Here is a 144,179-nt window from a genome sequence, read left to right on the forward strand (position 1 = left end):
TTTAGAAATCAGTACCCTCAATTTTTAGAAATTTTGTGAAAAATGGAATACCTCTATCCACAATTGTTTAAGTTGTTTATTGTGTTCCACAGAATACAAATGTGTCTCACAAACAGATCCTGTAATGAAGTTCCAAAAATTTGAGGTACATTGGCTAGTGGGACTGGAGAAAGACATGATTCTTTTCAGCATAAATATGATAAATATTAAAATAATATTAAAATACCTAGGGGAAATGCTCTTATTTATGTATTGTGTGAGATTACTAGAGAAGGAATTATGTTATCCAGTATTAACCAAAGGAGAGAAACGACAGAGAAAAATGTACGCTTTATTCTCGAAATCTGAGACAGAGAGAGACCAACGGAGATTTTCAGATAATGTCATCCCCGGATGCTGCCTCTCATTTACACATTACCTGGGAGAGCATCGTGCGGCCGCATATTCTCAGCTGTTGAATGTGTTCTGCTCATTTTCCAGTGAGGAGGACAGGTTTAATGCTTTCTCGGCAGTGTGTACTTTTTCACTTCTGCTGTTTCTGTTTACTTGTCTTCTTGCTTATTTATTGTTTGCATTTAGCTTGTCCTGCAAGTGGTTCTGAGGATTGTAGTATGACTGGACAATACCTGTGCAGGCCATAAGCTTTACAAATAAATCTCTCTCTCCAGTTTTTTATATTGGATCTGTGTGGGGTATTCATGCCTCCTTACTCCTTTTCTTTAACTTGATGAAATTTTCTAAAGAGTCATGCATATTTGAACAAAATGTAAAGGATATGGGTTTTTTTAAATCAAATTTATGAAACCTGCCCTTGGACCCCCAAATTCTTCCAAAGAAGTTCAATTCTAATGAGTAGTTCTGTCCTCCACATTTAAAACCAACTCTTCTTTTTATTTATGTAAAAGATAGTGTGAATTCCAAGGTCTTGGGCAAGTCATTAAACCTCTTTTTGGACTCATCTGTAAAATGAGAGAATTGGATAACAAGAGTCTTATAGTTCAGTGAAAGTTCAATGATTTCCAGAAACCTTCTACTTCATGAGCTTTCCAAAGAATAGCCTCACAGAGAGATTAAACTCTGGGGGAATGGTACTTGGTGAATAAATACTTAGCAAACAATTGTAAGACAGACATGGGAAACAATGAGAGCCCTGGCTATATGAATAGCCATGGACCATATTAATGAGTTTGGAGGGAAGCTCAGCAAAATGTTAATTTATTTAATAAATATTTAATAGCATATTATTTCAATAAATAAATAAGTGTTTATACAGTAAAGAATACAATTTTGTGTGCACACATTCTTGACCCACTTCCATAGTCCTTCTTGGACATTTCCCAAAGAATTATTTTAAAAAAAGATGAACATCAAAATATTTCTGTTTAGAGAAGTTTGTGATTGGTGGTTAAATCTGTAAAATAATCCAATGGTTTATCTCTCTTATCTTGAGAATGTTTAATCATCTTTGATATTTGCTTTAAATTAGCACTCTCAAACGTACATTTGTATAAAATCTCCCAAATCATGAAAGATATATAATTTGAAATGTATTTGGAGTATTCTGTAGTTAATCAGCTGGACAAAAATTAGGAGTATTGTAACTAGAACAATTAATTGAGCTGAGTTGAGTGTTATAAAAAATGAAAAAAAAATTTCATGGTGGGCTTTGGCTACTTAAATGAAACTAAAACCTGTTATTTTCACAGAATTGGTGTGATAAGAGAAGCCCTATGTGTCCTTTTCAGGAGCCCAGGTTAATAGTCAAAGCATAGATCAGAAGAATACGGGTCAAGAGTGGTACATTCTTTTTTTTTTTAACGTCTTTATTGGAGTATAATTGCTTTACAATGGTGTGTTAGTTTCTGCTTTATAACAAAGTGAATCAGTTATACATATACATATGTTCCCATATCTCTTCCCTCTTGCAGCTCCCTCCCTCCCACCCTCCCTATCCCACCCCTCTAGGTGGTCACAAAGCACCGAGCTGATCTCCCTGTGCCACGCGGCTGCTTCCCACTAGCTATCTATTTTACGTTTGGTAGTGTATATATGTCCATGCCACTCTCCCACTTTGTCACAGCTTACCCTTCCCCCTCCCCGTTTCCTCACCTCCATTCTCTAGTAGGTCTGTGTCTTTATTCCCATCTTACCCCTAGGTTCTTCATGACCTTTTTTTTTTTTTCTTAGATTCCATATATATGTGTTAGCATACAGCATTTGTTTTTCTCTTTCTGACTTACTTCACTCTGTATGACAGACTCTAGGTCCATCCACCTCACTACAAATAACTCAATTTCGTTTCTTTTTATGGCTGAGTAATATTCCATTGTATATATGTGCCACATCTTCTTTATCCATTCATCCGATGATGGACACTTAGGTTGCCTCCATCTCCTGGCTATTGTAAATAGAGCTGCAATGAACATTTTGGTACATGACTCTTTTTGAATTATGGTTTTCTCAGGGTATATGCCCAGGAGTGGGATTGCTGGGTCATATGGTAGTTCAATTCAAGGAACCTTCATACTGTTCTCCATAGTGGCTGTACCAATTCACATTCCCACCAGCAGTGCAAGAGTGTTCCCTTTTCTCCATACCCTCTCCAGCATTTATTGTTTCTAGATTTTTTGATGATGGCCATTCTGACTGGTGTGAGATGATATCTCATTGTAGTTTTGATTTGCATTTCTCTAATAATTAATGATGTTGAGCATTCTTTCATGTGTTTGTTGGCAGTCTGTATATCTTCTTTGGAGAAATGTCTATTTAGGTCTTTGGCCCATTTTTGGATTGGGTTGTTTGTTTTTATGTTATTGAGCTGCATGAGCTGCTTATAAATTTTGGAGATTAATCCTTTGTCAGTTGCTTCATTTGCAAATATTTTCTACCATTCTGAGGGTTGTCTTTTGGTCTTGATTATGGTTTCCTTTGCTGTGCAAAAGCTTTTAAGTTTCATTTCGCCCCATTTGTTTATTTTTGTTTTTATTTCCATTTCTCTAGGAGGTGGGTCAAAAAGGATCTTGCTGTGATTAATGTCATAGAGTGTTCTGCCTGTGTTTTCCTCTAAGAGTTTGATAGTTTCTGGCCTTACATTTAGATCTTTAATCCATTTTGAGCTTATATTTGTGTATGCTGTTAGGGAGTGATCTAATCTCATACTTTTACATATACCTGTCCAGTTTTCCCAGCACCACTTATTGAAGAGGCTGTCTTTTCTCCACTGTATATTCTTGCCTCCTTTATCAAAGATAAGGTGAACATATGTGCGTGGGTTTATCTCTGGGCTTTCTATCCTGTTCCATTGATCTATATTTCTGTTTTTTGTGACAGTACCATACTGTCTTGATTACTGTAGCTTTGTAGTATAGTCTGAAGTCAGGGAACCTGATTCCTCCAGCTCCATTTTTTTCAGGATTGCTTTGGCTATTCGGGGTCTTTTGTGTTTCCATACAAATTGTGAAATTTTTTGTTCCAGTTCTGTGAAAAATGCCAGAGGTAGTTTGATCGAGATTGCATTGAATCTGTAGATTGCTTTGGGTAGTAGAGTCATTTTCACAATGTTGATTCTTCCAATCCAAGAACATGGTATATCTCTCCATCTATTTGTATCATCTTTAATTTCATTCATCAGTGTCTTATAATTTTCTGCATACAGGTCTTTTGTCTACTTAGGTAGGTTTATTCCTAGATATTTTATTCTTTTTGTTGCAATGGTAAATGGGAGTGTTTTCTTAATTTCATTTTCAGATTTTTCATCATTAGTGTATAGGAATGCCAGAGATTTCTGTGCATTAATTATGTATCTTGCTACTTTACCAAATTCATTGATTAGCTCTAGTAGTTTTCTGGTAACATCTTTGGGATTCTCTGTGTAAAGTACACGTCATCTGCAAACAGTGACTGCTTTACTTCTTCTTTTCCGATTTGGATTCCTTTTATTTATTTTTCTTCTCTGATTGCTATGGCTAAAACTTCCAAAGCTATGTTGAATAAGAGTGGTGAGAGTGGACAATGTGTCTTGTTCCTCATCTTAGTGGAAATGTTTTCAGTTTTTCACCATTGAGGACGATGTTGGCCACGGGTTTGTCATATATGGCCTTTATTATGTTGAGGAAAGTTTTCTCTATGCCTACTTTCTACAGGGTTTGTTTTTTTTTTATCATAAATGGGTGTTAAATTTTGTCGAAAGCTTTCTCTGCATCTATTGAGATGATCATATGGTTTTTCTACTTCAATTTGTTAATATGGTGTATCACGTTGGTTGACTTGCATATATTGAAGAATCCTTGCATTCCTGGAATAAACCCCACTTGATCATGGTGTATGATCCTTTTAATGTGCTGTTGGATTCTGTTTGCTAGTATTTTGTTGAGAATTTTGCATCTATGTTCATCAGTGATACTGGCCTGTAGTTTTCTTTCTTTGTGACATCTGTGTCTGGTTTTGGTATCTGGGTGATGGTGGCATCATAGAATGAGTTTGGGAGTGTTTCTCCCTCTGCTATATTTTGGAAGAGTTTGAGAAGGCTAGGTGTTACCTCTTCTCTAAATGTTTTATAGAATTCGCCTGTGAAGCCATCTTGTCCTGGGCTTTTGTTTGTTGGAAGATTTTTCATCACAGTTTCAATTTCAGTGCTTGTGATTGGTCTGTTCATATTTTCTATTTCTTCCTGGTTCAGTCTTGGCAGGTTGTGCATTTCTAAGAATTTGTCCATTTCTTCCAGGTTGTCCATTTTATTGGCATAGAGTTGCTTGTAGTAATCTCTCATGATCTTTTGTATTTCTTCAGTGTCAGTTGTTACTTCTGCTTTTTCATTTCTAATTCTATTGATTTGAGTCTTCTCCCTTTTTTTTCTTGATGAGTCTGGCTAAAGGTTTATCAATTTTGTTTATCTTCTCAAAGAACCTGCTTTTAGTTTTATTGATCTTTGCTATCGATTCCTTCATTTCTTTTTCATTTATTTCTGATCTGATCTTTATGATTTCTTTCCTTCTGCTAACTTTGGTGTTTTTCTGTTCTTGTTTCTCTAATTGCTTTAGGTGCAAGTTTATGTTGTTTACTTGAGATGTTTCCTGTTGCTTAAGGTAGGATTGTATTGCTATAAACTTCCCTCCTAGAACTGCTTTTGCTGCCTTCCATAGGTTTTGGGTCGTTGTGTCTCCATTGTCATTTGTTTCTAGGTATTTTTTAATTTCCTCTTTGATTTCTTCAGTGATCACTTCGTTATTAATTATTGTATTGTTTAGCCTCCATGTCTTTGGATTTTTTACAGATCTTTTCCTGTAATTGATATTTAGTCTCATAGCGTTGTGGTCGGAAAAGATCCTTGATACAATTTCAATTTTCTTAAGTTTACCAAGGCTTGATTTGTGACCTAAGATATGATCTAACCTGGAGAATGTTCCATGAGCACTTGAGAAACCTGTGTATTCTGTTGTTTTTGGATGGAATGTCCTGTAAATATCAATTAAGTCCATCTTGTTTAGTGTATCATTTAAAGCTTGTGTTTCCTTATTTATTTTCATTTTGGATGATCTGTCCATTGGTGAAAGTGGGGTGTTAAAATCCCCTACTATGACTGTGTTCCTGTCGATTTCTCCTTTTATGGCTGTTAGTATTTGCCTTATGTATTGAGGTGCTCCTACGTTTGGTGCATAAATATTTACAATTGTTATATCTTCTTTTTGGATCGATCCCTTGATCATTATGTAGTGTCCTTCTTTGTCTCTTGTAATAGTCTTTATTTTAAAGTCTATTTTGTCTGATATGAGAATTGCTACTTCAGCTTTCTTCTGATTTTTATTTGCATGGAATATCTTTTTCCATCCCCTCACTTTCAGTCTGTATGTGTCTCTAGGTCTGAAGTGGGTCTCTTGTAGACAGCATATATATGGGTCTTGTTTTTGTATCCATTCAGCCAGTCTGTGTCTTTTGGTGGGAGCATTTAATCCATTTACATTTAAGGTAGTTATCGATATGTATGTTCCTATTCCCATTTTCTTAATTGTTTTGGGTTTTTTATTGTAGGTCTTTTCCTTCTCTTGTGTTTCCTGCCTAGAGAAGTTCCTTTAACATTTGTTGTAAAGCTGGTTTGGTGGTGCTGAACTCTCTCAGCTTTTGCTTGTCTGTAAAGGTTTTAATTTCTCCATCAGAGATCCTTGCTGGATAGAGAAATCTTGGTTGTAGGTTTTTCTCCTTCATCACTTTAAATATGTCCTGCCACTCCCTTCTGGCTTACAGAGTTTCTGCTGAAAGATCAGCTGTTAACCTTATAGGGATTCCCTTGTGTGTTATTTGTTGTTTTTCCCTTGCTGCTTTTAATATGTTTTCTTTGTATTTAAGTTTTGATAGTTTGATTAATATGTGTCTTGGTGTGTTTCTCCTTGGATTTATCCTGTATGGGACTCTCTGTGCTTCCTAGACTTGATTAACTATTTCCCTTCCCATATTAGGGAAGTTTTAAACAAACTATAATCTCTTCAGATATTTTCTCAGTCCCTTTCTTTTTGTCTTCTTCTTCTGGAACCCCTATAACTCGAATGTTGGTGCGTTTAATGTTGTCCCAGAGGTCTCTGAGGCTGTCCTCAATTCTTTTCATTCTTTTTTCTTTATTCTGCTCTGCAGTAGTTATGTCCACTAGTTTATCTTCCATGTCACTTATCCGTTCTTCTGCCTCAGTTATTCTGCTATTGATTCCATCTAGAGTATTTTTAATTTCATTTATTGTGTTGTTCATCGTTGCTTGTTTCATCTTTAGTTCTTCTAGATCCTTGTTAAATGTTTCTTGCATTTTGTCTATTCAATTTCCAAGATTTTGGATCATCTTTACTATCATTATTCTGAATTCTTTTTCAGGTAGACTGCCTGTTTCCTCTTCATTTGTTAGGTCTGGTGGGTTTTTACTTTGCTCCTTCATCTGCTGTGTGTTTTTCTGTCTTCTCATTTTGCTTATCTTACTGTGTTTGGGGTCTCCTTTTTTGCAGGCTGCAGGTTCGTAGTTCCCATTATTTTTGGTGTCTGTCTCCAGTGGCTAAAGTTGGTTCAGTGGGTTGTGTAGCCTTCCTGGTAGAGGGGACTAGTGCCTGTGTTCTGGTGGATGAGGCTGGATCTTGTCTTTCCGGTGGGCAGGTCCACGTCTGGTGGTGTGTTTTGGGGTGTCTGTGGCCTTATTATGATTTTAGGCAGCCTCTCTGCTAATGGGTGGGGTTGTGTTCCTGTCTTGCTAGTTGTTTGGCATAGAGTGTCCAGCACTGTAGCTTGCTGGTCGTTGAGTGAAGCTTGGTCTTGGTGTTGAGACGGTGATCTCTGGGAGATTTTCACCATTTGATATTACTTGTGGACCAATGTCCATGTCCTGGGTATTGTAAATAGAGCTGCAATGAAGATTGTGGAACATGACTGTTTTTGAATTACGGTTTTCACAGGGTATATGCCCAGTAGTGGGATTGCTGGGTCATATGGTAGTTCTATTTTTAGTTTTTTAAGGAACCTCCATACTGTTCTCCATAGTGGCTATATCAATTTACATTCCCACCAGCAGTGCAAGAGGGTTCCCTTTTTTCCACACCCTCTCCAGCATTTTATTGTTTGTAGATTTTTTGATGATGGCCATTCTGATGGGTGTGAGGTGATACCTCATTGTAGTTTTGATTTGCATTTCTCTAATAATTAGTGACATTGAGCATCTTTTCATGTGTTTCTTGGCCACCTCTATGTCTTCTTTGGAGAAAAGTCTATTTAGGTCTTCTGCCCATTTTTGGATTTTTTTTTTTCCCCCGGTACGTGGGCCTCTCACTGCCATGGCCTCTCCCATTGTGGAGCACAGGCTCCGGATGCACAGGCCTAGCAGCCATGGTCCACAGGCCCAGCCGTTCCACAGCATGTGGGATCCTCCCGGACCGGGGCACGAACACAAGTCCCCTGCACCAGCAGGCGGACTCCCAAAGACTGCCACCAAGGAAGCCCGGTTGTTTTGTTTTTTAATATTGAGCTGCATGAGCTGCTTGTATATTTTGGAGATTAATCCCTTGTGGGTCGCATGATTTGTTCACAATATTCTGTCCCATTCTGAGGGTTGTCTTTTCAGCTCATTTATTGTTTTCTTTGCTGTGCAAAAGCTTTGAAGTTTCATTAGGTCCCATTTGTTTATTTTTATTTTGATTACTCTAGGAGGTGGGTCACAAAAGATCTTGCTGTGATTTTTGTCAAAGAGTGTTCTTATTATGTTTTCCTCTAAGAGTTTTACAGTGTCTGGTCTTACATTTAGGTCTTTAATCCATTTTGAGTCTAGCTTTGTGTATGGTGATAGGGAGTGTTCTAATTTCATTCTTTTACATGTAGCTGTCCAGTTTTCCCAGCACCACTTATTGAAGAGACTGTCTTTTCTCCATTGTACATCCTTGTGTCCTTTGTCATAGATTAGGTGACCATATGTGTGTGGGTTTATCTCTGGGCCTTCTATCCTGTTCCATTTGTTCTTTATACTTTCTTTCAAGCTTTGCACAATGGCAGTATTGTAGCCAGCGAGGTTTATCCGAGGCACAGTTATTGCTGTTCGAAAACTATATTGTCTTTCATTGAACATTGTTATCACGTGTAACTGCTTTCACTTTATGGCCTGCATTTTTTTCCTTTTGATAACTAGAAAATGTAAATTTTAATATTGTCTAGCTTATCAATTTTTTTGCTTTATGGTTAGTGATTTTTTTGTGTGCACTTTAAGAAATCTCTGCCTCTCCAAGTTCAGAAAGATAAACTCTTATATCGTCTTCGGGAAATTTCATTGTCTTACCTTTTACATTCAGAGCCTAAAAATATGTAGTTTTATCTGTAATTTATTCTTGACCGTGATGTGAGCTAGGGAGGAATCCAGATTTGTTTCTTTTCCATATGGCTATCCAGTGACCCAGTACCACTTATTTAAAAAGACCATTCTTTCTCTCACTGCAGCATATGAATCAGTGACTAAATTTGGACAGATACACTGTTAGTCTGCATTCTCTTCCATGGTAAGTTTGTCTAAGCTTCTGCCTTTTTCAGACTGCTCCCCTATTGCAGCGACATAAGTCTTGATTTTTGGTATTACAAGGTCTCTAACTTTATTATTTTTTGTTCATAATTGTGTTGGTTGTCCTAGTCCCACTCATTTCCATATAAATTTAAAAATCACCTCATTGACACACACAAAATGTTGCTAGGACTTTTTCTATTAGGACTAAGTTGAATCTATATTTCAGCATGGGAGAAATTAAATTTTTATAATAGTAAGTCTTGGAACATGAAAATTCATACAATTCGATTAATTAGATCTCCTTTAATTTTATTCAGTAATGTTCTGTGGTTGTCTTTGTAGATGTTTTTATTTTTCTTAGATATATTCCTGGAAATTTGGTGGTTTTTTGTTACTATTTGAAATGGCATTATTTTACTTTTAATTTTTTATTTTATATTGGAGTATAGTTGATTTACAATGTTGTGTTACTTTCAGGTGTACAGCACAGTGATTCAGTTATACACATACATGTATCCATTCTTTTTCTGATTCTTTTTCCATATAGGTTATTATAGAATATTGAGTAGACTTCTCTGTGCTCTACAGTAGGTCCTTATTGATTATCTATTTTATATATAGTAGTAAATATATGTTAATCCCAAGATCCTAATTTATCCCTCCCCCCAACACCTTTCCCCTTTGGTGACCATAAATTTGTTTTCTAAGTCTGTGAGTCTGTTTCTGTTGTGTAAATAAGTTCATTTGTATCATTTTTTAGATTCTACATATAAGTGATATCATATGATATTTGTCTTTCTCTGTCTGACTTACTTCACTTAGTATGATAATCTCTAGTTGGATCCATGTTGCTGCAAATGGTATTATTTCATTCTTTTTTATGGCTGAGTAACCTTCCATTGCATACATGTACCACATCTTCTTTATTGATTCCTCTATCGATGGACATATGCTTGCATGTCTTGGCTATTGTAAATATGCTCCTATGAACTTTGTGGTGCATGTGTCTTTTCGAATTATGGTTTTCTCTGGATATATGCCCTGGAGTGGGATTGCTGGATGATATGAAAGTTTTATTTTTAGTTTTTTTGGGAACCTCCCAACCTTTCTCCATGATGGTTGTACAAATTTACATTCCCACCAGCAGTGTAGGAGGGTTCCCTTTTCTCCACACCCTCTCAAGCATTTATTGTTTGCAGACTTTTTGATGATGGCCATTCTGAAAGGGGTGAGGTGATATCTCATTTTGGTTTTGATTTGCATTTCTCTAATAATTAGCGATGTTGAACATCTTTTCATGTGCTTTTTGGCCATATTTATATCTCCTTTGGAGAAGTCTATTTAGATCTTCTGCCCATTTTTTTATTGGGTTGGGTTTTTTTTTTCTTTTAATATTGAGCTGCATGAGCTGTTTGTATATTTTGGAGATTAATCCCTTGTGGGTCGCATCATTTGTTCACAGTATTTTCTCCCATTCTGTGGACTTTTTAGTTTTGTTTATGGTTTCCTTTGATATGAAAAAGCTTTTGAGTTTAATTAGGTCCCATTTGTTTATTTTTGTTTTTATTTTCATTACTCTAGGTGGTGGAACCAAAAAGATACTGCTGCGATTTATGTCAAAAAGTGTTCTGCCTATGTTTTCCTCTTAGAGTTTTTTTTTTAAACATCTTTATTAAGGTATAATTGCTTTACAATGGTGTGTTAGTTTCTGCTGTATAACAAAGTGAATCAGCTATACATAAACATATATCCCCATATCTCCTCCCTCTTACATCTCCTTCCCACCATCCCTATCCCACCCCTCTAGGAGGTCACAAAGCACCAAGTGGATCTCCCTGTGCTATGTGGCTGCTTCCCACTAACTGTCTATTTTACATTTGGTAGTGTATATATGTCCATGCCAGTCTCTCACTTCATCTCAGCTTACCGTTCCCCTCCCAGTGTCCTCAAGTCCATTCTCTACGTCTGTGTCTTTATTCCTGTCCTGCTCCTAGGTTCTTCAGAAACTTTTTTTTTTCGGATTCCATATATATGTGTTAGCATACAGTATTTGTTTTTCTCTTTCTGACTTACTTCACTCTGTATGACAGATTCTAGATCCATCCACCTCACTACAAATAACTCAATTTCGTTGCTTTTTATGGCTGGTAATATTCCATTATATATATGTGCCACAACTTCTTTATCCATTCATCTCTCAATGGAAACTTAGGTTGCTTCTGTGACCTGGCTATTGTAAACAGAGCTGCAGTGAACATTGTGGAACATGACTCTTTTTGAATTATGGTTTTCCCAGGGTATATGCCCAGTAGTGGGATTGCTGGGTCATAAAGTAGTTCTATTTTTAGTTTTTTAAGGAACTTCCATACTGATCTCCATACTGGCTGTATCAATTTACATTCCCGACAGCAGTGCAAGAGGGTTTCCTTTTCTCCACATCCTCTCCAGCATTTATTGTTTGTAGATTTTTTGATGATGGCCATTTGGACTGGTATGAGGTGATACCTCAATGTAGTTTTGATTTGCATTTCTCTAATGATTAGTGACGTTGAGCATCCTTTCATGTGTTTGTTGGCAATCTGTATATCTTCTTTGGAGAAATGTCTATTTAGGTCTTCTGTCCATTTTTGGATAGGGTTTTTTGTTTTTTTGATATTGAACTGCATGATCTGCTTGTATATTTTGGAAATTACTCCTTTGTCAATTTCTTCATTTGCAAATATTTTCTCCCATTCTGAAGGTTGTCTTTTCATCTTGTTTATGGTTTCCTTTGCTGTGCAGAAGAGTTTAAGTTTCATTAGGTCCCATTTGTTTATTTTTGTTTTTAGTTCCATTTCTCTAGGAGGTCGGTCAAAAAGGATCTTGCTGTGATGTATGTCATAGATTGTTCTGCCTATGTTTTCCTCAAAAGTTTTAGAGTGTCTGGCCTTACGTTTAGGTCTTTAATCCATTTTGAGTTTTTGTGTGTGCGTGTGTGGTGTTAGGCAGTTTTCTAATCTCATTCTTTTCCATGTACCTGTACAGTTTTCCTAGCACCACTTATTGAAGAGGATGTCTTTTCTCCATTGTATATTCTTGCCTCCTTTATCGAAGATAAGGTGACCATATGTGTGTGGGTTTATCTCTGGGCTTTCTATCCTGTTCCATGGATCTATATTTCTGTTTTTGTGCCAGTACCATACTGTCTTGATTACTGTAGCTTTGTAGTATAGTCTGAAGTCCAGGAGCCTGATTCCTCCAGCTCCGTTTTTCTTTTTCAATTTTGCTTTGGCTATTCAGGGTCTTTTGTGTTTCCATACAAATTGTGAAATTTTTTGTTCTAGTTCTGTGAAAAATGCCATTGGTAGTTTCATAGGGATTGCATTGAATCTGTAGATTACTTTGGGTAGTATAGTCATTTTCACAATGTTGATTCTTCCAATCCAAAACATGGTATATCTCTCCATCTGTTTGTATCATCTTTAATTTCTTTCATCAGTGTCATAATTTTCTGCATACAGGTCTTTTGTCTCCTTAGGGAGGTTTATTCCTAGCTATTTTATTCTTTTTGTTGCAGTGGTAAATGGGACTGTTTCCTTAATTCCTCTTTCAGATTTTTTATCATTAATGTATAGGAATGCAAGAGATTTCTGTGCATTAATTTTGTATCCTGCTACTTTACCAAATGCATTGATTAGCTCTAGTAGTTTTCTGGTAGCATCTTTAGGATTCTCTATGTATAGTATCATGTCATCTGCAAACAGTGACAGCCTTACTTCTTCTTTTCTAATTTGGATTCCTTTTATTTCTTTTTCTTCTCTGATTGCTGTGGCTAAATCTTCCAAAACTATGTTGAATAATAGTGGTAAGAGTGGACATCCTTGTCTTGTTCCTGGTCTTAGGGGAAATGCTTTCCGTTTTTCACCATTGAGAACAATGTTGGCTATGTGTTTGTCATATATGGCCTTTATTATGTTGACGTTAGTTCCCTCTGTGCCTATTTTCCAGAGAGTTTTTATCATAAATGGGTATTGAATTTTGTTGAAAGCTTTTCTGCATGTATGAGATGGTCATCTGGTTTTTATCCTTCAGTTTGTTAATATGGTTTATCTCACAGATTGATTTGCATATATTCAAGAATCCTTGCATTCCTGGTGTAAACCCCACTTGATCATGGTGTATGATCCTTTTAATGTGCTGTTGGATTCTGTTTGCTAGTATTTTGTTGAGGAATTTTGCATCTATGTTCATCAGTGATAATGACCTGTAGTTTTCTTTCTTTGTGACATCTTTGTCTGGTTCTGGTGTCAGGCTGATGGTGGCCACGTAGAACGAGTTGGAGAGTGTTCCTCTCTCTGCTATATTTTGGAAGAGTTTGAGAAGGATAGGTGTTAGCTCTTCTCTAAATGTTTAATAGAATTTGCCTGGGAAGCCACCTCATCCTGGGCTTTTGTTTGTTGGAAGATTTTAAATCACAGTTTCAATTTCAGTGCTTGTGATTGGTCTGTTTATATATATATATTTTGTTTGTTTGTTTGTTTTTTGCGGTACACGGGCCTCTCACTGCTTTGGCCTCTCCTGTTGCGGAGCACAGGCTCCGGACGCACAGGCTCAGCGGCCATGGCTCACGGGCCCAGCCACTCCGCGGCATGTGGGACCTTCTCGGACCGGGGCGCGAACCCGTATCCCCTGCATCGGCCTGCGGACTCTGAAGCACTGTGCCACCAGGGAAGCCCTGTTTATATTTTCAATTTCTTCCTGGTTCAGTCTCGGAAGGTTGTGCTTTTCTAAAAATTAGTCCATTTCTTCCAGGTTGTCCATTTTATTGGCATATAGTTCCTTGTAGTAATCTCTCCTGATCCTTCGTATTTCTGCAGTGTCAGTTGTTACTTCTCCTTTTTCATTTCTAATTCTGTTGATTTGAGGCTTCTTACTTTTTTTTTGCGGTACGTGGGCCTCTCACTGCTGTGGCCTTTCCCGTTGTGGAGCACAGGCTCCAGACGCACAGGCTCAGCAGCCATGGCTCACAGGCCTAGCCGCTCCGTGGCATGTGGGATCTTCCCGCACTAGGGCATGAACCCGTGTCCCCTGCATTGGCAGGCAGACTCTCAACCACTGTGCCACCAGGGAAGCCCGGGTCGTTGTGTTTTCATTGTCATTTGTTTCTAGGTATTTTTTGATTTCCTCTTTGATTTCTTAGTGATCTCTTGGTTATTTAGTAGTGTATTGTTTAGCCTCCATATGTATGTACTTCTTACAGATTTTTTCCTGTAATTGATATCTAGTCACATGGCGTTGTGGTCAGAAAAGATACTTGATATGATTTCAGTTTTCTTAAGTTTACCAAGGCTTGATTTGTGACCCAGGATATGATCTGTCCTGGAGAATGTTCCATGAGCACTTGAGAAGTGCATACTGTTGTTTTTGGATGGAATGTCCTATAAGTATCAGTTAAATCCATCTCATTTAATGTATCATTTAAAGCTTGTGTTTGCTTATTTATTTTCATTTTAGATGATCTGTCCATTGGTGAAAGTGGGGTGTTGAAGCCCCCTATTATGATTGTGTTACTGTCGATTTTCCCTTTTATGGCTGTTAGCATTTGCCTTATGTATTGAGGTGTTCCTATGTTGGGTGCATAAATATTTAAAGTTGTTATATATTCTTGGATTGATCCCTTCATCACTATGTAGTGTCCTACCTTGTCTCTTGTAGTAGTCTTTATTTTAAAGTCTATTTTATCTTCTATGAGAATTGCTACTCCAGCTTTCTTTTGATTTCCATTTGTATGGAATATCTTTTTTCCATCCCCTCACTTTCAGTCTGTATGTGTCCCTAGGTCTGAAGTGGGTCTCTTGTAGACTGCATATATATGGGTCTTGTTTTTGTATCCATTTAGCCAGTCTGTGTCTTTTGGTGGGAGCATTTAATCCATTTACTTTTAAGGTAGTTATCAATATGTATGTTCCTATTACCATTTTCTTAATTGTTTTCAGTTTGTTATTATAGGTATCTTCCTTCTCTTGTGTTTCCTGCCTAGAGAAGTTCTTTTAGCATTTGTTGTAAAGCTGGTTTTGTGGTGCTGAATTCTCTTAGCTTTTGCTTGTCTGTAAATGTTTAATTTGTCTGTCACATCTGAATGAGATCCTTGCTGGGTAGAGTAATCTTGGTTGTAGGTTTTCCTCTTTCATCACTTTAAATATGTCCTGCCACTCCCTTCTGGCTTGCAGAGTTTCTGCTGAAAGATCAGCTGTTAACCTTATGGGGATTCCCTTGTATGTTATTTGTTGCTTTTCCCTTCCTGCTTTTAATATTTTTTCTTTGTATTTAATTTTTGATAATTTGATTAATATATATCTTGGTGTGTTTCTCCTTGGATTTATCCTGTATGGGACTCTCTGTGCTTCATGGACTTGATTGACTATTTCCTTTCCCATATTAAGGAAATTTTCGACTATAATATCTTCAAATATTTTCTTAAGTCCCTTCTTTTTTTCTCTTCTTCTGGGACCCCTGTAATTTGAATGTTGGTGCGTTTAGTGTTGTCCCAGACGTCTCTGAGGCTGACCTCAATTTTTTTCATTCTTTTTTCTTCATTCTGCTCTGCAGTAGTTAATTCCACCATTTTACCTTCCAGGTCTCTTATCCTTTCTTCTGCCTCAATTTTTCTGCTATTGATTTCTTCTCAAGAATTTTCAGTTTCATTTACTGTGTTGTTCATCATTGTTTGTTTGCTCTTTAGTTCTTGTAGGTCCTTGTTAAACGTTTCTTATGTTTTTTCCATTCTCTTTCCAAGGTTTTGGATCATCTTTACTATCATTACTCTGAATTCTGTTTCAAGTAGACTGCCTATTTCATCCTAATTTGTTTGGTCTGGTAGGTTTTTACCTTGCTCTTTCATCTGCTGTGTGTTTCTCTGTCTTCTTATTTTGCTTAACTTACTGTGTTTGGGGTCTCCTTTTCTCAGGCTGCCTGTTTGTAGTTCCTGTTGTTTCTGGTGTCTGCCCCCAGTGGGTAAGGTTGGTTCAGTGGGTTGTGTAGACTTTGTGGTGGAGGGGACTGGTGCCTGTGTTCTGGTTGATGAGGCTGGGTCTTGCCTTTCTGGTGGGCAGGACCTCGTTCGGTGGTGAGTTTTGGGATGTCTGTTAACTTATTATGATTTTTGGCAGCCTCTCTGCTAATGGGTGGATTTGTGTTCCTGTCTTGCTAGTTGTTTGCCATAGGGTGTCCAGCACTGTAGCTTGCTGGTCATTGAGTGGAGATGGGTCTTAGCATTGAAATGGAGATCCCTGAGAGAGTTTTTGCTGTTTGATGTTACATGGGGCCAGGAGTTCTCTGGTGGACCAGTGTCCTGAACTTAACTCTCCCACCTCAGAGGCTCAGGCCTGACACCGGCCGGACACCAAAACCCTGTCAGCCACATGGCTTCAAACTGCAGAACTTCACACTCCAGAGGCCCTCCTTTTGACATGATGCCTCTCCCCTTCTGCCCCCTAAGCATTTTACAGTATCTGATCTTACATTTAGGTCTTTAGTCCATTTTGCGATTATTTTTGTGTATGGTGTTAGAGAATGTTCTAGTGTCATTCTTAAGGAAACTTGCAAAATTAAAATACAGCTGGATGAATCAGGCTCCCCGGCTTCAGACTATAATACAGAGCTACAGTAATCAAAACAGTATGGTACTGGCCCAAAAATAGAAATATAGATCAGTGGATCAGGATAGAAAGCCCAGAAATAATTGGTATTGTTTTAAAATTATAATGTGTCTGTTATGCTGGCATATAGAAATAGAATTTGTTTTTGTATATTAATGGTTTCAGTTCTTGGGAAAAGTTTTTCTATTTATGAATTGACTAGGAATGCCGGGACAGTATTAACAAGAGATAACCTTATCTCATTCCCAACCTCAGAAAGAAATCTTTAAATAATAACTTAGGATGCTTGCAGTAGGTGTTTTTAAACATACCATTTAATCCAGTTGAAGAAATTTTCTTCCTATTTCCAGATTTTAAAGTTTTTAAATTTTAGTTTTGTTTTTAATCATGAATGGAAATTCAATTTTGTGAAAAGCTTAATTTTCCATAATTGGAGATTTCTCTAGTTATATTTTTGTTGTAAGTTTCTGGTGTAAGTCCACTGTGTTCAGAGAAGATACTCTGAGTGTTTTATTTATTTTTATTTATTTATTTATTTATTTTACAACTTTATTGGAGTATAATTGCTTTACAATGGTGTGTTAGTTTCTGCTTTATAACAAAGTGAATCAGTTATACATATACATCTGTTCCCATATCCCTTCCCTCTTGCATCACCCTCCCTCCCACCTTCCCTATCCCACCCCTCCAGGAAGTCACAAAGCACTGGTCTGATCTCCCTGTGCTATGCGGCTGCTTCCCACTAGCTATCTACCTTACGTTTGGTAGTGTATATATGTCCGTGCCTCTCTCTTGCTGTGTCACAGCTTACTCTTCCCCCTCCCCATATCCTCAAGTCCCTTCTCAAGTAGGTCTGTGTCTTTATTCCTGTTTTACCCCTAGGTTCCTCATGACATTTTTTTTCTTAAATTCCATATATATGTGTTAGCAAACGGTATTTGTCTTTCTCTTTCTGACTTACTTCACTCTGTATGACAGACTCTAGGTCTATCCTCCTCATTACAAATAGCTCAATTTCATTTCTTTTTATGGCTCAGTAATATTCCATTGTATATATGTGCCATATCTTCTTTATCCATTCATCCGATGATGGACACTTAGGTTGTTTCCATCTCCGGGCTATTGTAAATAGAGCTGCAGTGAACATTTTGGTACATGACTCTTTTTGAATTATGGTTTTCTCAGGGTATATGCCCAGTAGTAGGATTGCTGGGTCAGATGGTAGTTCTATTTGTAGTTTTTTAAGGAACCTCCATACTGTTCTCCATAGTGGCTGTACCAATTCACATTCCCACCAGCAGTGCAAGAGTGTTCCCTTTTCTCCACACCCTCTCCAGCATTTATTTTCTCTAGATTCTTTGATGATGGCCATTCTGACTGGTGTGAGATGATATCTCATTGTAGTTTTGATTTGCATTTTTCTAATCATTAATGATGTTGAGCGTTCTTTCATGTGTTTGTTGGCAGTCTGTATATCTTCTTTGGAGAAATGTCTATTTAGGTCTTCTGCCCATTTTTGGATTGGGTTGTTTGTTTTTTTGTTATTGAGCTCCATGAGCTGCTTATAAATTTTGGAGATTAACCCTTTTTCAGTTGCTTCATTTGCAAATATTTTCTCCCATTCTGAGGGTTGTCTTTTGGTCTTGTTTATGGTTTCCTTTGCTGTGCAAAAGCTTTTAAGCTTCATTAGGTCCCATTTGTTTATTTTTGTCTTTATTTCCATTTCTCTAGGAGGTGGGTCCAAAAGGATCTTGCTGTGATTTATGTCATAGAGTGTTCTGCCTATGTTTTCCTCTAAGAGTTTGATAGTGTCTGGCCTTACATTTAGGTCTTTAATCCATTTTGAGCTTATTTTTGTGTATGCTGTTAGGGAGTGATCTAATCTCATACTTTTACATGTCCCTGTCCAGTTTTCCCAGCACCACTTATTGAAGAGGAAGTCCTTTTTCCATTGTACATTCCTGCCTCCTTTATCAAAGATAAGGTGACCGTATGTGTGTGGGTTTCTCTCTGGGCTTTCTATCCTGTTCCATTGATCTATATTTCTGTTTTTGTGCCAGTACCATACTGTCTTGATTACTGTAGATTTGTAGTATAGTCTGAAGTCAGGGCGCCTGATTCCTCCAGCTCCATTTTTCGTTCTCAAGATTGCTTTGGCTATTCGGGGTCTTTTGTGTTTCCATACAAATTGTGAAATTTTTTGTTCTAGTTCTCTGAAAAATGCCAGTGGTAATCTGATAGGGATTGCATTGAATCTGTAGATTGCTTTGGGTAGTAGAGTCATTTTCACAATGTTGATTCTTCCAATCCAAGAACATGGTATATCTCTCCATCTATTTGTATCATCTTTAATTTCTTTCATCAGTGTCTTATAATTTTCTGCATAGAGGTCTTTTGTCTCCTTAGGTAGGTTTATTCCTAGATATTTTATTCTTTTTGTTGCAATGGTAAATGGGAGTGTTTTCTTGATTTCACTTTCAGATTTTTCATCATTAGTGTATAGGATTGCCAGAGATATCTGTGCATTAGTTTTATATCCTGCTACTTTACCAAATTCATTGATTAGCTCTAGTAGTTTTCTGGTAGCATCTTTAGGATTCTCTATGTATAGTATCATGTCATCTGCAAACAGTGACAGCTTTACTTCTTCTTTTCCTATTTGGATTCCTTTTATTTCCTTTTCTTCTCTGCTGTGGCTAAAACTTCCAAAACTATGTTGAATAAGAGTGGTGAGAGTGGGCAGCCTTGTCTTGTTCCTGATCTTAGTGGAAATGGTTTCAGTTTTTCACCATTGAGGACTATGTTGGCTGTGGGTTTGTCATATATGGCCTTTAGTATATTGAGTAAAGTTCCCTCTATGCCTATTTTCTGCAGGGTTTTTATCATAAATGGGTGTTAAATTTTGTGAAAAGCTTTCTCTGCATCTATTGAGATGATCATATGGTTTTTCTCCTTCAGTTTGTTAATATGGTGTATCACGTTGATTGATTTGCATATATTGAAGATTCCTTGCATTCCTGGGATAAACTCCACTTGATCATGGTGTATGATACTTTTAATGTGCTGTTGGATTCTGTTTGCTAGTATTTTGTTGAGGATTTTTGCATCTGTGTTCATCAGTGATATTGGCCTGTAGTTTTCTTTCTTTGTGACATCCTTGTCTGGTTTTGGTATCAAGGTGATGGTGGCCTCATAGAATGAATTTGGGAGTATTCCTCCCTCTGCTCTATTTTGGAAGAGTTTGAGAAGGCTAGGTGTTAGCTTTTCTCTAAATGTTTGATAGAATTTGCCTGTGAAGCCACTCTGAGTGTTTTAAATCAATCTGAAAATTTTAAAAAAGTTTTAATTGTAAAGTATATTGTAAATTTTGTCACATGCTCTATTTACACTTGAAAAGGTTGTTCTGTCATTGTGAATGCAGTGTCCTATATACACCCATTACATCAGTGTACTGCTTAGTTTGTTAATTGTGTTATTCAAAGTTTCTATACAGTTAACACTTAATTTTTTCCTGCCTACCTGTTCTGTCACATGGTAAGTGGACTCAGAATCTGCTGAAAGTTTTCTGGCAAGTGTAGCTTAGGAATAGAAAAACAAACTAGGAAGCTTCAATTAGGTCTCCTAATTGAATCTTAGGATAAATTTTCAGAGCCTTGCATTCTGTCTTTATTTATTAAAGTGGTAATTTGTTTCCCATTTGACAAATGTTTCCTGTGTCTGAGCTCCCTTGGTATAAAGCCCTGAAAGAGAAAAAGGATAGTGAAACACTTCAGGGTTTTAAACCCCCCTGAGCCACTCACATTGTATTTCTTAGGTTTTCAAAATATGTTATTCTTGGTTGTACGTTAGTCTTCTCATTAAAAGAAACTTTAAAAAAAGACAAACATTTTGCAAAATATTCATTGTTGTTTTTTAAAGTGTAGATTATCAATACCTTATAATATTAAAGTTCTTATTAAAATATTAGCCACACTCTGTAGCTATATACACCTTCCATATTTTCAACATGGATAATGAAATGAGCCTTTGAAAATCATGTGTACAAAGTTAATGTAAAGATCAACAGGTTAATAGGATGTCAGTCCAAGCTTATGCCTTCATCAGAATATTTGTGTTGTTCTCAGAGGTTTAATGGAGATCAAGATGTTCTCTTAACATCAAGCGGTATCACCTTAAAGGAATGGCCTTTCTGGTTATTTCAGTTTGCATACCTCTTCTCTCTCAAAGAGTTAAAAGATCTCCCTGGGCTGGCTCCCAGTGGGATCTGTTTGGTGACAGTGATGGAACTTGCAGATAAATCAGTATAAAGCAGCATGCTGACAACATTCAACATTCCAGATGGCAGTTTCTCAGAATGTCTTTGGGGATTTTATCCACACAAGGAGTTTCCAGAAGAAAGCACACCAATTCTGGTGGTGGAGCAGAGTGGGATAGGTGTCACAACTGATGATCTATGGTGCATGGGGTGGTGAGCATCACAACCCACACCTGCCAGCACATCTCAAAAGATGCTGTCAGCGTAATAAGATGCTAGACGCTGAATATCAGATAAAACACAACACGAAGATTCAAGTTCAACAAATGTAGACATGTGGACTAAACAAAACAAAACTGGCTCAAAGTCTAAAGAAAGGAGAGCTACGGTGTCTGTTACTGAGAGAACACAGAAAGATACACGGAACTCAGAAGTTCACACTATGGTTAAATACCTCAATTATACCAGTATTATTAGACGGCAAAATAAGCTGGCTTTATTTTTGTTCCTTTTCTTCATAAATGATGTTTTTGAGGGCTTTTTTACCTCTCCTGATTAAAGTAGGCTGTGCTGATTGTAGAAAATCAGGAAAATGGAGAAAAGTACAATGAAAATAAGTTCACCATAATCCCCAAGGAGAAGCACAGTTAATAGTTTGTAATACATGCTATCAGTCTTTTCCACATAAATACCTATGAATTTAAGAAGCCAATTTAATCACACTGTATACAGATGTACCAAATATAAGGCAATTTATTTCTCCTAACTGTTCTGATCCCTGTTTTGAGACCTCTGCTCTCTACTTCACCTCCGCCATGGGTGGCAAGAAAAGAAAAAAAAAAGTAAGAAAAATCTTCAGTCTCTAAGATTTCTCATTCCCTTGTCCAGCTACTTCCTGACATCTTAATTTAAAATTACGTATTTATTTCCCCACTCCCCTTCCCCCATCCTGCTTTATTTTTTATCTTTTCCCATAGTTCTTATCATTATCTAACATCCTATATATTTTGCTTATTTTTTCTTTTCAGTTTTTTCTTCCCCAACTAGAATGTAATTTCCATAAGGGAACAGATTTTTAGATTCTTTTTTTCAACTGTCTGCCCAATACCAGGATCAGTGGCTTTTACAGAGCAGACCCTGAATCCATATTTGCTGAAAAAATGAATGAATGCAGAGCCATGGTGCGGCTTAGCTTCTGGATCCTCTGTGGTCTTTCTTGTTGAAGTGGGACTGCTCTTGTCCGCCTGTGACCTTAAACATTTGTCCTGATCTTGGAACCACAACCCTTAATACCCTCTTGTTCCAGGCCCAAACTCTTTGAGTCCACTTCTAATACCAATAAGTCTATATCTGGTCACTGGGCAGGGCAACTTCAGGATCCTCTAGAAGCTACTGGCAAGCCTTGGTGGACATGGCAGGAGAGGCTGTAGCATTGCCTAGAACTCGTTTTCTTCTCCTCCCTTGGCCAGCTTCCCACTCCCAATTCTCTGTCATTTAGGTCATGGAAACAAACTGAGGATTGATACTTTGCATGTGTATCTTACGATCTTCTAAAGCCATCCAACATGACAGTCACGGGCCACCTGCACCCACTGAGTAGTTGAAACACGGCCGGTATGAATTGAGATGTCCTCCATATGAAGGATACACATCAGATTTCAATGACAATATAAAAAAATGTCAACTATCTTGTTAGTAATTTTATGTTGATTATATGTTGAAGTAATAATATTTTGGCTAGGTTGGGTTAAATGAAATGTATTATTTACATTAATTTCATTTGTTTCTTTTCACTTTTTCATGTGGCAACTAGAAAATTTGAAAGTACAGAGGTAGCTGGCATTTGTGACACATGATGTTTCTCTTGCTGACACTGTTCTAAAGCTCCCTCCACCCGCCCCTGGGCGGGGGTCGGGGAGAAGCAGCACCCTGGCCCTGACCTCTGTGTGCTCTCCCTCTCTCCTCTTTCTCAGGGGACAGTTCAACTCAGGACAGGGTAGGGCCAGCTTTGGGCTCTCCTTCCTTCTTCCTCCCTTTAGGGTAGCATGGCCAGAGGCTTTTCTGGGCAAAAGAATTATCTTCCCTAAATTTATGGAAAATACTGTGATTTAATTTTTTGTCCTGGTCTTTATTATGCCAAAAGAATGCAGAAAATTCTCTTTCGCTTTCCTTCCCATGAAGCCTGGCTTTAAAAGGTTTATTGTCTTCGACAGTCAAAGCTTTGCAGTCGTTCAGGTCTTCTAGCTGGTATTTGCCGTACCTGTGAAGCACCCAGATCCTGTCCTTTGCTTTTCTTTATGGGAAACCATCTACTATACATATAAAATATATGTATATGATATCCTACAGCATTGCAAGAAAAATACTGTCATTACATAGGTATTATTCTACATTTTACCTAATGAGATTTTTGTAATCTTTTTTCTCTTTAGGATGTCGTGTGACTGGAGGAGGGAAGCAGGACTGCTTGGCAGGAAGGAGATGTAAGTGAATAATATCACGGCTGTCAACACAAAAGTTTCCGTTTATACCTGTGATCCCCTCCCTCACCCCACCCATGACAGGAATTCTGATTTTTCACTATGCGTACCCCTCAACCTCCCCCATCTATAGTACTGCTAGTGGAAATAGCACTCCAAAGCTATCGACACGGAAGTGATTTGTTTTTGCGTGATTTGAACAGCTCCAAACACTTTCTCAGGCCCTAGTGTGTGTCCTGAGGGTGCTGCACTTTGCTTTGTGCTCATAAATGTTTTCCTCAAAACGCAAACACCCTGGATGGTTCATGTGCTTCACTCAGTAAGCTCTCCACTATGTGGAATGGGTTAGTTCATCCTTATCTTCTGTCAATGGAAATGGAAATTTGAGTGGCCTTGGAGAGTGGCGCAGGGGAGAGGGAACGTGGGTTTGAGTAGAACATTCTAGTCCTGGTCCAGGGCAGTACCAGGGTCCCAGCTTTCTGAGCAGAGGGGCTGGAAAAGAGGAACATGAGGAGGAAGACAGGGCCTGGGTCAAGTGACCCTGTGTCATGTTCTTTCCCAGGCCGGTGTCTGGTCCTGGCTGCCAATTCACCTGTGAGTGAGGGGCAAATCCCCTTTCTTTCTATCGAGTAATTACATAAAATGTGGTTTGAACAGAAAGTAGAGTACTTCCAGGGGCTGCAGGGAGGGAGGTGGGGAAGAGGAGTTACTGGTTAATGGGTATGGAGTTTCTGTCTGGGATGATGAAAAAGTTCTGGAATGGAAAATGGGGAGAGTGGTGGTAGTCACAAAACACTAAATGTACTTAATGCTGCTGGACTGTACACTTAAAAATGGGTAAGATGGTAAACTTTACGTTATGTATATTTTACCACAATAAAAATTATATATATATACATATATTTCATATATATGTGTGTGTATGTATATATACATACATATTGTATGTATATATACATACATTGTATGTATATATGTATGTATATGTATGTATATATACATACAATTTCACACACATATGAAATTCTATGAAAACAAAAGTTTAAAAAACGTAGTTGAGATCCATGGATCACAGGTGCTAAGTGGGCAAAAGCTTGACAGCTGCTCATGTGAAAGGAATGGAAATTGCAAAGAGGAAATGTCACTGGAGGAAATGATGCAGCAGGTGCTCACAACAAGTGATACAGAGGAGCTACCAGAGAACAAGTGACCCCTGGGCCAGTCCAAGGTGAAATGACTAGAGGAACGCCCCTCCCATCAGAAATATTTACAGCAATAATTTGCAATTGATTGAATAAAGCCTAAGAAAAAGGCATGTACTTGGGCAATAGGTGGTACCTGTAACACTTCAGTATAAACACCTTATTTTAAAATGAACACACTGGAACTGTCTGTAACATCAATACCAGCTGTCTCTACAACAAGAGTGCTTTTGTAACACAACTTGGTTGGTTTCAGGACCAGGAGGCAAGGAACCCATGAGTTCCTTTGGTGTTTGGCCCAGATCTCACACACTGTGCATTGTTAGCACTTAGAGCTCCTGTCCCATGTTGGAGCATGAATAAATGCAGCTTGGTTTGACAATAATTTGGAAGGTGGTGCTTCTATACAACTGTCCAGTCATTAGATTTCTATCCCCAAAGTATAATTGGCAATGCATCTATCCAATATGGCTCCATCAGTAAAAAAACAAAAACAAACAAACAAACAAAAAGATAATGTGATGTGAACACACAAAATAAGGAGAAATCGTTAGATTACCTGGCAAAAAAATATCCACTGAGATGATTAAAATATATGGCAAAGAAATTGTACCCTTTTCCTCAAATGGAGTGTTTACTATTAGAACCCTCCCACCAGCCAATAACTCCAAACAGCTTTAGGAGACATGTCTTGGAGGAAAATGAGAAGTTTTCCTCTGTGGCTTTATCATGAGGTCAATTCTACTCTTAGCCAGAGGCTGTCCTGGACTTATAAATATAGAAGTTTTGCAGGGACAACAGGGCAACATTGTCTCCCTAAATAAGCTTTAGAAGGTTGTCAAGGACAGAATCACTTGACAGAAAAATTCCATACTACGAGTGCCAACTTGCCCAAGTACTCTACTTAAGGCTGCCAGCTATAAAATATGTTGATATAAAACTGACAGCGCTGGCCAAGGCGTTCAGAGAATCATTCAGACATGATGATGTTAGACATGGAGTATTCAAAGATTGACATCATGAATTTGGTCCAAATTGGGAACACATTTCACAGCTTCCCCCCCTTTCCATGGTACAGTCCTGAAGGTGCCAAAAGGGAACCTTGACTGCCTGCAGTCCTGTACAAGTGGTCCTGGACTTACTGGGTGGGGTCTGGGAAAGCCTTACTTGTGTATCTTCCTGGTGCTTGTCATTAGCATCTTCCCTTCTCCTCCACCACTTCCCCCTCTTTCTCCTCACCATCATCCTCATATAAGGCAGGACTCTCAGCTTGGGTTCAGGCTGTTCATACTTCTCCTCCTTTACTGCTTCCTGACTCCCTTTCCTCAACCCAGGGCATCTGGCCTCACTTAAGTGAAACCCACTTAGGTTTCATATCTCCTAGAATACTCTTAAGATATGAAGACAAAAGCTAAGTCTGGAAATGTTAGTCCTACAAAATCCACTTAGACAATTCTCACTAGTGTCACATTCATAGGTAAACTAGTGTGTGCCCACAGTGACACACCATGTATTGCTGTAACAACACATTTAAGGCATGCGTGTTAGGCTAAATTCACTGCACCATCTCTTATAATGGGGCGTAGAGCTCTTTGGAAAAGACCTGTTTTACTCTTTCCCTTCGTTGCTTAGTTGAGTAGCTATTTCTAGCTTTATCAGCCATCCTTCTAATCATAGCCTCCTGTGTCAGTAAAGAGCAACACTCCAACATAGGCTTGTTGGATTCTTGAATAGATTTCAACCCCTCCTTCTTTGTTACTTTCCAAAATGTTAAACTCGTAAAACATAGGTCTTCTGATTCACAGCTGGATGTGCTTAACCCGTCCTAGAAGCCTGTGCTTTGTGCTTTTAAATTATTTAGACCTGCCAGAGAAGTCTGACTCTGTTTCATCTTCACCTTGTCTTTTTTAATATATTTTTTTTCATCTTACATTGTTCCCATTAGTCCTCATGGGCATGCTTATGGGCTAATATAGCCCTCGAAATCACCTTCTGGCATTGAAAATTCTGCCTTGGGGCTTCTAAAGCACTGGAAAGTCTGCAGGGACCCCTCTCCTCCAGGCCAGTTGAGTCGATTCCCTAGATCTTTAGAGGAATAAGAAACACACCCTGACAGTAATTCCCTCCTTTGGTACACGGGTGCTGCATGCCGGCAATTGAATGTTACATGTGGATTTTGGTTTATTTTATTTCAAACATATACATGCATACGATCAGAATGTCCTTCTTTCTACTGTAGTTGCAAAGGTGAACTGTGTTAAGTTAAAAGCAACCTGTGCTATAGCAATGAAACAAATGAACAAATACAGTTCAGTACAATGTTTTTGGGACAGAGGCCTGGCAGTGTGGTATCACTGTGCCGGCCTGGGTGCCAGAAGCCCTGCCCTTTAGTGTGTGATGTCAGGCCTTTCTGGATGATACAAAAACTTCAATACGAATAGCAAACTCCTCCTATTCTTAGAATACCCTCTTAAGATATTCTTCTCTGAGAAAGCAGACATTTTCTGAGTTTTCTGGTCAGATTATTGTGTGTGTGTGTGTGTGACTTCCAATTTGGCTTGAGATGAAAATTTCTGATCTTATAGAAACAAAGAAAACTTCTTCAGGAAGAATACACATGTCTGTGGCTTTATCAAAACTTTGAAGAAGGACACGACCCAAGTATAAAACGTGACCGGAATCCCTCATACCTTTCCATGTGTGCTGGAGCCACACATGGGCCTCTGGGGCTGGTCTACTGTGTGAGCAAGAGCTCACACTCCATCCTAGCAGACCTAGGCTCAGTCAAATGGGATTACCTACCTGTAGAGGTCAGAAGACTGGCCCTATCACTTGTGTGCACCAGTGACTCTGCACAGACCTCAGCTAGAACTTTCTACAATACATCAGAACAAAACAAAATAAGTAAACTGGGAATTACATATTAAAATGGTAACTAAGCATTTGAGAAGTTGCCTTCATATAATGCTAAGTGGGAAAGAAAGTTTGCAAAAGATTATGCATCATATAATTCCATTTTTATTTAAAAATATTCACAGAATAAAAGACTAGAAGTAAATACAACAAAATGTTCATAACAGCTCTGACTGGTGTCATTACAATGATATGAAAATTGTCAGTTTCTTTTTTATCCTTCCAGTGTTTTTTTACAAAAATAAATGCAAATGTGATATATATTCTTTTTTTTAAATTGAAGTGTAGTTGTTTAATGATGTATTAGTTTCAGGTGTACAGCAAACTGATTTAGTTATACATATACGTGTATCTATTTATTTTCAAACTCTTTTCCCATTCAGGTTATTACAGAGTATTGAGCAGAGTGTCCTGTGCTACACAGTAGGTCCTCGTTGGTTATCTATTTTAAACATAGCAGTGTGTACATGTCAATCCCAACCTCCCAATCTATCCCTTCCCCCCCTACCCCCCACCGCCGGAAACCGTAAATTCGTTCTCTAGGCCTGTGAGTCTGTTTCTGTTTTGTAAATAAGTTCATTTGTATCTTTTTTAAAAGTTTCCACATATAAGCAATATCATATGATATTTGTCTTTCTCTGTCTGACTTACTTCACTTAGTATGATAATCTCCAGGTCCATCATGTTGCTGCAAATGGCATTATTTCATTCTTTTTAATGGCTGAATAATATCCATTGTATATATGTACCATATCTTCTTTATCCATTCCTCTGTTGATGGACATTTAGGTTGCTTCCATGTCTTGGCTAATGTAAATAGTGCGGCAATAAACATTGGAGTGCACGTATCCTGTAGAATTATGTTTTTCTCCAGATATGTGCCCAGGAGTGGGATTGCTGGATCATATGACAGTTTTATTTTTAGTTTTTTAAGGAACCTCCATACTGTTCTCCATGTTGGTGGTGCCAATTTACATTCCCACCAACAGTGTAGGAGGGTTCCCTTTCCTCCACACCCTCTCTAGCATTTATTGTTTGTACAGTTTTTGATAATGGCCATTCTGACTGGCGTGAGGCGATATCTTATTGTAGTTTTGATTTGCATTTCTCTAATAATTAGTGATGTTGAGAATCTTTTCATGTGCCTCTTGGCCACCTGTATGTCTTCTATGGAGAAGTGTCTGCTTAGAACTTCTGCTCATCTTTTGATTGGGTTGTTTGTTTTTTCGACATGGAGCCACATGAGCTGTCTGTAAATTTTGGAGACTAATCTCTTGTTACTCTCATTGTTTGCAAATATTTTCTCCCATTTTGTGTCCTGTCTATTCTTTTGTTATGGTTTCCTTTGCTGTGCAAAATGTGATAGATACTCTTCTTAATCCTTTTTTACACAAAGTATAACTTACATTTTTACTAGATTATTTTGTGTGAATACGAACAAGCTCTAAACCTCAGGGGCTTTCAAAGCACACTTTTCTTTCTCAGTCACTTTTTTTTTTTTTTTTTTTTTTGCGGTACACGGGCCTCTCACTGTTGTGGCCTCTCCCGTTGCGGAGCACAGGCTCCAGATGCGCAGGCTCAGCGGCCATGGCTCACGGGCCCAGCCGCTCTGCGGCATGTGGGATCTTCCCGGACCGGGGCATGAACCTGTGTCCCCTGCATCGGCAGGCGGACTCTCAACCACTGCGCCACCAGGGAAGCCCTCTCAGTCACTTTTATATGGGCTGCTCTGCTCCAGCTGCAGCTCTGCTCCTGGCTGTACGTAGGCTTTCTAGGTCTCCTTTTTCTGGGATCCAGGCCAAAGGAGCAGCTGCTATCTGAGACATGCTCTTCCTATGGTAGAGGGCAGGAACAAGAGAACTGGCAGAAATTCATGATGCCTCAGGAAACTCAGACATGACATACATCACATTGCTCCACTGGCTGCAGCCTGTCACATGGCCAAGCCAACATCAGGGATGTATTGTCTTACTGGAGAGCAGTGCTTTGTACTGTGTGTTTTTCATTTTAAGAATATGGCCTAGGGATATACTCATGTGAATATAGAAAGGGCTTCTTCATTTCTTAAATACCTACATGGTACTTCATCTTGTGGATATGCTGCAGCTTATTTAACCACCCCTCTATTGATGGAAATTTGGGCTCTTTCCAATCTTTTACAATGTCAAACAATGCCAAAATGAATAATCTTGTCTGTATGTCATTTCATATGTGCACAGGTGTATAGTAGGATAAAGGCTAAGGTACCCTAATAAAAAGATCCAGATGTACAATGGCTTAAGGTTATTTCCTTCAGGTAATAGTCCCGAGGTGTGGGGTATGGTGAGTCCATTGATAGTGGACTTGTTTCTTGTGATCAGTCATGGGTATCTAAGTCCCTTTGGGTGGCTATAATAAGCTACCATAGACAGGGTGGCTTGAAGAACAGAGGCTTACTTCTCACAGTCTGAAGGCTGAGTTCAAGATTAGGCACAGGCAGATTCAGTGTCTGTTGAGAGCCTGCTTCCTGGTTCATAGACAGCTGTTGCCTCGTGTGTTCTCACATGGCAGACAGGGCAAGAGTGCTCTCTGGGGCATCTTTTATATGGGTACTAATCCCATTAAGGAAGTTTCTACCCTTATGACCTAATCACCTCTCAAAGGTCCTACCTTATACTACCATCACATTGGAGGTTAGGATTTCAACATACGGATTTTGAAGGGACACAAACAGTATATTACAAGGGGCCAGGTTCCTTCCATCTCATTCCTCCCACTTTTCTCAAGGTCTTAGTCTGCATGATTGAAATTGGATCATGGACACATCCATCTTTCAGGTCACAGGAAGGAAAAGAGAGATCATGGAGAAGCACATGCCCAACATGTGAGGACCCAGACCAAAAAGTGGCAAACATCTCATCCCATCATGTTCCACTGGCCAAGACTTAGTGACATAGCTACCACTAGCTGCAAAGAAGGATGGGAAATGCAGCATCAAGCTGGGCAGCCGTGTGCCAGACGCACTTCTGTGATCAGGGTAGAAGGTGAGAATAGGCATATCTGTAAGCTAAACTAGAAACAGAACGACTGGATCAAAGGATAAATATATTTGTAATTTTGGAAGATAGTACTAAATTGTACTCCCTAGGAGTTGAACCATTTAGTACTCCCACCAGCACTGTAGGAGAGCCTGGCTCTCATCTTCCCAGCAATGATCAGACAGTGTGTGGTCAAACTTGGGTGGTTTTTTTTTTTTTGCCAATTTACACGTTAAAAAAAAATAGTTTAGTTTTGATTGAATTTCTCTTATTTTGAATGAGGTTGAGAATCACTTCATATATTTAAGGGCCATTTGTATTTCTTTTTCTAAGAATTATCTGTTCTGATCTCTTGCCTATTTTCTTTTGGATTGTTAGTCATTTGCCTGTGATACAAGTTGCAAGTATTATTTTTCCTGCAGCTTGTCACTTGTCCACTGACTTTGCATAGGATTCTCTGTGTGTGTGTTATCATGATCAGAAAGCCCCTACCCTCCTCTGACTCTAGTGTCTAAAGACATTTTTGATTGTCACAAATGGGAAGATAGGGCTTCCAGGTATCTGGAGGGTAGAGGCCAGGGATGCTGTTATATATCCTACAACGCACAGGAAAGAATCCTACAATAAGGAATTATCCAGCCTGAAATGTTACTAGTGGTGAGGTGGAGAAAACTTGTTTCAAGGAATCAGCTCATGTTTTTTGGTAATAATTTAGAACATTTCATATTTTACATTTAAATCTTCGATCCATTTAGAATTTATCCTGCTCAACAGTATAAAGTATGTGTACAAGTTTACCTTTTCCAGATGAGTTCCCATCGGTTATTACTCCATATTATCTATTGTTATGTAACAGTATGCCCAAATCTTATCAGATTGAAACATCAACATTTATTGTGATATATAGTTTCTGATGGTCAGGAATATGAGAGTGACTTTTCTGGGTGGCTCTGACTTAGGGTTGATGTTAAAGTTATAGTTCAGCTATTGGCTGGGAGTGCAGTCATTTGGAGGCTCAAAGATTTGCTTTCAAGATCATTCCCTAGGGTGTTGACAGGCTTTAGTTTCTCATTGGCTATTGTCCTTTTCATGTGATCCTCTCCATAGGGTCCATGAGTGTCCTCATGATATGGCATCTGGCTTCCCCAGAGTGAGTGATCCAAGACAGAAAGAGAGCACCCAAGACAAATGGAGGTTGTTCGTTTGTTTTTAATAGCATAGTCTTAGAAGTGACATATGATCACTTCTGCAATATTCTATTTATTAGAAGTGACTAAGTCCAATCCTAACTCAAGAGCAGGAGACTTAAGCTCCATCTCTTGAAAGGAAGACCATCAAAGAATTTGTGGACATATTTTTAAAACTACCATACTCTGCTTATTTAGTATGCCTCCTTTATCATATACTTAATTCCCATGGGTACTGGGCTAATTTCTAGAATTAATGTGCATTGCTTCTGACACATTTTTACAAGGTAATTTTAAAAATCATGCCTCTGTCGTGTTTTGTGTTAAGGGACTTGTTTATATTCACAAACTATTTTATGTACTTCTACTAGCCTGGTGGATCAAATGAGATTATGGATATGAAAGTGCTTTGCAAACTCTAAAGAAACACACTACCATAAGATTTTATTATTATTATTTTTGTGTGAAGATATAGCCAAAAAATTTCATATTAGATTTCCTATTTGATTTGCTGAAATTGTTTCTTGGATCCAAGTTGGAATGTAAGTTGTGGGCCAGTTGTGGAATTTTCCATCATAACATTTCCTGCGGATTCAAGCCGAACTGAAACCCAACCCAGGAAACAAACATAAAATATGTCAGCTAGTTGATATTCTCTGAGTCTTATCTGCCACTTTTAGGGGTGTCAGTTTATCTTTTATGTTGCTTTTATGGGCAATCACAGTTATTACAGGTGTGTATAAATATGTGTGGCTGTGTTTGGATATGAAAACAGGAATGTGTGACTCTCACATGATAAAACACCAGCAGGATTTGCTAAAGATCTATTGTGTGATATGAGATGTGCTGTACTAAGCCACGCCGTCCAACTCTCTCCTCTAAAATTCTGCCTATAGAGTCCTTCCTTGGTTCTTGCAGAACTGTTTGTTTGTTTGTTTGTTTTTTAATTGTATGGGTCTTTTTAGATATAAGGAATACGAGGGCAGGTAATACTTCAATCCTACTGATAAGAAAAGCCTAGTTGAGGAGGAGAAAAAGGACAAAAGAAATGATAGGAACTTAGAGATGGGCAAGGAACCAGGAAAGGAGGAAATAAAGATTGAGATGGAAAGATGAACTTTTTCTTTCATAGGCATTCATTGTAATTATTAACATATTTAGATTTTTTAAATATGAAATCTCCAGTTGGCAGTCCATGTGTTGGATCCAACCCACAGACATGCTTTGTCTAACCAAAAATATGTTTTAAAAATGTGGAGATTTCTTTAAAAATTGCTGGCTTTCCTTGAAAGAACTTGAATATCTCACCATACTGGGCCAGCATGGTAGCAATCAACCAGAGCTGTATAGGGTCAGTGACCTTTAGTTGGGGTGAGAACCATCCAGTTCGCTACAGTCTCCGCTAGTCCTTTATGCCCCCCCCCCATTACGGAGGTCACATAGTAGTTACCATTTGTCATCTTACTTGCACTGTTATTCATGTAGTGGGAAAATATTTTTGTGTGTACTTAAGAGCCTAATAAAAATTGGACAGAAAAAAACAGATTAAAAGGACCATATGTTTTAAGAAAATGACTAGCAGCTTCATGGTGGGCATCTACCCGATGGGCATTTGAGTGTGCAGTCCTGAGATTCAACACTGCTACAGTCTGCAGCATCATTCGAGCCCTCTGACAGTCTGTGTGCCTGAGTGTTCCTAATGTTACTTCAGCATCCAATAGCTTGCATGGCCTTTCCTTAGAATACTTGTGCTGCACCTCGCTGCTATGAGGAAACCATGTGCAAGAAGTTGTGTTTAAATTGCAGTGACACTTTGCACCAAATGAACCACATTCTCCCTTGGTCCATTGTAGCTGACCTATCAAAGGAGACCGCCTTTGGATTACAGAGAGAGGTTTTCCACCTGCTGTTGTTGGCAGCACATAGCTACAGGGGCCTCATCCATTTCAGATGCCATCACTGGAGTCTTTATGTCCACCTCTTTTCAGGTTTCCTAGCCCTGGGATGCTTTGGGTGACAGGAGTTGGGAATTATTTTTGTAGGATGTTCTTCAGCTGAGTGCTTCCAGAAGGGCACCTGCAGCAACAACCAACACCCCTGCCCTGTCCCCTGCCAGAGGACTCAGAAGAGCAGTTGCCCTCACTCCACTCCTGCTCAGCTACCAGGGAGGGACTAGTTACTCCCCGAGGGACAGTGAAGGCACCCCAGGCACCTCATGTGTGAAGAAGGATGCTCACTTCTTCAGCCCTCTCTACCCACCTGCCCAGAATTTGACCTGCCATTCCTGGGTGTGAGCAGGTCAAGATCTCCATGTAGGCTCAGTTTCTCAACTAAAGCACATTGTGCTATTTACGTGGCCACATATGGCTTCTCTACCCTGATTAGAAGACAGAGATCAGGACAATAATGCCCACACCCCCCTCCCCCCCCAAAAAAAATCTTCAGTGAGCACAGTTAAAATATTCCTGAAGGTTATTTGAACCACACATGACAGAGTTGTTGGAGGCAGTTTCACTGTGGACACACAGATGTTTTGCTTTGTTTCTGTTTTCTTTTGGTTTTATCCTCTGCCTCATCCGGGATTCAGCTATATGTTATAGAAACTCAATAACATCAGTTTAACCAAATAGGAATTTATTTTTCTCCCTTAGCAAGAAGGCTGATGTCATCAGATACCCAGTGCCCTGTCTTTCTGCTCCCCTAGCTTTAGCATGCAGCTTTCATTCTCAAGTTTCTTGCCTCATGGTCACAAGAAGGCTGCTACATCTTCAGCCTTATCTCTGCATCCCAGGCAGAAAGAAAAAACAAGAAGAAAGGGTCAGTGCTTGTATTGGTAAAGCAAAAACTCTCCCAGAAATCCCTAACAGAAGTTTTCTTACATGTTGCTGGCCATAACTACGTCAGTGTAGCCATCCCTAGAGGAAAGGAAATCTGGTAGAGTATTTTAAGTGAGTGCACTTCTGCCCTCCTCTTTCCCACCACCCACCAGTGTTATGTGAATAAAGAAGGAATAAGAGGATAATGGACGTGCAACTAGCAGTGTCTGCCAATTCTTATTAATTTCAGAAAAACATATAAGCTTATTTTGGAAATTATTTATTTTCCCATTTTCCTTCACTCTTAATTTCCTACTATGTAACGCCTCATTTGAAAGAGGAGAGTCAGTACTCTGTGGAGGTATTTGAAAAGAGGATTTGGGGTGCTTACAACAATGTGGTAGGTCTAATAGCAAAATCTGAAACACTTGGGGATCTGGCCGTTCTCTGAGCCTCGTGGCAGTGTCTGTACAGATGGAAGTGGAGTGAAGCTGTGTAAATGTTGTTGTCTAGCAGGTACATTCCCCAGCCTAGGAACAATTTTTATTTTCTCTGTGCTAATTGCCCATCTCTGATTCTCCCAGACATTTCCCTCACCTTCTCTGCAGATCAGTCAAAGGCTGAATTGTATTTTTTTTTTATTAGTAGTATTGAACTTTGGGACTATAGCCTGCTGCAGTGTGCAAACACAAGCAAAGCAAATACATGACAACATGAATAAATTCATTTAAAGTAAACTACACGTTTATAATTACTTTCTTGGCTATTCAGCGTAGTTTCTTCTCCTCAGGCAGCATGGATAGTCATAACTGTTTGTCATTATTGCTCATATCATTAATATTTAACAACAGTAGCATTTGTTGAAAACCTTCAATATATCATAGCTCTGTAAAGAACATAGTTGTGACCCTGATGGTGGGCTTCTACTCAAAAATAAATGTGTACAGAGGAGGCTTCAAAATCCTAGGAGGGAAATAATAATTTCTCTATAGAAATTTCATGTACTGGTTGCATACAACCAATGAAATTAGATTCTTCTGGAATTTCCTCTGGACTCTTGGATATTTTCCTAAGGGTTAGGTATGATCAGTTAAGTCAAATATTTAGTCAAACCTCTTGGGTATCATCCCCTAACTGAATATTAAGCCATCAGTACAACCAGATTACTGGATATTTTGGCTAAGCCAGAGGTAAAAAAAGAGATTAAAGTATTAGAAGGTAGATGCTTGAAAAGGTGGAGAAAGGGGACTCAGAGGTGCTATTATCCAAATTCCAATCAAACCCATGTATAGAAGTCTCCACATGTAATGCTGAGGTTTGGAAGTTATAGTTCATTATGCTCGTGGGGGCATCTTCATTCACAGTGGGAAAACTGGGAGCTCCTTTATAGCAGGGGTTGATATTCATCTTTGAATTCTCACACCTAGCACAAAATAGAAAGTGTCCACTGAGAGTTGGTTGAGTAACTAGATGAATGAAAAGGGGAGTAAACTTTTGAATTGTATTTGATTTAACTAATTGCTAGGTTAACACAACTAAAATCTGAATGGGAGAGTAGGAGAAATGAACATGTAGGATTAGATGTTTTCTCAATAAAGAGAATAATTACAGGAGATGAAGGAGAAGCACTATAAGTCCTCCTCCATGACTCTGGCAAGTTACTTAACATTTCTAAACCTCAGACAGCACGTAACTCATGGAAATATTAGAAAGGTTAAAAAAAAAAGTATATTTAAAGCATTGAGCACAATACCTGGCACTCTGTAACTTGTATCTCAATCTCAGATGTTACAAATTTGTTTTGATTCCTCTGGGCACTCGAAGAAATTCTGGGCCAAGGGTCAAGTTGAGGAGTGTAGGGATATCAGTAAGTCTTGTGATTTGGGGGGCTGCTCTCTCAAGTATAGTTCCACCATCTGGTTCTGGACCTTCCTCAAAAGAGCAGTGCAGGGAGAACTTCAACCCTGAAGCCAGGCTGACCTAGGTAGCTCCAGCTACAACTCTCATAGGAATGGAGATGCTTAATGAGAAATTACAGTGACACTGGGGAGTTTGGAGAGGATTATTGTCCAGGTCAAAAAGTCTTTTATAAGGAACCCCAGTGGGGAGGAGAAGGGAGATGTGAGGAAATTGTCTCTGCGGATGAGATTTGGATTCATTCTGGGGAGAAATGGGGACCCTTTCCTGTCAAGATGGAAGTGTGTTCAGGACAGACCGTGGCTTCTTGGGTTAAAAGGAAAGTGCTCCAGTTCTAAGATGTGGGGGGAGATACTAGAAAAAAAACTGAATGTGATTCAAACCACAGGGCACCTGTGAGTGAATGAAGTGGAATACTCATTCCACTTGAGTTTGGCAAGAAAGATCATCCTTCCACATTATCATCATCAAGGCTTTCTGAGGCCCCCTTCAAACCTGCCATTAGCTCCCTGACCATCTGGTCTACCCCTTTAACATCTCAGCCCCCAGCTACTCAGTTCAGTACTCTGCTGGCTCTGGAATATATGCTTTTCATTCCATTCTGTATCAGGATTCTGGTCTCTGTTTCCAACTCATCCTCCCCACAGCAGCCAGAGTATTTTCTAAAAGCCTGAAGGCCTTATTTCCTTGTTAAAATGCTAATCCTTGGCTTTCCAAAGCTTTCAGGACACAGTTTTCACTGGCCACTAACATCACATCCCAGCAACATGGAAATGTTTACATATTGCTTCTCCTCTCTCCACCTTTCCCTAACACACATAAGCAGTCTTTCCTCTGTTCTTCTCTTACCTGGTTAATTTCACTCACCTTTCAGTAATTCCTCCAGCAATCTTTCAGACCCCTTTCCCCTCATCCATAAACTAGGTTAGATGCTCCTCCTCTGCCTACGTAATCCCCTGTGCCCCTCTCTTATCACCAACCTTCCCAGGTCTCATTATCTTTTTATCTGTCCTTATCACTCATGAGTTTGTGTGTGCCTCAAGGGTCTTATTTATTTTATATAGACAGTACCTGGTACTTGGTAAGTGAAGGAAATATTTTTCTAGAATAACTAGAGGGGTGGTATAGGGAGGGTGGGAGGAAGCTCAAGAGGGAGGGGATATGGGGATATATATATACATATAGCTGATTCACTTTGTTATACAGCAGAAACTAACACAACATTGTAAAGCAATTATACTCCAATAAAGATGTTAAAAAAAAAAAAAAAAGGCAAATGAATGGATGCCTCATGACTTTAGCCAGAACACATACTGAGAAATCAGCCTCCTGTTTAAGATGGTTTTCTATGAAATCCAAGGTGTTTCTTCTGTCTGACCTTCATAGCTTCACTTGTTGGTCCCCCCATGTGTCTCTTTTTCTAGTTATTTACGGCAGCAAGTCTTTTCAGTCATTCTAGATTTGATTTGCTTAATTTATCCTTACTCCCATCCTTAGGATATTTATTGGGTAGCCAAAAGGGCAAAGGGAAATTTTTATGCAGGTCATGCCTTCGCCTGAATAAAAATTCTTCATGGCAATGAAGTCAGCCTCCTTCTAAAGAGATTAAAAGACTTACATCTGGGGAGTCATTTAATAAGATGTGAACATTCATATGTTGTTTTCCTGACTTTTAAAGGTAATTAAAGTTGTAAGTCAGCTAACAGTGAAGGTTCTTCGTTGATAGGAATGGTTGTTGTTCAGAAACACTCTAGAAGCTGACTAGTTAGAGAAGAGACTGTCCCAGAGCCTCCCAAGCAAGAATCTGTGACATATCCAGGAAGCAAGCTCATAAATCAAACTTATCTCACACAGTCATCATGCTCAGTGGAGTTTTGAAGGTTAAACGTTTCAGTTCCTAATTTGGTCTTATTATTTTAAATCAGATTACATATAGATTTTGGTTAAAGGATTAGAAACATTGCTAAATCGACAGAGCATTTTCAACTATGAGATAAAGATAAAAAATAATCAGTGTATAAAAACACTTAGAGGAGATAATTATTTTTATCATCGTTATTGGTGAAGTAATAAGCAGAACCTATAGGATTTCATAATTTATTGGTTTTAAGAGATAGTGATTGGGCTTCCCTGGTGGTGCAGTGGTTAAGAATCCACCTGCCAATGCAAGAGACATGGGTTCGAGCCCTGGTCCGGGAAGATCCCACATGCCATGGAGCAACTAAGTCCACGCACCACAACTACTGAGCCTGTGCTCTAGAGCCCGCGAGCCACAACTACTGAGCTCGCGTGCCACAGCTACTGAAGCCCGCACGCCTAGAGCCCATGCTCCACAACAAGAGAAGCCACTGCAATGAGAAGCCTGCGCACCACAACGAAGAGTAGTCCCCGCTCGCCACAACTAGAGAAAGCCCGCACGCAGCAACGAAGACCCAATGCAGCCATAAACAAACAAACAAAACAAATAATAAGTAAATGGGTAGTGATTAAAGACTGTTTCTTTGCTACTATCTTTAGAATAGTGTATTTATACTGCTGTCCCCACTCACAGCTCAAGTGTTAAATTATAATAATTGACAAAGTGTTTCTAAATTGTAATATACCTTTTTTTTTTGAAGTAGTGTTGATTTCCTCCCTCCACTCCCTTTCCTGTCCATTTCCCTCATGGTTTCCTTTGTTTAAATTTCTGTCTAGAACTAAACCCTGAAATGGAGAAGTGAAGAAAACATTCTGTAATAATCAAGCAATTTTTTTTTCTGTTAGTTGTGGCAATTTTTTTGAACTAGAATTTTCCTGATATTTCCCCTCAACTGTGTACTTCCCACTGCTAATACTAGCAACAGCTGCGAATATTGAAAGGAGCTTAACACATCTGGCTGCCACTTTCTGAGAATGTAAAAATCTACCATGCCTTGTCAAATATTGTGCTTTGGGTATTATTCATTTACTTTTTAATTATTAGTATTTATAATCTTTTTTCTATCTTTACACATTACTTAAACGTTCAAAAGAAATACTCCCTCACTGCCAACCTGAAGAGCTTCTTGTTGAAGACATGAGCAGCATGAGGAGTACCAGCATGTGCTGAATTGAGCCAATCTAAATAGTTGGCAGTTGGCTGCTGTCGGAAGTAATTTTGAATCATACTGTATTTGCTTTTCAAAAACAAGTGAAACGTGTATTAGTAGCTCTTCCCCAAACAGTGCTCATTGGAATCTCTTAATTTATCACTGTGTCAATTTTTTTTCATTTATCTATGTAAGTATTTCCTTACAGTAAACCTTGAGACTTGTGTGATGCGGCATAATTGGAGAATGAGAGATGATACCTTACAAAGTGGAAGCACATGACTAGGTGCTGAATGCTTTGGAGAAGAATTCCCATGCCTTCATCACCTCAGATCATGCTATTTCCCAGGGGACTTGCGTCTTCAAAACCCAAATCTCTGCATTTACCCAGCCACCAACTAGAAAGCTTTTGTGGCTTTTTTTGGTTAATTTTGAATTTGTTAAATTATCATAGTTCCCCAGCATTTTTTTCTTCTTTTTAAATTACATATCAGAATAGAAGAGATAGACGTTTACAGACACACATGTACCTTAAAGTAGCACAGAATGGGATGAAATGCCTAAATCCTTATTGCTGCAATCTCTTTTTCTCAGTAATTTCTCTTTAGGCTCAGAACTTAGCTTTCTGATAATCATGTTGGGACCCAATCTTATTTTAATGTCTAAATTAACATTTCTCATTTACCTGGTTGAAGAATAATATTAAGCACTGGAAGTTTTTATTAGAAATGGATAGAAGTACAAGCGGGTCTTTCCAAGTTAATTTTGCTTTACATTAGGCTCATGGTCTCAAGAATTTGATCATGGATGTCCGTTTCAATTAGAGTTTGCTTTGTTTTAGAGTGACCAAAAGTTGCAACTGACTAGCAGGTCATACTGAAAGAGTAGATCACCCCAATGAGTTTTCTGAGAGATAATTCAACCACCCAAAGGCCAGCTTTTTGATTTTCACCTAAAAGAGTCAGGATTAAATCCAGGTTTTTGCTATTGTGGAGGATATCATGTCTATTGTTCTAAGGTGAAATGTTTATTTTAAAAATACAATAGGTGTCAGTAAAAATGGGCCTAGCAGATTTAATAAGTACGGGGTAATTCCTTTCCTGGTGATATGTGACAATCACGAACATTTTTCCTGATATCTTTATGTGTTGATGAATTAGCCAATTTGCACTGGTAAGCCATGTCTGATCCAGTTATTTCAGTCACCTTAATAATCAATGCAGATCACTGCGTCATCGATTCAGCAGTAGAGATGGGAATTAATCATAAAGACAGTTCCTAGACTGTGGTCAAATGCTCTGCCCACGAATAGATGTGGTCTAATGCCAAGGATTCTTTTCACAGGACTGTTTCTCAGGTTCCTCCTTTTTGATCTTCCTTTCGTTGGTGTAACTACAACTCCAGTTCAAGTCTCAAAACATCAGAAGCAACATTGTGTTGATGACATCACACTTAGATGACAACCGATTTGAACTTTAGGATAGGTAAGTCGGTTTTTCAAAAAGCCATCCAAAGGTAGTTTAAAAATTAAATCTTAAAAATGACTTGACAGATTTTTTTTTTCCTCTCCTGGCCTGTTAAAATCGTTGAAAGTAAACATTTGCTAAGCATGCACACACACTTGTGCTAACATACTTGATCTGTTTGATCACTTCCACGTGTTTTTGGCAAACACTATATTTTAAATATGGGATTGGGATTTTCTAAAGGTATTTTTTCTCAAATTTGTGGTCTTCCTGGTGTTAATACTTTTTGTACGGCTCTTCCTGGAATATCTGCAAGGATAAGCGTGGCCTGAATTTTTGCATGGCTATGTGTACTCTATCAGGTGATCTTCATGCCCACTGGCACAACAGTCATTAAAAGCAACTGGATTGTACTCCCTGTAAAGTTTGTGCCTGGACAAAGGGTTAGGAAGTCTGAAGACATCTATAGCTACTATGATACAGTGACTTAAAAATACTCATTCCTCAGTGAACTTGAAGTAAATGACTAAATTAAGTGAAACTGGGAGTCTATTTGAGAAGTTTCCTAATGTGAGTAAAATAGGTGAGAAGAAAGGACTCTATGGAAAAACATGACACCACAGGGTGTTTTTCAAGTTTTAGCTCCACTGAACACCATGTGAGAAGGTGAAATTCCTCTGGAGAAAGCTGAAACCCACTCTGACATCTACCTAGCCTGAAGCTGTGTTTTACAGAGGTTTCTTCACCTACCCTGAGTTTAACAGTGGGGCGTGCATTGACTTTTCGGTACGGTGTTGAGTAGATTATATTCTGTGGAATAAGTAGTTTGCCATATTCTAGAAAAGACCGTTTGAATTTACAAAGCTTTATGGAATGTCTAGTTCATACTAGCCACAGCAGGACAAGATCCACTCGGGGGCATTATTCCTGGAAGGCTGTCAGCTGCTTTGCCTGATCATGCTTTGTGTACCTCTTCTTCGGGATCCATGTATTAGCGGGCCTGACTTTTCTTTAGACCTGGAGAGACAGTAGTTTATGACAACAGTTAATTAGTGTGCATTGTGTGTTTTTTCTGTGCATAGCACTAAGCTTAGGTGTTGTCATTTTTTTCTTTCTCTCACATATTCGCAGAAATAGTAAGAGCAATCTGAAGGGCAAGAACACATTTAATGGTCACAAGCCTTGGACCTGACGAAGTTGGGTGCTTAAGGGCAAAAATCTGAAGTTGATTAAGCTTGAGAGCTGTAGCCTCAGGAAGGTACCTTTACCTGGCCCTTAATTCCCTTTTCAAAGGGTTGTCCTGTCATTTGCCTTCCAGTGCAACCTACCACTAACTCAGTAAGTAACAAACCCAAGAAGTAAGGCAAATATTTAAGTCAAGTGGGCTGTTTTAAATGCAGTCAGATGGGGGACTTCCAGTGGCTAAGGCTCTGCACTTCCAGTGTAGGGGGCGTGGGTTTGATCCCTGGTCGAGGAACTAAGATCCCACATGCCACGGGGTGAGGCCAAAAAAAAAAAAAGCAGAAGAATAAGGAAACAATAAGACTAGTTAATAAGTTAAGATCTGTTGATTACTCATTATAGATGAGGCACCAGGCCACAAACTGCACAGGAATATCTCATTTGATTCTAGCAAAGAAAAAAAAAGTTATAAATGCAGCCAGAGGAAAATATTTTTTTAAAAAAAGCTTGAGTTTTTTTTTTAATCTACATGCCAAATTACCAGTTGTTTCTTTGAAATAAACATTTCAATTGGTTAAGTGAACTAAGGCCATTTTTAGACATGGCTGTTGGTCTGAGTTTGATGGCATAACATCTTTTTTCAATTTGATCCCCAAATCCAAATAAAAGCAGGCCTAAAGTTACAAATTCTCAGAAGACTTTACCCAGGACTCAGGCCTCATCTCCATTTGCCAATGGAAGGATTTTTTTTCTTAGTCCCCAGTTTCACTGACTTTCTAGCCCCTTGAAGGGCCCAACTTTGCATGGGGATCTCAGTTCTAACTCCCTACTCTGTGTGAAGACCTAAGGCATTGTCCTATCCTTATGAGGCACTTGGTGATCAGAAATGGCAGGTTCTCAAAAGTAGCCCTTGAGTCAACTTCCATTTGTCACTCTAGTTAGAAATTCTCCCTCATCTTGGGACCCTGGGAGTTTCCATTAATTTATTGAAAGCTCAGCTCTGCATTAAAAAAATATTACTGTATTTTGTGCAGCATTTCTAGGTGTTATCTTAGGAAGATTTTTAGGCTATGTAGCTGGTTATATTGCCAGAAATAGAGGTTCACAGATGCTTAGAAAATGTTTAGACTAAAACTACTCAAGTTGATCTCTCCAGCTTTAAAAAGCCTCAGGATGCACAATACATGTCACTATAGCGTTTTTGTGTAATAGTTGAGGCTATTATGAATTATTCTATGTAGCTTGATATTAGGTGGTATGTATTATTGAGTCTATTTACTTAATCTCTTGAAGTTTGGGGACTGCATCTTCTTTTGCTTCTATATGTCCCATGTGCCTAGGACAGTGTTAAGTACATGACAGTTGTTTAATAAACATTCATTGCTTGATTGAAGCAATCATCACCTTCTTTCTTGTGAGTTGAGAAAACCACTGTTGCCATCACTTTTTCTATCATTTCCTTTTATTTAAGCATTTGAATTTTTTTCCTTCCAGTGAAAGGTATTGAATACTTATGATTCAATAATCCCTCATCCTACTGAGGGCAGTCTTTTACAAGCAATTAGTATGGAAACTTAAGACCCAATCTAATCTTTTTACTTCTCTCTCATTATTGACTGATATAACCCTGGACATTTCAATTTTCTAAACTTTGGTTATGTTTAGCCCAGTTCAGTTCTTTTAATAGCTGTGATCTGATTTTTCAAAAAGAGTGTTTGAAGAGAAAGGTAAAGTTAGTCATTTTTGAAGAATAGAGGAATGCTTTTTGAAGATAACCCGTGCAAAGGCCTAGTTTTATGTGCTAGTTAACCTACAAGAGCTTAGAAATTCTGAAACACATGTGATGCACACCATCAAATAGGGGATTTCTGAAATTATAGTTGTATGCTAATTACTCATTTTAAGCTGTGGTTTTTTGAAGCAGTAAATGATCCTAAACCCTCTATCTCAGTGAGGGGGAAAAAAAAAACTTCGAAGTCGGGGAACGTTAGTCACCAATATAGGAAATGCCACTTTTCTGAACCTGAATAGAAATGAATTCAATAAAAAGAGACATAATGATGGATTTATAAAAGTAACGTTCCTTCACATAATGGGTTTCCTATTCTAATGTTTCTTTACTGTAATCCTTTAAAATTATGCAAAAATTTATTATTTAAGTGATAGTAAAGAATTCATTAAAAGATTAATAGTTCTGGTTTACCAATTCACTTACTAGGTCACTTAATTATTTAGTTCATTAATTCTGTAAATGTCAGACTTACCATGAACTCCAGTGATTTGCATAAGTTAAGGTTACAGTTCTACTGGTAATCACAGTCTAACAACTTCAAATAGGAATTTGGCATCATTTATACATTTCTAATGAAATAAAGTTTTGTTTTGTTTTTTCTTTCAAACCAACAAGGGAAATCCAGCAGCTGAGAAATTGTAACAATATAATCTAGCTATTCAGCCTCCAACTTTATCCATTAAAAGGACCATGATGGGCAGCTGTAATGAAAAAAAAAATCTCTAAAGAACAGGTCAGAAATAGCTTCTAGATTAAGCAATAGGAAGGACTCTACTTTTGAGATACATGCATTACTTTAAAAAAATATTCCTCTCAATGAAAGAACTATGAAGTCTTCTAGGGATCCATATTTTATTTTATTTTATTTATTAAAAATGGTTACTCACTGGGAAAGCTTCAGGGAAAGCAACATCTCATTATCATAAGGGTCCTAGAGCAGAGCTGGCAGTTCATATATAATGAATATCATTTACACCATGCTAATGCATTCACATCACTCACAGGCACTGTTTACATTTAATACAAGTGAATCTATACAATATAAAATTGGCACATTATTAGATTTAACAATGGAATTAGTATAAATAGCCATCAGCTATTATTTAAACTTCACCAAAAGTCACTTGGACAATGCATAGAATAAGATTTTCTTTCTATTTTTTTTCCCTTTATGCAGTTTAACATTATCTTAGCAGGTCTGAATAGAGACAATCTGCTGTTTATTAAATAAAATGAAGAATTTGGAACCTTTGGACTCTGTAAGGGCACTTATAATGTATAAGCACTTTCCTGGAGTGAAGTTCTTTTCCTAAGGCCCCCTGGGAGAAGTGCAACCATTTATTTTAGGCATGTTTCTCAGCAATCCATAGCCCATTGGTTTTTCCCGTGACAGCGCTACATGTACTCAGAGTTCTAGATTCGTTAACATTTGCTAACGGAGAAAGTGACAAAGAGTTAGGAATGAAGAAATAAAGAAAAATTGGGTTCTTCTAGGACAATATTTTACATTACAGGCTAAAGGGAAAAATGAATCACAGTCATTCACAGAGGAGGTTATAAAATTCTGCTGTTTCTACAAATCCATGAGTATGTGCATATATTCTTAGCTTGGCATGTATGTTCATGAAGGTGATGAAATCATGAGAAATGGAAAGCTGCTTTCAGAGTTGTACTTTGCTTAAAAAAAGAGGCAGTAACCCAGTTACTTCCATATCTGTGTGGTCATTTGCTGACAAAAATATCTACATTTGATTTTATTGAAGGAGCATTTGAAATTATGGTTCCTAGGAAAAGTTTGTGAGGGAAACTCCTCATCTGGGTCATTCACTTTGCCAAAAATATGGGACTTAATTTGCAAAAATAAAAACTCAAGCTGATGTTTTCAGTTAGGAAGTTATCATCTGCAAGAAACAGAACCCCAGCTCAAATGATCTTAAATAATGGGAATGTATTATTTCACCTGATGGTAAGTCAAGAGGTAGGAAAGTCTTCAAGACTTTTCAAGGGAGAAGTTTCAAAATACCATCAAGTCCTCAAGTTGTTTTCCATCTCTCCTTGGTTCTGACATCTTTATTGTGATGGCGTTACAGTTATGGACATAAGATGATTAAAGCAGTTCTAGCAACACATTCAGACATAGCATCTCCCTCAGAGTGAAAGGGGAGCATCCCTTCCTTATCCCCTTTTTTAAAAAAAGAAACCCATTCTGAAGATTCCACATGTGCCTCCTAGGACATGGGTCCTACCCCTTACCACCTCCCTCCCTTGCCCAAATTCCAATCACAGGTAAAAGCAACTGGATCCCCTCGATTAGTCTAGAACAATCAGAATTTAATTAGGGTCACCCTTTCCTGAGTGAAGTCTGGGTTTGCCAACAAGGAGAGGGGAATTGACATTGGGGAAAAACCCCAGTGATTCTTACACCTGTTATCCCAGAGGACCTTGAGGGAATTCTGGGCTTGCAAACCAAGGCTCTTGGTCATCTGCCATGAGACCTTCATCTGGGAAAACGTTATCCTTGAAAAATTGTTTTCAGGGGAGTATGGTTCCACAAAGCTTGGGCCATTCCGTCTCCAAAGGGGACAGTAGCAAGGGAGCTTTCGTAACTGTGCCAGCATGGGATTGTGGAAGGCATGTTGACCTTGGCAATAAAGTCACCTTAGCTTGAATCATTTTTCTAGCACTTACCCATGGGTTCATTGGCTAAAGCAAGAGGCTCTCTGAATGTCAGTCCCCTTATCTGTAAAAAGTCCCCTTATCTATAGTACCAGCCTCACAGGGTTGATTCGAGGATTCAGAAATGTATATGAAACTGTTTTGTAAACTGTAAAGCTCAGGACTGTGTAATTGAAAGGTATGATTATCTAATGAACCAGTCAATTTTACCTCTGCATGTCACACTTTTCCAGCCGTTTAGTCTTGTTTTCCTGCTGGCTCACCAAAGTAGCTTCCTGCTGTCTCATTACCACCTCATGTTTAACATGGCAAAGATCAAGATTTTAATTTTTTACCGGAACACACTCTTCTCTTTTCAACTCTGCAGTCCCCATGGGGAATATTACTCCAGTGCCAATCACACAGGCCTGAGTCTGAGGCTGTTTTATAACCTGCTCTTTCAATCTCTCCCTTCACAGCCATGAGTTCATTAAAGCCTGGCACTTCCTACATAGCTTCTCTAATTTTCAGCCTCCCCCCTCCCACCCACCCCCACCAAAAACAAGTATCTAGTTCAGGTTCCTGTTATTTAACACCTAAACCTTCTGCAACATTTTCATCAGATTTGCTTCTTCAATTTCATGTGAAATCTCCCGAGTCAAGATTTAAAAAGTGAGAATTCCTACAACATGTCTCTTCCCACATGCTCTGCAAACCTGACCACCTCTCTGTTTTGCAACAGTGTAAAAGCTACTGGGAGGTGGGGTTTCCCCCTACCGCCTGGGGTTCTTTTTTTTTTTTTTAAACATCTTTATTGGAGTATAATTGCTTTACAATGGTGTGTTAGTTGCTGCTGTATAACAAAGTGAATCAGCTATACATATACATATATCCCCATATCCCCTCCCTCTTGTGTCTCCCTCCCACCCTCCCTATCCCACCCCTCTAGGTGGACACAAAGCACCGAGCTGATCTCCCTGTGCTGTGTGGTGGCCTGGGGTTCTAAAAATTACACAAGACAGATTAACTGGAGGATAAAACAAATTTAATTTGTATGTGCGGAGGTCTCATAGAAATAGGACCTAAGAAGTGGCCAAAGCAGGCAGCTTTTATACTTCTTGTAGACAAAAGAAAAATAAGTTTGTGAAGAGCTGACAAGATAAAAAAGCTTAGGCTTGGGTGCTTAGTTAGTGAAGAATCTAAATAGAGTTTGTGCTTGGGGTAGTACATTAGTAAAGAAGTAACAGCGTTCCTTTATATAGGCTGTGAGCCCTGAATTCCTTATCTCTGGTGATAAGGATGTCTCTCTACCTCTTGGTGCAGGGAGGGTATTTTTCACAGGGGCAATTTATTTCCTGCTTTCATGGAGACAGAGAGGAGGGTCTAAGTGTCCTTCTTGCCCTGGCTGTTTCTTAAGTAAAGGTAATTCAAAATAATCAATATGTCACTTGGGCATATTTGGGGGCAGCCTTCCCTGAACCCCAACACTACTAAATGTAGGCGCTTGATGTTGACATTGGACACTTGGGAGGCAGGGCCATTCTGCCAATCTGGGCCAGTGAGCTCTTTGAGAACTTTCTTCTCCCCTTTGTTTTGCACTGGGGAGGGCAGGCAGGAGAAGACCTGATCAATCTTTGGGGAAATGTAGGACTTCCAGAGCAAATCAGAACATAGTTTTCATTCTTTTTTGCCCCAAGCCTCTGAATACTCATCTATGAACTCTAGGATGGGGCAAGGGTACCTACTCCCAAGGTCAAGTTGGAAAAAAAAAAGGGGGGGGATTGAGATAATGTTTGATTTGAGGAAATGGTGGACATGAGTTACAATGATAGAGACACATTTCACCTTCAGTTTGGATGGGGGGAGAGCTTTGGAGATGTAAGGAATCCATCCTAATTCATAATGGAATGAATTGGTGAGTATAATGGCAAGGAAAGGTCATGAGTGGAAAAGGGGAGTTTGACCATGGTACTAAGGTGTGTGATTGAGCTAAAGGTGGGACACCTGGAAAGTGTAAGACATAACGTGTCAAGTTGTTAGTGGGTAGTGCATGGGAAAATGGCAGATATGGAATGGACCATAGGGACATGATGATGGCTCAGATTGTTACATGCAGAGTGAAGGACAGTGATGAGATAAACCCAGATTTCAGAAGTTGAGGGGACGGTATGGGAACGGAGTGGGACAAATGTGTTGAGCGCATACATTAGACACTCTACTATGTTCTTTAAGTACATCACCTAATTAAATCTGTAGCAATTCTATTAGCTAGGTATTATTATTATAGTTGTTACAGATGAGAAAAGTAAAGAAGCTTGCTCAAAGTCACGGAGCTGGCAATTGGCCTGACTCCAAGAACTTGCAAATTTCTACCAAATCTCTGAATTATATTGTATGATCACCTTTGCAATGACCACAAGGGGCAAGCAACAGCAGGTGATTTTAGATTTAAAGGGACTGAAGCTCAGAGAGGTTAAATGCCTTGCCACACAGCTTGTTTTCTTTGAATCTGGAGTTTATTTTTTTTTAATTTAATTTAATTTTTATTGTATATTTAAGTATAGTTGATTTACAATGTTGTAGTCATTTCAGGTGTACATCAAAGTGATTCAGTTATATCCATTCTTTTCAGACTCTTTTCCCTTACAGGTTATTACAGAATATTGAGTAGAGTTCCCTGTGCTATACAGCAGGTCCTTGTTGATTATCTTTTTTATATATAGCTGTGTGTATATGTTAATCTCAAACTCCTAATTTATCCCTCTCCCCACCTTTCCCCTTTGGTAATCATAAGTTGGTTTTCGAAGTCTGTGAGTCTGTTTCTATTTTGTAAATAAATTCATTTGTATCATTTTTTAAGTGAATCTGGAGCTTAAATTGGAATCAGCTTGGCTTCCAAGCTCACTAAATTATACCAATGAATATAACAAGAAAAAACATAGCTTAACCTCAACCTTTATATAGGGCTTCATATATTAGCCATCATTTCACAGATGTTAGCAAAGAGATTTCGAAAAGAGATAAGTGAATCAAAAGAGTGTTTTTGTATTGGGTAAGAAATGGGGATGCTATGTCATCCTTATACTCTTCTGGGCTTGCCTTTACTTGGTATCCACAGTGATGCTCCCAGCAGCTTGACAACTCTCCCAGTGAGAAGACTAGAAATCAGGGCCCCTCTAAGGCTTCAAGGAGTTTAGAGGGAAACCTTTGCTCCTTCTTAGGTGCTTTCTTTATTCCAAGTGCCCTTAGCAATAGCCACTCTCCTCTCCCTACTGTCTTTAGGTACTGCTTTCAGTCGATAAAGATCATCTTAGCCTCTGGAGAGCGGAGGTTTTCTGAACTGATGGGGAAGGAGTGGGCAGGGACAGGGCAGAAAACTGTGAGACTGTTTGGCACATACATTCGTCCAGCAAAGGTATGTTGAGCATCTACTGTGTGTTAGGGATGGGATGGTGAAAAAATATGGACCAGGTCCCTGCTTTACTTTAGAGCTGGGGTCCAATCCCCATCCTGCCACTTATCTGTGTGATCTTGGGAAGATACTTCACTTCCAGGGTTTCCATTTTATCCTCTTTAAGGACACACACACACACACACACACACACACACACATAGTACTCAGTGCCCAGAACCATAGGTGCTGAACAAATACACAGTGCAGGGAGCAGAACGGGTAGGGCGGAGCACAGAGAGAACATGCAGACGCAGATGTTTCTAAATGGTCAACTAGATTGTAATTATGTTAAGTAACAACTTCTGTAAAGAAAGGCCTGGTGACCACGGAAGCGTATATCATGTTGAACAGGTTTATCAAACGAGGGGTTAGTCAGTTTTGAAAATATGAAGTTGCTGAGCCTCCCCTCAAGAATACTGCTACTCCATTTAACATTTTCCCCTCCTATTTATCATCATTATGCAAAGCTGCTAGGTGCTGACCACCTATTGAACCACAGCGTCTTGTCTCTATTTACAATGAGTTCAGCTAAAAGATAGCTAAGAAGACTGTGCCCACCGTTCCCCCCGGCCCAGGGCCAAAAGGATATTATTAATGCTCCTGGGCAAAGATCTCCTCAGCAATTATTGATCCATGGATTGGATTATTAACATGATGCTTGCTTAATGTGACTCTCAAAAACATTTCTTTTGCTCTCCGGACCAAAAATGAAGTGGAGCATAAACCTCCTCTTGTTATATTTTTTTTCTCTGCTCTTCTAAACTACCTGCGTCCTACAGCATCTCCCCAGCCCTCCCTGAATCTTTTATGTTCCAGTATAGCGTTAAGAAAAGAAGTGCACAAGGATTTTATAGAAAAGTTTCTCTTCTATAAAGTATATTTATTCTCACTTGCCACTTACCAGAAACAAAAGTGTTGCATCAGAAAAAGCAAGAAGGTATGATTTACATTTGTTGTTGTTGTTTGTTTTGTTTTTCTTTTTTTCTGCTTAATAGCTGGGCTACCTTGGGCAAGTTCCTTAACTTTTTCTGGGCCTCGTTTATTAGTGTTTGGACTTTGAAACCAGCCAAAGCAAAGACTGGTAAAAGATGCTGAATGTAAATCCCCCATAGGCAGACTTGATTTATTTAACAATACAGGACTGAAGAGACAATCTTTTATAGTTCATTCACTTGTTTGTTAGTTTTCTCATTCATTTGACAAACAAGTAATCAGCCTCAACTGATCTGTTCTTCAGATTATACAAATGAATGATTCAAGTTAAATCCTGTCTTCAGGGAGTTTGACTGCTGCATGATGGGAAGGAGCCAGATTGATAAGAAAGAAACCATAATGCAATGTGATGCGTGCCCAAAGTGTGTGTAAATCATTATGTGGGTAGAAGGAACTGAATGATTAATTCTTCCTAGGGGAAGGTTTCAAATGATGGGTAAATGGGATGTAGGAACTGAGGGAAAAAAATAGTATGGGCAACAGAGAAGAGAAAGCATAGGAATATTCCAGAATGTCTAGTAGGATGATTGCAACAAGAGAGGAGGGTAGACACAGAGTTGGGGATCAGATAGTCTTTGAAGGTTTTTTAAGAAGTGGAGTGGAATGATTAGTGGGGTGACTCTGGAAGCTGTGTGATGAGGGAAGAGAAAGGAGATGGGATGTGGGCCATACTAGTTTTAAAGAAACTAGTTAATAATTGATTTCATTAAATTAGGAGAAAGATCAAAAGGCTGAATTAAAGCAGGGGCAATAGTCATGGCAAAATAGAGACCTCCAAAGGGATATTTCCAAGGAAGAAGAGACAAAGTTTGTTCCTGGGGATGAATGGGGAGGGCAGAGGGAGTGGACAATAACTTACCCAGAGCACACATCTATCATTCTGTGTTTGTTGCTATCCCATTCACACTGAGTCTTCAAAGATTGGAAAGCATTTGACTCATGAGATCACATTTGAGAATTTACATATTGAAATACATGTTTCATCATAGATTACTTTCTTTTTTATATCAATATGAGAATCAGGGCACTATTTTGATTTTTTAAATTATGTTTGTGTGGCTTCCCTGGTGGCGCAGTGGTTGAGAGTCCGCCTGCCGATGCAGGTGACACGGGTTCGTGCCCCGGTCCGGGAGGACCCCACATGCCACGGAGCAGCTGCGCCCATGAGCCATGGCCACTGAGCCTGCACGTCCGGGGCCTGTGCTCCGTAATGGGAGAGGCCACAGCAGTGAGAGTCCCGCGTACTGCAAAAAAAAAAAAAAAAAAAAAAAAATTATGTTTGTAAGTGAGTTATATTATCTATGAATTCTATATCCATATAGTAATGGAAGTGTTGCAAAAAGATGGATTATAAAAAGGTGTATGGTTCTGATAGGGTTTCAGTTCACTGGACTAGAAGAAAGAAAGAGAAGGCCAGTTCAGATTTATCAGTAGCCTGGAAAGGTAAATGGTGCTATGTGTGTAGACTCCTGAATTTCAATCAGGATTTTTCTTAATGTGGTCTTGGTGGGGAGCTGAATGATTTTTGGTAAGCTGTAATGTTCTAACAGCCCTATAATGTACCCTTAAAATGTTGATGATTTTGGTTCTTCATTCTTTTCCCAACTATATTGCATATTCTATGGTGTGTGCGTGTAAAACACATGGGTTCCTCTCAGCCTATTTACATCAACCATAGCTACTTGCCTTGGTCTATTCCTTAGTCCCCATTGTGTTGGTGACGACCTCACTGCTGAATAGCCACATTCCTTTTCCTCCCCTTGGTCAGTTTCAAAGCATCCTCTAACAGTAACACTGTATTCCTCAATGACCATGACTTAGCTATAGATAGGATGACCCTAAAATTTATCATTCATCTGGAATGCTTTTGAGAATGAAAAGGGATGCTATTAATAACTACTTGGGGACAATAAGAATAAATTGGGACTGTCCTAGAAAGCCAGGATATATCGTCACCCTACCCATACTTTCCAGGTGTGGTGAAGAATTTGTAATTATTTATTCATCATGGATGTGACTGGGCATTTTTGCCTAGACCAAATGGTAACTCAAAACAAACCCTTTCCAGAAAATTAACGCTTGAGGCCAGGGGCCATTTAATTCATCCTTGTGTCTCTAGTGTTCAGTTTATATATGAGAAATAAGGTTCAGAGCCCAGTCAAGAGATTTGGATCAGCTTGTAATGAACCGATCCACCTGATATCAAAGTCATCACACAGCGATCAGAAGACCTAATAATGCTAATAAACAGCTACCACCTCCCAGAGTGGAAAACAATGTTTAATACAGTCATGTAGGTGGTTGTTTAGGAAATACAGGTTCTTTTACAAAAAACAGAGGCTCTGAACAACAGAAATACAATAGTCAAAATCTGGGCCTTTCCTTATAGCCCAGCCCAAAGCTGAACCCCCCTAGAGTAGCACATCTCAAACTTCATGTATGTGTGAATGACCTGGAGATCTTGTTAAAATGCAGGTTCTGGTTCATAGTCTGGGTGCAGCCTGAGACTGTGTTTTAATAAGCTCCCAGGAATACCAATGCCACTGGTCCCCAGGCCACACTCTAAGCAGCAAAAGCCTTAGAGTATTTCAAATCTAGTCTAGGTATTCACTTCCTGCTTTTAATTGTTTGCTTTCCCTCATGAGGCCAAGCACTCCTCTGAGGCCTTAAAGTATTTCATTCATCTTTCTGTCCCCAGGCCTTAGCACCACACCTGGCATGGCTCTGTGCCTGGCATATGGTAGCAGCTCAATATAATTTTATTGACTGAAAGACAGAAAGCACTTCAACCTGTGTCTTCTTACAGAACCTGCAGCCAGTAAATCACCCCTTTCCTCCTCTAGGAAGACCTAGTAGATGATACTGCCTTGTCTTTGTATATGACACACCCGGTCTTCAGCATATTCTTTTCCCTTTCAAAGCCAATTTCTTTGTTTGTTTATTTATTAGCAGGTTCTTAATTAGTTTTCTATTTTATATGTATTAGTGTATATATGTCAATCCCAATCTCCCAATTCATCCCACCACCACCACCCCCTCTTTCCCCCCTTGGTCAATTTCTGATTCGATTTGACTTTTAGAAAACAACTTCCACTGAGTTGGATGGCCTGTCTCCAGACTCCAGCTAGTAAGTAAGCCCAGCTTAGCTTTAGCCCTTGACTAGGAATGTTGCCTAGACCCAAACTAAAACATCAACTCAAGAAGCTGCTCTTTATGGATTTGCCTATTCTGGATATTTCATATAAAGGGAATCATAAAATGTGTGACATTTTGTGTCTGATGTTAACTATATTTCTTGTTGAACTGTCTCTCTCATTGATCATGTGAATTTTTGAAATTATGACCAATTCTTGGTAAAGATCTGAACAAACCTAAATCAATTTTCCCTTGAGTTACACACTAATTGTATCCCTAGAAATCTGTATGTATGAAAGCTATTAGGAGGCATTTGGTGCTTATTGTACAATAGAGTTTTCATCACAAACAGATTATTCAACTGCATGAATGTCCCTTGGGAAAATTGATAGTTGTATGGGACATGGAAAAATTCTTTCATTGTATCTCATGAATCGTAAGGTTTCTTTTCTCCTTGGTCCCACTTATACAATGCCATTTGGGCCTCCAGTCATTTTCCAGGCAAAACCACTGCTGCTACAAATTTATAACATGTTCCCCACTCTGACTGAGAACCACTGCTTACTTAGCCTCAGAGATGAAGCACCTGTTCTTTCTCCTTAATGCTCATTCCTTTATCTGTGCCCTTGGTCTTGTCCCTTGTTTCTTTTAGTTACTTACCCATCAATTATTCTCTTTCAGAAAATTTCAGCCTCTCATTTGTGGACTCCGCTTTCGCATCCAGCTACTGTCTATCTCTCTCTTTGTTATTATTTAACAATCAAGTGCATGAATAGAATGAGTTATATTCTAATTTTAGCTTCCTATTCACCTCCCACTCCATGCCCTTCAGACTTTCTGCCACCACATCAGCACAGCTGCTCTATCAAAGGCTGCAATACACTGATCCCTCCATCCCCCAGTCCTTCACCCCCAACCCTTGACCTGACTCTCTTACTTGACATCTTTATGGCTTCTGATACTGTGCCCTCCTGGCTCCTCAGCCCTCTCTAACTTATCCCATTGCAGTCTCCTTGGCCCCTTCCATCTTCCGGGCATACCTTAAAAGTTTGCTGGAATTGTCTTTGTCCATAGGCTCATGATTCCTGAAGCTCTATTTCCAATGAGATTTTCCCCCCGACTTCCAAGTTTCCCTCTGGAGTTCCAGACCTGCACATCCAACTGCCTGTAGTCATTCCCATCTGGATCTCTGAAAATGACAGCATTAAAAAATACAATTGCAAGTTAATGATCAACACATCCAAATATGTGCTCACTACCTTCCTTCTGGTTCTCTCTTACCCTCATTATCTTTTGTTTATGTTTATATGTTTATATATGTTTATATGTTTATAACACCGTCCAATTGGCATTCTTGACAGAAACCAAAGCCAATTTGAACTATTCCCTTTGTCACCCGTCCTCTCCCCATCTCCCCTTCCCATTAGTAAATATCACATATGTTCTTTCTCTTCTTCACCAGCCATCTCCACTATTCCTGCTTGCCTTCAGGCTTTTGTCACCTCTCATTGGAGCTATTGCAGTATACGCCTGAGAACAAGGAGCAAGGAAACAAATTCAGAAAGAAAAATAATTTAGGATAGAATATAAGTTGAATCTACTTCTTTTATTGTTGGTCTCACTCTCCCCCAAATTTGCCAGTTTTGATTTAAAAGACGTCACTGTGCTCTTCTCATTCACTTACTATTATCTGCTTTATGAAACCTCTGACCTTTTCCGAGTTTAACCTGTGAGTCAACACACAGCCCTTCAATCCAGGGGTCCAGCATAGCTTTCCTTGAATTGAATTGAAAAGTTTTAGATTGTCTTTTCTGGACCTCTGATTGGCTTCCTGAATTGTTTATAATTTATTTATTTATTTTGCTAATCACAAATAGATATTAAAAGAGAAAGATTATGGAGACTAGAATTTTCCAGTGGGATTCCCAAATGACTGTCTGTCTTTCCCCTAGTCAGGAATTTCTTTTTCTTTCTCTGACCCCTTTGTGGCTCAGTGTTTTGTTCTGTGAATATTTTCCCTAATGCATGCAATGCAAATTTTCTTATTTAGTGTAAAATTCTCAGTATTTTAGCAACTTTTAAAATATGGTATCTGAGATGGATTGCTCTCTTGTTAAAGAACAGTACTGTTTTCAAGGAGCAGTGTGATGTGGTAAGTAGATTTATGTATGATATTTGCCGCATTCAAATCCTGTTCCTGCTACTTACTTAGATTTACTGGGCAAATATGGGCAATTAATTTAATCCCTCTGAGCCTCTGTTTTCTGGTCTGTGAAGTAGGATAATGATAGGTTCTATTCTTTAGGATTCTTGTTAGGAATCAATTACAGTGGACCCTTGAACAACACTGGTTTGAACTGTGCAGGGTCACTTATATGCAGATTTTTTCCAACAGTAAATGCTGCAGTACTACACGATGCACGGTTGTTTGAAGCCATGGACTCAGAACCGAGTATGCAGGGGGAACTGCATATATAAGTGCATGTAAATTATTACAGATTTTTGTCTGAAAGGAAGTAGGCACTCCTAACTCCCCATTGTTCAAGGGTCAACTGTAGTTAATTTGGTTAAATATAATGTCTGGCATGAAATAAGATGTGATTAAAAATTGTATAAATGGATAGAAACAAATAGGGCTATAAAACAATATGTAATCCTGATATAAATGTGTAATTCTAGCAGGAAGTCTACATGTTATTTTCCAACTTAGTAATGCTGGCTTGTATTTCAGTTTACTCCTGCTAATGGATTGTGTGACCAGGTGAAAAGTGGTACTGAAAACTTTATTGTTTGTAAGTACCTTTGCCCAGGTGTCCCCATGGCTCCCTGGAGCTCACTTCCTTTGGGTCTCTGCTCCATTGACTGCTTAGCACAAGGTCTTCTCCTCTTTCTCTCCTGTACACCTTACTCTCTCGTTTATTTCCCTTTTCATTTTCTGTACATCCCCTGACATTACATGTGTTTAATATATGTGATCTATTAAACAAATATTTAAAGTCTGTCATCCACGACTAAAACTTTTCTTCCACAGGATAGTGTCTCTTCTGTTCACTGATGTATCCCCAGACCCTAAAACAGTGCCTGGCACATAGAAATTGCCCACCAAATATTTGTTTAATTAACTTTATCTAATATCCGGGCAAAGCTTAGTGACTTCTGGAAGACAAGAGTTGTTTCCCCTTTTTACATAATAATGTAAAGAGCAATGGTTCTTAACCTGGAGTCGATGGATAAAATTCAGGATGTCCTTGAACTTGAATGGGGAAAAAAATTACATCTCCTTTCACTAACCCCTAACTGAAATTTAGCATTTATTCTTTAGTGAATGTAAGCAACAAAGAGCAATAGTATTAGAGGTACCTATCATTTTGTCATCAATCGATATGACATATATATATATATATATATATATATATATATTTTTTTTTTTTTTTTTTTGCAGTACACAGGCCTCTCACTGTTGTGGCCTCTCCTGTTGCGGAGCACAGGCTCTGGACACACAGGCTCAGTGGCCATGGCTCACAGGCCCAGCCACTCCGCGGCATGTGGGATCTTCCCAGACTGGGGCATGAACCGTGCCCCTGCATCGGCAGGCGGACTCTCAACCACTGTGCCACCAGGGAAGCCCCTGACATATATTTTTATATCACATTACAGTAGTTGCAGCTATCTCAAAACATTGTTCACATTCATCGCTACTTCCAAATTCCAGTATTTATGAGACCTGTCTCTTGATAGTGACATTTAATATAATAATAAAGAAGCACATTTATTACTACATCAGAAAAATTAATAATTGGATTCTTCAAAATCCTGTGTTATTTTATACAGTTATAAAACCTCATTTGAGAAAGCATCCACAGTTTTCACCAGATGTTCAAAGGGATCCATAGCACACAGAATAAACTAAGAACCCTGGTATAGAAGCTTGGGAAGGGAGGTGAGTTATTTGTCCAGTTAGTATAACTGGTAAATGGCGGTTGTAGAACTAGAACCCAAGTCAAGTCATTTTGTGTAGCCTTGATGCTCTTCGTGATCAACATTATAAGTGAAGGGACTACTTGTATATAGCGGTAGAAGAGGCGCTCCCTGGAGTTTTGCAGCATGGTGGCCTTGACTGGGATTTTTGATCCCATGTCTACTACTCTTTCTCCACACCTGCTGCATGAATCTTGAAATACTCATTCTTATGGAAAGAATAGTTGATAATTCCACATTCCCTTCCATCTAACTAGTATGTGGGTCAGTCAGCATTGCCCATTCCAGCCACCTGGGTTAAGTCATGCCAGAACGTGGGGATTAAAAATTATCAGACTTGAGGAAAGCATCTCTCACTGGATGAAATTTACAGCTCTTGGTTGCAATTTCTTAACTGTTTGGGTCACTGGAGATTTCATGGTCTGTGCTCTTGTTGATGTCCTGTCCAGATTCTCCTGAGTGTAATTATTTTCTGTTGACCTCTGTTCCTGCATTTGTTTCACTTGGATATAATATTCTTCATTTAGGGTTCTAAGTTGTTTTTTGGCATTTATACACGTAGTTAAACAGTTGGCATACATCAGTGAGATTTCCATTTCAGCATATACCATTTTCAGAGATATGAACTCTTATGTATATTTCATATAACCATTGAGTATATAATAATTCTAAAAGTACACATAGAAAGGTGAATTAATAACTAAGAGATGGATACAAAATATAGGGTAAATATATGTATGCACACATACACACATGTATTTATTTATGAGTGGTAAATAATGGAACTGAAACTTGGACATGCACTATCAAATTCCAAGGTATAATACCTGCATTGTCCCCTAACACACACGTGTGATGGTATAAGCACTAAGCCATAGTCATAGACATATAGCCGTATGTGGCAGGTGGGGGTGTGAGAAGTTGGAAAAGAGTAAGCTGGAAAATCAAGATAAATCCTTAAAAGATTATTTTTAAGTCTAGTTATTAATGCACATTGTAGTAATGCATTAATTTATTCCTTGACTAGTGTTTCTGCATAGGAAAGCTTGACCTTTGGTGGAGAAATGACTAGGCATTTGCCTACAGCTTCCGCCTAATTGTGAAACCATAATTGTTTGATTTTAAAGGGGAAATTTCTTTGAATCTACAGCTAGCAAGTTGGAGGAGCCAGCTGGACCTCTAACCAGATAAGGACAGGAACTGTTCCAGGGATGTAGTATAATGGGTGCCTTGTGGGGACAAGTCCCTTGTGGAATGATGGCTTGGCATACATGAAGTTCCCTGGACTATTTGTAGCTTCCTTCTTGTACAAATGCAGCATGTGTTTGTGCATTCTTGGTTTCAGAGTCAGCCTTTCCTTCTCGGGTACACCCTTTTCCTACCTTACAGATGAATATAACTCACTAAAGGGCACTCAAATGACTGGTTAGGATGTGACTTTCCCTGGTACACAGTAGTTATTTCTCCCTCGGTGTCTTCCAACGGTCATTTCTTTCAACGTATCGTTTCTTCAGCTGGAAATAATTATTGTAGGTCATGGCCTAGTTGCTCTTCCCTGTAAGAACCAATCCCTGTCCTGGGTTTTATTTTGGCCAAAGAAACACTTAGCTAGGCTGGGAAACCATTTTCTATGTGTCTTGACTTCATCCCCACCCTCAGATGGAAGGATTAACTCAATCATCCCCCATCCATACATCACTAGCACATCCTCATGGGGTGTCCTCCATCTGCAAGGCAGGGTGACACATCATATCTCTATGCAGTCTCTGTCCTTAGGGCACCATGTCCATAAAAATTAGCCAACAACCTCACAAGATCATATAGATAAGTATGAAGGGAATATTAGCAAAAATAGCAGGTTCATTGGAAGTTGGAGTTAATTGGGAAATATTCATGAAGGAATTGAAAACATTTGCGGCTAGAAATTCCATGGAAAAATCTGCTTAGTAGTAAAAAGACAATTAACCATATCTAATAATGACACAGACAGTGCTTATAAGTTATTAAAAGATATCCTTAAATATTAAAAAAATCATGTGAATACAATCAGCTATTAAAGAACCCACTTAATTTGGGAAGAGGAAAGCAATGTTTAGAATCAGACTGACTCTCTCTGAGAAGCTTTTCCTTGCCTGGAAAGGATAACCCTTTGTGTGTTGTTCTGTACTCAGTAACTTTCACCCTATTCATAGGGTCAACTTAAAAAATGAGGAAAATGTAGACTATAAGACAAAGTTCAGAATTAAAAATGGAAAGGTTAACAAAGTCTTCTCTGCCCAGTGCCTCGGGTTAGCTGACTTGCATTTTTTTTTTTTTTTTCTTGTGAAAGAAGTAGATTCAAAGAAGTGCAGAAACAGGGGAAAATGAGCTTTTAAGTGGGTGGTAGAAGAAAAACCACACCGATAAAAGTTATAAACAATACTGCAGTGGACCCTCGCTAAGAGGGCTCTGAATACCCCGTGAGGCATGTTTACCAGAAGAAGAAAGATAAGGTTGGCTGGTGCCTCCTGAATGTGCATTCTCAGGAGTTGGGGACACACATGTGCTTTTGTGTTTGTTTTCTCAGAGGACATTTTCAGACTCCAGTCTTTTCTAATCACAGGCGTGTTTTTAAATTGAGGAACGTATGGGATTTCCATAGAGGACATAGATATGTAAAGGTCCATTAGGAAGTTATCTGATATTTAAATGCAAAGAAGGCAATTAAAATCCCACTGCCCTTTTCATAGTTTGTTTTCTTTATTTGAAGCAGTCGGGAATTAAAAACAACTGAAATTGGTTTTTGTTTTTTTTTATATAAACCTTTCAAGAAATTCAGTTTTGGACTAAGCTCAAACATACGGTCAGTAAGCCAGAAAATGGACTATTTTCACAAAGAGTTGAGTGATGGAAAGCAGAAGCTGTCATGGAAAGTGTTATGTGAATACTCTCATTTAAGAAAAAAAATGAATATGGATTGGAAGTAGGCATTTCTTTACTTTTTAAAAACTCTGGCAAATTATTTCCCTTTGGAGGATGATCATTTGAGCTAATTTGCCTGCATTCTAAATATTATGGGTCTTGTGACAGTACGTGATTTTTTTCTCTTTTTTTGGACAGGTTTCCCCCTGGTCTGTGGGCAAACTCTGGACATATCTCAACCAAAAGTCAAGGCTGTTCAAACTGTAAGTGTAATGTCTCACTGGTTTTGATTGACAGGATTTTGTACTGTGTAATTCACTTACTAATGCAAATTGTGAATATAGTTTATACTTCCGTTAGCTCCCACTAAAATATTGCAGTAAGGTATATTCTAAGATGGACTCTTCATGGATTATTTCTACAACTGTTGAAAAACATGGAGCCTTGGTTCTCAAAGTTTGGTCCCTCAACCAGCAGCTTCAGCATCACCTGAGAACTGGTTAGAAATGCAAATTCTCAGTCCCCAGCCCAGGCTTATCAAATCAGGAACTCTGGGGATGGATCCCAGCAATTTGTGATTTTACAAGCTGTCCAGGTGATTTAGATGAGCTAAACACTGAGAGCCAATGCTATAGAACACAGAAGTTGCAGGCATAAGGGGAGCAGAAGTAGAACTATTTACTACTCTAAAAAGAAGCCCAGTATCTTTTGGAAAAATTTTTTATCCTGGGGCAAATTTGACTGAACAAGATTTCATAACATGCCATCCCATGACATGATAGATTTAACATTTGCACATTCATTCAATGTAATCTAAGTATTTGAGAATTTCTTAAATGATCATCATGTGGGTTGTTTAATACAGGGTGACTCTGACGTGCTATCTACTAGTAATTTTCCAGATGCTAGTTTTGGATGCAGTGAGATTCAGAGAAAATTTTAGTTCTGCTAAACAAAGCTAAGGAGATCCCTGTTAACTTTAGCCTTTGAGAAATATTCCAAAAGTGAGGATTAATGGTAATATCACAATGACTGAAAATTCTCTCTACTTGAAAACAATCTTCCTTCTGTCATTTGTAATTCTCTTCACATAACTTAGAAAAAAGGATCTGAGCAATACTGTCAGATAATATCTATATTCTGACTGTAATAAATATATATAAGGCCCTTACAATTATATTTAACAAATGCCATTTTATTATTCTGAGACTCCATTTCTCTTGGCAAGCTTTCACTGATCTCTGTTGCCAAAAAGGAGAAAAAGAAAAGCAGAATTGCAGGATAGAAAGAGCTTTGGCTGAGGAGCTGGGGAATGCAATCTCTAAACCTGGTTCTGCCACGGACAACCTGTAGATGTGAACAAGGCACTAAACATCTCGGGGCCTCAGTTGTCTCCTCTGTAAAATGGAAAGGTTGAATTAAGATCTCCGAATTCTGCTTCAATTAGCTCTTGTGGCGTAACAGACCATCATAAACACGGGGGCTTGAAACAGTAGCTATTCATTATTTCTCATGAGTTGGCAAGTAATCTAGGTGGTTCTGCTGACCTCAGTTGGGTTTGACCAGTCCCCGCTGGACTTGCTGTGTGGTAAGACAGGGGGAGTGGCTGGAAGCTGACCAGTCATGATGGCCTCATGTGGTTTCTCATCCCCCAGGAAGGCAGCCTGGGCTTGTTCTCATGCCCACGGCAGAGCTCCAAGAAGACAATTAGAAGCATTCAGTCTTTTGAGGCAGAGATTCTGAACTGGCACAGCAATATAGCTGCCACCTTCTATGGGCCAAAGCAAGTCACAAGGCAGGGAGATTCAAAAGGTGGGGAAATAGATCCCACCTTCAGTGGAAGGCACCGCTAAGCTGCATGGCAAAAGGTATGTTACAGGAAGAAAATTGGGGATGCTTTTGCCTCCAGTCTACCCTCCTAGCTTTACAGTACTGTGAAATATAGGAAATATGCTCAGGATAAAACTATAGGATGCTCACTGTGGAGTGTTTCAAGTATACAGAAATATTTAGAAAAATGGGAGATGTGGAAAGGATATAACATATTTGTAAAAACTGGAGTAAGCATGTTTTAAGCAAGGCTTCTCTTTAATTATTGTCTGAGTTTCACATAAAGTCTGCTTCATCAACTGGATAAATATTTGACTGCTGTTCAGTAAATTGCATTAGTTTACTTTAACTGTATGCTCAGCCTTATTCAGGCATCCTACATTAGGCAATGTAGTGTGTAATGCATCTCTGCAGGTGACCAGAGCTATTCTCTCTATGAGGTAAATTAAAACTCATATTTTAAAAATTAAACATTCTTGCACTTCATGATTTCAATATTTAATTATAACCTGTGTCAAGGCCTAATCTCTGACTGAGTCAGGCATGAAATTAATCAAAAAAAAAAAAAAAGAGGCAAAAGCTTAGCAGTTCTTCTACACTGTAAAAGTAATGTGGTTTCTTTAGTTGCACAGTGATATTTATATCCATTTTATAAAGAAGATTCCAGTAGCCAGTAAGTTGGGAGACTAAGTTGCCATAAGTGGGAACAGTGACCTGTTCAGAAAAATCAGTTACCTGAACTGTTGTTTATTAATTTTAACAGGAAACCAAATCTCTTTTTTTTTTTTTTTTTTGCCTTACGCGGGCCTCTCACCGTTGTGGCCTCTCCCGCCACGGAGCACAGGCTCCGGACGTGCAGGCTCCGGACGCGCAGCAGGCTCAGCGGCCACGGACCACGGGCCCAGCCGCCCCACGGCATGAGGGATCCTCCCGGACCGGGGCACGAAACCGTATCCCCTGCATCGGCAGGCAGACTCCCAACCACTGCGCCACCAGGGAAGCCCCCAAATCTCTTTTTTTTAAAAAAGGATAAATTATTGACCTTATTGAAAAAGATGATAGAAAATAAAGTGAATGTGTTGATATCCCAGGTGGAATAAAAATGAAATATATCCAATAGTACATTTGTTAAAAATGTCATGTTTGGGCTTCCCTGGTGGCGCAGTGGTTGAGAGTCCACCTAATGATGCAGGGGACACGGGTTCGTGCCCCGGTCCGGGAGGATCCCACATGCCACAGAGCGGCTGGGCCCGTGAGCCATGGCCGCTGAGCCTGCGCGTCCGGAGACTGTGCTCTGCAACGGGAGAGGCCACAACAGTGAGAGGCCCGCGTACCACCCCCCAAAAAAGTCATGTTTATCCCCATTTATATTTTCTATTAGCTTTTCAAAAACTTCTTGTATGAAAAAAATCCACACAAAATTTTTAAAGAATATATGCTTATAGAAATAATAGGAAACATTTGTTGCAAGTTTTCTTATCTACAAGAATTTGCATAGAATTATAGGATTATATCAATCACAAGAGGGATGTACCACATGAGAAGAGGAAAATGCATGGAGGTTAGTTAGTAGAACTGGATAGCAGTAAGCCAGTGACTTCACAGCATCATGTACAGGTTACCAAGTCATGGTGATGAAACAGGTAAATTAAGGAGGATGATCACATTATTTTCTTCACCACATGAGTGAGATGAACTTGAAGGGATGAACTTGTGTTGTATGTAAACAGATTGTTCCAAGCCTGGATGCTCTAGAACATTTTGGATTCTGCAGTCTTGATGCTTCTGCCACTAATTTTGGTTACAATCAGTGCCGCCACTAATTTTATATATAATATACATATATATGTATACATATGAAAAAGGTTAAGTATCTACAACATTTAAAATAGTTAAATAACATATAACAAAAGACTACCCAATAAAAATAAGCAAAACTTAGTAGAAATCTAAATGTCATTATGAAAATACAAATTTAAACAACAGTGAAATATAATTTCACACCCAACAGGTAGGCAATAAATACAAAATCTGGCAATACTGAATGTTGTGCAAGATGTAGAGAAATAAGAACTCCCAAACCATTTTGGAGAGGAATTTGGTGATATGCAGTAAAAGGGAAGATTTACTTATCCTCAGACCCTGCATTTCCATATCTTTGTACTAGATTGTCTATCATAACATTTGTCTTAAAAGTAAAAATTTGGAAACAGCACAAATATCTTTAGTGGTGTTAATACATTGTGGTAACTCTTATGTGAAATAATATATAGTGGTTAAATAAGTAAATTAGAGCTATATACATGAACGTGGATAAAATATTGAAAATGTTCAGCAAATATAAAAACGTTGTAGAACCATGTGTATGGTAGGGTACCATTAATGACGTTTAGAAACATGCAGTTCTGTGGTCTGTTCATGGATACATATCCTTGAAGGAAATGTATTAAAATATTCATGGAATTGTGGACACAAAATTGAGCTCTCTCACTCCCTCCCTCCCTCCCTCTCTGCCTGCCTGCCTTCCCTTCTCCTCCTTTTCTTTCTCTCTTTCTTTCCTTTTCAAGTGCAGCTGTAATGTTTTTTTAAATGTCTGAATAAATATGACTAAATGTTAAGCTTTGTTAAAGGTGGGTGTAGTAAAAAGAATGTTTATTATCTTATTCTCCATATATTTCATTATTTTATTTTATTTTATTTTATTTGCGGCACACGGGCCTCTCACTGTTGTGGCCTCTCCCGTTGCGGAGCACAGGCTCCGGACGCGCAGGCTCAGCGGCCATGGCTCACGGGCCCAGCCGCTCCGCGGCATGTGGGATCCTCCCAAACCGGGGCACGAACCTGTGTCCCTGGCATTGGCAGGCGGACTCTCAACCACTGTGCCACCAGGGAAGCCCTATTTCATAATTTAAGAAAAAGATTATTTCTAATATTTTTTTCACATTTAATGATTAGCTCATATTGGTGAATCTTTAACGTTTGTAGGTTCCTCCCCTTCACCCCCAAATTAGGTCTCTGCCTTGTATCTAAGCCCAATGTAGGACCCAAACAAGCACGTATGGTAAACGCCTGTTTCACTGTGATATTACCCACTTTACCTATAGAGTGGGTAACAATTCTGGCCCTAGCACCTGTGTTAGAACGTATTCTACTATATTTTGAATTTGGAATTCAGAAGCTGGCTTCTGTGAGTGAATAAAAGGGCACGTCATTATATAATATTTTCATGCCAGGAATATATGAATGATTGCCTAATATTTTTCGGTATTTATGCTACTCATCAAAGATATTTTAATTAAAAACTGAGATCTACCCTCTGCTCTATGAAAGTTACTATGCCTGTCCAATGAAGCCTTGACCCAATAATCAAATCGGTTTGGTGAATATTCTTACTACATGATTTGCCGCTGATTAGTGGCATCTTCATTGGTGTTCCTCTTCTGTACAGAATATATACCCATAGTGGGTGCTTCTGTCTATAGCAACTACCCTGATCAAACTAACACATAACTGTCTGCTTTTAAATTTAACAGTGGAAAAATTCTGGCTATAAAATCCTGGTGACCCAATGGGAGGTGAGACACGTACCTGAGTCAAAGAGAACCACTTGATCAGGTAGGAGATGGTGGTTAATTTGCTTCCATCCAAATAAATCTTTTATCATTAAGTTTATGGAAAAACTGATTTGTCACAAATCTTTATCCAATAATTTTGATGTGGCATGTAATTTATTAGAGAGTATTCCTGTGATAAGTCCTGTAGTAACACATTATCTTAAAGAATTTGTAAAACCCTCTGAGTTGTGCATTATCATTTTGTAGATGAGAAAACTGAAGATCAGACAGGTTTTAAAAATTGCCTGTGTTTATATAATGGGGAACTGGAGAGGTGGATTTCAAACCCTGGTATGGCTGATTTGAAAGTCCACAATGCTCTTCTCAATGCTTTCTCCCAGTGTTACTGCATTAGCAACAGTAAAACTCTCTGCTATAGCAAAATACAGCATTACTACTTATCACATAATGTTGGAAATTTTTAGTACCAAATCCTAGGAAAAACAGTTTATGAAAGGAAAGGGAAAAGAGTAAAGAGATCAAATAATACAGCCCTTTATCTAGGCAATAGTAAAGGGACAACCTTGGCCACACCTTTGCCATTTCTTCTCAAAAAATATGTTGCGCATGGGCTTCCCTGGTGGCGCAGTGGTTGGGAGTCTGCCTGCTGATGCGGGGGGCACGGGTTCGTGCCCCGGTCCGGGAGGATCCCACATGCCGCGGAGCGGCTGGGCCCGTGAGCCATGGCCGCTGGGCCTGCGCGTCCGGAGCCTGTGCTCCGCAACGGGAGAGGCCACAACAGTGAGAAGCCCGCATACGGCAAAAAAAAAAAAAAAATGTTGCGCAGATCATATTTTCATAAGCTGTCTCTGATACTTAAGTTCGTACTCAAGAATACCTACATACATGGACAAGCTTTAGTGGTTTTTAAATTTGTAATTAATAATAAACTTCAAAACTACAAGTATTCATAACGTACCTTCCTACATAGAGTTCTGGGTTGTATCTGCTTCAGGGCTTCTGGAATAAGTCAGGAAGACCTAGATGAGACCATCAAGTTCTATTAGAGTCCAAATGGCCCATTCATCTCTTCCCTTTGGTGACTTGGAAACTGGGATTATCAATCTCTGGTTTAGTCCGAATCAGTTGTTCTTTCATTCACGGTTTGGGAGACAGTGAAAATACTAACTTCTGATGCTTATGTTAGGTATGTACCTCTCAAAGTTGAGGTTGCTACCCATTAGTGGTTTGGGACAAACTAGTAGTTGTCAAAGCAATTAGTGGATTGTGACCAGCATTAAAAAAATAAATAAATAAAAGGAAAATAGAATAGAATAAATATCATAGTATATGACATGTCATAAGGGTACATAAATGCAGGTATTATTTCAGATATATATATGTCTGAAATTCAATGTAAGATGTTTTCCTTACTGTATACCATGATCAAAAGTCAGAAAAGCCAGTGTAGGACTTCCCTGGTGGCACAGTGGTTGAGAATCCGCCTGCCAATGCAGGGGACATGGGTTTGAGCCCTGGTCTGGGAAGATCCCATATGCCGTGGAGCAACTAAGCCCAAGCACCACAACTATTGAGCCCGCATGCCACAACTACTGAAGCCCACGCACCTAGAGCCCGTGCTCCGCAGCAAGAGAAACCACCGCAATGAGCAGCCTGCACACCGCCACAAAGAGTAGCCCCCACTCGCTGCATCTAGAGAAAGCCCGTGCACAGCAACGAAGATCCAAAGCAGAAAAAATAAATAAATAAATTTTAAAAAAAGATAAAGAAAAGCCAGTGTATTAGAATTAACTGGATCTGATTGGAACATTTGGCTGTCTTTCAATCAGGTATAAAGTCATAGGCACACCCTCAGACCAATGGATTACTATTCTTTTTTTTTTTTTTTTTTTGCGTGGTACGCAGGCCCTCTCACTGTTGTGGCCTCTCCCGTTGCGGAGCACAGGCTCCGGACGCGCAGGCTCAGTGGCCATGGCTCACGGGCCCAGCCGCTCCGTGGCATGTGGGATCTTCCCGGACCGGGGCGCGAACCTGTGTCCCCTGCATCGGCAGGCAGACTCTCAACCACTTCGCCACCAGGGAAGCCCTGGTTTACTATTCTTAAGTAATAGTAAGACAGTTATGTTAAGACAGTTAAATAACCACTGACTCATGAGAAGTCTAATTAGGAAGCTGGTCAAGATTTTTTCATCTGTTGTAGTTTCTATCTCCTTCCCTATTTTCAGATAGAAATGTCCCTCAAATGACTGTCCTAATTGCTGACAGTACAGTCATCTTTTCAGAGGCTTAAATTGTTATTAATTTTTACCACTAAACTTTAGTCTATTGAATGGGGAAAAATAGTTAAGTCAATTGTTTGGTATAAAATGGAAAACAGAGCATTTGAATGGACTGCATCATTTTTTGGTTAATTATTTTGACTTCAGGAAGACATAATTTAAATGTTATCCTTAACCACTAAAATAATCATCTAAAATATTTGTAATAACTAACACTTTTGAGTACTTACAAGCCAGAAGCTGTGCTAATTCCCATTGTAACTAGAGTGTAAGAATCATGGAAGAAGGCGTTCAAAATGCAGTTCCCAGGCCCCTCCCCTGGACCTTATAGTTCATGTCAGTTATGGGGCCCAGGAACTTACTATGTAGAAACAGTTGTTATATATAAAACTGCATTGTCTCATTTTATCCTCACGAAAAGTCTTTGGGGAGCATATTTTATCATCCCCATTTTACAGGTGAGGGAACTGAACTGAACTTTACATAGATTAAGCAACCTGCCTCAAGTTACCTAGGTAGTGAGTGGAGAGGTAGGGATCCATGTGCAGGAATCTCAGCTGAGAGGCCAACTCCCAGCATATAGGCTGCATCCAGTAATGAAACCAACCAATGATTCAAATCCTCTTTCCCAGTCTCCCTTTCTTAAACTTCCAAGCCGAGTTTCCTGGAGAAGAGTCCTGCCCACCCCACCTCCTCCAGTCTTTTCCCCTCCCTTTCCCTCAGTTCATTTTGTGACCCAAAAGCTGGTTTTGAAGGGGAGAATAACAGCTGCCTCTTAAAAGGTAGCAGAGTCCCTTTGAAATCCTCAAGATGGCTTTGGTGCAGGGTATGCCTGTGGCGTAGGGGGCACATTATCACTGGGATCCCAGAAGTACCATCATCTTTTATACCCCCTCCAGTGTGGCTTCAAGGCTGTAGACAGAAACTGTGATTTGGCTGCTGAAACTTAAAGGATGCCACTGATAGCTCGTGTTTTTTAGGGTGGGAGAAGTTTGGCTCTGTCACTGTAAAACCTGGAGATGTGAGAGAAACACTGGGGCAAGAGATCTTCTTTGTTATCATAATTGAAGAATTGTTGCCATAAACATACAAGATGGGAAATACAGTGTTTCAAATCTGTATAGTGTTTAGTACATTCACAATGTTGTACAATCATTACCTCCATCTAGTTCTAAAACATTTTCATCACCCCGAAAGGAGACCCTGTACCCATTAAGCAGTCATACTCCATTCACCCTCCCCCAAGTTCCTGGAAGCCACAAATCTGTTTTCTGTCTCTATGGTTTTCTCTGTACTGGATATTTCATATAAAGGGAGTCATATAATATGTGAACTTTTCTGTCTGATTTCTTTTACTTAGCATAAAGTTTTCTAGTTTCATCCACATTGTAGCATGTATCAATACTTTATTCCTTCTTGTGGGTGAATAATATTTCATTGTGTGGATATACCACAATTTGTTTATCCATTCATCAGTTTATGGACATTTGGGTTGTTTCCACCTTTGGCTGTGGTGAATAGTGCTGCTGTAAACATTTGTGTACAAGTATTTGTTTGAGCACTCTTTTTTTTTCTTTAATAAATGAAGACCATTTTATTACTTCAAGTGTTAATGATAAAAAAATTTCAGCACAGCTGTTGCATTTAAAAAAGTGAAACTACATACTATGTTTCTAGCTAGGTAAGCAGATGAACCTGATGTCTCTGAATATGTTTGAGTACTTTTTTAAATTCTTTTGGGCATAAATCTAAGAGCAGAATTGCTGGATCATATGGTAATTCTATGTTTAACTTTTTGAGGAACCACCAAATTGTTTTCCACAATGGCTGCTCCATTTTACTTTCCCACCAGCAGTGTGTGAGAGGTACACTTTCTCTACATCTTCGCCAATACTTGTTCTTTCTTTTTAAGTTAGAAAAAAAAATTCTAGTCAGTCTAGTAGATATGAAGTGGCATCTTGTGGCTTTGATTTGCATTTCCCTAATAGCTAATGACGTTGAGCATGTTTTCACGTGCTTGTTGGCCATTTGTATGTCTTAACTTCTTTGGAGAAATGTTTATTAAAATCCTACATTTAACTTTTCAATCCTCCTTGTCTCTTTTTGCACCTAGGCCTCTCTTTCCCTGTCTTCCTCATATGCAGTAATAATGGTGATAATTATAGTAGCTACCCAATGCCCGGGCACAGTGCTAAGCACTTTAAGTACATTATGCCCTTTAATTCTATCAGATTTTATCTCCATTTTAAAGATAAGAAAACTGAGCCCCAGAGGAAGTTAAGTTGAACATGGTTCATTAAAAACCAAGAGGCAGAGACTGATTTCTAAGCCAGTTCTCCCTGATTTGAAAGTCCATGATCTTAACCTCTGCATCAGAAGTCTGCAGTCTAGCTTATGTTGCTAACATATACAGGGAAATGATTTTTAGCTATGTACCATCTTATACATTTTTAATAATAAGTTTAAGTGACTGAAAAGGATGTAATTTCCCACATATTATAAATATTATCATTTAAAAATGTAACTGTTAGATCAGTCTTTTAAATGTTTCCAAGGGACTCTAAATGCCATGGTGATATGGTATCCAGAACCACTGATTTAAAAAGTTCATGAACAATTCTCTTTTTATTTTGCTTGAAATTGTACTTTTATTATATTACTTCCCCAGAATGTTATCATAATATAACATATTTTTCATGCTTGAAAGTCTTTTATTGATCACCCTCTCAGAGTTTCCACATCAAAAATATGAATATAAATTAAAATTGAATTTTAAATAATTTCTTATAAAGCTCTGAGTATTAAGGCCCCTTCTGATTGAGTTATTATAATTATTGGTAGCAGTCAGCTGATAAAATCAACAAAAACAGATTACAGATTTTGAAAAATTACCATTAACTTTAACAAGTAAATTTGTATTAGAAACATACCTTTTTAGTAGAATGGATGGGGCTGTTTTGTTACCTTGATTAAAGGAGAATATGTGCATACAATTTTTCAGCTTGTCTCTCTGACACTCCAGAGCATTTTAACTATCAAATAATGCAATATATCAAATAGTGACATGTGAAAGGAATATGTTTTTTTTTCTTTTGGTCAATTGGGAGGAGCTAATTTGAAAGGAGTTGTAGGGAAAGGAACCTGGCTAGTGTGCTGCCTTCACCACGTATAGGAGCGTTCTTTAACAGGGCAGGTTTAGAAAACACGTATAGCAATTATGGACCTGGAAATTGATTCTTTTAAAAATGATTCATGCAGTTCACTCCTTAGAGGCTCTCTGTGTACTCCTGGGGGTTTGAAGACTAGATTAATAGGCACTAGATTAATAAGCAAGGGGGTGTGACCTCTCAAGACTCAGCCCAACCCCACTAGTGGACCCCAGAAAAAGTAGCCACTTAGTGCATGACTGCTGTCTGCTAATAATTTTGCACACGTGATTTTGTGTCATTGTCGGAACAACTTGGCAAGGGAGGATTATGTTTAGTGTACAGAGAGAGAGTAATTTATCTACATCACAGAAATTTTAATGGCTGAGCAAAAACTTGAACTCATTCTATCTCGTCCTTTTTCCTTAATTCTTTATTAGGCTCATGTCAACTAGAAGCAATGTGATTCAATTCAAATAATTCTTGTTTGACTTTTCTTCAAACTTTTTTCAAACCATTCTTTGTCTTCTTTTTAGTTCACAGGGAGAGCAAAGAGCTCAACCTAAGTGTGTCTGTAATTAGTGGACTATGGGGGGGGGAGTTTTTTTGAAGAGAGAAGATGTCTTGTATCCACCATACCTGTGGCCATGGACCACTCCCTGGGCAATTTCAGTATGAAGGTGGGCAAAGCCTCACAGTGATTTTGAAAAGGTGTAGAGCTGAGGACCCCTAGCTCAGACTTTTCTAAATTAGAAGGTTGTGACTCAGATTTTCACCGAAGAGATAATTGTCCATGGTTGGGGGAAGGAGGGTCACTGCACAAAAACATTTTCTTTTTTTAAAGTGAGATCATTGTAAAACCGAATCGCTAAACTGTTGGAAAGTTTCATTTCTCACTCAGTGAAGAACTCAGATTTTTCAAAAAAATAAGACTGTGTAATTTATTCATGAGTTATAAGGTAATGTTAGGTTTAGCGCTCATTCTAAAACTAGAGCAATAAAAGCACAGACCAACACCTTTCAGTTACCCTGTAAGTAACTTCATGGTCAGATTTATCTGGTATACTGAGCAGAAAGCCATTTTCTATCACATAATGAAAATATTTGGAAAACCACTAGAGCAATGAGAGTTATAGAACTCTTAAAACTGTAATTGCCTGATTCCATTATTAGAGCGGAAAGTATTTGGAAATGTTTTAGTTTCCAAGTAAACGGCAGTGTATCATTCTGAGATTACTGATTGACTGCCCCACCCCTTTTCTTTAAAGACTAAAGTACAATGAGGTCAAAAAGAGAAAAAGGAATATCAAAAGGAAAAAGCAAAAATTTAAAAGGAGGGCTTTGCTTTGGATGGTATTTGATGGTTAGTATTTCTTTAGGTGACAGGTGTGTAAACAAAAAGTATTTTAAAAGTGCATAGAAAGACAACGTGTTTGTAGAAAAATAATACTTGAATAGTTCCTTTCCCCCAAATCCTACATGAACTTTATAAAGAAAATAAACACATACACAAATGGAAAAATGAATGTCTTGCTTGGTAGGAAAAATGTTAATTACAGAAAACTTTTATTTTTTTAAAGGTTCCTTTCTTAGGCACTTCTGGCATTTCTTCCCCCTATCTTCTGCTTCTTGCCTCTTAGATAATTTCACTGCTTGTTAGAGGCTTTATTACAAATCAGACAGGCTTACAACAGTGAGATGAAACTGACTTTACTACTTTTTTAGCACACTGTAGGAACAGGATCAGAGAAAGGTAGAGAACAAGGGTTTTGGATTATCAGTAGGTTTCAATTATCTGAATTATCTGGATGCCCCTTATCCAGGCAATGCAAATTTAATTATGGCTTACCATAAGTTTGTGGAAAAGCCCAGGAAAAGAACAAGGCATATTCATGAGCCAAGAACTCGGCTGAATACACAAAAAGAGAAAAAAAATAGCAGCTTGGCATCAGCTGTTATTCGGGAAAAATCCACTTAGTGAAGCTACCTTGAAAGAAGGATAAACACTGGCAGACAAATTGGTCCATCATGGGACCAGTTTTACAAGATAAGTGAACACTTGCTTCTTTGAATCCAAGAACTATGCTGCAACCTGCCAAATCCTAGGCACAGTGTATCAAACAGCCGCAACAGGTTCCTTAGAGATCTCACAAATGACATTTCTTTACGTGCAACTCGATAAGTGTAATTCCCTATCTCCAGCTTTTCCTGTATTGCTTCATATCTAATCTAATTCTTTCTTCAAGAATTGTTTTATGCCTCTTAATGTATTGTTGGGAATTTGCTTTTAGGCTCTTGGGTAACAGGGGGAAAATGAATTGCAATCTAGTGGAATCTTGTCAGTGTAACCATTACATTGTGAATGCTACAGCCAGAAAAGAAAGATGAAGAGAGCCGTGTTTGATTCTGGTAAATTGTATCCTTCACAATTTTGCTTTTGTGGAATAAATACAGTACATGAAATAGCTGTCTAAGGATAATCTGTTAGTTGTTTTACTCAATGAAAAGCAGAAGGAAATCATTCAGTCCTGAAAGAACTGTGAGCATCATTTGCAAGAACAGACATATATTGTTATTTTGTAAATATTTGATACATTTAACAAATGATACTTAACAGACAACATTTACAAAATGTATCCCTGTCATGAAGAAAAATACACAACTCTCATCGTGAGAAAGCTACTGCTTTCTCATTTCTAGGATCAGAGAAATGACTGACAAAAAATTAATTTCAGCTTCTGAAACAGCAAATTTCTATAGTTGTTAAGCCTCAGTTATGTGCATAATGTCTAGTAATAACTGTACTGTGTAAGTACAGTTCAATGAAAAGAAAATAATCTTTGTATGAACACACAGTCTAAGGAATATCACAAAACATTTCATTTTTTGCCCTATCAAGTCACTTCGTGGTTCTTATAGTGTGAACCTTGGATAGGCATCTAGAAGCCTATTTGTTTTCTGGTCTCCTCCTTGCTTTCCCCAGCATTGCACTTGGTCTCTGGTCCTCTGCCCTTACCCGTAAGTTTTAACTCTATCCAATTGAAGGTTGTGGACTTTATTCATAGCTCCCTAATAAAAGTGCTTCAGTGTATTCTAATGATTCCTTGCAAGAGAAAGTTTGTCATTTCAATGATGAAAGAGAAATAACTATAAAACATTTAGAGAGTTTTCCTTCTAATTTTGACCACCTCTCAGAGCATAATGTCTGGGTTAGTACATAAGGCTATCTCTACTGATTTATCAAAGGTGGGAGGGTCAAAGAAAGAAAATGGGGAGAAGAAAGAAAATCTCATCTTGCCTTATAACCCATAAACAAACTAACATTTTGAGCATTTATTTAGCACCACATTTGTAAACTTGATAGCAATTTTAAAATACCTTTTAAAATTTCATGCACATTTAAGGTAAGAACCTACAAACAATATATAAAGTAATGAAAGTTCACGATGAATATGGAACTAAAGTAGTGTCATTTGAGTTTAATTTTATTTAAAAATTATTTTAAAAGTATGATTAACTTAAAAATCATGCATCTATTCCAATATGTTACTGTTCCAGTAATGATAATAATGATAGCTAATATTATTGACTAGTTAATATGTATGTGGTACTATTTCATATACTTTATAAGTATTATTTCAAAATGGCAAATTAAATAAATAGTTATTATCCTAAGATACTGGATCTGGGAGGCTTTAAAATAATGTGGCATATGTTTTTCTAATGGTTTCTGAGATTGGAACCTGATTGCTAGAGTTCAAGGGGCAAAAGGTCAGTTTGTGAAACTCCTGGGTCTATCATTCTTCTTAATAAATTTCTTTAGAGACTGAAGTTGAGGAAAAGAAATCCTGGTGCAAACCTTTAGTTGCTTACATTTATCTCTGAAACTCTTGAAAACATTGTTATTCTGGAGATGAAGCAATTTTTTATGTGACTATTCCAACTGGTTAAGCACCTGTAAGTAAATAATGAACATCCTTGTAATTCAGTAATTCCATGGCTTGTAGAGTAATGTGGCAGTATCCACCCTAGGATGAATGTTGTTTTTGCTAGTTTTACTAACTCTTTGATTCTGTGGTCCCGGACTGCATCTCCTTCCCCATAACGCATTATAGGACACGTATATCCCATGAATTTAAACTGAACACACTCTCCAGGTATCTGTGATTTGCCTAATCCTTCTTAAAACATGGAAACTGCTTCTGAGCTGTCTAAAGATCTTCTCAATAGCAAGAATTTAACTTGGAAATTCCAACATGTAAAGGAAGAAATTGTGTAAAGATATTCCTTTAGAATATAAAAACAAAAAATATTCATATATTAAATCCCAACATGGAGTGTCCATTGCCTTGGATGCGAGGGATTATCCAGAGGTAGAGTAAAATGGCCAGAGGGCATGGTTTCTTGAATTGCACTGTACCAATAGGATGCTTTCAGTTGCATCTGAAATTTAAACTTGCTCAAACCATAAAATAATTATTGGGTCATCCTCCCCCTTCTCTCCTCAGCTAGATCCCAATTCCCAGGAGAATGCCATGTACTGATTAACTTCAATGTAGGTTAACAAGACCAATCACAATGCAAGGGAAATGTGTTTTGCTAATTGGTTTATCCCAGTTTTAGATCACCTCAGGAGCTGGGAGTAGCATCACTTTTACCCCCAAAGCATTCTATTCCACAGTGAATGTGGAGTAGACTTGATAATGGGGCTAGAACCATGATGTCCAGTACTTCTGCATTTTTAGTATTGGATGTTTATTACTGAGGAATTTTCTTGTCTACTGCCTCATATTTTTGGATCGAAGAAAAATATGAGTATTTCTGAAAGATTAGGAAGTCTAAGTAGAAAAAATGGCAAGCTATCTCCAATTGTTAGGGACAATCCTCTTTGGATCTCTTGTGTTTCTGCATATCTCATGAACAGAGGCATTGACTGCCTTTGTTCTAGATCACCTTTTCAAGGAGGTTTATATGGCAAACATCCTTGAAAAATGGAGATAGTATCTCCCTCTATCACAAAGGTCAGGCATGCTTACTGCCCTTTATAAAAGATTCAGGTTCCCTAAGCTTGGGGTCCCTCTCTTGTAAAAGCCCACTACATGTTTAGGCATCACCTGGCCTGCTTTCATTGCTCTGTGGAGCTGGAGCTTGGGGAGCTGGTGCAAATGCTGATACTCTGGCTACTTCCATTGCTGTCAGTAGTAAATGGTTCTTTGTCTCTGACCCAGGAGTTTCCTGTCTTCTACCAGCATCTGTGAACCTGTGGCAAGGTAACTTGTTAGCCTGCAAGTAGGGCAGATTGCAGACTCTTCACAGTTCTTAACAGTCAAATACGGTTAATACATGAAGCAGACACATATTCCACCTTTAAGATTTCTTGCAATAGATAAGTAAACCTTATACCCTCTACTAAGACTTCTATGTGATAGCCACGAAATTATCATATTTGCTGATTTTACTGGACTGCTAGCATTTCCAGGAGACTGCTACATCAGAAAAGTCACTCTCTTGCAGAATGAATTCCAATCCAAGGCTCTTTTTATTAAGTCCATACCATACTTATTCTATCATTTCATTATTTGGCTTGAAGAATTAGGCAAAAGAAAAATCCTTGCTGACAATTTCACCCTGCATCTAGACTCTCCAAGCAAAGCCTTAGCAGGACTCCTGCCTTGCTCTAGGTAGTACTTTAAATTTTAACAACGGAAACACTTTGGGGCCCACTTCCTGTTTCAGCAGTACCTGCCTTGCTTTGTATGTTAAGAGTACTCAGCATAATCTGTTTAGTCAGTTTTAGAAGCAACGGTCCTGGGGTTTGATTTGTACCTGAGTTCAACTACTTAAGCTTGGTTATAGTTTTGAATAACTGATCTTGCAGTTTTGTACTTAATATCCTAATACTATACAAGTTTTATGTAGTTAAAATTACTGTGACCATATTTTTCTCAATTAGTAAAGATTAATTAGATTTGGCTTGCTTTCACTATAACTCTCTTTCACATAGAACAAAAGTGAGGCAGTTTCTCTTTGGGGCCTTAAATGCCGCCTTCTGGGCTCTCCCTCAGTTTTACCTCTCTGAGCAAACCTCATTTTGGGCTCCGAGTGACCTCCACACCCCTGCTTACTCAGTTCTCTCCCTTCAAAAATCAACTTTCGGGCTTCCCTGGTGGTGCAGTGGTTGAGAGTCCGCCTGCCGATGCAGGGGACACAGGTTCGTGCCCCGGTCCGGGAAGATCCCACATGCCGCGGAGCGGCTGGGCCCGTGAGCCATGGCCGCTGATCCTGTGCATCCGGAGCCTGTGCTCCACAGCAGTGAGAGGCTCACGTACCACAAAAAAAAAAAAAAAAAAAAAAAATCAACTTTCAGAAGAGTTTAAACAAGTGTAAATTATTTTTTTTTTATTAGTTTCTGCTTTATAACAAAGTGAATCAGTCATACATATACATCTGTTCCCACATCCCCTCCCTCATGCATCTCCCTCCCTCCCACCCTCCCCATCCCACCCCTCCAGGCGGTCACAAAGCACCGAGCTGATCTCCCTGTGCTCTGCGGCTGCTTCCCACTATCTATCTACCTTACGTTTGGTAGTGTATATATGTCCATGCCTCTCTTTCCCTTTGTCACAGCTTACCCTTCCCCTTCCCCATATCCTCAAGTCCATTCTCAAGTAGGTCTGTGTCTTTATTCCCGTTTTACCCCTAGGTTCTTCATGACATTTTTTTTTTTTTTTAAATTCCATATATATGTGTTAGCATACGGTATTTTTCTTTCTCTTTCTGACTTACTTCACTCTGTATGACAGACTCTAGGTCTATCCACCTCATTACAAATAGCTCAGTTTCGTTTCTTTTTATGGCTGAGTAATATTCCATTGTATATATGTGCCACATCTTCTTTATCCATTCATCCGATGATGGACACTTAGGTTGTTTCCAGCTCCGGGCTATTGTGAATAGAGCTGCAATGAACATTTTGGTACATGTCTCTTTTTGAATTATGGTTTTCTCAGGGTATATGCCTAGTAGTGGGATTGCTGGGTCATATGGTAGTTCTATTTTTAGTTTTTTAAGGAACCTCCATACTGTTCTCCATAGTGGCTGTACCAATTCACATTCCCACCAGCAGTGCAAGAGTGTTCCCTTTTCTCCACACCCTCTCCAGCATTTATTGTTTCTAGATTTCTTGATGATGGCCATTCTGACTGGTGTGAGATGATATCTCATTGTAGTTTTGATTTGCATTTCTCTAATGATTAATGATGTTGAGCATTCTTTCATGTGTTTGTTGGCAGTCTGTATATCTTCTTTGGAGAAATGCCTATTTAAGTCTTCTGCCCATTTTTGGATTGGGTTGTTTGTTTTTTTGCTATTGAGCTGCATGAGCTGTTTATAAATTTTGGAGATTAATCCTTTGTCAGTTGCTTCATTTGCAAATACTTTCTCCCATTCTGAGGGTTGTCTTTTGGTCTTGTTTATGGTTTCCTTTGCTGTGCAAAAGCTTTGAAGTTTCATTAGGTCCCATTTGTTTATCTTTGTTTTTATTTCCATTTCTCTAGGAGGTGGGTCCAAAAGGATCTTGCTGTGATTTATGTCATAGAGTGTTCTACCTATGTTTTCCTCTAAGAGTTTGATGGTGTCTGGCCTTACATTTAGGTCTTTAATCCATTTTGAGCTTATTTTTGTGTATGGTGTTAGGGAATGATCTAATCTCATACTTTTACATGTCCCTGTCCAGTTTTCCCAGCACCACTTATTGAAGAGGCTGTCCTTTCTCCACTGTACATTCCTGCCTCCTTTATCAAAGATAAGTTGGCCATATGTGCGTGGGTTTATCTCTGGGCTTTCTATCCTGATCCACTGATCTATCTTTCTGTTTTTATGCCAGTACCACACTGTCTTAATTACTGTAGCTTTGTAGTATAGTCTGAAGTCAGGCAGCCTGATTCCTCCAGCTCCGTTTTTCGTTCTCAAGATTGCTTTGGCTATTCGGGGTCTTTTGTTTTTCCAAACAAATTTTGAAATTTTTTGTTCTACTTCTGTGAAAAATGCCAGTGGTAGTTTGATAGGGATTGCATTGAATCTGTAGATTGCTTTGGGTAGTAGAGTCATTTTCACAATATTGATTCTTCCAATCCAGGAGCATGGTATATCTCTCCATCTATTTATATCATCTTTAATTTCTTTCATCAGTGTCTTATAATTTTCTGCATACAGGTCTTTTGTCTCCTTAGGTAGGTTTATTCCTAGATATTTTATTCTTTTTGTTGCAATGGTAAATGGGAGTGTTTTCTTGATTTCATTTTCAGATTTTTCATCATTAGTGTACAGGAATGCCAGAGATTTCTGTGCATTAATTTTGTATCCTGCTACTTTACCAAATTCATTGATTAGCTCTAGTAGTTTTTCGGTAGCATCTTTAGGATTCTCTATGTATAGTATCATGTCATCTGCAAACAGTGACAGCTTTACTTCTTCTTTTCCAATTTGGATTCCTTTTATTTCCTTTTCTTCTCTGATTGCTGTGGCTAAAACTTCCAAAACTATGTTGAATAAGAGTGGTGAGAGTGGGCAGCCTTGTCTTGTTCCTGATCTTAGTGGAAATGGTTTCAGTTTTTCACCATTGAGGACAATGTTGGCTGTGGGTTTGTCATATATGGCCTTTATTATGTTGAGGAAAGTTCCCTCTATGCCTACTTTCTGCAGGGTTTTTATCATAAATGGGTGTTGAATTTTGTCAAAAGCTTTCTCTGCATCTATTGAGATGATCATATGGTTTTTCTCCTTCAACTTGTTAATATGGTGTATCACATTGATTGATTTGCGTATATTGAAGAATCCTTGCATTCCTGGAATAAACCCCACTTGATCATGGTGTATGATCCTTTTAATGTGCTGTTGGATTCTGTTTGCTAGTATTTTGTTGAGGATTTTTGCATCTATGTTCATCAGTGATATTGGCCTGTAGTTTTCTTTCTTTGTGACATCCTTGCCTGGTTTTGGTATCAAGGTGATGGTGGCCTCGTAGAATGAGTTTGGGAGTGTTCCTTCCTCTGATATTGTTTGGAAGAGTTTGAGAAGGATGGGTGTTAGCTCTTCTCTAAATGTTTGATAGAATTCGCCTGTGAAGCCATCTGGTCCTGGGCTTTTGTTTGATGGAAGATTTTTAATCACAGTTTCAATTTCAGTGCTTGTGATTGGTCTATTCATATTTTCTATTTCTTCCTGAGTCAGTCTTGGTAGGTTGTGCATTTCTAAGAATTTGTCCATTTCTTCCAGGTTGTCCATTTTATTGGCATAGAGTTGCTTATAGTAATCTCTCATGATCTTTTGTATTTCTGCAGTGTCAGTTGTTACTTCTCCTTTTTCATTTCTAATTCTACTGATTTGAGTCTTCTCCCTTCTTTTCTTGATGAGTCTGGCTAATGGTTTGTCAATTTTGTTTATCTTCTCAAAGAACCAGCTTTTAGTTTGGTTGATCTTTGCTATCGTTTCCTTCATTTCTTTTTCATTTATTTCTGATCTGATCTTTATGATTTCTTTCCTTCTGCTAACTTTGGGGTTTTTTTGTTCTTCTTTCTCTAATTGCTTTAGGTGCAGGGTCAGGTTGTTTACTCGAAATGTTTCCTGTTTCTTAAGGTGGGATTGTATTGCTATAAACTTCCCCCTTAGAACTGCTTTTGCTGCGTCCCATAGGTTTTGGGTCGTCGTGTCTCCATTGTCATTTGTTTCTAAGTATTTCTTAATTTCCTCTTTGATTTCTTCAGTGATCACTTCATTATTGAGCAGTGTATTGTTTAGCCTCCATGTGTTTGTATTTTTTACAGATCTTTTCCTGTAATTGATGTCTAGTCTCATAGCATTGTGGTCGGAAAAGATACTTGATACAATTTCAATTTTCTTAAATTTACCAAGGCTTGATTTGTGACCCAAGATATGATCTATCCTGGAGAATGTTCCATGAGCACTTGAGAAAAATGTGTATTCTGTTGTTTTTGGATGGAATGTCCTATAAATATCAATTAAGTCCATCTTGTTTAATGTATCATTTAAAGCTTGTGTTTCCTTATTTATTTTCATTTTGGATGATCTGTCCATTGGTGAAAGTGGGGTGTTAAAGTCCCCTACTATGATTGTGTTACTGTCGATTTCCCCTTTTATGGCTGTTAGTATTTGCCTTATGTATTGAGGTGCTCCTATGTTGGGTGCATAAATATTTACAATTGTTATATCTTCTTCTTGGATCGATCCCTTTATCGTTATGTAGTGTCCTTCTTTGTCTCTTCTAATAGTCTTTATTTTAAAGTCTATTTTGTCTGATATAAGAATTGCTACTCCAGCTTTCTTTTGATTTCCATTTGCATGGAATATCTTTTTCCATCCCCTTACTCTCAATCTGTATGTGTCTCTAGGTCTGAAGTGGGTCTCTTGTAGACAGCATATATATGGGTCTTGTTTTTGTATCCATTCAGCCACTCTGTGTCTTTTGGTGGGAGCATTTAGTCCATTTACATTTAAGGTAATTATTGATATGTATGTTCCTATTCCCATTTCCTTAATGGCTTTGGGTTCGTTATTGTAGGTATGGTCCTTCTGTTGTGTTTCTTGCCTAGAGAAGTTCCTTTAGCATTTGTTGTAAAGCTGGTTTGGTGGTGCTGAACTCTCTCAGCTTTTGCTTGTCTTTAAAGGTTTTAATTTCTCCATCAAATCTGAATGAGATCCTTGCTGGGTAGAGTAATCTTGGTTGCAGGTTTCTCTCCTTCATCACTTTAATTATGTCCTGCCACTCCCTTCTGGCTTGTAGAGTTTCTGCTGAGAGATCAGCTGTTAACCTGATGGGGATTCCCTTGTGTGTTATTTGTTGTTTTTCCCTTGCTGCTTTTAATATGATTTCTTTGTGTTTAATTTTTGACAGTTTGATTAATATGTGTCTTGGCGTATTTCTTCTTGGATTTATTCTGTATGGGACTCTCTGTGCCTCCTGGACTTGATTAACTATTTCCTTTCCCATATTAGGGAAGTTTTCAACTATAATCTCTTCAAATATTTTCTCAGTCCCTTTCTTTTTCTCTTCTTCTTCTGGAACCCCTATAATTCGAATGTTGGTGCGTTTAATGTTGTCCCAGAGGTCTCTGAGACTGTCCTCTGTTCTTTTCATTCTTTTTTCTTTATTTTTCTCTGCATCAGTTATTTCCACTATTTTATCTTCCACTTCACTTATCCGTTCTTCTGCCTCAGTTATTCTGCTATTGATCCCATCTAGAGTATTTTTCATTTCATTTATTGTGTTTTTAATCAATGCTTGATTCATCTTTAGTTCTTCTAGGTCCTTGTTAACTGTTTCTTGCATATTGTCTATTCTATTTCCAAGATTTTGGATCTGGGAAATAGAATCTTGGATCAGCTTTACTATCATTATTCTGAATTCTTTTTCAGGTAGACTGCCTATTACCTCTTCATTTGTTAGGTCTGGTAGGTTTTTATCTTGCTCCTTCACCTGCTGTGTGTTTTTCTGCTTTCTCATTTTGCTTATGTTACTGTGTTTGGGGTCTCCTTTTTGCAGGCTGCAGATTCGTAGTTCCCGTTGTTTTTGGTGTCTGTCCCCCGTGGCTAAGGTTTCAGTAGGTTGTGTAGGCTTCCTGGTGGGGGGGACTAATGCCTGTGTTCTGGTGGTTGAAGCTCGATCTTGTCTTTCTGGTGGACAGGTCCACGTCTGGTGGTGTGTTTTGGGGTGCCTGTGGCCTTATTATGTTTTTAGGTATCCTCTCTGCTAATGGGTGGGGTTGTGTTCTTGCCTTGCTAGTTGCTTGGCATAGGGTGACCAGCACTGTAGCTTGCTGGTCGTTGAGTGAAGCTGGGTGCTGGTGTTGAGATGGAGATCCCTGGGAGATTTTCGCTGCTTGATATTATGTGGAGCTGGGAGGTCTCTTGTGGACCCGTGTCCTGAAGTTGGCTCTCCCACTTCAGAGGCACAGCACTAACTCCTGGCTGCAGCACCAAGAGCCTTTCATCCACCCGGCTCAGAATAACAGTGAGAAAAAGTAGAAAGAAATAATTAGTAGAAGAAAGAAAGAGAGATTGAAAGAAAGGAAGAAGGGAAGTAAGGAAGGAAGAAAGAAAGAAAGGAGGGAGGGAGGAAGGATGGAAAGAAAGGAAAGAAAGGAGGGAGGGAGGGAGGAATGAAAGCAAAAGGAAGAGTGAATGGAAGAAGAGAGGGAGGGAGGGAGGAAGGAAAGAAAGAAAGAAAGACAGGAGGGAGGGAGGGAGGGAGGAAGGAAAGAAAAAGAAAGTGGAAAGAAGAAGGGTGGGAGGGAGGGAGGGATGGAGGAAAGAAAAAGAAAGAAGGAAAGGAGGAGCGGAGGGAGGGAGGGAGGAAGGGAAGGGAGGAAAAAAAGAAAGAGCAGGTAAAGTAAAATAGAATAAAGTATGAAATATAGTAGCGTTATTAAAATTAAAAAGTAATTATTGAAAAAAAACACGGACCGAAAGAACCCTGGGACATATGGTGGAAGCAAAGCTATACAGAGAGAATCTTACACAGAAGATTACACATACACATTCACAAAAAGAGAGCAGGGGGAAAAATCAAAAATCTTGCTCTCCAAGTCCACCTCCTCGATTTGGGATAATTCGTTGTAAAAAGAGGAAAAGGGCGAAAAGTCTGAAATCTTGCTAAGTCCACCTCCTTATTTTGAGATAATTCGTTGTAAAAAGAGGAAAAAAAAGGGGGGGAAAGTCTTAAATCTTGTCCTCAAGGTCCACTTCCTCAATTTGGGATGATTCGCTGTCCATTCATGCACTCCACAGACGCAGGGCACATCAAATGGACCGTGGAGCTTTAATCCGCTGCCTCGGAGGCTGCACAGAGAGATTTCCCTGTCTCTGCTCTCACAGCTCCCGGGTCTCAGCCTTGGACCTGGCCCCGCCTCTGCGCGTAGGTCGCCGGAGGGCGTCCGTTCTTCGCTCAGACAGGACGGGTTTAAAGGAGCCGCTGATTCGGGGGCTCTGGCTCACTCAGGCAGAGGGGAGGGAGGGGAATGCCCTCTCCTCGCGCACCAGGCAACAAAAGGGAAAAAAGTCTCTTGCCTCTCCGGTAGCTCCAGACCCTTTCCCCGGACTCCCTCCGGGCTAGCACTAACCCCTTCAGGGTCTCTTCCTGCCGCCAGCCCCAGACCTCTCCCTGCGCTCCGACTGAAAGCCGATACCCGAGCCTCAGCTCCCAGCCCCGCCCGCTCTGGCGGCCGAGCAGACAAGTCTCTCGGGCTGGTGTGTGCCTGAGGGCACCGATCCTCTGTGCCAAAATCTCTCTGCTTTGCCCTCCACACCCTTGTTGCTGTGCTCTCCTCCGCTACTCCGAAGCTTTCCCCCTCCGCCACCTGCAGTCTCCGCCCTCGAAGGGGCTTGTAGTGTGTAGAAACCTTCCCTCCTTCACGGCTCCCTCCCACTGGTGCAGGTCCCGTCCATATCCTATTGTCTCTGTTTATTCTTTTTTTCTTTTGACCTACCCAGGTATGTGGGGAGTTTCTTGCCTTTTGGGGGGTCTGAGGTCTTCTGTCAGCGTTCAGTAGGTGTTCTGTTGGAGTTGTTCCACGTGTAGATGAATTTCTGATGTATCTGTGGGGAGGAAGGTGATCTCCGCGTCTTACTCTTCCGCCATCTTCCTCCGGCTCTGATTGTTTCTTCAAGTGTAAATTATTAATAGTGCTTAGTATTATCATATAACACACTGCTCCAACCCTAGCCATAAGCATGACTTTTTAGTTATAGAAACTCTAATTATAAATTTCAGAGGAGCTTTCAGGGATTGGAGGAATATTCCTGGTACCCAGAAAACACACCATGTAACCTCTGCTTTTAACTTCTAATCATAATATAATCTCACCTTGTCCCAATTTTTCCTTCTATAAAATAAAAATTGTATTCCCTGCTCCTATTTATAAGATAATCCAAGTTAAAATAGCTTTGAGTAGAAGTAAAGTATAATTTTTTAGCCTTGGTTCTCTCCTAGGGGAAACTAGGATTCCTTATGTTTAAAAAAAAAAAAAAAAAAAAGGAAATAGAGCTTTGCTTTTAGTTTGTGCTACAGTGGCCTATCATGCCTGTATACTAGGCAGGCTTGATACTTTCTATTTCTTTGCAGGAAGGTGTATTCCTGCCAGGCAGGCTCTCTGGCTGCCCAGCAGTGGGAATGCTTACTCTTGAAATCTTGAAATTAAGAATTCAGCTTTTGATAACTTCACAGACAACCTGTTCTGTTATGTGTCTCGAGATTTAATAGATATTGGGATGCAATTATTGGCAAAGATTAACAACAAATACAAAATGAAATGATCAATTCTCAGGTATGCAACTTAATTGAGGTCATTATTGGAGGTGAAGCACAGTATAAATGGTTAAGCCACAGGCTCTGGAGCCTGACTGCTGAGATTCACATCTTAGGTATGCCATTTGTTAGCTGTGTGACCTTGGCAAGTCACCCAACCTCTCTGTGCCCCAGTTTCATCCACTATAAGTTGAAAATGAGAGTACTTACCTTGCAGAATTGCCATGAGGATCAAATGAGTTAGCATATATAAAGTACTTAATACAGAATGAACACAATATAAATGTTGTTAAATAATCATAATTGAAAAATAACAACCATGGGAAAAGAGAAGAAAGTTTTGAATGTGAACTAAAGTCCCAAAGGAGTATAGTTCTAAAATCAGGTTAAAAAAAAAGAAACATTAATATATCAACAATTATTGATGCATGTAGTGAACCACAGCCCTGCCTTCTTTGAGTTCACAAAAAGGAAATTTATATTAGAGACATTTACTCTATAGTTCTTCTGAATGTAATAAAAATGAACATAAAATGTCTTAAACTTGTTGATAATTCTCATATAATTCTCATATCTTTTATCTGAATGAGATAATGTTCAGTTTTACATACCTATTATCATGCCACATAGACTACAGATGCCCAGTAAATCCATAGATGTTCATGGCCACTCATGCAGAAATGAAATATTTAACTACAAAAATATCTTGTATTTAAGGAGCTATTTGCTGACATCTCTTCCTCTGATATTTGGAGAGCATTCAAAGTGATTTATGCACAGCAACTTGAAGAAAATGCTCCCATAGTGAATTTCAGAATATTTTGAGAATACTGCTAATACATATTTTAAAAGTGCTTTCTCCTGTGAAGTTTTCAATTTTTTTTTTTTTTTTAATGTAAAAGCACATTGGGCCAACTAATCCTCTGGGGAACTCCTTAGTTTATCTCATCAAAAACAGTAAGAGGATATGGGTGTCTATTTTTTATAATAAAGCAGACAAAATGTGGTGTGTATTAATTATGGTTATTAATTTAACTTTTGTTAAAGGAAAGATCAATTATAATGCTTTTCTTGTAGAACAGCCCTTTATTACTTTTAACTAACTCTAAACATTTGCATAGTAGAAAATTATTTTGGTTTAATTAGAGCAGTTATCAAAGAAAGTTAAGCATTTGTTTTGTATTTAAAACTAACTAGAATTGTCTCTTTTTGTAAGAAAACCTAATATATCAAAGTTCAAATTTGCCAAAGAGATGAACCAAAGGATGACATCTTGTGTTTCAAATGATTTTTCATTTTCAAAAGGGTTTCTTTAAACAGTAGTCCTCCTATTACATGTCAGCATTAGTTGCAGACCAATCTTCTCAACAAAGTTTAGTGGGCCAAGAAATCTAAACCTTACATGTTAGATGTCACTGCTAATTGGAGTTCAATCATGTGTAAAGTTATAATGTAAGTCAATGGGAAATTGTGATTTCCAAAAACTTAATTTGTATATCACATACATGGTGTAAAATGAAGAAAGTTCATACCATGTGCCTTTAATATCAGATTTGAGAGATAGAAAGTATGTTAGGATATACTGAAGAACTCAGAGTTATTGGAGGGAAAGTGATGTCAGTGGTTGCATCTCTGGCCACAATTAGTATTACTGTTAGCAATTTATGTGAACTTCAATATCCAAATGTATTTTTACATGCTTAGAAGATGTGCTTATTTTTTTCATGCTGGAAATATTGATGCCAAAATTTTGGTGAAATGATTAACAAATAGCCATTTTGGCAGATGGCATGGTGAAAACAGCATCTCACCTGACTGATAGAGATCTCAGCCATTAAAAAAAATGTATTTGGGGGAAGCATCATACAAAAGCAGTTTTCCTGATTGGTGCATATTGGCTAGGCTGGTTGGACATTCAAATGCATAAAAGCTAGAATTAATTTTATAAAATCTGTGAGAACCAGAACCCAACAACATGATCTCATTTAACATTATTACTTATAGCTGATGTAAACTACATTGCTAAAGGTTAGAACAGTTAAAGTTTGCTTTATCAAGTGATAATCCACCATATTCTATGTGATTGTGAAATTTCTAATTTTTCTTGAGCTTCATTCCAAGGCTAGCAGAATTCTTCCTACACTCACAAGACCACCTCAGTTCTTCCAGAAATTTTAATTGGCACACCTAAACAAGGAAAGTAGAACTGTATGTCTGACAAAGGATATTAGAAACCAGTATTACTTTGTTTTTTGTACAGGTGTAAATAATACTCTATTTTCTTTTGAGATATATATTTACCATAGTTTTTCACAAATCAGAATCAGAATACATAGTCTTAAAATATGATGATCAGCTTGCTTCCAAGCACAATCAAATCTATGAGTATCTAGTTTGGGTGCTAAAAATAAAATTTCTAGGTAGAATACTATCCATAATCCTTTTGTTATCATATTTTCTCAGAGAATGGATATGTAACACATGTCAGACCTAAAGGTCATTAATTATTATAGGGGCTATTATAAGATCAATTTAATTGTCAGTAATGTTGAATTACTAGGAAGGCAGTAAGTCAAAAAATTACAAGATTTGGTTCCAATTTTTTCCCAAAATTGATAGTTAATAATGTTTTCAGAATATTTTCAAAACATTCTGGATTATTCTCAGAGTAAGTTTCTCTACCTACTGCTCTTTAGAATGTCATTTGATTACTTAATTACAATTGGATCAGATTCACAGTACATTGATAAAGTATAATAAATATGGTTTGAAAAGTAGACTGAAATTGTTGATTTGGTAATCATTAAATTGTCCAAGTAGTCCACTGGAACATGACTAAAAATGAGAAAAATTAAAAATCTTAACATAGTAGAAATGATATGACTGCATTTATTATTTGTAGACTTTTTGGTGATGGCCATTCTGACTGGTGTGAGGTGATACCTCATTGTAGTTTTGATTTGTATTTCTCTGTTAGTGATGTGGAACATCTTTTCATGTGCCTGTTGGCCATCTGTATATCTTCTTTGGAGAAATGTCTATTTAGGCCTTTTGCTCATTTTTTGATTGGCTTGTTTGTTTTTTTTGATATTGAGCTATATGAGCTGTTTGTATATTCTGGAAAATTAAGCCGTTGTTGATCACATTGTTTGCAAATATTTTCTCCCTGTCCGTAGGTTGTCTTTTTGTTTTGTTTATGGTTTCCTTTGCTGTGCAAAAGTTTAGAAGTTTGATTAGGTCCCATTTGTTTATTTTTGCTTTTATTTCTTTTGCCTTGGGAGACTGACCTAAGAAAATATTGCTACGATTTTTGTCAGAGAATGTTTTGCCTGTGTTCTCTTCTAGGAGTTCTATGGTGTCATGTCTTATACTGAAGTCTTTAAGCTATTTTGAGTTTATTTTTGTGTATGGTATGAGGGTGTGTTCTAACTTCATTGATTTACATGCAGCTGTCCAGCTTTCCCAACACAACTTACTGAAGAGGCTGTCTTTTCTCCATTGTGTATTCTTGCTTCCTTTGTTGAAGGTTAATTGACTGTAGGTGTGTGACTTTATTTCTGGGCTCTCTGTTCTGTTCCATTGATCCCTATATCTGGGTTTTTTTTTTGCCAATACCATGCTGTTTTGATTACTGTAGCTTTGTAGTATTGTCTCAAGTCTGGAAGAAGTGGGAGAGGGTTCTGGGGAGGGACCTGGCCTAAGGATTAGAAGGGGGAGAGGGTTCTGGGGAGGGACCTGGACTAAGGACTCTAAGAAGATTTTTCGTTTCTCCTACTTCATAAAACTCTTCTGTTGCCACTGTGTATAAAGTGCATCCCCTTTTCCAGGCAAATTATCACACTATACAGTTTGATTTTCTTCAGAGCACTAACCAACATTAGAAATCCTCACTTTTATACATTTATTAACCTAATTATTTTGTGTGTCCCCAGTTAATATGGAAATACCATGAAATCAGTAAACATGCCATCTTCTTCAGGCACATACGAATCAAGAACAGATGGACATAAAAACAATAATAATGACAACAACAACAAAAGCAATTACGTATCCTAGAAATAAAATACCCCAGTACTGCTGTCTAATTCGCTAATTCTCTCTTTAACAAGGTCACATCTAAAGTTTATCTTGACTATTAAGGGATTTAAAAAATACTATTATTTCAATTATTGTAATTTTATTTTTAGGATTTGTAATTTTTGTTATTGCTTTATGTCCATCTCCTCTTACTTTGTATTTGCCTGTAAAAGACAGGTAAGTATCCTGCTTTCACAGCATTTGCATTTTATTTGGAGAAGCAGACAAAAATCAAGTAAACAAACATATTAATGTGAACATTTCAAATGATAATTAGTGCTTTGGAGAAAATCAAAGCAGTATTGTGATATTATGGTGATTTGCCTAGAGAAAGGAATGAACTTTATGTACAGAGGCAACAGAAAACTTTTATAAAGCAGCAGAAGAAAACAAAGCCCTCTCAAAGTCTTTAGGTCAGGTTCCCTCACTGACCTGAAGAGGTCAGCTCTCTCTAGCTGTCTTTCTCCTCAGGTCTTATTTGCTGCTGTTAGAAGAGACAGTTTACTTACCTCCAATACTTCAACAAGTCTTCCTTTCCATAATCCAAGCTCCCATTCTTCTTAGAGCTACACAAAGGGAAATAAACCAATCATTTTCATAGGAGGAAACAATTTGCAGAAAGTCTGCCCACCAGACTGACCACCATTTATGTAGAGAAATTCATTAACTGACAGAGACAATGGTCTCCATGACACAATAGAAAACAATTGTATAGTCAAAAGTTACATGAAATAAAAGGTGAATTCAAGCCTGACCCACAAGGGAAGTATTTTCCAAAAAAATTTTCCTCACACCTCGGGATCAAGGTACAGTATTAGTTAAAAATACAGATTTCTAGTCCCAGTCCAGACCTAATGGCTCTGGGAATGGAACCTAGGAATCTATATTTTTGATGGTCATCCAAAATGAAACATGCAAATATAAGTTTAATAAACACCATCAAATGGTGACTTTTCTTATTTTAAGGTATCTATTTTTCAAATTTATTTTCAATGATTTAGATTTTACATGGGCTAGATAAAATTTAATTAAGTAATGAAATGATTAAGGTAAATAAAGAAAAAAATTCAGAAGTTTAAACTGAGATGAATTATAAAATAATGGGCCATTCAGCTTTCTTATTATAGCTTTAAAAGCTATGAATTAGACAGGGAGGCCACCAGTCATAAAAATACAGAGATTATATATTACTGCCTTCTGATGAATGTAAGATACTTATTAATTCTATTATGGAATATTTTCATAACATATTCAAGTTTCATTTTGAGATGAAAGAGTAAATGTTTGAAGTACCTAATGGCAGATCTAATTCTCAAACAAGCCATCGATAATGTAAAACAGAGGATTCAAATGTCTTTTCTCTTTATGGTGAGATCTTTTATTTTTTTTGCTAAATTCAGTTTTCTTAGTGCAAAGTACTGGGTAAACCCCGATGAATAAAGCCAGACTCATGACTACTCTCAAAGAGTTTACATTCTAATGGAGGGACACACCATCATCAATAAAATCACAAATAAGCCTACAGTTATAAATTGACTTTTTCTACAGTGAATTGTCTAAATTTTCTATGAACTCCACCTGACAAAAATGAATCCAAAATAATCAATCCCTTCCATGACAACAGTGAATTGTCTAAATTTTCTATGAACTCCATCTGACAAAAATGAATCCAAAATAATCAATCCCTTCCATGACAACAGTGAATTGCTAAATTTTCTATGAACTCCATCTGACAAAAATGAATCCAAAATAATCAGGCCCTTCCATGACAACAAAAATTACTACAGGGATTGTCAGCTCTGTATTTTGTTTTGACTTAGTTTAATATTTATCTCCTAAAAGTGTCATGTTTCTCTCTCTGTCACATAATTTATCTATAAGAACATCTGTTGTGTGTGTGTGTGAGACATCTATGAAATGATTAATTTGACAAAAGGCTTTGTAAATAGCTAATAATAGCAATGAGCCTGTAGGGCATGATCACCCAGTGATGTGGTTAGAAATGGTCATCAGTATTCCTCAAGGGTCTCATGGGTTGAGAATGTTGTTCTGTTGGAGAGTAAAGCAGTAGTTTAATTTTTGTTCCAGACATTCCAAGATTCAATGAACTTTTCCAAATGGGGAATTTCACCAGTCAATTTAAGCTAGGTCTTCTGAAAACAAGATGACAGGATCCTCTTTTGGGGTGAAAAGTCTGTTGTTTGTGCCTATGAACTTCAGCCACGAGTTTATGGAACTTCAACTTTAGCAGAGGTGTTAGCTCATTTAAATTTTGTAGAAGCAATGATTTGTATTTTTAAAAATTTCTTCCACTTGTTTATCAAATGTGAAAATTTTGAGGCTTGGGCTTGCCTCTGTCTTAATATCTTTGACTCATGATAAACGTACTAACTAGAGGAAGCAGCTGCACCAGGAGTGATTAAGAATTCATGTGCATGCTAGGGTGATGAGCCATCTCTGAACCGATCACCTCCTGACTATCCTGACCCTGTTACACGTCCACAGACACTGTTGATACCATGAGATGTGCTCCTTCACTTACTCTGCTCAGCACACACATCCTAAGTGTTAACTTGTGGATATTCAGGAAGAGCACTGTGGTGGTGGTGGGGGGTACATGGTATTTCTGTGTCACCTAAAACAAAAGATTTGACACAGGCCGTCAGTTGGCATTCACTCAGGTGTTCTAGGCTGCCTTCAATAATGTGATGTGATGGCAACAGTAAAAGCTAGGTGGGGGAGAGAAGTCGAGTTTTACAAATCTACCATTAAAAAAGAATTTGAACCTGTCAAAACACTTTTCAAACTTTCTCACATCCTGCTTCCTAAGTTATCATCCCAGAGGAAAATCAGCTGAAGAGGACTGTTCTGCAGTCCAGTGTTTGTATTGGGGTACAGGTAGCCAGGGCCTGGCCATTTGTATCTTTCCCTATTATGTACAGTTCAGCATTTGTATAATTTATTTCTTCACACATATTTCATTATTATTAATCATCATAAATAAGTAAGTTGCATCTTTTAATGACATAGGGGTTGAAGAAATAGACTGTGTGACAGTGCTGCACAGTCATCATTAAGGGGATTTATTATTATGGAAATAAAGCAAGTTAAAAGACTCAGCTCAGTAGTCAAAAGTGCAATTTGGGGTTTATTGTGCAAAAACCTAAAGTGGAAACAGTTCTTCTGAAACTGTTTAACATACATGTAATTCAAACAATTTCTTTACAAGGCCTTCAGTGCATTCATGCTAGTACAACAAAGTTCTCTGCCAAAGTTATTCCTTTCAAGCTTCCTAGTTTAAGCACAACATGAATACCTTGGCCATAGGAACTCCCTGAAGAAGCGAACACTGAGCTCAGTATCTCTCCTTCAAATAGCAGGATTCTGGAAGCCTCCTTTTGCTCCCTTCAGAGGCAATTAATGGTTTTGAATACACCTGGAGATTATTAATCCTGGGAGCGACCTCCAAGCTGCAGGTCACATTTCACTTTGGTCTGGTAAGAAACCAAATAAAAGAGAGATTTTTTTTTAATGTAGGCAATTTTTATTTTAATGTTTTTGCCTACAAACTGTTCTACCTTCCCTTGGCAAAGGAATAAAAATTTCCAGTCTAGGGAGCTTCAATGTATCCTATGAATATTACATTTTTACCTCAATTTAACCGTTTCAAACAGGAAAAAAAAAAAAAAAGAGCTTGAAGACTCAAGCCAGGCAGGGTGGTTTGGTTCTCCGGAGCTTACCTGGAGAGATGGCCAGTGTGGAAAGAGGGCCAGCGCACATCAAGGAAGGCACTCTTTTCAAGGCTGCTGTGTGATCACTGACTCATAATCCCAGCAGCTCAGCATGGTCTCAGGTACTTTTGATTTCTGGTTTGTGTCATAATTGAAGAACAGATAGAATATATTGTCAGTTTGGTAAGGTGACTTCAAACTCTTAAAAACAATGGCTCTCTCGCTTAAAATTTAAATGCATGTTTCTTACTGCATCGCATAATAGGGTTTACTCTAAATCAATGCTCTCAACCCTGGCCACACATTAGAATCCCTAAGGGAGCTTTTAAAACAGTAGGAATGTCCAGTCCCGCCCAGTATCTGACTTTAATTGATCTGACATGAGGCTCAGACATTTTTTAAAAGCTTTCTCAATGATTCTAATGTGCAGCCAAGGGTTGAGAACAACAGCTCTAAATACTTACAATAAGTATGGAAATTATTCTGATCATTTGTCTAAGTATATTTCATATTTTAGTTTATGATACCTAGGAAGGGCATTCACTGGTATATTATATTGCAACATCCTGAATCTTAGTTAAGGAAGTTTTGAGAGAGTGTGACTTGTTTGTATTTTTTGTTCTTATTCTCTCCCTTTGTCAGTGTTTTATTTTCTTTTTCCTGTCCCTCCAACACACACAGCCCCCAACATCCCCCCACACACAAACAGGCACACACAAACACTTCTGGCATTATAATTGTTTGATTCTTAATTGGGAATATATAATCTTAATTGGGAGTATATAATATATATATATCATTCAGGATAACCAAAAATAGTTATTATTTCTCTTATTTCTGCCATCCTTCCTTCACCAAGCAAATATTTGTAGAGCATAATGTAGTTAATCAAGAGATGGGGAAAAAATTTTCCCAACCCATGACAAAAGTAGATGATAATTGACACTTAAAAAAAATGGTACCCTGAGAAAACCATAATTCAAAAAGAGTCATGTACCACAATGTTCACTGCAGCACTGTTTACAATAACCAGGACATGGAAGCAACCTAAGTGTCCATCAGCAGATGAATGGATAAAGAAGATGTGGTACATATGTACAATGGAATATTACTCAGCCATATAAAGGAATGAAATTGGGTCATTTGTAGAAACATGGAGGGACATAGAGACTGTCATCTGAGTGAAGTAATTCAGAAGGAAAAACAAATACCGTATGCTAACACATATATATGGAATCTAAAAAAAAAAAAAAAAGTTTCTGAAGAGCCTAGGGGCAGGACAGGAATAAAGAGGCAGATGTAGAAAATGGACTTGAGGACACAGGGAGGGGGAAAGGTAAGCTGGGATGAAGTGAGAGAGTAGCACTGACATATATATACTATCAAATGTAAAGTAGATAGCTAGTGGGAAGCAGCTGCATAGCGCAGGGAGATCAGCTCGGTGCTTTGTGACCACCTAGAGGGATGGGATGGGGAGGGTGGGAGGGAGACACAAGAGGGAGGGTATATGGAGATATATGTATACATATAGCTGATTCACTTTTTTATACAGCAGAAACTAACACAACATTGTAAAGCAATTATACTCCAATAAAGATGTTTAAAAAATGGTACCATACATAATATTGATATACCTACCTAGAGTGAAACAAGGAATTGAGATAGATATTTAAAAAATTCACCTAAGTAGTCTTACTGATTATAATGAACATGAGTACTTTTTTTATACTTGAATGACTTGGGTAATTTAATATATTTTTGAGCAAATTAAATGGCCAAAAGTAATACTAATAGTCAAATCAAAATGAAGGGTAAGATAATGTGTAGTCCATATTGGAGGAGAAAAATGAACCTTCTAGATTCATAGAGAAGGAAAGTCCCTTAAAAGTCAAGTCCATTTGCCTTCATTTTAGAAATAAGGAAATCGAGGCTAAGAGAATTACCAGTTTTTCTCTTGTCATTTCTTTGCTTATATTAAGAGCAAGAGCAACTGGCTTCTCTAACAGACCAAAGTAGAGTTTAAAAGTTAGAGAAGTTTACAATTAAGTGATTTATTTTATTATAAGTGAGTCCAAATTAAAGGATAACCAAATGGCTCTGTCACTTAATTTTGTACCTATGATGGATTTTATACCGAATAAGGAAAAAGTGAATATAGATATTTGAAGATGTTAATATCAACAAAATTAGAAGTATTTGAAAATCTCTTGCAACCCATGTTGTGTGAATGTGTTACCATGTAATTATCTGGAGCTCTGCACCTTGAAATAGAGAGAAGCTAAGTGCCTGTGATTAGGCCCCATTATACATACTGAACCTATTACTACACATCTCATCTCAAAATGGGTTTATAGTAATAAATACTCTTATCAAAAAATGTATACTAAAAGTAAATATTTAATTTAAAAACTATAATGGTAAAATACATTTAATCACAAACATGTTAAATAAGTAGATTCTTCTAACAAATACTAAAATAAAAACATGAGATGTTTGATATATGATCATATGCTGATTTTTTTCCCTTTCATTAATACTAAATGCTCGAGAGTTTGGTACTGTATTTCACCATCTAATTGAACATTTTAATGTTCAAATGACAGAAACTTCAAATATATTGTTACCATAGTGAACATTATTTAAAATATTTTAAACAGCATGAATATCCAGGCAGAGACTTTTATTCAACACCAGTAAAAGATATTTACCAGTGAGATTTGGGCAAAAAAATTAAAACTGCTGAAAGACATTGTTTCTTGGTGCTGTAGAATATAGGTAGAAATACTTAAAAGACGCTAATGAAATGGTCTTCATCTTGGAGGGCTAAATAAAATGTCAAAATAAGGTTGAAAGTTTCCCCAGTCTCTGAGACACAAATACCGAAATACTCTGGGAAATTTGATTTAATTGGTGTCTGGAACCTACTCAACTGTGAATTATTTACATGGATCCATATGACAATCTAGGTATAGACACAGAACTAAAGACTTCTGAGAGTCCTTAGGATCAAGGTAGAAATGAGGTCAGCATTCTTTTTTTTTTTTTTAATTTATTTATTTTGGGCTGTGTTGGGTCTTCATTTCTGTGTGAGGGCTTTCTCTAGTTGTGGCAAGTGGGGGCCACTCTTTATTGCGGTGCATGGGCCTCTCACTATCACGGCCTCTCCTGTTGCGGAACACAGGCTCCAGACGTGCAGGCTCAGTAGTTGTGGCTCACGGGCTTAGTTGCTCCGCGGCATGTGGGATCCTCCCAGACCAGGGCTCGAACCCGTGTCCCCTGCATTAGCAGGTAGATTCTCAACCACTGCGCCACCAGGGAAGCCCCAAGGTCAGCATTCTTGTTTCATCTTGGTTTGGAATAGAACCTTGGACCCATTCTGGAGCACTCCAGTAGCCCAAGGGAAGACTGGAATGAGACTGGCTTCTGGGAGAAATTACAGCAGAGTCATCAAGAGATGGGCTTTGGGATCCTACAGACCTGGATCCTAGTTTGAACCCTAGCTTCTTTACTAATAACCTTTAAGATATTGGCTAAATTACTTAATCTTTCTAAGCCTTTGTTTTCTCATCTGTTAAAATAGTAACATCTATTTTAAAAGGTTATTGTCCAGATAAAATAAGATCATCTATGTAGCATAGCATCAGCCACACAGTAAATTCACACTTCTTCTCATTCACCAAGTACTTCTATGGATCAGTAAGATAAGCTGCACAATTTTTGGCATCCAACAGGAAATGAAAATGTGGGTTCCTTGTTCAAAAAACAGGAAAAGTGCCATTAAAAGTATGAAAATATGAAAGCTTTTCTTTCTTCACTGTTCTCTCTTTTGATGTGTCATGGGTTTTTTTTGCAATTTATTGTTCTAATTAAGAAAAAATTAAAATTTTAAATTATTAGCATGAATTTTGTGATTCATCTTTATGTTGTGCAATGCCAGTTTTAAATGAAAGTGTAAGAGCATTTAATCCATATCCAGATTTACCAAAATTAGTATTTCATACTATTCATATTTCATAGCTCATACATGCATATATGTAGTTTGTAATAGAACAAGAACAGTAGAGATACTACACAAAACTAACTCAACTGTTTTTATTTCACTTTTTAATATGCGCACGTTCTACTAGCACTGTCTCCTTTTTTTTTTTTTTTTTTTTTTGCGGTATGCGGGCCTCTCACTGTTGTGGCCTCTCCTGTTGCGGAGCACAGGCTCCGGATGCGCAGGCTCAGCAGCCATGGCTCATGGGCCCAGCCGCTCCGCGGCTTGTGGGATCTTCCCGGACCGGGGCACGAACCCATGCCGCCTGCATCGGCAGGCAGACTCTCGACCACTGAGCCACCAGGGAAGCCCCGCACTGTCTCCTTTTGTACTGAGAAGGAAGAACCAAATAGAGTAATAAGTTTATTCTAATAAATTTCCTTGACCATTCATGTTTCTTAGAACACCATTGCTCTTTGTATTTTTGAAGCAAGTTCTGGCTTAGATAGAAAGCGTGGCCATGTGGGGCTGTCAACACCCCATTTACCTCGTAAGTAAGTAGGTAAGAAACTCACCTTGTAATCACTTTGAGTCTTGTTGAATGCCCATGTACGTGGGTCCATCAGAATTTTGTGCTCGTGAGGCATCACAAACATGATGTGAGAATGGGGCAGCAAAGAAAAGAAGACATATATGTTGAGTGCATTTCCTCTGCTCACAAACATGCCTCATTGTCCCATTACCCTTTACTTAAAAAGCACACGTTGAAAGATAAAATTATTATTGTCTAGATGGTGACAGCAGAGCGTTAAACTAAGTAGAAGGCCAAGTGCAACTGCACAGGTTATGTACCCATAAAGCCAACCCTGTGGATCAGGTATTGTTTTATGTGCTGAAATACTGTGCTGAACAGTACAGGCCATGCCACTGTTTCATGGAACTTACAAGGAAATGAACAGATAAGTAAAGAAAATTCAGAGGGTGCCAGTGTAATTAAGAAAATAAAATAGGAAAAAGCATTGATTGTTACAGATCAGTGATTGGATGGGCCACTTTAGATAGGATTATTAAAAAAGACCTTTCTCTGGAGCTGACATTTGAGCAGATACCTATGTGACAAAAGGTGCTAGACAAACAAAGATATGGGGGAAGCAAGTTCTTGGCAGAAGGAACAACAAGCACCGTGTTTCCAAGGGGAGAATGATCTTGGTGAATTGCATTGTTACTCATAGTGGTATACTGTAGCCTGTCAGTGTCAGGAATGAGCTGGCACCTTGCTACTTAAAGTGTGGTCCCAGGACCAGCACCATCTGCATCACCTTGGAGCTTATTATAGATGCAAGAATTTCGTCCCCTTCTCCAGACTGACTGAATAATATTCTTCACGAGCAAAAGTCTACATTTTTAGCAAGACCTCGGGTGATTTGTATGCTCATTAAAATTTGAGAGGGACTGCGCTAGAGGACCAGAGTGTCTGAAATCTAGTGAATCAGTGAGATGAGCTTGGAGAGGAAGTTGGGGCTAGATCTTATAGACTTTATCAACCAGAAAAGGAACTTAAGTTCTCTTGTAAGTGAAGGAAACTATGGTAGAGTTTTAAAAGAAAGTGCAGTTGGGAGCCATGAGGATTTTTCAGGCTTGGGAACCCTAGAAAGGGTACAAAAATGCTAAAAAAAAAAAAAAAAAAAAAAGTGTGAGAACAAGTTACCACTTTCCAAATTGCTCTGAAGTTTCTCACTGGTGGAAATGGCACAGAACAGCCATATACCTCACCCAAGGGTTCTGGTCCTAAACATAGACCTCCAACAAAGCACATAACATGTTGTGTCACTGTATTGTTTTGCAGTTATATTTCTCCATTTTCTACCAGCCAAAAATTCTTCCATAGCATAAACCACATTTTGACCTTCTTTGTACTCCAAGGTCCTTGGGAATGCAATAAGTGTTTATTGATTTGTGTTGATTGAGAAAGTGTGAGTCAAAGATACAGGAGATTTGGACGTTCTTATAGGATACTAGCCTATCCTCAACTCTCCTTCGTTTTCTATGTGTTAGAAGAGCCCAGGAGGGCAGTGTTGAAGAGTGGCCCATACACAAAGCATACAAATGGCAGACACTGTCTTCCCTGTCATCCCCCTGTGCTCAGACCTGTTGTCAGAACCTCTTGCTATCTTCTTGGACTCTTGGCTCCTAAACTCAGAATCCATCCTTGTCTAGAAAAATTCAAGAAGCTCTAGTGCTGCCACTCCCACCTCTGCCCATGGGAAACTTAACCTCCCTCTGCCCAGGAGGAGGAACAGGATCTCATATGCTGTTTCCAGTTGTTTCTGCTAGTGAATAAAAGTTGAGTTACCGTCAAAGTTGTAATCCAATTTATACAACTACAAGAGAATATGTAAGCAAAATTGATTATTATTTTTTCTTTAGGAAATATGACAATATTTTTTATTTTTCATTGCTTGATTGACATGTCAAACCTTCCTGGCATCCCTGTTTACCTTATTTGAAAGAGGATTACAACATTTTTTTAAATTAGTGAATCGTAATTTGATTAATCTGAATCACATTGCATCAATACTATAAGCTTTTATTAAATCTAATTTGATTTCACTGCTGACAGCATAGAGAACAAAACAAGTTGGCTATCAATTTATTTATTGTGTGTCAGTGCTAAAAGTTCCCTTGCTTTTATTAATATAAACTATACTAACTTTAAAGCTGAATCTCTTTGAATCACCGTTTAAAATAACAGGCTCTCTTTTCATCAGTGAAAGTTTGGTTTGCTGGCATGGATTCACTCTTGAGCACATAATCATTTTAGTAACCTGTGAGTAAGTGTCAGACATTATGTGCTGGAACAGGGTGTCAACTATGACTGGTTTAATGGAGGCTTCTTCCTGTTCCAGACATCCATCATCTCTATGGCTGTATCTTCACCAAAGGACTAGGGTTTCTATTCCTTTCTAGCCGAGTCACTAGGCACAGTGAACATATTTCTCTTGGAAATTTTATCAGTGTCATATTATAGACACAAAATTCTTCAGGCAGAAGATAATCTTTCAGGTGGTTAAGAGTTTTATTTATTTATTTTGCACATATATAAATAGAAAGAAGATTGAGACTTTGCTATTCCAGCCATCCGAGGTGTTACCTTTGCTTTTTGGTGCTAATCTGGTTCCTTAGGACTTTATATATCAAGTTTTAAAAATTAGAGAAATAGAAATTGAATCTGTGAGTAGGAAATTACAAGAAGAAAATAACAGGCATCAGAAAATTAATCAACCTCACCTTGCTGTGCATACCACCTGTGTAAAATCCTGAATGGATGAAAACCTTATACAACAGCCATTCTCAGTGCTTTCAAACTTGTCTCTATATCTTGTTTGACTTGTTAAGCTACAGGGCTTCTACCCCTTTATTGAGAAATTTTACTGCTGAGGCCATTTAACCTCATGCTAGATTCTGGAACATGTCTTTTTCTCTGGAGGGAAAAAATAAGTGGTTACAGGATGAGCCCTGAATCAAGGCTTGCTTAAGTCCTCTGACTTGCAGCCTGGAATCTTACTTTCATGCCTGAATCCCTGCAGTGACTGGTATTATTTTCCCTGGGTCCATTTTTCTCTACTAGAGCTTCCCTGTGCCCATTGGATCAAGCCAATCCCAGTCCACCCACCTGCCCCACTCTCTAGCAAATGCTGCCACTTCCCTGAGTGCCCATGTGCCCATGCAGATTTAAGATGATCTGAGTCTTAGGCTTAGTTCCATTGCTTTAACTAACATACTCACATCCTGCCTGTCTCTTGTGTTTCTAGGCTTATCTTTGGTTGAATTTTCCCATTTTGTCACATTGAACACTAACCCTTGGTCTCTCTCCTATGACTAGCCCCCCAGCCTCTAGCTATATGGATATAATTGGATTTTTTTTGGTTAGACTCTGTTCGCACCCATCCTATTGCTTGTGCTTGAATTATGATGAGGTAGAGGAATTCTGAGAACTCTGGTTGTTGATATAATTCATGACAAAAATTATTAACCTTGGAAGACTTCATTTTTCTCCATAGAACACTTGATGAAACTGATATGAAATCTGGATAATGATTTCCATTTTGGATATTTGCTATTACCAGATATTTTGCTAAGCACTCTTATATACATTGTTTGACATATATAATATCCTCAGCCTCAATAGAATCCCATGAGGTAGGTATTATATCTCATATTGTACAGATGAGACCCAGAGAGATTGAAACATGCACCAAGGTCACAGTCAGTAAGTGCAGGAAACAGTATTCAATCTTCAGTGTGTCTAGGTACAAAGTGCATGTTCTTAACCACTAAGTTAACATGTGTTTAAAGATAAACTGTATTTCAGTTTATTAATGGCACACATTGCCTTCTACTCCAATAAGATTGCATTATAAAGTTTTACTATAGATTATGTGCCAAGAAAAAAATGCCAAATATCTTATGGTAAAGTAACAGAGTGGGTAAAAGAAAATCTATCTAATAACTTCTTTCCTCTATCATATCCAAGATATTGGAAATGAGGCCTATGTGGAAAAAGACAATACTAGGACTGTTTTTCTACTTCAAACAACAAGTACTTCTAAATACTGACACAAAAATAACTGGAGTATGTGAACATGTTTTTTTGTGTTTAAAAAAAATTTATTCCCTGTCTAGATATAAAAAAGGTCAAGAGGGCTTCCCTGGTGGCGCAGTGGTTGAGAGTCCGCCTGCCGATGCAGGGGACACGGGTTCGTGCCCCGGTCTGGGAGGATCCCACATGCCGCGGAGCGGCTGGGCCCGTGAGCCATGGCCGCTGAGCCTGCGCGTCCGGAGCCTGTGCTCCGCAACGGGAGAGGCCACAACAGTGAGAGGCCCGTGTACAGCAAAAAAAAAAAAAAAAGGTCAAGACAGTTTATGACATTAAAACAATACAGATAATTGCAAATAAAGACACAACAGGAAATAGAGGTTTGGGTCAGAAGTCAAGCAGCATAGCTAGTAGAAGCAAAAAGGGAAGTCTGTGACATTATATAATTTTTATTGTCTCAAAAAAGAAGGCATACACTCCTAGACATCTAATTAGAGCAAGTGTTTTCTGATCCTGAGTCATCATGAAGATTTGAGTAGTTTTCTCTTGCACTCATTAAAGGAGAAAGATGCCATGTTAAATCTTAAAGGGAGAAAAGATGGCTAACATTTGGTGAGTATCTCTTTGGGCACAACTTCATCTGAGGCAATTTTACATTGCTTAAGCACATCCTCCCAAGAAATTTCTACTGTATACTTCAATCCTAGCACTTAGTAAAATTATACTTTTGTTCCTCTCTGATTTCTTGATCAACATTTCTTATCATTCATATCTCTGTCAAATGTTCACCTCCTAGATGGAATCTTTTCTGGCTGTTGTTTCTAAAGCAACCATATTCCCACAAAGTCACCTGATCCTTCTGCTTTATTTTCTTCGTAGTTCCTATCACTTACTTGAATTCATATTGAATTAGTTCTTGATTTCCTTGCTTATTTTCTGAATACTTTACTAAAATATAAGCTATGAGGACAGGAAATTTGTCAGCCTGGTTCAAAGATTTATCCTTAGCCCTTAGGACAATGACTGACATAGAGTATGTTCTCAGAATAAATACTGGGTCAATAGTGAAGGAATTTTTTTATACCTGACTCCAGCACAAAGCATAGGGCCTAACAGATATTCTAAATATATTTGCCGAATTGAATTGAATTTCCAAAATTATCTTACCAGTGAGGAAACTGGACTTAAGGAAATTAAGTAATTTTCTGAAGGTCACATATTTAATAAATGGAGAATCTAGAACAGGAACCCACGTGTGTGCAGACATCGTGTATCATTCAACAGTGCTTCAGAGAGCTGTGAGAATAGAGTCCAGGCATGTGGATTTCTGGTAATGCCACTTATTAGAGGATGAAGCTTAGAGAATCTTGAGAGACGAATAGTTAACCTCAAGTGAGTTTTACACAAGGATAGAATGAAAGCCAATTCATGAGTCATTTCTTTGTATTATTAACTGAAAAAAGATCCATAGGCTTTACCAACTAGATGTAGGTGATGCAGAATTAATATTATGGTGTAGAAGTTTAAGAACTCAAAATATATTTTCTTTCAGTAAGCCAGCCCACTTGCACATGGAAGTGGGCCAAGGGAGTACCTTTTGGAAGGACTAAATTTTTCCTTAAAAGGAGCCTTGAAATTGACCCAGCTCTTGAAAAAACTATACTTGATATAAAATGTTTCATTGCTTCATTATACAACATGGAAAAGGAAGAAAAAAATTTAAAGACACATTTTAATAATGGAAACGAGTTGACCAGAAATGTTTCTGTGTGCCCTATGAAATATTTAATTCTTTTGAAAAGTAGTTTATCATGATGGCCAATCGTGATGAGTGGGCTGCAAAATGCAGCCAAAGTAGGTGAATGAATTGACCTGCTGAATGAGGTTTTTAGTATTGTTTACCTGAATAATAACGTTTACCAAATATACATGGTAATCAATTTTACTAAGCTGCTGCTTCTGACAATGAATAACTACTGTCAGCTGCTTCTGAAAGTCTGCTCCTAGTTAGACATAATAAAAAACATACATCAGCAGAGAATGATTCATGATTTCCTGGTGTAGTGGAAATAACATATGCTATAGAGTCAGTCCAGCCTAGTTTGAAATTTTAATTATGCCACTTACTAGAGGAAGTTACCTCTCTCTGCTTCATAAAATTGTTCTGAAAAGGAAATGGAGTAATTTATGTGAAGTATCTACCTGACCCAGCGCCTGCCCAAAGTAGATGGGACTCAACAACCCTTCTATAACCTAGACACAAATTCCAAAATTATATGTCTCACATTTAGTCCAAGCCAAAGCATTAGTAAAGAATTCAGTCTTCATTTGTATCTCTTTAGGAACATGAAATGCACCCTAATTCAAAGCTCACTTTAATATTTCCTAACCCCCCTCTTGTTTCCTCCACAATTTTCATGTCCCCACAGCTTCTCTGATGCCTTTCACTTAGCACTCTTCCTCTCTCAAATAACAATAACAATTAAAACATTTTTTTCGACACCCGTTCATGTAGTTACTGGATTTGTTTCATTCATGGTTGGTGTCTGCTAAACGCTAAGGGCAAGTATCCAGTTGCTTATAGGGAATTTCATTATGATATGCTCCTGCATAGTAAAAGTAAATCAAGGCATTCAGCCTTCAATCCAAAACTGGGCTTTGTAGGGTTGTAGGAAATTTTATTCAAAGATTGAAGAATGAAGTTATCCTGAGCTACTAGAGACTGGAAAACCCTTCCCGTCTGCTAAAATCTTCCCAGCATCTTGACCCTGAGCTCCATCACTCAGACTTGTTTTTGGTGTGTGGCCAAGATAGCCACAGAGAAAATCAGAGAGATCTTTTTGGGTTACAAAGAAGTCCAAGGTTGCTTAATAAATCTTGGCTATAATTTGTTTCCTCTTCAACTTTGAAGTAGAACAAGACCTGTCCTTCAAGTCATGTTCTTCTGTCTGCTGATGAAAGGCTCATAGTGAACACAGGGCTGGAGCACTTTCAACCCTCTTACTGACTTGCAACTCTAGATCCCAGCCCCTATCCACTCTGCTATACATTTGTTCTAGGTAATGTCTTCCAAAGAAATCAAGTCAAGATCACTTTGTATCAGAGAATCCTCCAAACAGATCCTCACTTAATCTCTGCCATTCTCAGCATTTAGAAACTAACACTTTTGTAGCATCTGGATTCCATTAGTATCCAAGACTTTAAGCCTCTGCTCCTATCCCAGGTCCAGTGTTGTCTGAAAGTCTTTGTTTTCCGGCAGAAAGTAGCCACTGTGAGTACTTCCAAAGCCTACTTAATTGGGAACCACAAGATGGCAGACATGTTTTGGGCCTTTCATCTCTGAGGAAGTATGGGGCAGCATCCCTAAACCCATGTGAGTAGCTCTGATAGTGATGTCTTCTTTCTATTGAAACTATATGTCTATAGAGGTTGAGTTTTAAATTAATTTTCATTTCACAACTTCATAAGTGAATTTTGAAGGTTATACATAATGTCATAAAGATCTGGGTTTCTTCCTAAAAGATCCACTCTTTCTTCCTAAAATATCCAAGTATTCTTCCCCAAAATACAAATTCCAACATCTGTATTGTATCTACCATGTCTCTCTAATATTGAAGTTGTGCTCTTAGACCCATAACATCTAATGTTCAGACAATGGGTATATTTTCCCCCACAGAATTCCAGAAGTAATGTGGACAATTTCTCTGACTCAATTCTAGAAAGTAATGTTTTAATCTGAGATGTAGTTAAGCATATCACCTAAAAGTCAAACTCATTAAGGAACACCAAGATGTAAAAGCTGAAACCCAATAAGAACCCACCACATTTTCTTGCTTTACTGAGAAACACTTGTGTAAGTTTGAGGTGTATGACATTATGACTTGGTACACATATATATTGTAAAATGATTACCCCAACATGGTTAGTTATAACATCCATCACGTCACAAAACTACTTTTTTGTGGTGGGAACATTTAAGATCTACTCTCTTAGCAACTTTCAAGTATATAATATATTATTGTTAACTGTAATTGCCATGCTGTACATTACAACCCCAGAACATATCCATCATATAACTGGAAGTTTGTGACATTTGACCAATAGCTCCCCATTTCCCACCCACCAGCCCCTGGCCACCACCATTCTACTCTCTGTTTCTCTAAGTTTAGCTGTTTTAAAAATGGATTCCATGTCTAAATGAGACCGTGCAGTATTTAAGGTCCCACCTTTAATAGAGTTGTATTCTAGGAAGCACAGTAACAGTCTCAAAAGTCCTTTCCTTTGCATTTACCTTGCACCCTATCACCTGCTTTCGCTAGGAAATGGTAATGCCTGACTTAGAAAAAATTGTGTCTATATATTCTGAGCCCGTCAGTATTTCATATCATTCCTCAAAGAGCAAGCTGATTCCTAACGCTTCTGCCATCAGAACAAGTTTGAAGTCCATTGTCCTAAACTATTCAGTTCCCAAGTTTATAATCACCTTACTCCTCCTATACAGTTTTCCTCCTCTTCCACTCCCCTCAATGTCTTTAGCTAAGGCATAGGAGGTGTTTGTTATGACTCTGATAAAGGATAGAGATCTGTTCTTAGCCCGTGGAGGACCTAGAGTGTACCTCTTTTCTTGCTCCCTCTCCAGCCAATGTCATCAATCTCATCACGTGTGGGTGCAAACACACACACGCACAGTCAAGCACAGGCACACACGTATGCAGCATGCAAGCACACTGCTCAGCTGCACTGCATCTCCGTGGTGCTGTCCTATCTCTTTTCTCGTCTATCCTCTTTAGTTTCCTTTCTTTTTCTATGATTATTTGATAGTTTCTCTTTTGAACTTTGTTTCCTTCATTGATATTTGCAAAATAGAACAGAACTAGGTTGGCTTAATATGAAAAACTAGGTTATGGATCAGTTTCCAAACCCAGTTCATTACCAGAATCCTAGTAAAAGGTTAAAGAATACATCTTGGCAGGTCTGCTCTCATAGATTAGTAGGCCTGGTGTGAAGTCCAGATACATGTACTCTAAAAAAATGCCCCATGGGTGATTCTAATGGCCAAACCCGGTGCCTTTTAGCTTTAAATTCCCAGTACCTAGCTCAGGGCCTGGTTAGTAGATGTTAATAAATGTATTAATTACACAATTATTAATTAATTGATATTGTAGCAAATAAGAGTGATAGTTTACCACTATGGTAACATAGTGGTGACATTTACCACTATGTTGTAGAGCAGAAAGTTAAATATTCCTCAAGGAAGTATTTTCTTATTATGAAAAACTTGGGGGAAATCTGAGTTCATCAGCAATAAACATGTTTACTTGAAGCAGAACTTCTCCAGTATTTTCATATACTAGGTGAAAAGTGAATCTTTGAGAGATATGCATATTATCAAACAGTTGAGGGGCGGCCACGCGTCTGCTGCCTTTTGCGCATGGACATGGCGCTTGACCCCGCAGAGCATCTCAGACATGTCGAAAAAGATGTTTTGATCCCTGAAACAATGAGAGAAAAGGCCCAAGAGAGATGTTCTGAACAAGTTCAAGATCAATACTAGAAAAGTACTTTGACATCAGGGGTGGCCTGGAACTTTCTTTAACCTGGATATATTCGCCAACTCACTGACTCCTTTTATCCCTTGGGCCTTCTTTGATCATATTTCAATGTTTCTTTTGTATCAGTGTTTTCTGTGGCAGTCTTTTTGATCTATTGGCCAATAGGTAAGATTGGTTCTAAAGGAATTGTATAAAGTGTAAGGAAGCATGGATTGTTTATTTGACACATCACAGAACTGTCGTTAAATAACACAGAAGCTTGATAAAATGCCTGCCCTCTTTATTAGTCACACATTACAAAGATGGGTGAATTAACAAAAAAAGAAATTCAAATTAAGAATGCTTAGGATATTCTTTAGGATATTTGCAGGCAAAGAACTAGCAAGACATCATTAAAACAAATTGGAGGGTTGCAGACTGTAAATGGTCAAAGTAATCAATCTTCTATCCAACTCTGTTACTTGAACCTGCCAAAAATTTTTCATTTGTTGTTTGAATTGTACGTGTATTATCACATATATTTTTGACATTTAACTGGCTCACCAATGTTAAGTCACACTGAAGTAGAGATTCAACACATCTTTAGACTGGTTTGGGTATATTAGGAGGATAATATATAAAAGCACAAAATATGATTATCTGTTATGTATAAGAGTACATTATATATTCTAAGAAATATAAAGAGATTTAAGGCACAGGTCCTCTTCTTTGGACCTACACTGGACTGTGTCAGGGTCCCCAAGACCACCCCTGGGTTTGGTGATTTCCTACAAAGACTCATAATACTAAGTATGTAGTCATACTGATGCTAAGATTTATTAGAGCAAAACCAGCAAAGGGAAAAGGCACATGGGACAAAGTCCAGAGGAAGCCAGGTACAAGCTTCCTAGAGTTCTCTCCTGGTAGAGTCACTCAGCGTGAGCTTAATTCCACCATGGTTGAATTGTGACAACGTGTGAAATGTTGTCTCCGGGGGATCTCATTAGAGACTCAGTCCTCAGACTTTTAACTGGGAGTTGGTCATGTGGCAGCCTCTGCATAGCATGTACCAAAATTCCAGACTCCCAGAAGGAAAGCAGGTGTTGAACACAAACCACATGGTTTACCCAGACAGTTTATAGGTGCAGTGAGCGGCTCTCATCAATTAGGGAATGGCAGGAACACTCCCCAAATCCAGGTTCTGATGCCAGCTAAGGGCCAGCCTTGTAAGCAATCCTTTCTAAGGAGAGCAGTGTCAGCCTGCCATGGTAACTCTTTTCTGCACATGGACACAGTAAAAGTATTATGTATTTAATAACTTTATAATAATTAAATAATTATGCGTTCAATCAAAGTTATTATGTATGTCTATTGGGTCTGATGTCATGCCAGTGGCATCATGAATAATAGACCTCTGTCACTCACAAGTACAGCTGAATGATTTTTAAAACAACTGAGCAAAGTATATGATATGGTCATTACTCATTGACTTAGTGGTTCTCAGTTACATTTTTAAATTCACACTTCTGTTGCAGGACTTAACGATAGTCTTGACTCGTTGGTCTTGTTGCTGAATCATGGCAATTTTGTAATAAAATTATCTATAATTGGACATTAGTACTCTTGAATAAAATGGCTAGTACTTCTTTCACAAAGAAAGGTGCAGTATGTTTTAGTTTTAGAAGTTAAGCTAAATCTTTAATTGACTAAACTAGCAGGGAATATTGTCAGAGCAGATGAATCTAGTATTTTTTTTTTTTTTTTTTTTTTTTGCGGTACGTGGGCCTCTCACTGTTGTGGCCTCTCCCGTTGCAGAGCACAGGCTCCGGATATGCAGGCTCAGCGGCCATGACTCACGGGCCCAGCCGCTCCACGGCATGTGGGATCCTCCCGGACCAGGGCACGAACCCGTGTCCCCTGCATCGGCAGGTGAACTCTCAACCACTGCGCCACCAGGGAAGACCTCTATCCATCCCTTTTAAGTTACTTTTTTCTTTTAACATCTTTATTGGAGTATAATTGCTTTACAATGGTGTGTTAGTTTCTGCTTTATAACAAAGTGAATCAGTTATACATATACATATATCCCCATATCTCTTCCCTCTTGCATCTCCCTTGCTCCCACCCTCCCTATCCCACCCCTCTAGGTGGTCACAAAACACGGAGCTGATCTCCCTGTGCTATGCGGCTGCTTCCCACTAGCTATCTATTTTACATTTGGTAGTGTATATATATCCATGCCACTCTCTCACTTTGTCCCAGCTTACCTTCCCCCTCCCCGTATCCTCAAGTCCATTCGCTAGTAGGTCTCCGACTTTATTCCTGTCTTGCCCCTAGGTTCTTCATGACCATTTTTTCCTTTTTTTTTTTTTTAGATTCCATATATATGTGTTAGCATCCGGTATTTGTTTTTCTCTTTCTGACTTACTTCACTCTGTATGACAGACTCAAGGTCCATCCACCTCACTACAAATAACTCAATTTCGTTTCTTTTTATGGCAGAGTAATATTCCACTGTATATATGTGCCACATCTTCTTTATCCATTCATCTGTTGATGGACACTTCGGTTGCTTCCATGTCCTGGCTATTGTAAATAGAGCTGCAATGAATGTGGTGGTACATGACTCTTTTTGCATTATGGTTTTCTCAGGGTATATGCCCATTAGTGGGATTACTGGGTCGTATAGTACTTCTATTTTTAGTTTTTTAAGGAACTTCCATACTGTTCTCCATAGTGGCTGTATCAATTTACATTCCCACCAACACTGCAGGAGGGTTCCCTTTTCTCCACACCCTCCAGCATTTATTGTCTGTAGATTTTTTGACATGGCCATTCTGACTGGTGTTTGATGATATCTCATTGTAGTTGTGATTTGCATTTCTCTAATGATTAGTGATGTTGAGCATTCTTTCATGTGTTTGTTGACAATGTGTATATCTTCTTTGGAGAAATGTCTGTTTAGGCCTTCTGCCCATTTTTGGCTTGGGTTGTTTGTTTTTTTGATATTGACCTGTGTGAGCTGCTTGTAAATTTTGGAGATTAATCCTTTGTCAGTTGCTTCGTTTGAAAATATTTTCTTCCGTTCTGAGGGTTGTCTTTTTGTCTTCTTTATGTTTTCCTTTGCTGTGCAAAAGCTTTTAAGTTTCATTAGGTCCCATTTGTTTATTTTTGTTTTTATTTCCATTTCTCTAGGAGGTGGGTCAAAAAGGATCTTGCTGTGATGTATTTCATAGAGTGTTCTGCCTATGTTTTCCTATAAAAGTTTGATAGTGTCTGACCTTATATTTAGGTCTTTAATCCATTTTGAGTCTATTTTTGTGTATAGTGTTAGAGAGTATTCTAATTTCATTTTATTACATGTAGCTGTCCAGTTTTTCCAGCACAACTTATTGAAGAGACTGTCTTTTCTCCACTGTATATTCTTGCCTCCTTTATCAAAGATAAGGTGACTATATATGCATGTGTTTATCTCTGGGCTTTCTATCCTATTCCATTGATCGATATTTCTGTTTTTGTGCCAGTACCATACTGTCTTGATTACTGTAGCTTTGTAGTATAGTCTGAAATCCGGAAGCCTGATTCCTCCAGCTCCATTTTTCTTTCTCAAGATTGCTTTGGCTATTTAGGATCATTTCTGTTTCCATACAAATTGTGAATTTTTTTGCTCTAGTTTGTGAAAAATGCCAGTGGTAGTTTGATAGGGATTGCATTCAATCTGTAGATTGCTTTGGATAGTATAGTCATTTTCACAATGTTGATTCTTCCGATCCAAGAACAAGGTATATCTCTTCATCTATTTGTATCATCTATAATTTCTTTCAACAGTGTCTTTTAAATTTTTGCATGCAGGTCTTTTGTCTCCTTAGGTAGGTTTATTTCTAGATATTTTATTCTTTTTGTTGCAATGGTAAATGAGAGTGTTTTCTTAATTTCATTTTAAGATATTTCATGATTAGTGTATAGGAATGCAAGAGATTTCTGTGCGTTAATTTTGTATCCTGCTACTTTGCCAAATTCATTGACTAGCTCTAGTAGTTTACTGGTAGCATCTTTAGGATTCTCTGTGTATAGTATCATGTCATCTGCAAAGAGTGACAGCTTTACTTCTTCTTTTCCGATTTGGATTCCTTTTATTTCTTTTTCTTCTCTGATAGCTGTGGCTAAAACTTCCAAAACTATGTTGAATAATAGTGGGGAGAGTGGGCAATCTTGTCTTGTTTCTGATCTTAAAGGAAATGGTTTCAGTTTTTCACCATTGACGATGATGTTGGCTGTGGGTTTGTCATATATGGCCTTTATTATGTTGAGGTAAGTTCCCTCTATGGCTACTTTCTGGAGGGTTTTTATGATAAATGGGTGTTGAATTTTGTCGAAAGATTTCTGTGCATCTATTGAGATGATCATATCGTTTTTCTCCTTCAATTTGTTAATATGGTGTATCACATTGATTGATTTGAGTATATTGAAGAATCCTTGCATTCCTGGGATCAACCCCACTTGATCATGGTGTATGATCCTTTTAATGTGCTGTTGGATTCTGTTTTCTAGTATTTTGTTGAGGATTTTTGCATGTATGTTCGTCAGTGACATTGGCCTGTAGTATTCTTTCTTTGTGACATGTTTGTCTGGTTTGGTATCAGGGTGATGGTGGCCTCATAGAATGAGTTTGGGAGTGTTCCTCCCTCTGCTATATTTTGGAAGAGTCTGAGAAGGATAGGTGTTAACTCATCTTGTCCTGGGCTTTTGTTTGTTGGAAGATTTTTAATCACAGTTTCAATTTCAGTGCTTATGATTGGCCAGTTCATATTTTCTATTTCTTCCTGGTTCAGTCTTGGAAGGTTGTGCATTTCTAAGGTTTGTCCATTTCTTCCAAGTTGTCCATTTTATTGGCATATAGTTGCTTGTAGTAATTTCTCCTGATCTTTTGTATTTCTGCAGTGTCAGTTGTTACTTCTGCTTTTTCATTTCTAATTCTATTGTTTTGAGTTTTCTCCCTTTTATTCTTGATGAGTCTGGCTAAAGGTTTATCAGTTTTGTTTACCTTCTCAAAGAACCAGCTTTTAGTTTTATTGATCTTTGCTATCGTTTCCTTCATTTCTTTTTCATTTATTTCTGATCTGATCTTTATGGTTTCTTTCCTTCTGCTAACTTTGGATTTTTTTGTTCTTCTTTCTCTAATTGCTTTAGGGGTAAGGTTAGGTTGCTTATTTGAGATGCTTCTTGTTTCTTGAGGTAGGATTGTATTGCTATAAACTTCCCTCTTAGAACTGCTTTTGCTGAATCCCATAGGTTCTGGGTCATAGTGTTTTCATTGTCATTTGTTTCTAGGTATTTTTTGATTTCCTCCTTGATTTCTTCAGTGATATCTTGGTTATTACATAATGTATTGATTAGCCTCCATGTGTTTGTATTTTTTATGGATTTTTCTGTAATTGATATCTAGTCTCATAGCATTGTGATCTGAAAAGATAGTTGATACGATTTCAATTTTCTTAAATTTACCAAGGCTTGATTTGTGACCCAAGATATGATCTAACCTGGAGAATGTTCCATGAGCAGTTGAGAAGAAATTGTATTCTGTTTTTTTTGGATGGAATGTCCTATAAATATCAATTAAGTCCATCTTGTTTAATGGATCATTTAAAGCTTGTGTTTCCTTATTTATTTATTTTTGTGTGATCTGTCCATTGGTGAAATTGAGGTGTTGAACTCCCCTAGTATAATTTTGTTACTGTCAGTTTCCCCTTTTATGGCTGTTAGTATTTGCCTTATGTATTGAGGTGCTCCTACGTTTGGTGCATAAATATTTACAATTGTTATATCTTCTTCTTGGATTGATCACTTGATCATTATGTAGGGTCCTTCTTTGTCTCTTCTAGTAGTCTTTGTTTTAAAGTCTATTTTGTCCGATATGAGAATTTCTATTCCATCTTTCTTTTGATTTCCATTTGCATGGAATATGTTTTTCCATCCCCTCACTTTCTGTCTGTATGTGTCCCTAGATCTGAAGTGGGTCTCTTGTAGACAGCATATATATGGGTCTTGTTTTTGTATCCATTCAGCCAGTCTATGTCTTTTGTTTGGAGCTTTAATCCATTTACATTTAAGGTAATTATCGATATGTATGTTCCTATTCCCATTTTCTTAATTGTTTTGGGTTTGTTATTGTAGGTCTTTTCCTTCTCTTGTGTTCCTGCTTAGAGAATTTCCTTTAGCATTTGCTGTAAAGCTGATTTGGTGGTGCTGAATTCTCTTAGCTTTTGCTTGTCTGTAAAGCTTTTAATTTCTCCGTCAAATCTGAATGAAATCCTTGCCTGGTAGACTAATCTTGGTTGTAGATTTTTCCCCTTCATCACTTTAAATATGTCTTGCCACTCCCTTCTGGCTTGCAGAGTTTCTGCTGAAACATCAGCTGTTAACCTTATGGGGATTCCCTTGTATGTTATTTGTTGTTTTCCCCTTGCTGCTTTTAATATTTTTCTTTGTATTTAATTTTTGATCGTTTGAATAATTTTTGTCTTGGTGTGTTTCTCCTTGGATTTATCCTGTATGGGACTCTCTGTGCTTCCTTGACTTGATTAACTATTTCCTTTCCCATATTAGGGAAGTTTTCAACTATAATGTCTCAAATATTTTCTCAGTCCCTTTCTTTTTCTCTTCTTCTTCTGGAACCCCTATAATTTGAATGTTGGGGCATTTACTGTTGTCCCAGAGGTCTCTGAGACTGTCCTCAATTCTTTTCATTCTCTTTTCTTTATTCTGCTCTGCAGTAGTTATTTCCACTATTTTATCTTCCAGGTCACTTATCTGTTCTTCTACCTCAGTTATTCTGCTATTGATCCCTTCTAAAGAATTTTAAATTTCATTTATTGTGTTGTTCATCATTGTTTGTTTGTTCTTTAGTTCTTCTATGTCCTTATTAAACATTTCTTTTATTTTCTCCATTCTATTTCCAAGATTTTCCATTATCTTTACTATCATTATTCTGAATTCTTTTTCAGGTAGACTGCCTGTTTCCTCTTCATTTGTTAGGTCTGGTGCATTTTTACCTTGCTCCTTCATATGCTGTGTGTTTCTCAGTCTTCTTATTTTGCTTAACTTACTATGTTTGGGGTCTCCTTTTCGCAGGCTGCAGGTTCGTAGTTCCTGTTGTTTTTGGTGTCTGTCCCCATTGGCTAAGGTTTGTTCAGTGGGTTGTGTAGGCTTCCTGGTGGAGGGGACTAGTGCCTGTTTTCTGGTGGATGAGGCTGGATCTTGTCTTTCTGATCACTAGATCCATGTCTGGTGGTGTTTTTTCAGATGTCGGTGGCCTTATTATGATTTTAGGCAGCCTTTCTGCTAATGGGTGGGGTTGTGTTTCTGTCTTGCTAGTTGTTTGGCATAGAGTGTCCAGCACTGTAGCTTGCTGGTCATTGAGTGGAGCTGTGTCTTGGCATTGAGATGGAGATCTCTGCGAGATTTTCACCGTTTGATGTTACATGGAGCTGGGAGGTGTCTTGTGGACCAATCCTGAACTTGGCTCTCCCACCTCAGAAGCAGAGCCCTGATGTGTGGCTGGAGCACCAAGAGCCTGTCATCCACACGGCTCAGAATAAAAGGGAGAAAAAAAAGAAAGAAAGAGGAAGATAAAATTAAATTTAATTTAATTGAAAAGTTATTAAAATTAAAAATAATTGTTAAAGAATTTTTTTGAAAAGTAATAAAAAAAAGAAGAAGAAAGAAAGAAGAGAGCAACCAAACCAAAAAACAAATCCATCAATGATAACAAGTGCCAAAAACTATATTAATAAAAGAAACTGACAGAACCCTAAGACAAATGGTAAAAGCAAAGCTATACAGACAAAATCACAGAAAGTCCACCACCTCAATTTTGGGATCATTCGTTATCTATTCAGGTGTTCCACAGGTACAGGGTACATCAATTTGACTGTGGAGATTTAATCCCCTGCTCCTGGCTGCTGGGAGAAATTTCCCTTTCTCTTCTTTGTTTGCCGAGTTCCCGGGGTTCATCTTTGGATTTGGCCCTGCCTCTGCGTGTAGGTTGCCTGAGGGCATCTTTTGGGAGGTCTGATTTCTTCTGCCAGCATTCAGTGCGTGTTCTGTAGGAGTTGTTCCACATGTAGATGTATTTCTGGGGAGGAAGGTGATCTGCACTTCTTACTCCTCCACCATCTTGAAGCTCCTCTATGTTACTTTTTATTGTATTTTATTTTAGGGAGCATCTTGGTGGACCAGTTATGCAGAGACAGTTTAGAGAAAGTTACTCTGAGACTAGGTTAGATACTGACAGAGCTGTCTGATGTTACACATCTGTGTGGGTTATTTGGATCAAATCTTTTCAACTTTGACTGCATTTTGGAATTACCTGGGGGATTTTTAGAAGTCACAGATGTCTGGGCCACACCCAAAGCCAACTTAATCAAAATCTCTAGGGATAGGGCCAGGTATTAGAGTTAAAAAAAAATCTCAGATGATTGTGATGTGCTCATGAGGTTGAAAACCATTATTTAGAAAGCAAAATGTTAGATATATTCTAAGTTATTGGCTACCAATAATAACATTTATTGTAAATTTTGTGCTAAGCATTTTCTTCCTGTGTTCTGTAACCAAATCCTTGTGGTTATTTTGTAAGGCAGATGCCATTATTATCCTCTTTTGTGGATAATAAATGTAAGGCATTAGGGAGAAAGAGCAATTTGCCCAACACATGCAAATTGTGAGTTAGGGGCTTCCTGTCTAGGCACTGTGATTCCAGAATTTGGGCATTTAACCACTACTTCCCTAAATTCCTCTTTTGACAGACTCTCTATATGCTTAAAACTAAGACGTTATCTTCACTTGCTATAATAAATGCTAACAGGAACTCGAATTTATTCAGTGCTAAGTTCTTCTACCCACAAAATCAAATACTTTAGTATTTTGACCATAGTAATATATTTTTGTATTTTTTAATCTACTCCATCAGAGACTTCTGTTAATAGTTGTACACATAGAACGTCACAAAAATTGTTCCCCGTCCTCCCTCCCACATTTGACAGTGAAATAGGGAAGTGATTTTGGCCAAATCTTCATGCGAGTAAAAAGACATTAAGGCTGATTCAGGTAGTCAAAATAACACAGCCCTGTTTTCTCTTGGGTTGTAAACTGTATTTGCTGAATTCACATCAACTAAGTATAGAAAAAAAAATCTCTTAATCTAATTATCATTCCCTATTATAGCAAAACCTCAGTTGAATGGATGCCAAATAATGGAACTTTTAAATAATTGAGGACATTTTTAAACATTTTATTTCTTCCTCATTGAGAAGTAAAGGAAGAGCAAGCAGTTTAGAATCAGGGACCTTCAAAAGGTTCATCGCTATTGTTCCTTCTTTTGAAATTCTATCCCACTAATTATCTGCATATTTAAATAATGTTAGTTTTCTCTTGGAATCCTTTAGAAATCAACACAGAGCTGGCTGGTATGACCTCAGAATCAGGAAGACAGCTAATCTTCCATTTGGAATTTAGGACATGCAAACTTGTATTGCTATTTATTCTTCTTTCTCTCTTAAACATCCATACTGTTCCTGCAATTAGATATTAAGTCCCTAGGGTCTGTACATTCTTTCCCTTTTGATTCTCAGCTCCTAGCAATAAACACATAAGGATTGCTGGGTGATGATGGGAGGAATACAGAACCAATCTCCTGTGCAGCTGGCTTTTACAACTGTGACATACAAGCAAACTGATATTCTTCAGAAATTTTAAGGTCATTATTGACATATGTTTACTATGCAGTATTTATAGTGCTATTTTTTTTAATATTTAGGCTGTAACATGTGGTATCATTCTTTCCCTGTGTTTATACTATATTAATGTTACAGGCTATATCATATCTCCCTTCTCCCCAAATTCATATTTGAAGTTCTAACTCCAAGTATCTCAAGATGTGACTGTATTTGGAAATAGGGTCTTGAAAAGGCAATTAGATTTAAATGAGGTCATTAGGGTGGGCCCTAATCCAGTATGTGTGGTGTTTTTTATAGGAAGAGGAGACTGGGATACTGACAGGCTCAGAGAGAAGGTCATGTAAAGACACAGGGAGGAGGCTTCCCTGGTGGTGCAGTGGTTGAGAGTCTGCCTGCCGATGCGGGGGACATGGGTTCATGCCCCGGTCTGGGAGGATCCCACATGCCGCGGAGCGGCTGGGCCCGTGAGCCATGGCCGCTGAACCTGCGCGTCCGGAGCCTGTGCTCTGCACATGGAGAGGCCACAACAGTGAGAGGCCCGTGTATTGCAAAAAAAAAAAAAAAAAAAAAAAGACACAGGGAGAAGTCAGCCATCTGCAAACCAAAATAGATGCCTCAGAAGAAACCAACCCTGCCAACATCTTGATCTAGGACTTCTGGCTTCCAGAATTGTGAGAAATTTCATTTCTATTGTTTAAGTCTGTGGTACTTTGTTATGACAGGCCTAGCAAACTAATACAATTAATTTAGCCTATTATAATCTTATGAGCCTACTTGCTGTTCCAGGTAAAATAATAATGTCTTACATTTCTTTAGTACTTTTAGCATTATTAAGTTATTCAGCATTCTATTTTGTTGTCTGTTTGGGTTTCCATAACCCCTGGACAGAATACAAGGTAGATCTCTGTTTCTCCTTGTCTCCTTTCCTGGAACAAAATTTAACCCAAAATGAACAAAGCAAATGGCATCCTTCCTGATACCTAGGTGTGAATTTATGTAAAGATGAATTTTTATTTGGGAACTTTTAAAAACTAACTTTCTGTTTTGAAAGGAAAAAAGAAAGGATTCTTCCCAAAATATATACAACAAGATATGAATATTTAGGAACTAAGTATGATGATTTTTAATGTCACCCTAAAGCTCAGATTAGCCATCGGAAGGCTTTGGTGCAGAACCTGGCCCTCTTGGTGATGGATGTCAGATCTAGAGGCCTGTGTGGGCTCCCAGAGTTTTGAACATTAAAGACTGGGATGCTATACAAATTACCTGAAAACTTTTACTGGATACCAAACATAGTTTTTTAAATTGGCCTTCAAATATGTCCTTGTAAAAGAATTCCACACCAGATATCAATAAGTACCAATAATTTTCAAGGGTCTAATTTTGTTGTGTAACAGACATTTTCTGTATTTAAATATTTCTTTTTTCTCCCCTCCATCATACAGTGTCTTTTAGTTTTGCCCTCTTCTCCTTTAACAAACTTCCATTTCTAACCCCAGCTCAGTAACTTTATCTCTTTAACTTCATAACTTATAAAATGGGTAGAATAATAACCCTTGCTTTATAAACATTGTTTTCAGGTTGCAGAGGGTGAAACATATCAAGCATTTACTAGCTTGATGTTCATATTCTAGGAACTCAAATAACTGTGAGCATTATTATTATAATAACAATAAAAATATCTTTCAGTAGGTCTCTATGTATGTAACTATTTGTGAATTCACATAAAGGTAAATTATCATGTGGAGCAGTTATAGAATAATTTTCAATATACTTGAAAAAATAGTTAAAAGATTTGTAGATAATATAAAGATATGAGTATTTCAGATAATGTAGTGTAAAGCTGTTTATATGCAATATTTTGCTTAATCTTCAGAAAAACCTTCTGTATAGGTATTATTAACTCCTTTTCACAGGTGTGAAATCTGGGTCTCAGTAGGAACATCCGTGACCTGTCCCAGCAAAATCAGACAGAAGTTAGTGAAGCTCAGCTTTGCACAGTGGCTGTATCGTAGCCAATGAGGTTTATCCGAGGTGCAATTATTGCTGATTGAAAACTTTTCTCTAACGCTGAAAGGATGTGACATATAGTCAGCCTTGGCAATGTTTGAGAGTCTCTACAGAGACTGAATTAAAAAAAAAAAAAAGTTAGGGAAGCTGGAGTTCAAACTCAGGCTTTCACTTCAATCCAGTGTTCTTTCCCGTCTGCCACAGGTGAATTTCAGGGATTTTTAACTGGCCGTTCCTGCTTGTTAAGCTCTAAAACAAATCACAACATAGAAATATTGTGTGCTGTACTATTTATTTTATTACCTTCTATTTTTCAATAAATAACAAACTGTAATGATATACTTGGGGCTCTTAACTTTCCTGCCTGGGAGTCATTACTGGTAATTCAACACCTAATTCTCTCCCACTCCTGAGGCTCCTCTTACAACACAGGCGATATGTCAGCTGCTCTCTGAGGGACATCATTAGACACAGTGAGAGAAAGTCCTTGCTGTGTCTCCTGTAACGATGGGAGCTTGTTGTTCATTCCTTTTTAAAGGATCCCCTCTCTTCCTCTCAGATTGCAAATCAAAACTTGACAGACTTCTTTACTAATGCTTCATTTTTTCCCCATAGATCCTGTCAATTTTGTAATTAAATACAGTTTTCTCCTTGATGGCTCAAGCTTAGAGCACATTTTAAGTTCACCCTTTGCAAGTGGGACCACCTCGCGTATGTTGTGTCTTGCCCTCATTCCTGGTTCCTTCTTTCTTTCCTCCTTCATGTTCTTTTCCTTCCATTCTTCCTACAAGTTGGATATTGTTTTTATTTTGCTACACTGTATCTTTGTATATACCTAAAATCCTTCTTGAGCAAATCAGTCAAGCAACGGTGGCTTTTGTATGTAATTAACCATCTGATTTCAGGATACCTGGCTGTTCCAAAGAAAAACCCAGAGATGTCACGTTTTTTATTTTGTTTTGATTCACCCAGCTGACTTACAGGGTAACAACCTTGGGATCTAAAAATAAGAAGTTCAGCACTGCTTCTGAGCAGCAAATATGCTCATAAAGTGATTAAGTATCCCTGCAGAAAGTTGTAAGCAATTTTGTCTATGTGAGAATTATTAGGCCCCAGAATACTTTGTTGAGGAAAAAGTAGGGAGAAAATAAAGCCTTTCTTATTAGTCATTTGAAAAAGAAAACTAGGCAAGGCATGAAAAATTATACCATGGAAAAAATGCTCTGCTAACAACTGGATTGACTGGAAGACCCAAGACTGTAAGTGAAATCTCCCATTCATAAATCAAATGATTGGATGAAGATTCTGCTTAGCAAAAAAATAATAATAATTATTCCTTTACATAATATGTTAGTCTCTCACAAAACATTTATTTAAAACATTTCAAATAGTGCCATCCAACTGCCTTCCCTTTCCACTGACCTCCTACCCAGCACCTTTAAATTGGGCAGCAGGAGACGCTGTAGTGAACATATTATCTTTATAATTTCACAAGCCCCTCAGCTGGAGTTCAGGATCAATTCTCACAATTTAATCCTATCTGCCAAAGAATTTTTAAACTACATAACTGACAAATAACCTGAGCTGTAATTTATGGATCTTTCCTCCATGGGAAATAGTTACAGCTGGTTTTTTTTTTTTTTTTTTTTTTTTTTTTTTTTTTTTTTTTGCGGTACGCAGGCCTCTCACTGTTGTGGCCTCTCCCGCTGCGGAGCACAGGCTCCGGACGCGCAGGCTCGGCGGCCATGGCTCACGGGCTCAGCTGCTCTGCGGTATGTGGGATCCTCCCGGACCGGGGTACGAACCCGTGTCCCCTGCATCGGCAGGCGGACTCTCAACCACTGCGCCACCAGGGAAGCCCCTACAGCTGGTTTTTAATACAAATTGCCTTACAGTGTTGTAAAAGCTGAGTGATCTTACCAAGACCAACTGACTCCAGAAACAAAAACAAAAAAATAAAACACAAGAGCAACATCAAAACAGTTGCTAAGCCTTGTGTCTCTAATAAAGGACAAATTCTGGACCTAGTTACATATTTCATCCTCAGCCTAATCTTATTGTGTGTGGGGTTTTTTTTTTTTTTTTTTTACATTTTATTGATACTCTTCCAATTCTTCTCTCAAAAAGGTATTATGGTCACATCATTGTTTATTTTCCAGATTGGAATATTATTGCTTTAGTAAAAAATTCTATGTAATGCATTTAGATAGTGACATTCTTTGAGTTGCACATGTATACAGTTGACCCTTGAAAAACATGGGTTTGAATAGTGCTGGTTCACTTACACATGGGATTTTTCAGTAGTCAGTACTACATGATCCAGGGATGGTTGAATCCAGGGATACAGAACCATGGATATGGAGAATGACTGTAAGTTATATTTGGATTTTCAACTGCAGGAAGTGTTGGCACCCCTGACCCCTGCGTCATTCAAGGGTCAACTGTATTTGGAAAAGATGTCAATTTTTTGCCTCATTTATGTGTCAAAACTCCATAATGCCAATCCAGATTTCCCCATGTATCCAGTTGCTTATTCAACATGCACATCCAGGCTCTTCAAAAGATGGACAGCAGATCTAAAACTGCATTCATCATCATCTTTCCCTATACCTAGTCCTCTTTCCATGGTCCTATTTCACTGAATTCCATGGCTATTTTGCCTTCCCTCACTGAGTACATTCAATCCAATACCTCCTCTAAAGCTCGGAACTTCCCCAGTGCTGTTGCAACCTCTCACCTGGATTAATGCACATGGGCTTCTGTGATGGTTTATTTTATGTCAACTTGACTGGGCTAAGGGATCCCAGATAGCTGATAAAACATTATTTCTGGGTGTGTCTGTGAGGATGTCTCTGGAAGAGATTAGCATTTCATTCAGTAGACTGAGTAAAGAGATTCACCCTCACCAATGTGGGGTGCATCATCCAATCTGTTAAGGGCCTGAATAGAATAAAAAAAGGTGAAACAAGGGCAAGTTCTCTCTCTTTTCTTGAGCTGGGACCTCCATCTTTGTCTGCCTTCAGACACTGAAGCCCCAGGTTCTTGGGCTTTTAGTCTCCGGGACTTAACACTAGTAAGCAGCCCACCCCTCTCTACCTTGGGTTCTCAGGCCTTTGGAATTGAACTGAATTATTATAGCACCAGCTTTCCTGGTTCTTCAGCTTGCAGGGAGCAGACTGTGGGACTTCTCGGCCTCCATATCCCTGTGAACTGGTTCCTATAATTAATCTCCATTTATGTAAATCTTTATATCCTATTGGTTCTGTTTCTCTGGAGAACCCTGACTAAGACAGCTCCCAACCTTGACTCTTCTCCTAGACTTTAGTCTTCCATTCTTTCCATTCATTCTCCAAAGGCAACCAGAAAGACCACCCCAAAGAGTTGACAGAATCATGTCAGCCCCCAGTTTAAAACCCTTTGGTGTGGTTGTTGGTTTATTTCTTTTTATTCTTTTAGAAGTTTTAAGCTCCTTACATAGTTACAGGGCTCTTCCAGATTTACTTTCTTTCTCAGCCTCATCCTTCACCTTCTGATGTCCATGATGATAGTCTTACCAAGTTAAGTTTATTGTTATGAGGGCTTGTATTCCCTTTGACTCATTTTTGCTCCTACTCAGGCAAGAAATTTTCTTCCAGTGACCCTTCCTCTACCAAGGCTCATTTAAGTGCCCCTGCAGGTTACTAGGATATGACTTTTCCTGTTATACTACTCGTCCCACTGTACTTTAATTGTTTATTTCTTGTTTGTGTCTCATCCACTAGACTATAAGCAATGTGTCCTGTTCATCTGCAAATGCACAGCACCCAACATGTTATTCAAGTCATACATTTTCAATGCAATTTTGCTTCTGACTCTTCAGCTTTCTTTTCATATTTCTTCGATAACAATTTACGTTATAGCTTCATTGTTTAAAAGATTTTTAAAAGTACTAACAGATATATTAAAAATTCAACTGCATATGAAATATAAAATATACTAGATGACTATTCAATTTTGGCAAAAATTTAAACATACTCTGATTATGAGGACATCAAAAAGAAGCTATAATTTGCTAAAGATATTTATATACTACTAATACCAAGATCTTGCAAAATCTTAGAGTATTTCCAGGTTGTGCCATTTCTTTTGTGTTTTTTTTTCCCTCCTTGGCAAGAATTGTTTTTTTTTCCTATTGAACATAAAATGTAGTCACTATTAACTTGATTATATGCTGCAAATGATAAAGCTAAAAAAAGACTTTAAGAAGTTATTCTTCTGCCCCTGGATAAGGCTATACTTAAAACTTTCCAAAGATAAATCTGTTTAAGAACAATCTTAGAATGTATGTTTTAGGAACAATATAACATGAACATTAATTATAACCAGTATGTATGTGAAGATAGAATACAATTCATTTATTCAGGCAATGAGTGATACTGCTTAACATTATATAAAATACTACAGTGCATTTTATAGTAGACTCCTAAGTAACTTCCTTTAAATACTGAAATATTTATGTATACATTCAGATAGCAAAGATAAAATATTGGTCACATTTTTCCATTTGGGAAACTTTAGTGTTTCTTTGAGGAACATGATAAAAATCTCAGTTTAACAAATAGTGTAAGTTTGTAGTTCATTCCCGGCTCTGTGACTTTTCCTGTTTAGTTTTTAGCTTACTTGGTTACATAACCATTGCTTTTGCTTAAAGGTCAGCCAAGAGTAAAGTTATATCTTGCTGGAGGTGAGATGTAAACAATGTCTGATCTTGCCCTGCCATTTTTCTTAAATCTTCCACAGAGCTGGGTGAAATTGTGCCAGTATTCATAAAAGAAGATTATGTTTTAGAATCTGTATTGTATTATTCAATAAATATTTCAAGGTGTCTGCAAACAGGGATTAATGGGTATTATATTTCAGGAAACCAGAAAGGTATCAACCTGAAGAATTAAATAAAACACTCATGTCTGATGCTCATATAAACTGTAACTTAAAATAAAATGTGTGTAAACTTCCTTTTCCTTTTGTTTCATTTTCCTGTCATAAGATAATACAGAATAAAATGAAATGAGACCAAAATGAAAGGAGATTAAAAAAAACTAAATCTGACCGTCACAATGAAAAGTAATACCTCTCTTCAATCATCATTGTTAATAGTCAGTGATGGCATCTGCATGCAATTAAAACATCTGGATGAAAAATGCATGGTTCAGAGTCTCAGTGGCACACTGCACATCAGTGCAATTGGAGGCATCTGGACATGAAGGGACAGTACTATAAAGTTTTTCAACTGAAATTTGTGGTGAGATATATATTAAAACATTCAATCATATTAAAAATGATTGGATTCTATGGAAATTTCTTGGCTTTTAAAACACATTCTATTTATGTCATCACTGTACATGTTAAGTTGGATCTTCATTCAGTGCTTAAGGGAATCATTAGTGATCTTAAATGGGTTTTCTATCTGGTGTAAAACTCCTCCGAAGAGCCTAGCTGAATGCCCTATCCCCGTGTTTCTGTCTCTGTTCCTGCTCTAGAAAATTCTGCAAGCAGGGCAGCTACTACTGCCTAGAACCTCCTTTTGTCATTTCAGATGTCTTCTATCCTCATAATAATCAAATTCATTTTTATTTTTTAAATTAAAAGCATTTAAGTATTAGCTCCTCTCCTTCCATTGTAACCTAGACCTTGAGCAGAGAAAAAAAATAATGTGTACTTAAAATCTCTTCTAAGTGTTATTTTCATTGGTTTTTCCTTCTAAGAAGAGTCATATTTTTCAAACAATCCAGGTCACATTCTGGGCTAGGGTTAAGAACTCTAGGAAGGACTAGATCCTGACTAATTCTCCTTTTCGTATTTTTCTTTGCTCTCTCTCCCTTCCTTCCTTCCTTTCTTTTTTATTTATCTCCAAGTAATTTTTTATTGAGATTTCATTGACATATAACATATTAATTTCAGACATACAACATAATGATTCCATATGTGTTTATACTGTGAAATGATCACCACATCAAATCTAGTTAACATCCATCCAAGTGATTTTTATGCGCATTAAAGCTTGAGAAGCAAGGCTTAGATAAGTGACTCTCAGCCCAGGCTTCCAATGAGGATCACATGTGGAGATTTAAGAACTCTTGTCACCTGTGCCCTCCCCCACAGATTCTGTCAATTCGTCTGAGTGGGAACACCAATGTTGTCTTAATTAAGTGCTCCAGGTGATTCTAAGGCCACGGTTAAGGGTGAGGGGTGACGAGTATATTAGGAGAGTTGAGTCAAGCCCGTAGTCCAAGGGGAGGTAACAGAGTCTGCTCTACGTGGGTCTGGCACGGGCAGGACAGTGTAGCCCACATTTTCCAGGCTGTAGCAGCATTTGGGGGCATCTGAGGGAACAGAGGGCCCCTGGAGACAGTGAAGAAGAAACTCAAAGTTTAATCTTCATGTAGGAGCTCATTGTTTCTGAATTTCTCCTGAGACAACAGGGAAGAGGGTATTTCAAATTCCTTCTTCCCATGGGTGTGAGAGCAGCGAAGGGTCTGTGCTGAAGCCTTTAAAGTCATGTTCTCAGGAAGCATTTGTGACTTCTCCACCTTATCTCACCTGAGGAGGAAACCCAGTGAAGGAAAAATAAGAAATGGAAGGTTCTCAGGTAAATGTCGTGTCCTGGGTCACGGGCAGTGTTCTCTTTTCCTCCTGAAATGCTGTGGTCTTAGAATGTGCTAACGTTTGCTTCTGTTTCTCTGCTGTTAACAAGGTTGATTTCAACTACTTTTTTTCTTTCTATGACAGTCAAGTGATCTTCAGAACACTTCTGCCCTTTATCCCAGAGCCTTCTCTCCATTCAGAATTCTCATATGCCTTGAGCAATTCTTACTACTAATGAATGACCTAAAACTACCAAAAATTGTTCCCTTTGCCTCAGATCAACTTGGGAACGTGTTGATATCCAAGATTCCTGTGTGGGATGAGGTGGGGTCCTGGGATATCAGTGAAGAAGGAGATCGTGTAGTCTTTAGGTCTCATCTGGATGCTCCATCAGCTCTGTGTAGACAAGGATTAAGAAAATCCATGTCAAACTGGATGGCATTAATGGCCCAGAATAATTCACAACTTCCTGAAAAAGAAGAGTAATTAGGAGAGACAGGGTCTCTATAATACTCAAGATTAATGACTTAAATACACTATTAGAGATTACAGAATATGGGCACTATATGTGGCCAGATATTTGAATAAAACTGATGTTTTTCATGATCAGATCTAGATGATCATTTACTTGTTTTTCTGGCCAATAATGCCATAGCAGTGATTGTGTTCTTTGGGGAACGTTGATATCAATCTGCCCCATTACTGCTGATGTTAACTCAGTACACTTGGTTCAAGTGCTCTCTGCCTGATTTCTCTACTACTCCTCTTTGTACTTTAAAAAAAAATTACTGGGCTTCCCTGGTGGCGAAGTGGTTGAGAGTCCGCCTGCTGATGCAGGGGACACGGGTTTGTGCCCCCGGCCGAGAGGATCCCACATGCCATGGAGCGGCTGGGCCTGTGAGCCGTGGCCACTGGGCCTGCACGTCTGGTGCCTGTGCTCTGCAACGGGAGAGGCTGCGGCAGTGAGAGGCCGGTGTACCTCAAAACAAAACAAAACAAAACAAAAACATTACTTAAAAACCTAAAAATGTTCAAGGAAATGAATTTACGTTGAATTTTAAGATGCTACTTGTCCTATGAGACTCTTTTTTTGTCGTAGGAACCAAACATTTTGAGCTTATAATTAACTGATAACAGTATCAGTGTACCTGTTCCTGTATGGTTCTACACCTAAATCTTTCTCACACATTGGTAAATTATTTGCTCAAAATTGGGTTCTGGTGGCAGCCAATCGCTCCCATTCTTGGCTGCCATTATCTTAGAAGATGAATCACCTTAAATACCCTCAGCTTGGTCTTTGGCTTCTGTTATCCCCATTTGAGACTTGCTGCAATTAGGTCTCCAGGCCAGGGTCTCCCCAGCATGCCTCCAGAGAGTCAAAGAGATGCCTTTAACAGAATGCATTAAAGTTAACATTAAACTTGGCATTGAAAAGAGAATCTAGGAAATGTACCTCACATATTTATCATTTTGGCTCATGGATAAGAAGCAAGAAAACAAAGCAAATAAATCTGAATTTGAGAAGATATTATCGTCGCCTAAACTCTGATGCTTTCCCTTTCGTTTCCTAGTCCTTGAAAGTGAAATTGCTATTTGGGGGGCTAACAATTTCCAGCTATAGTTAACACAAGAATATTCGAAAATATCATCCTGAGCTAGTAGTAGTGTGAAAATCAGCAAGAAAGATGAACTTTCTCTATGCATATCCAGAAACTTTACTGGCAGTCTCATCTGTCAATTTCCTTACTAAATATGGCCTAACCTACTGCAATAGAATTTTAACCTCTGAGGAAGAAACTATGTATTATTTCTTGATATCCTTTTTTCCCTTTTTCTATAGTGATACAATTTGTGATTTTTTTTAAGTGAGCAGATGCTATCCAAAAATTAAAATTACATTTTCCTGCCTTTGTTATCTAGGAGTGATCTAGTACATTTAGGTTCTGATAGATGGAATGAAAGGGAAAGTGGTATGTCCAGCTTCTAAGATGTTTTCTTATTGAGAGAAAGTATGTTCTTTTCCACCTGCTGGCTGGCAGGAACGTGGACATGATGGCCAGAACTGGCACAGTCACCCTGGACATGAGATGATCTGGGCAATGTAGGTCATGGTAGAGCAACAGGATAGAAGGAGCCTGGGTCTCTGACATCTTGAAGTGACATACTGAATCTGGGTCATTGACCTCTGAACTTATTTGTATTTGAATCTTACCTGTGTATCGTGCATTGATAACAAAGAAGCAGAAATGATTGCTTTATAGTACCTAGTGTAATCAATAAAATTGCTTCTCAGTAGCCTAGCCTATACACTAATGAATGAATCATTATAAAATTTTTATGGCATACCATATTATGGTCATATGCATAATACAGTATTGGAAACATTGTTGCATTAAAAAAACCCACTTACCTGTGATGATAAGCTGATAGGCAATTTCTCTATGAGAGGCATAGGGTACTATAATGTAATTCTTTGCAATCAAAGTTATAAAATAAAAAAACTAACACATTTTTATTAAATATCACTCACCTTATGCCTACATAAGGATAGGCATACAAGTCTTGCACACAATGTTCTACATGATGAATACTTAGGCAACAATAATGATGACATAAAAACATCTCATACAGTTCTTGCTGTGCAGTTATTAGATTTCCACATGCAGATGCTCACATACACAATAGATAAGTTTATTAACTGTATGGCATGATGACTATTTACTATTCATTAAGTGGAAGTGGCATCAAAAGTTCTTTATCATCTTCACATTGAGTAGGCTGAGGAGGAGGAGGAAGAAGAGGGGTTGGTCTTGTTGTCTCGGGGTGACAGAGGTGGAAGCAGAGGAGGGAGAGGCAGCACACTCGGTGTTACTTTATGGAAGTACGTCGTGATTTCTGTCTGACTTTATTGCTTTTTAATTTCTCTAAATATGTTTTTCTATAATACCAATCCTTCTTCCACCTCCAACTTTAATTTCAGTACCGGTATCGTAGAGGGGTGCATGTCGTAAGAGAAGTCAAAAGCAGTCTTGAATAATAGGAAGAACCCTTTTGCCTGATTGTCTAACGTCAGTTTGTTTTCTGGCACTGCTTTCTCCATCTTCTTCTTTTTCGTGTGGCACGGGTTCAGAAGCACTCATCTCCATCAGGTTGTCTTCTGTTAATTCCTCTGGTGTGGTGTCTATTTGCTCTTCAATTCCTCCATCTTTTTGGCCATATACACAGTCTCTTTCATGGTTTCTTTGATTGGTTCTGTCCTAAATCCTTTGAAGTTATGCACAATGTCTGGACTGGACACAGTTTTCTCCAGCAGGAATTTATTGTTTTGGGCTTGGTGGCTTTGACGGCTTTTTCTATAACAACAATGGCACCTTCAATGGTGTAATCCTTCCAGACCTTCATGATGTTCTCTCTATCTGGTTCTCTTCCATAGTGTTGACAATCCTTTACATAGTGTACCATGTGTAATGAGCTTTAAAGGTCCTTATGACCCCATGACCTAGAGGCTGAACTAGAGATGCGTTGGGGGACAAGTAGACCACTTGAGTGCCTTTGGTGCTGAACTCATGTGGTTCTGGGTGGCCAGGGACATTGTCTAATATCAAAACAACGTTAAAAGGCAGCCCTTTACTGGCAAGGTACTTGCTGACTTTAGGGACAAAGCATCAGTGGAACCAATCCAGAAAAAGGGTTCTCATTGTCCAGAATTTCTTGTTGCACAAGCAAAAGACTGGCAGCTGGTATTGATCTTTTCCGTTCAAGGCTTGGAGGTTAGCAGCTTTATAGATGAGGGCAGTCCTGATCACAAACCCAACTGCATTTGCACAGAACTGTAGATTTAGCCTATCCCTTCCTGCTTTAAATCCTGCTGTTCACTTCTCTTCCTTTCTAATAAGTAAATGTCTTTTGTGGTATTTTCCCCCAGAGTAGGGCACTTTAGTCTACATTAAAAACCTGTTCAGGCAGATACCCTTTCTCCACAATGATTGTCTTAATAGCATCTGGGAACTCATCTGCTGATCTCTTGATTGGTAGAAGCTGCTTCTCCTGTTATATTGACATTTTTTAAGCCAAATCTCTTTCTAGTATTATCAAACCATCCTTTCCTGGCATTAAATTCTTCAGCTTGAGAGTCTTTTTTTTTTTTTTTGCTTTGAGTTGTCATATAATAACTTTGCTTTTTCTCAAATTATATTAGAGTCTTATTGGTATGATTTTCTTATAGCAATCCTGCACCCACATAAGAGCTGCATTTCCAATATGAGAAAAAGTATTTCACCAAAAGTGCAAAGAGTTTGCACCTACTGGCATAGCTGCAGTGACATCTTCATGAATTTCCTTTTCTTTTTTTTTTTACAATGGTCCTTATGCTGGATTCACTTATCTTGAAAGGGTGGGCAACTGCAGCTGCAGACTTCAGTCTATGGTACATATCAAGCAATCCAACTTCTTTTTGTCATGTCATGACTTTTCTCCTTGGGAATACTTGAAGCATTACTAGTGGCACTTTGTATGGATTTTGTGGTGCTATCCAAGGTTTACATTAAACACTATGAAAAATAGGTGAGAACTGCAAGAGATCACTTTTTACTGTGATATACAATTTACTGAAGAGAGAACTTCTCACATGGAGATGAGAAGCATCACATGGCGTTTTAAGCAGACACTTGCAATAGGAGCTCGCTGCAATAGCAGCAGAAGGCGGCTATGAAATTATTATAGTAGTACAGTATGCACTAGAGTTAACTTTATGCAGCTATGACATAATTCTGCATTTTTATGTTTGTTTACATTTCTCTGAACTGCGAATGGTGCCGTGTATCATCTGTAAGTGTGGTGTGTGTAAGTTCTGATAAATTTTAATTTTTTGTAATAGATTTGTGTGTTTTATGGCAGTAAATGATAAAATAGAGTAGTATCTACATATAACTTGGGTATTCATGGCATACCTAACTTTTTCTTAGTTTCTGGATATTTCGAGGCTACACAATTCATCTGCAAGTTTTTTTCAGATTGCTTCAAATTTCCAAAAAACATTTGAATATATTTATTGAAAAAAATCCATGTATAAGTGGACCCAAGCAGTTCAAAGTTGTGCTGTTCAAGGCGTAACTGTATACATATGATATATATCTTACATATATGATATATATATATATATAATATATAAAATCATGTTTTCTTTATCCATCCATCGACGGACTCTTAGTTTGTTTCCATGTTTTTGGATATTGTCAGTAGTGCTGCAGTCAACATGGGTGTGCAGATATCTTTTTGAGTTATTGTTTTTGTTTCCTTCAAATAAATACCCAAAAGTGGAACTGCTGGATCATATGGGAGTTCTATTTTTTATTTTGTGAGGACCCTCCATACTATTTTCCATAGTGGCTGCACCAATTTGCTTTTCCACCAGCAGTGCACAAGAATTCCCTTTTCTCCACCCCTCACCAACACTTGTTATTTCTTGTCTTTTTGGTAATAGCCATTCTAACAGGTGTCAGGTGATATCTCATGGTTTTGATTTGCGTTTCCTTCATGATTAGTGATGCTGAGTACATTTTCATGTACCTGTTGGCCATCGGTATGTCTCCTTTGGAAAATTTTTTCAGATCCGCTGCCCACTTTTTAATCAGGTTGTTTGTTTTTCTGTTATTGAGTTGTATGAGTTCTTTATATATTTTGGGTATTAATCCATTATTTGATATATGATTTACAAATATTTTCTCCCATTTGATAGGTTGTCTTTACATTTTGTTTACAAATTCATTTTTAGGTATTATTCATCCTAGTGCTGGTAACTATAGTACATGAAATGGAACAGACAATGTTGTTTTTCTAGTTGTTTGGGAATGAAATTCAATTTAGCAAGTTGTATTTATATAGATTGTAATAAAATGAAAAAATAGTTTATAAAACTATGGAATAGATAATTCTTACATAATATTAAGAAAGATAGATAATTCTTACATAATATTAAGAAAGAAAAAAATAGTCATTTCTTCCATGGCCTCTTCAGTATTTAAATTTATTCTCAACATAGACTTCCTTAAACATCCTACTCCAAATTTCTATAAAAGATAATCATCCACTTTCTCAGGTTCATGAATTACATTCTAAAAGTTCTTATGGTCCTTCTAAAACTTCTTTCACCTACAATATAGAAAAGCAGTTGGAATTCTATCCCTTCCGTTTCATTTGTTAAGCTTTTTAGAGATCTAGATTTGACCAACATCATGATGGTATCTTCAAATGAGCATAGTTTTCAGTTTTTATTAATCTAAAATATCCCAACCTCTGTCTTTGTTAATATTATTTATTGCAAATTGGTTATACTGTTCTGTTTTGAGTTATAAATGGAATATATGTTAAGTAGATTATTTACATACATCACCATTTTGAATAATCAAATGAGTTAGAATTTTTAAAATAGTAAAAATTGATGCACTTCAACTTTAAAAAAGAAAAAAAATGAAAAGAAAATGGAATCACAGTGTTAGTGTGACTATGTAACAAAAGATCTATGCTTGGGGGGGAGAAAAGACCAGAAGGATATACCAAAATATTAATAGAATAAAAGTCAGCTAAAATAGTATATACTGAAGAGTTTTAGACAGTGGTTACAAAATCTGTTCTTTGATTAGAATTACTAAAGAGTTTTTAAAAGACAGAATTGCCTGGACTCCATCTTGTATCTATTGAATTAGAATCCCTGTGGGTAGTGCCTGGTAATCTGTATTTTTAGAAAAGTTTCCAAGGGACTTTTTAGTCCATGGTTTTGTGTTTGGGACCTACCAGTCTAAAGAGTACAGTATCTACTCATTTCTTTCAAATGTTTTGATTTGTAGAATTTCCTTATTAGAGCCAAAACTTAACATACCCTTCACTTTTATTAAGAGTGGCTATAAGAAATGACAACTTATAGAGCATTTCTGAATACTTTGCAAAATTAGCACTAAGGAGAGGATCAGTGGATATGCATTAAGTCTGGTAAGTGGAGTGAGGGTTCTTGTGCTCCAGGCGTTTGTTCTGAGGCTAACTTAAAAGGTGAAGGTCAACATGAATGCAGGCCATCAAACTTAGACTTCTGACATTTTACTTACAAAATGTACATGAAGTTTATGCATGTGCTAAAAGGGTTAATTTGTTACACGTAAATATTTTTAATATATCAACATTTTTATAATTCTGATTTTCCCTTCATTTTTTAATATATTAGGGACTAAACTGATATGGCCTGGACCTCCCTCAGCTTTGAATGACCCTAGCTAACAAATATCCTTTAGTTAATGTCTCATGTTAAGAATTTCAGTTGAAAATCAGATAATGAAAAAGTTGTCTATCTTAAAGAATTGTGAGACTGGGAGTGAACATAAATGCTGATCCAAGTTCAAAGACTGACAAGAATAAAAATAGATATTCAGCTTTAGGTTTCTTTTTCTTTGCTTTATACCCCTGACCCAGCAAACCAGCAGAACAGATATTCCGTGAGCTCAGAGAACCATGAAGGTGGATATACATCTCCTTGTTGCCTCCCTTGCTCTCACAGAGACCTGCATTTCAGTGATCACCTTTGCAGACATAAGGATCAGTTCAGTGAGAGGAGTCCAGGGCCAGGTATTTCTGCTTTTTCTATTTTTTTGGGGGGGGGGGGCGTCATCCTGCATGACATGCGAGATCATAGTTCCCTGACCAGGGATCGAACTCTTGCCCCCTGCAGTGGAAACCCAGAGTCTTAAACACTGGACCACCAGGAAAGTCCCTCTGCTCTGCTTTTTCTATACTGGGCTCAATGGAACTGGCATTCAGGGTCCCCCTTGAGTCGTCACTACGCCATAGTCACATACTTCATGGTCAGGCCCAGAATGTGTCTGATCAAGCCTACCCCAAGGCAGTAACTCATGGTGCCATCATGTTGCCCTTTTCCTTGGCTGCTTGGATCTTTGGTACTGTTTTCACATTCAATCTGAGTGTGCATGTTCCATGATGGCAGGAACTTAGTCGTGTTCTTCATTGAATCTCTAGCATCTTTAATCATGCTTGGTCCAGAGTGTGTTCAATAATTATTTGTTAAATAAATGAATGAATGCAGGAGCTTCTCTTAACCTTAAAAATTAACTTTAAAATGTTATAACAGGTCTTTTTGTTGTTCCTTTGAAAAAGCCTCCTCAACCTATTTCTTTTCTTTTCTTTTTTTCTAAAAATTAAGGTGTACCATGATATATATCTTAGTTATTTTTTACTTTTAATTTTTGTTCATTAATCTACCATCTTCACTATGTACAGAACAGTATACTGGGCACTTGGGGAAATACAAAATATATAGAAGACACAGCCTATAATGAGATGTTAAAAACCATTTCTTCACCTGCATATTTTTGGATGAACTATACTTAATAAAGAGTTAGAATATTTATAAATGGAATTGCCATACAAGTATACATTTATTGGTAAATATATTAGGAAATAATTATGTAACTCAAGTTTGATGTTAGTTAAAAATTATAATTACTCAAGTCATAAGGTAATAAATTTTCAATGTAAAAGATTTAATACAATGCAAAATAACAAAAAAACCCAAAACACAGGGTAAACCAGGAAAGTTCCTCTTCTATCCTTAACTCCCTATTTATAATCACTTCCAAAGAAATAACTAAAGAAACAGTTAATAGTTTGGGAGTATTTCATCCGTTATACTTTCTATGTACTTATGTTAGTACTGAATAGATTTATCCAATTCTAATAAGGCTAAATTATTTGGCACTAGCCATTTGTTTAATTTAAGCTAGTTTCACATTTTGAATACTCATTGTGAACAATGTTTTATTATTTTCTAAGCTAATTTATTTTCCACTATTTAATCATATTTAACCTTATTGTCAAGGTGCTAAGATGACCTTATTTTGAGAATATTTAGCTCTTGAGATAAGGCTGATATAAAATTTGCTTTATCTTTATGTATACTTATATATATAAGATATTATATATTTTTAATAAAATAGCAAGTGACACTTTATTGTCATTTTTTAAAAATTTAAAGTGAATAATGGATCCTGTTTTTCTGATTACATAGCAGAGTCAGCCTTTCACACAGAGGCATTTTTCTTTCTTCTTCTGGTATAACTCTACCACTCTGTGTCTTATGCCATTTGCAAATTGAATATTTCTAGGCAGGGGTTAAAAAAGGAAGTAGTCCTCCAAAGATCACTGACATATTTACTGAAAGCAGGAAAGATTCCCAAGAATAATTGTTAGAAAAGAGAATCTGGGGGCTTGTTGTTTGTCTCCAGTTTTTTCCTCTCATTTTAGATTGGACATGGATGAGCCATGTCCAGTCTAACTAGATCATGTTTTGATGGAAAGTTAAGCATTTAGGCTTCAGACAGTGGATGTCTTTAAATATATGCTCTTAGTGCCCAGGAACCTTCTCCTTACACAAGTACATTGCTGTGATGTAATGTTCAAATCAGAAAACTCAATCAAAATTTATAATTTCTTAAAGCATGTAACAAACCTAACAAAGAATGGGAATCATGCTCTCTGGCTCTGAGATGGAGTTTTTACTACTGAAAGTGCATAATCTGGGTGCTAATTGTCACAATAAAAATATACCATACCAAACTATAATACTCCAAGAGGCTGACTCAAGTCACAGAAACAAAAGGGAACGTCATGATTAACTCTCATTTACAAAATACAAGCATAACGTGTCCACTAATTTAGATTTAGATCCAGGCTAGAAAGTATTTTATGTAAAGAAATTACTAAATTTGCACATTAGCCTACTTTTGAGTCATAATAAATTTCTTGAGCAAAAATGTCCCAAGAGTGAGAAAAGGATTCCTGCTTTGCCCCAGAGAGCAATGCTGTGATTAATTCCACCACCTGGAGCAAAAGAACTCAGAGTAGAAGATGTGCCTTCCATATGACAATCCCAACTGAGAAAAATAATTTTTTCAAATGTTCTCTAATATATTTTTGTTTCTCATAATAGATAAGATTTCTAGTGTCCATATTGTTGAAGCTTACATGCTAGATGAATTATCTTTTGTACAGTATTTGGGGTACTTTTCAAATCTTAACATATCAACTGGAGCCATTCAACTCTCTAGGTATTTAATTCCCAATTATATTGTCTGTTAGAAAGGGTAATTTTTAGTGAGGTTTTGGCTTCTAAGAATGTACATTTCCCATACATAAGCTTTATGTTAAGCACCTTACTTCTGAAATAATGTTTTAAAGTCAGAAATATTTTCCTAGTCACTGAACTGAACGCTTAGATTGAACAAAAGTTAAATTTCTTATGTGGCTCATGGTTTCATTTCTTTAAATTAGATGGATTATAACACTGGGACTTTAGTATTTGTGAACAAAACTATCCAGAGAGTCTGTTCAGTGTGTGTGGGGGTGTGGGGTGTGGGGTGTGTGTGTGGTATTAACAGTCAAGAAAAAGTTTCAAAATATAACCCTAGTTTTAAGTGGTATTTAATAGATTACTTGAAAACTAGTTTTTATGCCAAGTAGTATAATGAAATTACACTCTCAGAGATTTCTGGTAAGGATTTAAAGTCAAAAGCAGAGACTGTTTCTCTGTCTTCAGTCTCTTGACTTTACAGTAACATATGTCATGCCTCTGGCAACTGTTTCCTATATTAACTACGATATTTGGTCACAGGTGACCAAAAAAACCAACTAAAAATTGCTTTCGCAAAAAGAGTGTATTGGCTCATGGAACTAGGAAGAACAGGGGTGTGTCTATTCTTAGTCAAACTGATTCTATAAACTAATAGAGTTCTTGTCATTCCGCCATCTTTTCTGAAGTCAGCTTCCTTCTGTGTGTCACTCTTTCCTAATTAGAAGGGATACTGTCCATTTGGTAGAGAATATGACTACTCACGGCTTGAATCATATTCTTACAGTTGGTGAATCATAGGGAAAGAGAATTTCTCTTTTCTAGTAACTCTGTAAATCTCTAGGAAGGGCTCTCCTTGGGCCTAACTTTGACCCATCAAAGCTCACGTCCATCCACCCCTATGACCATGCGGCAGTGTGCAGTGATTGGAAGCCCCAACAGAACCATGTAGAGTTGGGAAGCAGGTTATCAGTCCCCAAAGGATTCGGAGAGGGAAGTTGAAGGGTGTCGGGAAACATTTCTTTGTTCCTAATTCCCCTTTGACATCTCTGATTTCTTTTTCCCAACTACCGCATTGTCTTCTCATCTTCTTCTTACCTCCTGCCTCTCATTTAGACTTAACATTGTACTCTTTTAAAAATCTATGTTCTCTCCCACAAATAGCTCATCTTAACACACAGTTTCAACTAGTATCTACTGAGAAGCACTGTAAGTTTACATTCTTACACATCAGTACAGTCACCTTCTACTTGTCACACAAGAGCATAGGTGTGCATTACAAGTTTACTCATCCTCTAGAAGCTTATATGCTATAGAAGAAATGCAAATAGGCAACATCCATGATAAGGTTAATTTTTAACTGATTTCTTAAATCTTAACAGAAAATTTTATGAACCACATTTTACTCTTTCCCAGCACTGCTGAGACTTAAATATGGAATTGGCATTCTTACTAACAGATAAGAACTCTAACTAATAGAACTGTTTTTCACATATCAGAAACATTAAATGCATATACCTTCCCCAAAAACATCTGGGAAAACTAATCTCTGAAGGAGAAACCTTTGCAATATATTCTACGCTTATCAAGTTTCCTCATTCCAGCACTCTACTGAGTCTAGTGACCTGAGTCCTTTTCACTATCTACATTAGTCACATCCTCAGTTCATTCCTTCATTCAATAGAAGCAGACAGAAAATCCCTTTTAATATATCACAGCAAAGTATAACTTTGAGAAACCAGCCTAACTGTTCTGCTACAGGTACTGCTCATCCCAGTGTCTGTACAAAAATGGACCACCATGGGGGAATGAAGCCTGCATTCATTTGATTCAAGGTGGTCAACTTGACATCACTGTGTATAACCTTTATAGGGCAGCTAGAGGCAAAATGTGGCAAATGCCAAAAGAAAGGAAGCAAGTGTTAGGGGAGTAGAGAGGGAGGAGAGATTATTCTTTGAAGGGGCAGAATAGATGGAAAAGCAAATTAGGGAAGAATATGTTTGTTGAACATTTTCAAATTTGAGAAACATCCATCCAGAAATTGAAAATTGGAATTTAGGTTTCAAGAAAGATTTCTGCTGGAGTTTGAAATATGGGAAGCATTTAATTAATCAACTTCTACAAATGTTTATCCGTGTGAATGAGCTAATAATTTATCAGCTTCCCAGTTTCCCTATCTTCAATGTGGGGAAAACAATGTATAATTATTAGGATTTCTCTGGGGATTAGGAATTTATGTAGGAAAATGTTTTTGTCCTGTTCTTATTAACTAGTAAGCCACTGTTATCAGTATCCCACTTACCATTAACAGTGTGCTTGTCTCTGTCATGCTGATGGGAGTGAATAAAGTTGTCAAGAAAGTGAGTTTAATAGAAAAGACCACCTTATTTGACTCTTCCGATGACTGCATCCGCTGGCTATTTTTCACTTTGTCCTGACCCTCTTTTGTTCATCTCCCAGGACCTTTATTCTTTGTGATTCATTCCTTCACTTTTTTTTGATTATTTTTTATAGTTTTATTCATTGATTTTTAAAATTTATTTTTCAATTTATATTTTATATTGGAGGATAGTTGATTTACAATGTTATGTTAGTTTCAGGTGTACAGCAAAGTGATTCAGTTATATAAATACGGGTATTTTTTTAAAAATTATTTTCCCATTTAGATTATTAGAGAATATTGAGCAGAGTTCCCTGTGCTATGCAGTAGGTCCTTGTTGGTTATCTATTTTAAATATAGCAGTGTGTACATGTCAATCCCAAACTCCCAATCTATCCCTGCCCCCCACCCATCTCCCTTGGTAACCATAATTTCATTCTCTAACTCCGTGAATCTCATTCTGTTTTGTAAGTAAGTTCATTTGTATCCGGTTTTTTTAGATTCCACATATAAGCGATATCATATGAAATTTGTCTTTCTCTGATTTACTTCACTTAGTATGATAATCTTTAGGTCCATCCATGTTGCTGCAAATGGCATTATTTCATTCTTTATTATAGGTTAGTAATATTCCACTGTGTATATGTACCACATCTTCTTTATCCATTCATCTGTTAATGGATATTTAGGTTGCTTCCATGTCTTGGCTATTGTAAACAGTGCTGCAATGAACATTGGACTACATGTATCCTTTCGAACCATGTTTTTCTCCTGATATATGTCCAGGAGTGGGATAGCTGGATCAAACAGTAGCTGTATTTTTACTTTCTTAAGGGACCTCCATACTGTTCTCCATAGTGGCTGTACCAATTTACATTCCCACCAACAGTGTAGGAGGGTTCCCTTTTCTCCACACCCTCTCCAGCATTTATTGTTTGTAGATTTTTGATGATGGCCATTCTGACCAGTGTGAGATGATACCTCATTGTAGTTTTGATTTGCATTTCACTAATAATTAGCAATGTTGAGCATCTTTTCATCTTCCTCTTGGCCATCTTATGTCTTCTTTGGAGAAATGTTTATTTAGGTCTTCTGCCCATTTTTTGATTGGGTTGTTAGCTTTTTTGATATTGAGTCACATGAGCTGTTTGTAAATTTTGAAGACTAATCTCTTGTCAGTTACATAATTTGCAAATATTTTCTCCCATTCTGAGGGTTGTCTTTTCATTTTGTTTATGGTTTCCTTTGTTGTACAAACGCTTTTGAGTTTAATTAGGTCTCATTTGTTTATTTTTGTTTTTACTTCTGTTTCTCTGGGAGATGGCTCAAAAAAGATCTTGTTGTGATTTATGGCAAAGACTCTTCTGCCTATGTTTTCCTCTAACAGTTTAATAGTATCCAGTCTTATGTTTAGGTCTTGAATCCAATTGAGTTGATTTTTGTGTAGGTTGCTGAAGAATGTTCTAATTTCTTTTTTTTTTAATATGTAGCTCTCAAGTTTTCCCAGCACCATTTATTGAAGAGACTGTCTTTCCCCCATTGTATAGTCTTGCCTCGTTTGTCATAGATTAATTGACTGTAGGGGTGTGGGTTTATTTCTGGGCTTTCTATCCTTTTCCATTGATCTATATTTCTATTTTTGTGCCAGTAACAAACTGTTTTGATGACTGTAGCTTTGTAGAATACAAACTTTAGTATCTGAAGTCAGGGAGCCTGATTCCTCCAGCTCTGTTTTTCTTTCTCAAGATTGCTTTGGCTATTTGGGATCTTTTGTGTCTTCATACAAGTTTTAAGATTTTTTTGTTCTAGTTCTGTGAAAAATGCCATTGGTAATTCTGATAGGGATTGCACTGAATCTGTAGATTGCCTTGGGTAGTATAGTCATTTTGAAAATATTGATTCTTCCAATTCAAGAACAGGGTATATCTTTCCATCTGTTTGTGTCATCTTCATTTTCTTTCATCAGCATCTTACGGTTTTCAGAGTACAGGTCATTTGTCTCCTTAGATAGGTTTATTCCTAGGTACTTTATTCTTTTTGATGTGATGCTGAATGGGATTGTTTCTTGAATTTCTCTTTTTGGTCTTTTGTTGTTAGTGTATATAAGTGCAACAGGTTTCTGTGTTAATTTTGTATGCTGCAACTTTACCAAATTCATTGATTAGCTCTAGTAGTTTTCTGCTGGCATCTTTAGAATTCTCTGAAGATGTATAGTATCATGTCATCTGCAAACAGTGACAGTTTTACTCCTTCTTTTCCAATTTGGATTTCTTTTATTTCTTTTTCTTCTCTGATTTCCGTGGCTATGGCTTCCAAAACTGTGTTGAATAAAAGTGGCAAGAGTGGACATCCTTGTTTTGTTCCTGATCTTAGAGGAAATGCTTTCAGCTTTTCACCTTTGAGTATGATGTTAGCTGTAGGTTTGTCATATATGGCCTCTATTATGTTGAGATAGATTCCCTCTGTGCTCACTTTCTGGAGAGTTTTTATCTTAAATTGGTATTTAATTTTGTCAAAAGATTTTTCTGCATCTATTGAAATTATCATGTGGTTTTTATTTTTAATTTGTTGATGTGGGATATCACAATGATTGATTTGCAGATAATGAAAAATCCTTGCATTCCTGGGATAAGTCCCACTTGATCATGGTGTATGATCCTCTTAATGTATTGTTGGATTTGGTTTGCTAGTATTTTGTTGAGTATATTTGCATCTATGTTCATCAGTGATATAGGCCTGTAGTTTTCTTTTTTGGTGGTATCTTTGTCTAGTTTTGGTATCAGGGTGATGATGGCCTCATAGAATGAGTTTGGGAGTATTCCTCCCTCTGCAATTTCTTGGAATAGTTTTAGAAGGATAGGTGTTAACTCTTCTCTAAATATTTGATAGAATTCGCCTGTGAAGCCACCTGGTCCTGGACTTTTGTTCAGAGTTTTTAATCAGTTTCAATTTCAATACTTGTGATTGGTTCATATTTTCTATTTCTTTCTGGTTCAGTCTTGGGAGATTGTTCCTTTCTAAGAATTTGTCCATTTCTTCCAGGTTGTCCATTGCATTGGCATAGAGTTGCTTGTAGTAGTCTCTTTTGGTCCTTTGTATTTCTGTGGTGTCCATTGTACTTCTCTTTTTTCATTTCTAATTTTATTGATTTGAGCCCTCGCCGTTTTTTTCTTTGAGTCTGGCTAAAGGTTTATCAACTTTGTTTATCTTTTCAAAGAACCAGCTTTTAGTTTCATTGATCTTTTGTACTGTTTTCTTTGTTTCATTTATTTCTTCTCTGATCTTTATTTCATTCATTCTACTGACTGTGGGTTTTGTTTGTTCTTCTTTCTCTAGCTGTTTTAGGTGTAAGGTTAGGCTGTTGGTGTTTTTTGTTGTTTCTGGAGGTAGGATTGTATTGCTATAAACTTCCCCCTTAGAACTGCTTTTGCCCTGTCCCATAGGTTGTGGGTCATCGTGATTCCATTTTCATTTGACTCTACGTATTTTTTTTTGAATATTATTTTTTTTACACAGCAGGTTCTTATTAGTTATCTATTTTATACATATTAGTGTATATATGTCAATCCCAGTTTCCAAATTCATCCCACCACCAGCACCCATCCCCCTGTTTTTCCCCCTTGGTGTCCATATGTTTGTTCTCTACATCTGTGTCTCTTTCTGCCTTGCAAACCAGTTCATCTGTACCATTTTTCTAGATACCATATATATGAGTTAATACACGATATCTGTTTTTCTCTTTCTGACTTACTTCACTCGATATGACAGTCTCTGGGTCCGTCCATGTTTCTCCAAATGACCCAATTTCGTTCCTTTTTATGGATGAGTAATATTCCATTGTACATATGTACCACATCTTCTTTATCCATTCGTCTGTGGATGGGCATTTAGGTTGCTTCCATGACCTGGCTATTGTAAATAGTGCTGCAATGAACATTAGGGTGCATGTGTCTTTTTGAATTATGATTTTCTCTGGGTATATGCCCAGTAGTGGGATTGCTGGGTCATATGGTAATTCCATTTTTAGTTTTTTAAAGAACCTCCATTCTGTTCTCCATAGTGGCTGTATCAATTTACATTCCCAACAACAGTACAAGAGGGTACCCTTTTCTCCACACCCTCTCCATCATTTGTTGTTTGTAGATTTTCTGATGATGCCCATTCTACCTGGTGTGAGGTGACACCTCATTGTAGTTTTGCTTTGCATTTCCCTAATAATTGACGTTGAGCAGCTTTTCATGTGACTCTTCACCATCTGTATGTCTTCTTTGGAGAAATGTCTATTTAGGTCTTCTGCCCATTTTTTGATTGGGTTGTTTGCTTTTTAAATATTGACCTGCATGAGCTGTTTATATATTTTGGAGATTAATCCTTTGTCAGTTGCTTCATTTGCAAATATCTTCTCCCATTCTGAGGGTTGTCTTTTAGTCTTGCTTATGGTTTCCTTTGCTGTGCAAAAGCTTTTAAGTTTCATTAGGTCCCATTTGTTTGTTTTTGTTTTTATTTCCATTACTCTAGGAAGTGGGTCAAAAAAGACCTTGTTGTGATTTATGTCAACGAGTGTTCTTCCTATGTTTTCCTCTAAGAGTTTTATCGTGTCCAGTCTTAAATTTAGGTCTTTAGTCCATTTTGAGTTTATTTTTGTGTATGGTATTAGGGAGTGTTCTAATTTCATTCTTTTACATGTAGCTGTCCAGTTTTCCCAGCACCACTTATTGAAGAGACTGTCTTTTCTCCGTTGTATATCCTTGCCTCCTTTGTCATAGATTAGTTGACCATAGGTGCGTGGATTTATCTCTGGGCTTTCTATTCTGTTCCATTGATCTATATTTCTGTTTTTGTGCAGGTACCATACTGTCTTGATTACTGTAGCTTTGTAGTGTAGTCTGAAGTCAGAGAGCCTGATTCCTCCAGCTCTGTTTTTCTTTCTCAAGATGCTTTGGCTATTCGGGGTCTTTTGTGTTTCTATACAAATTGTGCAATTTTTTTGTTCTAATTCTGTGAAAAATGCCATTGGTAGTTTGGTAGGGATTGCGTTGAACCTGTAGACTGCTTTGGATAGTAGAGTCATTTTCACAATGTTGATTCTTCCAATCCAAGAACATGGTGTATCTTTCCATCTGTTTGTATCATCTTTGATTTCTTTCATCAGTGTCATAGTTTTCTGCATACATGTCTT

This window comes from Hyperoodon ampullatus (assembly GCF_949752795.1).
Source record: "Hyperoodon ampullatus genome assembly, chromosome: 9".
Taxonomy (NCBI): Eukaryota; Metazoa; Chordata; class Mammalia; order Artiodactyla; family Ziphiidae; genus Hyperoodon; species Hyperoodon ampullatus.